This window comes from Bos taurus, chromosome 25, assembly GCF_002263795.3.
Source record: "Bos taurus isolate L1 Dominette 01449 registration number 42190680 breed Hereford chromosome 25, ARS-UCD2.0, whole genome shotgun sequence".
Lineage (NCBI taxonomy): Eukaryota > Metazoa > Chordata > Mammalia > Artiodactyla > Bovidae > Bos > Bos taurus.
The window spans coordinates 2,671,881-2,797,273 of record NC_037352.1 but is presented as its reverse complement, the minus strand read 5'-3'; the positions used below and the strand labels follow the sequence as shown (position 1 = coordinate 2,797,273).

General features: G+C 44.8%; 7 protein-coding genes, 1 non-coding gene and 1 pseudogene across 21 annotated transcripts; 3 read left to right on the top strand and 6 right to left on the bottom strand.

The window, feature by feature from the left end:
* Positions 1-11,024: 11,024 nt before the first annotated feature.
* Positions 11,025-21,568, bottom strand: LOC104970105 (zinc finger protein 75A). Of its 4 annotated transcripts, XM_010819243.4 has the most exons (8): positions 21,372-21,568; positions 20,277-20,361; positions 19,749-19,877; positions 17,979-18,174; positions 17,219-17,310; positions 16,811-16,937; positions 14,748-14,855; positions 11,025-14,561 (listed from the first exon to the last, which is right to left on the bottom strand). In XM_010819243.4, the coding sequence occupies exons 3-8, from the start codon at positions 19,767-19,769 to the stop codon at positions 13,963-13,965; spliced, it is 1,143 nt and encodes a 380-aa protein (XP_010817545.1). In that variant the 5' UTR covers positions 19,770-19,877; positions 20,277-20,361; positions 21,372-21,568; the 3' UTR covers positions 11,025-13,962. The 4 variants fall into 4 exon arrangements, with proteins under 4 accessions (XP_010817545.1, XP_059737656.1, XP_010817546.1 ...); XM_059881673.1 differs by lacking the exon at positions 14,748-14,855; XM_010819244.4 differs by lacking the exon at positions 20,277-20,361.
* Positions 21,569-25,129: 3,561 nt separating this feature from the next.
* Positions 25,130-28,248, bottom strand: LOC104970114 (sorting nexin-17-like; annotated as a pseudogene).
* A 63-nt stretch (positions 28,249-28,311) lies between these two features.
* Positions 28,312-43,471, bottom strand: ZNF75A (zinc finger protein 75A). Of its 4 annotated transcripts, none has more exons than XM_059881131.1 (9): positions 43,273-43,471; positions 41,336-41,863; positions 39,954-40,149; positions 39,152-39,243; positions 38,749-38,875; positions 37,600-37,691; positions 37,192-37,318; positions 35,019-35,129; positions 28,312-34,839 (listed from the first exon to the last, which is right to left on the bottom strand). In XM_059881131.1, the coding sequence occupies exons 2-9, from the start codon at positions 41,744-41,746 to the stop codon at positions 34,157-34,159; spliced, it is 1,839 nt and encodes a 612-aa protein (XP_059737114.1). In that variant the 5' UTR covers positions 41,747-41,863; positions 43,273-43,471; the 3' UTR covers positions 28,312-34,156. The 4 variants fall into 4 exon arrangements, with proteins under 4 accessions (XP_059737114.1, XP_059737115.1, XP_059737116.1 ...); XM_059881132.1 differs by having other exon boundaries at positions 28,312-34,836; XM_059881133.1 differs by lacking the exons at positions 37,192-37,318; positions 37,600-37,691.
* A 52-nt stretch (positions 43,472-43,523) lies between these two features.
* Positions 43,524-49,167, top strand: TIGD7 (tigger transposable element derived 7). Its single transcript, XM_005224648.5, is given in 4 exon segments — positions 43,524-43,940; positions 45,979-48,442; positions 48,445-48,844; positions 48,846-49,167. Coding segments are annotated over 3 exon segments (1,638 nt in total). The 5' UTR covers positions 43,524-43,940; positions 45,979-47,379; the 3' UTR covers positions 49,021-49,167.
* A 3,863-nt stretch (positions 49,168-53,030) lies between these two features.
* Positions 53,031-106,783, bottom strand: ZNF263 (zinc finger protein 263). 4 transcript variants are annotated; one of them, XM_059881137.1, is made up of 9 exons: positions 106,705-106,783; positions 65,300-82,964; positions 60,153-61,892; positions 58,971-59,792; positions 57,940-58,120; positions 57,423-57,496; positions 57,034-57,160; positions 55,494-55,610; positions 53,031-55,010 (listed from the first exon to the last, which is right to left on the bottom strand). In XM_059881137.1, the coding sequence occupies exons 4-9, from the start codon at positions 59,355-59,357 to the stop codon at positions 53,839-53,841; spliced, it is 2,058 nt and encodes a 685-aa protein (XP_059737120.1). In that variant the 5' UTR covers positions 59,358-59,792; positions 60,153-61,892; positions 65,300-82,964; positions 106,705-106,783; the 3' UTR covers positions 53,031-53,838. The 4 variants fall into 4 exon arrangements, with proteins under 4 accessions (XP_059737120.1, XP_059737119.1, XP_059737118.1 ...); XM_059881136.1 differs by having other exon boundaries at positions 58,971-59,869; positions 60,153-82,964; XM_059881135.1 differs by having other exon boundaries at positions 60,153-82,964.
* MEFV (MEFV innate immunity regulator, pyrin) lies at positions 82,959-102,118 on the top strand. 5 transcript variants are annotated; one of them, XM_059881669.1, is made up of 10 exons: positions 82,959-83,098; positions 88,246-89,491; positions 91,391-92,242; positions 94,460-94,839; positions 95,260-95,355; positions 98,201-98,431; positions 98,831-98,853; positions 100,252-100,367; positions 100,545-100,577; positions 100,927-102,118. In XM_059881669.1, the coding sequence occupies exons 2-10, from the start codon at positions 89,215-89,217 to the stop codon at positions 100,956-100,958; spliced, it is 2,040 nt and encodes a 679-aa protein (XP_059737652.1). In that variant the 5' UTR covers positions 82,959-83,098; positions 88,246-89,214; the 3' UTR covers positions 100,959-102,118. The 5 variants fall into 5 exon arrangements, with proteins under 5 accessions (XP_059737652.1, XP_024841148.1, XP_059737653.1 ...); XM_059881670.1 differs by lacking the exon at positions 82,959-83,098 and having other exon boundaries at positions 88,535-89,491; positions 100,927-100,959; positions 101,106-102,118; XM_015460281.3 differs by lacking the exon at positions 82,959-83,098 and having other exon boundaries at positions 88,537-89,491; positions 101,106-102,118.
* Positions 106,784-107,155: 372 nt separating the features above from the next.
* ZNF200 (zinc finger protein 200) lies at positions 107,156-118,391 on the top strand. Its single transcript, NM_001083700.2, has 5 exons — positions 107,156-107,346; positions 108,067-108,393; positions 109,144-109,235; positions 109,541-109,664; positions 116,108-118,391. Exons 2-5 carry the CDS (start codon positions 108,147-108,149, stop codon positions 116,824-116,826), a joined length of 1,182 nt encoding a protein of 393 aa, NP_001077169.1. The 5' UTR covers positions 107,156-107,346; positions 108,067-108,146; the 3' UTR covers positions 116,827-118,391.
* Positions 115,086-115,188, bottom strand: LOC112444371 (U6 spliceosomal RNA). The gene has a single exon (XR_003032701.1). It is a non-coding gene; the product is annotated as a U6 spliceosomal RNA (small nuclear RNA).
* A 3,198-nt stretch (positions 118,392-121,589) lies between the features above and the next one.
* On the bottom strand, positions 121,590-122,534 carry OR1F1E (olfactory receptor family 1 subfamily F member 1E). The gene has a single exon (NM_001390160.1). The coding sequence runs from the start codon at positions 122,532-122,534 to the stop codon at positions 121,590-121,592; it is 945 nt and encodes a 314-aa protein (NP_001377089.1).
* Between the last annotated feature and the right edge of the window lie 2,859 nt (positions 122,535-125,393).

Sequence of the window (125,393 nt, the reverse complement as noted above, 5' to 3'; positions counted from 1 at the left end):
AAACAAATACTCAAACAAATACTTGTATATGTACATTTACAGCAGGACTATCACAATAGCCAAAAAGCAGAAACAAATGTCTATCAACAGATGAGTGGATAAACACATTGTGTTATTCAGCCAGAAAGGAATGAAGTGCTGATTGATACATGCTACAATGTGGGTCAACTTCAAAAGCATTATTCTAGTGAAAGAAAATCAGGCCCAATGTGTCACATATAAGATTATGTTTAAATTAAATATTCAGATTAGAGAAATCCAGAGGGACAACAAGCAGGTTTATGATTTGCCAGGCACTATGCGGAAACAAGAATGAAGTTTTCTTTGGGTGTGATGAAAATATTCTTGAACTAGACAGAAGTGGCAGCTGCATAAAATTATGTATGTACTAAATGCCACTTGACTGTTCACTTTAAAATGGTTAATTTTGCTTTATGTGACTGTCACCTCATTAAATATTTGCCTATAAAAATCAACTTGCATCAAAACCACAATGAGGTACCATCTCACACTGGTCAGAATGGCTGCTATCAAAAAGTCTACAAACAGTAAATGCTGGAGAGGGTGTGGAGAAAAGGGAACCCTCTTACACTGTTGGTGGGAATGCAAACTAGTACAGCCACTATGGAGAACAGCATGGAGATTCCTTAGAAAACTGGAAACAGAACTGCCATACGACCCAGCAATCCCACTGCTGGGCATACACACCGAGGACACGTGTACCCCAGTGTTCAATGCAGCACTGTTTACAGTAGCCAGGACATAGAAGCAATCCAGATGTCCATAGGCAGACAAATGGATAAGAAAGTTGTGGTACATATACACAATGGAATATCACTCAGCTATTAAAAAGAACACATTTGAGTCAGTTCTAATGAGGTGGATGAAACTGAAGCCTATTTTACAGAATGAAGTAAGTCAGAAAGAAAACACCAATACAGTATATTAACACATATATATGGAATTTAGAAAGATGGTAATGATGACCATATATGCTAGACAGCAAAACAGACGCAGATATAAAGAACAGATTTTTGGACTCCATGGGAGAAGGCGAGGGTGGGATGACTTGAGAGAATAGCATTGAAATATGTATATTACCATATGTGAAATAGATGACCAGTCCAAGTTCGATGCATGAAACAGGGCACTCAAAGCTAAACTGGGACAACCCTGAGGGATGGGATGGGGAGGGAGTGGAAGGGGGTTCAGGACAGGGGGACACATAAACACCTGTGGCTGATTCATGTCAGTGTATGGCAAGAACCACCACAATATTGTAAAGTAATTGGCTTTTAAGTATAATAAATGAATTAATTTAAAAAACAACTTGCCATATTTATGTGGGTCTATCTCTGGACTCTATTCTATGCCATTGATCTGTGTGTCTTCCCCTTTACCAAGACCACACTTTTCATTAGCATAACTTTAGAGAAAGTCTTAGAATCAAGTGATGTCATTTCTTCAGTTTCTTTCTTATTTTTCAAACTATTTACGCTATTCTAGTTCTTTTATCTTTCCACATTGTATTAAATCTATTGACTGGTTTGAGGAGAACGGACATCTTTGCTATGTTGAGTTTTTTCAGTTTATGAATGTGATTTGTTTTCCTATTTATTTAGGACTCCTTTGATTTATATATTTCACCAGTGGTTTATGGTTCTCAGTATATCTAACCTAAACATGTTTCATTAGATTTATGTCTAAACATTTATTTTTTGAAGCTATTGTAAATTACATTGTTTCCAGTGTACAGAAATAGAATGTTTTGTTTACTGATCTTGCATTCTGTGATCTTACTAAATTTACTTATTCTACTTCAGAAATTTTTGCAGGGTTAGGATTTTCCACATTTAGTCATGTCATCTGTGAATAAACACAGCTTTGTTTTTCCTTGTCAACCTGGATGCTTTTTAATTTCCTTTTCTTTCATTATTGTACTGGCCATGTCTTCCAGTACAATGCTAAACAGGGGTGGCAGGAGTGGGTATTCTTCTTTTGTTCCTTATCTCAAAAGGGAAAGCATTTGATCTTTGATAATTATTTGTGATATGAGCTATAGGCAGAGAAGGCAATGGCAACCCACTCCAGTACTCTTGCCTGGAAAATCCCATGGACGGAGGAGCCTGGAAGGCTGCAGTCCATGGGGTCGATGAGAGTCGGACATGACTGAGCAACTTCACTTTCACTTTTCACTTTCACGCATTGGAGAAGGAAATGGCAACCCACTCCAGTGTTCTTGCCTGGAGAATCCCAGGGACGGGGGAGCCTGGTGGGCTGCCGTCTATAGGGTCACATAGAGTCAGACATGACTGAAGTGACGCAGCAGCAGCAGCAGCATGAGCTATAGGGATTTTGGTCTTTTTTTGGGGGGGGGGGGCATGTGGCATGCAGAGTATTAGTTCCATGACCAAAAATTGAACCTGTGCCTCCTGCATAGAACCACAGAGTTCTAACCACTGGACTGCCAGGGAAGTCCTACGTTTTTTCTAGCAGATGATCTTTTACAGGTTGAAAAAGTTCCATTTTATTCCTAGTTTCCTGGGAATTTTGGTCATAAATGTATTTTGTCTCCATTTTCACTAAAGTGCTCCCTTTCAGTTTCTAGTTGTGCTGCGCTGAAGTAAAAGGGTATCAGAGAACATAAACAGTAAACCCACTATCAATTCAGTAGTAGTTTGAATTCTGGTATTCTTCTACAAATCACCTACTGCTACTAACGGTTTGAAGTTCTCAAACAGTTGCTCCATGCATTATACCCAGGTTTTAGAGTTTGTGACTAGGTGAGAGAAAAAGTGAAGCATGCTTACTTCTTACCTAGAAATGGAACCCAAATAATATTCATAATGGTTTGTCTCATGCCTTTCCAATCTCTATTCATTTTATTTCTTTTACTATATTACAGGTTCTCTACTCTGATACCTAATCCCTGATTCCACAAAAGCCTTCCCAAAGGTTTACTTCTTTTCAAAGCCTTCCCTTAGTTTTTCTTTCTTCTTGTCCACAATCTTCTTCCCTGTTCTACCTGTTACTATTTGTTACCTGGAAGCTGACTTGTCACCCTCTGCTTTAGTCCCTTCTTAGTTTTTAAATTGGATATGTCACATATCATAAAATTCACCATTTTGAAGTATTTAACTCGGTGGTTTTATTAGCATATTTACATTTCATCATCACTATTTAATACCTGAACAACAACAATATAATTAGCAGAGGAATTTCTGGGTAAAACAGTAAGTCTATGTTTAACTTTTGAAGTTACTGCCAAAATGTTTTCTACAGTGGCTGTACAATTTAAATTTCCACCAGCAGTGTATGAGGGTTCTAATTTCTTCACATCCTTGAAAACACATCTTATTATCTTTTAAAATTATAACCATGTTAGTGGATATAAGTGGTATCTCATTGTGGATTTGATACGCATTTTCATGGTGGCTAATGACGTTGAGTCCCTTTTTATGTGCTGATTGGCCATTTGTGTATCTTATTGTGAGAAATGTCTATTTAAAGCTTTGCCCTTTTCAAGATTTCCCTAGTGGTCCAGGGAATGTAGAGTTGATCCCTAAGCCCATGTGCCTCAACTAAAGACCATGTGCTCTGGACGTGTGCCATTGCTAGAGAGAAGCCTGTACAACAAAGGGCCCACATGCCCCCAACTAAAACTTGATGCAGCCATAATAAATAAATATTATAAAAAACACTTATTTGCCCTTTTCAATATTAAATTCTCTACCACTGCATTCCTTTCATATAGTATTAAATAATGCTGCTTAAGATGAAGTTTCTGACCACTTGGTGTTGATGGCTGTGAAAATTTGAGACACAGACCCAAATAAAAGGCAAACAAACAAAAAAAACCTTATAGCAAGTAGAATTGCTTGTATATTAAAGTGCCTAAATTTTTGTAGCTTTCTCTGCATTTACTGAAAATGCATCTAGAACTTCTTGTCTCTGCCTTTAATGCTCTAGTCACGTTATCCGTAAGAAGTTAAAAACTCAAAAATATCAAAGATACTCTCCAAATGTGAATGCTAAAGTCCACTCTCAAAAAAGTAGAGTGCCTAAGCCAATTTAATTACATCTTTTTAAAATTAAAATTAAGTTTTGTAAGACAGTAGAGTTGAGTGTTTCCTATTCTAGTTTGGGGAAGCTGCGATTGGTCATGAAAATAAGGCAGAGTGGTAAACTGACCATGGAAAGCCAATCTGTCAAACAAATGAATGATTTAAATATCATACGTATTGTTTTAACCATATAAAGAAACCTAGAAAATGCCCATTTTATCCCCAACCTAGCATTCTTTAGAGACAAAAATGCAAAACCCGAAATGTTTGTGAACATTAAATCCTACCACCAAAAACAATGCCTGGCACACAGAAAGTGCCCAATAAACATCTGCCTGATGTTGAATGAATAAATGAACATTCACAGTGCACATCTCTCCAAAAGTTTTCAGGAGCAAACATTTATAGGCAGAGATAAAAGAAGAACCTGTTTTTGGCAGCAGGTTTACGTTAAGTGTTAATTTGGGAGCTGCAGGTGACAAACACTAGTTCAGGGAAAACTCTGAGAGATAGTGAAGGACAAGGAAGCCTGGCGTGCTGCAGTTCATGGGGTCGCAAAGAGTCAGACACAACTTAACAACTGAACAACAACAAGGGCACCAGGAATGCTGGTTACAAATAACACTTGGCTTGTTGATTTTTATAAATGTTAGATTACAGCAAGTATTATTTGGCCATGGAATGATCTTTCAAAGCGTTTTCCGCACACAATTCTTGACTATCAGAGCACTGGGTATTGAAGCACACTGTAACTACTTTAACTCCATAAAGAGAATCAAGGGAAGGAATGGACACTAACCAAGAAAAGAGAGAAAATTCCTCATTTCGAGGAAGTGTGGTGCCAAATGGGGACAAAAATAGAATAGGAATATTTCATTTCCATTTCACTTTTCATCTCAGCTGTTACCGACATGTTATAGTTAAATGCTAATAAAAATACAATCAAGCAGGAATGGTTAGAGGGAATTATAATAAATTCTAATGTTTTTAGTATTCATTTATACATTATTTCAATTAAAAAACAGAAAACCAATTAAAGTAGGTAAATGAGGGTACTTTGAGCTCCAGGGGAAATGTCTCATGTGAATATGTTAGAGAGTTATTGCTATTATTATTTTCTGCCACTTAATGAATCACTCTGGGGCTTGTTAAAAGTTAACAGTTGATCATGAAGTTTCAACTTTTAATAAGTTGCTCTGGTGATCACCACAGGCATCTAGTATTCCTTGTGGACCACCCTCATTATGAGGCATATGGGTTGCCTGTTGTTCTCATAAATGAATATCCTTGGGAGGGGGAGCATATCAGGAGGGGCCTCTTACAAAGTCATGTTGACAACTTGTTGGTCAAGCTCTGGTTGCCCTCTGAGGGAGGGAAACACAGCTCCCTTGTTCTTAATTAAGCTTGCCTCTTGTGGAGACAGGGCCTCTGTTGAGTGGGAATACTTTCTCATAGACAGATTAGGGTATGGTTGTCAAGATTTATTGATCTCTTTTAAAAGGAACTATTTATTCATGGAATGTCATACATCTGAGATTTGCTTTAAAATATTCCAAAACAAAATAAAAACAAAAACTGGATAGGATAAGTGAAACAAAATAGGCAAAATGTTGATAACTGGTGATGTCTACATAGGGGTTCATCATATAATTACTATGTTTGACAATTTCCATAATGAAAATTTTAAAATATATATCTATAAAAGGATTATTAATCTCCAACATTTATTATCTTAAATCAGCTACTGCTCTGTGTATTAGAACTCTTTGCAGTTACAATTTACACTGGCTTAAACAATAAAATGAAGTTATAGATTCATGTATTAGTAGCTGAAAAGTCCAGGACAATTCTAGGTGTCAGGTGATGCTTGATCTGACAGCTCAATGGTGTCACCAAAACCTGCATCATATATATCACTGCTCTGCCTTCTGTGGTATTGTTTTCATCCTAAGGCTCACATCTCTCATTTCAAGGAGACTGAACATCTGCTGGGTTACATGTATCATCCTGCAAGTGTTGGATCTGTTCTACGGTTTCCAACAAGTCGTGATGGGATCGGCTTAAGGTCACAGGCCTATTCCTGAGCCATCTTTCTAACCAAGGATGGAGAAACTCCTGGGGAATAAATGAGTTCTGAAGTTGAAAGACCTTATACTGGACTTTAACCCACTGTCCGTATTTACTTGGGTGCATAACATCCTTCACAGAATAGCTCTGCACATCTCAGTGTTCTCTGCTTACCAGCTCGGAACCCACTGACAGAGAGATTTCCAAGACCCTTCCAGGTCCTTTTACACACCTCAGTGTTGAGAGTTCTTGGGAAGAGATGTGCCAAGGGTCTGAAGGACCCCCTAGGACTGTGTGTGCACTCAGGCCCTTGCTGAATTGCAGGCATTCGGGTCCAGCACAAGCACTGAAGAGCAGACGTGGTGGGGGAACATGCTGGGAGGAGAGGCAACCCGAGCGGAGGTGCTTTCCCTGGGGTGCACATGGAATCCAGTCTTTCTACCCCAGGGTGAAGCTCCCTGAGCTCCAAGCTAGAGCATTCAGGCAGCTGGAATGATAGCCTTAAGACATTCCAAGGTACCCAATGTAGGACACCTCTGTGCACTCCTTGACAGGACCTACAAGCTCTTTGCTTCCATCTCTTCTGATAAAGAACAAGATGAGAACTCACAGCCATCACACATCTGTCAAGCAGTCAATACCTAAAGAGAGCACACTGGGACAGGGGTGCTCTAAGTGACCAAAGCTAATGTTTGGTGCCTATGGTAGCTTTTTCCTGTTCGATCTAAGTTGATCCTTGAAGGACATGGGTTTGAACTGTGAGGCCCCACTCACATGGGGAGCCTACTGAATAACTCAGTACTAAAGTACATGATCCATTCCTGGTTGAAGTTGCAGAACCACAGATCCAGAGGGCCAATGGTAAAGTCATACACAAATTTTGAACTGTCCAGCAGCTGGCACCCCCCAACCTACTCCACTGTATTTTCATTCTTATATTTATTATAAGTCAGTTTTGTGTCCAACATTGAAGATTCAAGGCTACACAGGACAAAGCCACTGGCCTCTTGATGCTTGTATTCTAATGGATGCAGATAGACAAAAACAACAAACCAAGTAACTCTACTTTGTGATACATGCTGTGAAGCACAGCACTCAGAGTGGTGAGGGCAGATATGACTGACTGAACAACAGTGAAGATCAAGAGAAGATAAAGCCCTTGTGCAAGCTTGGGTTTCAAAATGTGGGAGCTGTGGAGAGATCCAAGAGGAGAATATTGTACAAGTGCCTCTTAACTCAAAGAGTAAGACTCGGGAACTCTCTGGCAGTCCAGTGGTTAGAACCCCAGGCTTTCATTGCCAAGGGCACAGGCTCAATCCCTGGTTGGGGAACTAAGATACCACAAGCCACATGGTGCAGCCGAACAGATAAAAGACCAGAAATATGAGCCTCTCCTTTAAGGAGGATAAATAGCTTTGATGTTGGGTAATGCTTATCATAGTTACGGGATGAAGGAAACATTTAAAAAACATTTCCCTAACTCCACGTAAGAAACTAAATTTTAAAAAAACCAGAAAAGAAAAAAAAGGCGGGGGGTGGAGGGCCTTCCCTGGGAGTCCATGGGTTAAGAGTCCTTGCTTCTACTGCAGGGGGTGGAGAGGCAAGTTTGATCCTGGGTTGGGGAACTAAGATCCTGCAAGCTGCACAATGCAGTCAAAAAAGAAACTATTGGCCTTACTCTACTAACATTAAAAATATGCATATTTATTTATTTGGCTGTGCCAAGTCTTAGTTGCAGCATGCGGGGTCTTTCAGTCGCAGCATGTGAACTCAGTTTTGGTATGTGCGATCGAGTTCCCTGATCAGAGATTGAACTCAGGCCTCCGGCCTTGGGAGTGCAGAGTCCTAGCCACTGAATTACCAGGGAAGTTCCAATCTACTAACATTTTTTTAAAGATTGCTTTAAAGCTTAAAGTATCTAACGCTTCTCTTCATGAACATTAAATATCCATCACTTTTACATTTTTTTCAGATGCTCTGAAACTGTTCAGTGTACAAGTCGTTGTTGTTCAGTCGTTGTGTCCAACTCTTTGCAACCCCATGAACTGCAGCACACCAGGCTTCCCTGTCCAAGTCATAGACAAATACTTAGAGTGGAAATCATGATTTTGGAAATGTTACATTTATTGGCTTAAAAACTCAATAGAAAGTCTTCTTACTAAGCTCTTCCTTGAAGGTGCAGGGTATTCAAATACAATAAACCTTTACATTTTTGTGCTAGTGCTTAGACCTGAGCAGTTCGAGATTCATCATCCTACAGTGGTGGAAATGAGAAGTGATTCTGATAGCTTTCCTACATCTGAAACTGAGTGAAAGACAAGAGCTGGCTTACATAATTCCTCTCACAGGAGCCAGATGGGAAAACAGCTTTAAGTGAAGTGCAGGCACTATCATCATGGATGAATTACACAGGAGGAAAGCCTGACAAGATGCCTGACTGTGGAAAGAAATTCAGTGCAGCCCAGTACCCTTGTCTCCTGGAGAATTCATACACAAAGAAACCCTACATGTACACTGGGTTTGGCTGATGCTTTGAACAGTGCTCCAGCCTTGCTCCCCACTGAACCCACACAGGGAAGAAACTATAAAAGCGCCAAGTGTGGAAGAGATTCAGCAACAATATGCTTTTGTAACTTGTTTGAAAAGAAACCTAGAAATAGTGTGTGGCTAAAGCTTCAACTGGAGAAGGCAATGGCGCCCCACTCCAGTACTCTTGCCTGGAAAATCCCATGGATGGAGGAGCCTGGTAGGCTGCAGTCCACGGGGTCGCTAAGAGTCGGACACGACTGAGTGACTTCACTTCCACGCATTGGAGGAGGAAATGGCAACCCATTCCAGCGTTCTTGCCTGGAGAATCCCAGGGACGGCAGGGCCTGGTGGGCTGCCGTCTATGGGGTCGCACAGAGTTGGACACGACTGAAGCGACTTAGCAGCAGCAGCAGCGGCAAAGCTTCAACACTTTCTACTGAGGGCACTTTAGAGACTACACAGGAGAGAACCCACAGAATGTTGAGGAAGCCTTCAGCAAATAATCACTGTGTGCCCTGGAGGGAACACTCCTGAGATAAAAGCAATGGGCAGCCTTGATCCATTACATGTGAAAAGGAATGAATCAGAGAATGCACAAGGTGCTCAGTAAACACTGGTCTGTGGTATGAAATGGTTCAGTCAATGTCTGGAAAACCCCTTACAGTGTTCAAATCTTCTGCATTACTCCCAACTGTCCAGATGGATAGAAAAGAAAGAAATGTGAAGTCCCTCAGTCGTGTCCAACTCTTTGCAACCCCACGGACTGTAGCCTACCAGGCTCCTCCACCCATGGGATCTTCCAGGTAAGAATACTGGAGTGGGTTGCCATTTCCTTCTCCAGATCTTCCCGACCCAGGGATTGAACCCAGGTCTCCTGGTAGGCAACACTTTATTGTCTAAGCCACCAGGGAAGTCCATTGGCAGGTCGGTATAAACCCCTGACAGGGTTTCTGCCATAAGTCATAAGAGGTCACTGCGGAACCAAAGAGCAGGGCTCCTCACTTGCTTTGTGCAGGGTGTGGCATTCATTCACATAAGCACACTGTAGAGTTAAGTAAAGGACAGCAGAAAACATGTTCACTAGGAAAACAAAGAACTAGAGCTCCACGCGTCCTTACCTTGTCCTGAAGAATCGAAAAGGCTACTTAGGATTCTTTGTCTCAAGTTCTCCAGCAGAATTAACCACTGTTCTCATAGTTTCAAAAGCTGATCGAAACACCAGAGTTTTAGTTTCCAAGCTCTCCTCCTGTACTTCCCCTCCAGTCAAGAGAGTGGAAGTTCTCAAGATCAGCTTGAGGTTACAGTCAGCTTAATGGCCAGAACTCTGGGTATGCAATGGTCCCAAGACTGTGACCACTGGGATGGACCAATGCAGAGAAGGTGTCAAAGATCTAGGGGCTAGACTAGATCAGAGATCTGCTTCTCAGAAGCAACCCTGGAGCCACTTGTAAGGCTGTTAACTGAACACACAAAAAATAAAGCACCTTCTGGTTTGTCCTAGAAATCATCTGGTTACAAAGGTCACATTAGCGAGACTGAACCCAGGGTCAAGTCTGAATTCATTTTTGAACCAAGGTTCAATAGTTTTAGTTTTATATTGTTGTTTTAGTAATCAGCTCTCATTCCTGTGATGAGGTATAGAAATGCCTTCTTCTAACTTGCACACATCCAACCCAAATTCCAAAGATAAGGAATAAGACACCATGCTGCTAACTAGTGGCTAAGACTTTCCCACTGGAGGTTTCTCATTCCCCAGCTGGATTGTACTGCTCCTGTGTTCCTGTCCAAGTTTCTTTCCAACTGTCACCTTTCAGTCCAGGGAGAGAAGCCACATTCCTCTTTATACTGTGGGAAATTTTGGTGACTTGTGTCCTGTGTTCTCTGAGGCACAACTCACAGAAGGCACAAGAGGTATTTAACAAACAATTACTTGAAGTCTACTACATTCATATGAGGAATGGAAGGAAATCCCTACTCACTCTCAAGCCCACTGATGGACAGAAACCCTTCCAGTGCATGAGGGGTTAATGGAGCAGTGGTGCAGTGGAGGACAAAGACAAAGTGGAATAAGGTCAGAGGGAGGGAGAGATGGTTGCCTCATCCACTTCAACAACTGACCTCTTATTTGTTTTGGGTAAGCAATCCAGTCTTTCTTTCCCATCACCTACAATCTTGTAAGCTCCTATGTGTTTCCACCGGTGTTACAGTTACATCATCTCAGTGGAGCATCAAGAGGAAACTAGATCTCTTCTGAGGACCAAAGACCAGGCAGAATGACAAAGGTTTCTGAGCTCTACCAGAACAGCCAGCCCAATTAAGACAGGTCAGGTTATGCTGTAGAAACACACAGCACCAACATCCCAGTAATTTAACACAACAAAAGTTTATTTATTGTTCCTACAAAGTGCATTACAGGTCTGGCAGACCATCTAGAACAGATACCTCTCCCCAGTGTGGAAGGTCAGCATTCCAGACTGTTCTGATCTCGTGGCTCCTATATGCTTACATGACTGAGGCAGAAGACAGCACAAGAGTCCTGTACCAACAAATAAGTGCTTCAGTCCAGAAGTGAGACTTCTATACAACCCACTGCTCAAAACTATCTCAGGACCCTGTCGAACGAAAAGGAGCAAAAAAGGATAACCACTACCCCACCACTTTTTTTTTTTTTTTTTTTGGCTGTCCCACATTAGCTTACAGGATACCAGTTCCCCAACCAAGGACTGGACCCAGACCCTCAGCAGTGAAAGTGAGGAGTCCTACTGGACCGCCAGGAAGTCCCAACCACCCCATTCTTACTGTTCACTGGGATACAAGCTCCACAGCAATAAGCATTTCGTCTCCTTGTCCATTATCATGTCCTTAGCTTAGAAGAGTACGTGGGAACTTCCCTGGTGGTCCAGTGATTAAGAATCTGCCTTCAAATGCAAGGGACATGGGTTCAATCCCTGGTTGGGGAACCAAGATCCCACATGCTTTGGGGCAACTAAGCCCACTCACCACAAGAGAAGCCTGCACACTGCAACAAAGACCCACTGCGGGGAAAGAAAACAAAAAGGCTTGTTGAAAGTCTGCTCTTCAAAAAAACAAGTACCTGGACACAAAATAGGACCTCATTAAAACAAATGCATGAATGCAGTGCCAGCAACTAATCCATAGGTGTATCCTGGGAGAAGAGACAAGAGTTCCAGGGGTGTTAAGATTGAGGGTGTTGGGTAAGATCTATGCAGAGCTGGCTGTGCTTAGCAAATAATTCTTGACAGAGTTCATCTTGGGGAAGGAAATGAAATCTTGCTGACAGCGACACACCAACAGATCAAGTGACTTACACCATAAAGCACTGAAGCCAAAGGACAAATCAACTGAGCAAACCACCACAACGAGCGCTCAGCTCCTGGAAGGAGCTCCAACAGCCACAGATGCACTAGCTCCTTCAGTGTGGTCAGTCCACCCAACACACCACTGCGGATCAGAGAAAAGGAAAAGGACATGGACACTGTCTGAGACTCCACTACCAGCATGGCCATTAGATACTTTTCCTTCATCAATCCCTCTAATCCTCAGAAAACCCTGAGTTGAGCTTTATCTCTATTTCATAGAGAAAATGAAGACTTATGCGTGTTTCAGTAACCAAGAAATTAGTTTTACAAACTTGAAACAGATCCAATGTCATCCAGGCTGACTGGGCAGGGACAACATACAGATCAGTCCAACTGATCCTGTCTTCAGGCCTGACTAGTTACAGCTAAGTGACAGCCAACAGATCCACTAGTTATGGGGTCTTAACAAGTCCCTAAATCTCTCTGAGCCTTAACTTCCTTGTTTCTAAGAGATATGTTAAAGACATTATTTAACTCCTTTCCTAACACTACCCGAAAGCTCTAGAAGGAACACATCTGAATCAGGGCTGTAGATAAAAAGGTATTATAAGAAAACCCAGAATCCAGAGAGATTCTCAGCAGTCTATGGTGTGCTGAACAGAAACAGAAGATCTCGTGTGTTTAACAGTTTATTGTCAGCCAAGGAGGTGCGGGTTCACCCACCTTCATCTACCACTTAGCATCAGCTCCCAAACCTTTGGGCTTGGTCTCCTGCTGCTGGATTCAGAGCACCATGCCCAGTGACCCACAGGATCCTCCCTACTGCACACACGCCAGTTCCCAGACAAGCATAACCCTCTCCTTGTTCTTAATAACAAACCAAAGCCAAATTAAAATGTGAACAGACAAAAAACTGAGAAATTGTTCCTGAATTCCCATTAATATCCATTTAGGCCTCAGAAAAGTACCCATGTTCATGGCTCTTTTATCCTATTGGCATTGTGAGGTAAGGAGTCTAGTTTATTACAGAAAATTCTTTACATCTATTATATTGTTGTTGTTTAGCTGCTAAGTCGTGTCCAACTCTGCAACCCCATGCACTATAGCCTGCCATCTAATATAGACTGAATGGTAAAAATTCCAATTCATGTCCACATGACCTCATTAGAGATATTCTCCTTTTTTCAAACATCACCAATGAGAGGTAAGATGGTGCATCAGTTCACCTGGCAGATTCTCCACCACTAAAGTAAATTATTTCATCACAGTAAAAATTGTGCTGAAAGGATTCCAGAGGTATAGAAATAAAGATTCATAAAGGAAGTCAAAACCATGTCAATTTTGCAAACACTGTCCAATGACAAGAGTAAGAAAACTCAACTTGGTTTCTGGAAAACTTCATGTTAAAATTCATTTCCGTCCCAAAAGACTATTGAAACTGCTAAGTCGGCTACCTGAAAGACAATGTATGTAATCAAACACGTATATTACTGAAAACTATGCTACAAATGTTTCCATCATATGTGCTTAACAGTGGCTGGAAGATCAATGAAAAACAATATTTACCTCTGTGACCACAGAAGACTGGTGATCATGACTGCATCTGCTATTTGAAGCTGGTATTGCTATTCTGTCAGCTACAATCCCAAAAGCTTTTTCCCTTACTCGGGTTCTTAGAGAACACCTATTTTCCTAAGGAATTCAGTGATAGTTCTAAGTAAAAACAGTAAGTAGTACAACTAACTACTACTGTTTCCTCTCACAGTCAACCCTAACTTCTTTCTGTGAAACATGATGTTTATATCACCAAATTTTCCACTGGTAAAAAATTCTTCATGCTTCTTAATTTTGAAATTTTTCATAAACTTTAGGGTTAAACTCTGGTTGGTAAATTTCTTAGACTAAGAACACTAGATAAGCTTTTCTTCATTGATGTCAATCCTGGTGTCAAAGTCTTGAGCATTCACTGATGCTTGCATGTGTTATAGATGGGTTCTCCGGTGTTTAATAAGGTGGGAATTTTGACTGAATTTTTTTCCACATTCATGACATGTAAAGGGCTTCTCTCCTGTGTGAATTCTTTGATGTGTGTGGAGATGTGAATTTTGACTGAAGCTTTTCCCACACCAGGAGCATTTATACGGTTTTACTCCTTGGTGTGTGGTTAAGTGCTTATTAAGATCTGACCTCCATCTAAACCTCTTATCACACTGCTGACATTTATACGGTTTCTCCTCAGTGTGAATTCTTTGGTGCTTAATAAGGTCAGAACTAACTCTGAAGCTTTTCCCACATTCCTGACATTTAAAAGGCTTCTCTGTTGCACGTTCTTTCTTATGAAGCTCCATAAGTTTCAGCAGCTCTTCCTCCCACCAGTTGGAAAGTTTATTTCTTTCCTTCACTGGAAAATCTTGGTGCCATTTCCCCAGCCTATGCACATCACCATGATTTTCTTTGCCTGTTGTTTTCTGATGAACATTCACACTGGCTTTTTTTGATACTATGTCTCCTGGTGCTTGTATTTCTAAGTCAGAAAGACACATGAGTTGATGATTTTCCATGTCATTTTTCAGTTTTATCTCTGTTGGAATAAACATAAGAATCAGTCTACTGTATGTCAGAGCAAGATAACTATGGGAATAGAAAAAAAGCACAACATTCACTGATTTTAAAATATATATATAGGGAAGTAGAATCTTAAAATGTTAAGCCCTTGGAAAGGTTCCTAATCTAGGCACATTTCTCCTCTTCCCATGGTATTATTTACCTGAAAGCAGCTCTCCAGGATTGTCTTTGAACATTGGAGATCCTTGAATATATGGCTCTTCCCCTTGCTCTAAATAGATCACTTTAGGTTTGGGGAGCACAAATAATGCTGTGAAATAAAAAACTGAGGTCAACGACTAGAACTAATAAATGGTTCACTAATTTCAGACTACTTCAGGAAAAGCAAAAGATACTTTAACCGTTTGTTATCCTGAATGGTTAAATGGATACTCTCATATCCAATATTAAGTTTACACTATACTGCATTTGTGACTGGGCATGAAAAGCAAAGACTGAGAAAGGAACCTAAGCTAGATCGACAGGAATCCAGTGCAAATTCCACATCTTCTGACACCACTTCTCCATATTTAACTAAGGAGTAACCAAACTCCAGAGCCTGCAGGAAACATAGACTGGTGCTATTACGTCTTCAGGAAGACTTATATTGGATAAGACCAGGTTTAGGTGAGTCGATGTGAAGGTCCATGGGCATGTATCATGCACAAATGATACATGCCATCATTATACTAACTTTTTATTTAGTTCTCAAGCACCAAACACTGGACTAGAAAAGATTTCTACCACTCCCATAGCTCACTGGTTCACATCCAGGTGGCAGAAACAGGCAAGAATTACTTAGTGAACTTACTCCAAATTGTACTGCCAAGTATGGAAAGTATTCATTACTCAGTCATTCCATAAATACGTACTGAGTGGTTATGGTGCACCAGGCACCCTCTATGTACCAGGGACATAGTGGAGAATAAGCCAAATCCCCGGCTACCACAGAGCTTATCATCTCATGCAGAGTCAGACACTCTAACATCAACAGACAAACAAATGTCAGGAAGTGATAAATGTTTTAAAGGAAACTAAGGAAGGGTAAGAGAACATTTAAGGTTCTATTTCTGTGACACTATTTTAGATAAGACTGTGAAAAAAGCTGCTTTTAGAAAATGATACCTGAGCAGAACCCTAAGGTGAGTTTTGTCATGTGACAGAAAAGTGTACCAGGCAGAGGGTAAGAGAAAGAAATGAGCATTTGAAGTCCATGAAACAGCAAGATGACAAGAGTGAAGAATGAAGCAAGAGCACAAGTGGCAAGAGATGACAGCAGATGAGAAGCCAGACTTTGGAGGATCCTGGGGGCTGTGGTAAGGAATTTGGTTCTAATACTGAATATATTGAGAAGTTATCATAGGTTGTTCTTTTTTTTTCTTTAAAGTTCTACCAGCTTATTGCTACCAACCCATCTCCCTCCACCCTCATGCATGTGTGCTCAGTCATATAACCCCATGGACTGCAGCCTGCCAGGCTCCTCTGTCCATGGACTTTTCCAGGCAAGAATACTGGAGTAGGTTGCCATTTCCTTCTCCTATGACAGGTTTTTAAGCAGAAAATGTCATGATCTGATTAGGCATTTTTTTTTTTGGCCGGATCATGCAGCTTTTGGGATATTAGTTCCGCAACCAGGGATTGAATCCACGCTCTTGGCATTGAAAATGAGAAGCCCTAACCAATGGACTGCCAGGAAATACCCCATGATTAGGTTTTTAAAAGACTCTGGCTACTGTGTGGAAAACTGAGGGTGGGAGAGCAGGAGTGGTGGCAATGGGTGCCAGTAAGAAAGTACTGAGGTGAACCTTGTGGCTGAGATGAGGATGTGAACAGCGCAAGAGGCTGAGACATGATCCAATTCAAACTACACTGTGATTGTGGAGCCAAGATGATCAGTGATGTGTTAGTAGTAGGGTATGATGGCAACATCACAGTAAAAAATGATCCAGGGGTTTTCTGGCCTGAACTTTAGGTTAATGGTTGTGTCTTTCAGGGAGACAGGAGAGAGTAGAGCAAAGCAGATTTGAAGGGAACAAAAATTTTGGATAAGGAATGAACATGTGAACTTGGCAGAAGCTCCAGGGTTTCCAGATACACCTTTCCTGTGGTGAACTACTATCTGAGAATCAACGAGCTACTGAAACAGAGATTCTCTCACGGGGGTAAAAGTAAACCAAGAATGTGACAGATTAGTCCATTCCTATGCAAAGGGAAGAGAATTTTTACCTAGAGAGATGACAGTCTCATAGTTCTCGTGCATTACGTCATTGTAGAGGGCCTTCTGAGTGGGATTCAGTAGTTCCCATTCTTCCTGGGAAAAGTATATGGCCACTTCCTCAAATGTCAACAAACCCTAAAGAAGAGAATGGCTTTAACTCAGAACTTGCCACTTGAAAGACAGCCCAACCATCTGGCCCATGATTCGTATGTTAGCCAGATATTAAAGGAACAACACATGATACTTTTTAAAGTGAGGAGGCAGAAAAGAAAGAGGGAAGGGATCAGTAAGCCCAGGAGGTACCCAGTTCCCCTGGGAGATCATCTGAGTTAACATGCTTTTGAACACCTGCTGGGCAGGGTGGGTCACAGACAGCAGGGAGAAGCAGCCCCAAGAAGCTGGAAAGCACAGCTCACCTGGGACTCAGGCAAGATGAACTCAGGTGCCACTGTCCAGTCTTTGGTGTTTGTTTCCTCAGGAAGGGCTAGGATCTGGTAAGTAGGTACCACTGTGGATAAAAAAGCACCACAGAAATTTATCTTCCGTTTCTAAACATACTAGGCTCATTTCTAAAATGTAAAAGATTCTCATGTTTTCAGGATTGATGAGATACCTTTACAAGTGTGTGTGGTGTCTAGAAATGGCTCTCTCCTTGTAGATAAAAACCACTGAATCTACCAGCCCCTGAAACAGGTTCCCTAATCTTCCTGAGCAAATTTATGAAAGGAAAAAACCTGTAATCCAGTCATGACATGAATTGAGAACAAAATACTCAGGGACTCTAGTGTACAGTAAGAAAAGTTGCTTTAGCTTTTTTAAATTTTTTATTGTTACTTTTAGCCTATATACAATTTTATTCACATTTTGTCACTGATAACCCCTTAATTCCTTCTGTTTTTACAAGGACAGGTGGGCCCAATCCTCTCTACTTTTCTAAAGAACTGAGTTCCCAGTATCATTACCAGGGTTCTGCGGTTGGGAGATTTCTGTATCTTAGGCCAACCCCCACCCTCAACCCCACATGACCTATTCTACCGCCACCTGGGGGGCATCCTAATTGCTAATGTAGCTGCATTAGTAGATCCACAGGGCAGGGTAACCAGAAAGTGCACACACATTCTGGCTTAAATTATATCCCACCTCCCAGGAGAAGAAAAGTAACATGAAGATCCTTACCCCTCTCACATACGGGCTCAGGTTCTTTGTGGGTATTCCTGCTCAGTGGCTCTTGTAGACCCTGGTGTATATTCCAAACTTCTTCCTCCAGGGACATGCCCACTGGCTGGGACTCTGCTGGCTTCAGCTGGAAGCCTGGGGCCTCTGCTGCTTCTCCCAAGAGCACTGCCTCCTTTCCCAGCTCCTGGACTGCAACCTAGAAATAACCCCCATACTTGTTACCACAGAACTGACTTTTGGTTTGGGCTTGATGGGAGAGGGAGGAAAAAGCAGAGAGTGCAGACTGCGGGGAAAGAGGGAGACGCTGAAGGAAATGACACAAAGACCTAGAGATACCAGCCACCAATTTTCCACAAGAACAATCCATACACAACATAGGAAAACTGGGAGAAACCAGTAAAGGGTGTGGTTACTGCCAGCTCTCCAAGACAGCAGTCCCACCTCCTGAATTCAGCCTAGTTCGGCCCACAAACAGGGTTGCACAGGCCACCTGTTCTCATGCTGCCTTGACAGGCTTTCTCTCCCAACTTAGATCCTTGCCTTAGTGGTTTCCTGTCTTCTAATTACCTCAAAAGATTAAGGAATTGAATTTAAAAGTTGTCCTGTCAACCAGATTTTCCACATGGTCAGGGAAGATTCTCACAGACAATAGGGATGAAATGGAGGAAAAAAGCAGGAGAAAAGAGCCATAGCTCTGACCTATGTTCAAATAATTTTGACAAACATGTGCCCTCCTGGTATTCACAGTGGGCCTGAGGCCAGCTGGTGAGCTGTCACCTGCCCAAGGGCATGTCCTGGATCCCCACTCAGAGCAGAGCCAGGAACCACCACTGAGAGAGGGCAGTGGAGGCTCTCGCCTATGGTACAGAGGACACTATCCCTCAGGGTCTTTCTTCTCTCAGCTACTCTGCTGGGATTTCAAATCTTTCTTTCTCTGTGTTCTTCCTAATTTTTCCCCTTCCTGGGCAGTCATCCCCTAGTCGGTTGTGTTTTTTTTTCCTTCTCTTCCATAGCTTCGCTCTCTTTTGGTCTCTCAGAGTCCTTTCTTTTCTGATCTGCCCTGAACTCTCCAGCTCCTTAGTGCTTTTTGTATGTTTCTAAGAATTTGAGGTCCATCTCCTTGGCCAAGCCAGACTAGGCTCATTACCCTCAACACACCCTGGCTCCAAAGAGAGCAAAACTCAACTCTGTCCCTAAGGCCAGGGAAGTCTCTACCAGGATCTCTGAATCCTACGGGCTGACTAAGGCTGCGGGTCTGTGCTTTCAGGTCCTGCTTCACAAGTGTTAATGGAGCAATCCAATAGTGACCTAATCCATTTTTTCTCCCAATTAACTGCCCCAATATATCCACCTTCACTCTATTTCAATGCACATCAAGAATTTTTCTCCTCACCCCACTCCTTGTTTGGCCAGTTTCCCTTTGCAAGTGTTCTACCAGGACCACAGCCTCCTCGATGCTCTGTGGATGGTGTCTGGGTGTCCCCAGGCAGAATGGTTAGGAACTGCTCTAGCACCACAAGTTCCAAGATCTGCTCTTTTGAATGAATCTCTGGCCTCAGCCACCGACAGCATAATTCCTGGAGCTGGTCACTAGCCTCCCAGGGTCCAGCTGCTTCATGACAAAGGAAGTTTCGGAAATGCTGGTGAGACCTCTCAGGAGTGAGACTGTCTTGTTTGTGGGGCATGTTTCTTATGCTGACTGGAGTTCTCTGCCACAGGCCCCTTGGTCTCCCACAGAGCCCTGAAATGAGCATTCAAGTACTTACACACCTTCAGATCTACTGTCATCATTTTGATCTAGGAACAATTCTGCTCCTGTGCCAGATACACCACCAGCTCCAGATCTGACAACTGAGGCCCAGTCTGGTCTGGAACAAAATCAATAAAACAATCTTCTTCCTAAGGCATTCAGGGCAGAAAAAAGTGCATGTCAGTAAGATGCTGTCACATGAACTTTACTATCTGCTAGTTATAATGAGAAAGATGAACTTTAAAAATCAACTGCCAGGGCCATGTTTTTCTACTTTCTATTATTCAACTTAATACAGCACAGCTTACTGAAGACAAATTCCAATAAATCACTTTGCCTTTAAAAAAACAATCAGGAAAAGTATATGGATGAGAAAACTAATACCCACTGGCTGCAAGGAGTTCGGGGATTATCCAATGATTTAACTGAAAAACTTCCTACGTCATTCTCTATTGTTAAGGAAAGATCTGTAGAATATTCTGAGTTCGTCTTAAATTTTAACATATTGTCCTAGTCTGTCTTTAGTAAGAGGATACAACTTCTATAACCTTTGTCCTTCTGGGAAGATGAAAGCCTTCACTTCCTGGACCTTTTGAGGTGCTCCTTTCCATTGTATCAAAACTTGTAGGAGAGCTGCAACAATGAGACCAGAGCGGAAAGGAAGTAATTAGGAAAATGGAGCCTTATTCTTCTGAAAAAGCATCCCTCAATAACTAGTTGTTCAACATTTATTTTGGCATTTCTTTGCAAGACACATAAAAAACACTATGTAGAAGATTTATATCCGTATTTCAAATTTCTCTTGACCTAGGAAAAAACTACAGCTGACCCTTGTTCACAAACTGTTTATTCAAATGTCAAGTGGTGAGACTTCCCTGTGGTCCAGGGGTTAAGAATCCGCCTTCCACTTCAGGGGGCCTGGATTTGATCCGTGGTCAGGGAACTAAGATACCACACGCCCCAGGGCAAGTGAGTCGAGTAGGTAACTAGGGAAAGCCCACCGGCTAAAAAGAGCCCGCACGCTGCAAAGACCCAGCACAGTCAAGAGATTTTAAAAAAAGGGAGCCCACGTGAGTGGCCATTACATTCAACTGCTACTGATTCCTTTCAGATTCTCCAAGGGTCCTTTAGACCTCTAAGCGATGCTGGTGGGCGTGGGAGGAAAGAGCTGTCTGTCTCACTTTCCCTGAGATAACCAGAAGAAAGGGCACAGAAATTCTGCCCAGGAAGCCGCGGTATCCGTAAACGGCCGGCTCCGGATGGCCGGCCGGCTCAGGGGGCGCACGGGACACTAAACAGGCTTTCGCAACACGGAAGCTGATCTCTGAGCCTGGGCCTCTCGTTTCTCCCGCGGTCACATCAGCCAGTAAAGGAAACACCGGTGGAGGCAGCAAAGTGGACACGACGCGGGGCGCGCCCGCGAGCACTGGGCCTACGGGCAGTATCCGAGAGGCCTCCAGTTGCGCGGCACGGGGCGCCACCCGCGCAAAGAGTGCAGAAATCATCCTCAGGAGCCTGACGGCGGGCCTAGCTCGGGTCAGTCCGGCTGCCCGGCTCGCAAACGCCCCCGGCTGCCCAGCAGTGGCGGGGGTCTCTCGGCGGCTTCAGAGCCGGTGCCGAACTGGAAGCCGCCTCTAAGTTACCTCAGACGGCCTGGCTTCACGGAAGCCGCTCCCTCTTCCCAGGGCTCAACCGCAAGTCGCCTCCAGTCTAACAGTGGCTCTAAGGAGGACTGCCCCCGCCTCGCCGCCTAGCGCGCCACTCAGAGGCTAGAGGCGGGGGGAAGAGTGGAACGCCGGGTTCCACTTAGATTCCCCGGGGCCGGAAAACCCGGTCAACCGGAAGGGGAAGTGACGTACTTCCGGAGAGGGCTCCGCACCGCCCATTGCTTTATCACGGCTGCAACTGAGGGAGCAGCCTCTCAGCGAGAGAGTTGACGCCGCGAAATCTCAGGCCCTTGGAGCCTGGGGTCCCTGCATGGGCGCCGCCCTCTCGCGGGCATTTCTTCCTCCATCGCTGCGGGTGGCGGGCGGTAACCCATCGTCCCGCCGGGTGCAGCCCCCGTCCCTGCCGGTACCCGAGCTGGGCTCCCGCCGCTTCTCACAGCCTCCTCCAGTACCTGGTGTTTACCTAAAACAATAAAATAGCCTGTTATTTTTGTCAGAAAAATTAATTTGGGAACAATTTAGGGTTGGAATATGTAAACTCGCAACCGTTAGCAAGTCTGGCGAACGTGACTTAAGAATCCAAAGGAGGAAAATGGAAGGAGTATAGTGGGTTTTCATTGGCTGAGTTTTGACAATCTCCCATTGGCAGGTATTTTGCTGGGCCAGTAGAAATTCTTCTGGTGGGTAGAAAAGTAAACCTTCTTCCTGTTGCTGATGCAATTGATGTCTAGAGGTGGGGCATGATATCTGCTCCTTTGAGCTCTGAGTCCATTTTAAATAAGAGTAATTTTCACAAAGGCAGTTTTGTCTTATTAATCTGCTTTGTGAGAGGTGCAAGCTAGACACTGAGACGCAATCAAAGTTCCCACAGCTGACTGAGCACTGCAATCCCTCTGTCTTACAAGACATGTCAAGAACCAGAAGATTGTCACTTACAGAGATGGCTTGGATCATTATAATGTGTGGGGAGAAAGCTTGAGTTCTACAGGGACAGATACCTCCCTTCCTTTGTTCTCTACAGCCAATATCTATTGAGAACTCTCCCTCCTTGCTTCAAAGGGGAAAAGGAAATCTGGTCTCCTAAAACCGGGAGTCAAAAATTCCCTGGCAATCCAGTGGTTAGGACTCTGCGCTTCCACTGCAGGGGGCACAGGTTTGCTCCCTGGTTGGGGAACCAAGATCCCACATACTGCACAGCGTGGAGAAACAAAAATAAAAAACTGGCATGGACACCGATGAGGAAAACAAGTGCTTAAGCAGAAGCTAAATTAAGCTTCTCCACCTTTTTCAACTGCCTGTCCCCTCACCGAGGCCATCTCCAATCTGATTTCCATTCTCTTTCCATGCTCCCTTTGTCACCACGCCTTCCTCTGCTGGGTTCTCACTCCAGATGCTGCACCAAGCTCACTGCCTTCTCAATGCTTCATTTCTCACCCAGGTTTGGATCTCCCTGTGCAGACCATCACAAATTACTTTCAGCTCCAGGATCCTATACCTGAATGCAGCTTGGGGTCCAACCATCATGACCAAGGTTCCCAGAGCTGGCTGAAAGCTAGTGAGGCCCAGCAGTTGCTGAAACGGGAGAGTCCGAAGAGCTGGTGGGAGCTCTCCAAGTTGCCAAATTCAATCCCCACAACGTGGATATAATCAGGCTGACAGACGACTTACCTAATGGAAATCAAACAGGCCTTGACCATCAACTAGATACAGTTTCCAGTCCCAGCTCAATCCATACTAATGATGTTGGGGAAAATACTGAACTTCTCTATGCCTCTATTTTTCATCTGAACATAACAATACCATGCAGCACAGAGAAAAAGATTAGAAATGCTATTTGTATAGCATCTGGCCCAGTGCTTGGCACTTAGGAGGTGCAGAGTAAATGGTCTGGGTTGGTGTAAGAGAAGTACCATCTTACAGGAATTTTAAGCATATCTCACTATTTGACATATATTAGTAGGTTTAACGTCTGTCATCCCCACAGAATGTAAGGTTCTTGGAGAGTGGGTAATTTGTTTCATTGGTGAATCTCAGCACCTCAAGAAGTGTCTAGTCCTAAAGTAAACATTTGGCAAATGAATAAATGGGTAAAAAAAGACAAAGACGACTAGGGTCTTCACACCTGGTTTACTGACCAGGTGTCCAATACTCAAGCATTATAAAGAGTACAAACGAAGTTGAAAATTGGTTTCGGCTGAGATGTCCCTGAGATCCGTCTCCCCTTCGTTTTCACTCCTATGGCTCTAAGGTGGGATTTCTGAACTTCAGCACTATTAATATTGGGGGCCGAACAGGTATTTGTTGTCTTGCGCGCCCCACCTCTATTACACTGCAAACACCTGCGGTCAGAGTTTGGCTTTCTGCGCCAGAGGTACACGGCTCTTGCTCAGCTACATTATCCACCTAAACGCCAGAATTTGTTTCTGCGGGGTAATCCACTCCATAGTCTAGGCGCTCTCTGAAGACAAGGAGTTCTGAGCTGTCTTCGTGTCCCCACTGCCCAGCACATGAGTGCCATAAGGCCTTGGTGAACCAGTGCTTTATTCGCGTAAATCACAAGAACAAGAGGCGTAGGGCCTTTCAAAGGCGACTTCACGGGGAAAGTGAGGGACAGGGCGAAGAGCGACAGGGCCCACACACCAGGCTTCCGCGTTCCCAGGCCTCTCCAAACAGAGGAGGTTGCAGCTCATGGCCACTGAGTGTCTTCCCGTTCAAGGATCCGAGACACGACTACAGCCTCAGAGAGGAGGGAGCTACAGGGCTCGGGTCCGCCCACCGGGAAAACCGCCCTCAACCCAGTCAGTCAACCACCAGGCCGTCTTTCCCAGAGCGCGGCCGGAAGCTGCCATTGTGCAAGCCATGACTTACAAAAAGTCTGGCGCATGCGCAAAGGCTAAGCCAGAAACCAGCGCCGCGGAACAAGCATAGCCCTCCCCAACTGGTCCCGCCCCTTCGCTAATCGACAGCAGTCTTACCCAATAAGAAGACGGGATCCTCGTTGCGTCATAACCTATTTAAACCGCTTATTTGTTAATCCCTCCCATTGGTTCAGTTCAGTTCAGTCGCTCAGGCGTGTCCGACTCTTTGCGACCCCATGAATCGCCAGGCCTTTCAGTTTGGGCGCTTCCGTTTCTCTTATTTTGAAGGGTCCTTGTAGCACCTGTTCGCCCTCCGTTTACAGACGAGACAGCCACAGTAGTACTATCGAGAATCACTGCTCTTCCTTCACTTCTTCCCATAATCAAACACAATTCTGTCCCTCTCTTCCCCACCCACCTCTCTTTCATGTCAATATAGCCATCCAATTACCCTGCTGTCTAAATAGGGAGGCAGGGAATTCCCTGGTGGTCCAGTGGCTAAAGACTCTGCGCTCCAATGCAGGGAGTGTGGGGTTCGACCCTTGGCAGGGGAGCTAGATCCCACATGCCGCAACTAAAAGATCCCACGTGCTGAAACTTAGAGTTCACGTGCAGCAACTAAGACCCTGCTCAGCTAGTTAAACAAATAAATAAATGCAGGAAGATATCCTAGAACGTTAGGAACCTAGAGACTTGGGAACCTTGTTGTAGTCTGCAAATAATTAGCTGTGGTAGCCAGTGGATCTCTCTCGCACTTTGTTTCATCATCTATAAAATGAACACAGTAAACAGGAACACTGTAAAGATCAAAACAGATGAACATGATTAAGTCCTCCCATTTATTTAGGACTTGTTTGACTTCATGTTTCACTAGATTTATAACTATTTAATTTTTTGAAGCTATTATAAACTATATTAATTCCAGTGTATAGAAAGAGAATTTGTTTGTTGACTTTGCATCATGTGATCTTACTAAATGTCCTTGCTCCAGAAACTCTGGTAGGGTCTTAGGATTTTCTACATTGACAATCATGTCACCTGTGAATAAGAACGTTTTGTTTTTCCTTTCCAATCTGGATGTTTTGTATTTCCTTTTCTTTCTTGATTGGACTGGCCAAGCCTTCCAGTACAATGCTAAACAGGAGTGACAGGAGTGGGTATTCTTCTTTTGTTCCTTAGCTCAGAGGGAAAGCATTCGGTTTCTGACAATTAAGTGTGATATGTACAATAGGGTTTGTTTGTTTGTTTTAGGCAGCAATCAGGCTGAATTTAATGATGGAGAGCTGGGCCAGACCACACACAGACCTCTGCCCAACCCCTTGACTCATGGCCCCTAGAAGCCAGAAGCAGCCTGGAGGGAACTGTAGTTCCTCCCCAGGCAGGTGGCCATGGTCCGGTGGACTTTGTGCAAAATACTAAATGCTAATTTGGCATTGAGGGCCAGCTCTAGGTGATCCTTTGTGTAGCCAGTCCCAGGATGGGGGACGGTGGGGGAAAAAGAGGTGGGTTAGGACGCCCCTGGCCGAGAGGAGAAAAGGGGACAAGAGAAAGGAAAATGCCCCGTTTGGGAGGCAGGTTGGGATATAGGCACAGGGCTAGTTTCTGAACATTCCCCCAGGGCAAAGGGCAAAGGGCAGATATCCGAGTGCTGGAGATCACAGGTACTCGTCTCCAATGCCCATAAAGGCGAAACTGCCGTGGATGTCACTAGCACTGGCATCTGTACCAGGCGTGCCAATCACCCGCAGGTTCACAGCACTCAGCTTGTTTGAGCGTTTGACCATGGACTCCCATGGCATCTGGTGACTCAAGCAGCAGTGGTGACTTCACGGCTTGCTGGCTGTCTGAGCATCTCAGGGTGCCCCCCACCCGCCGGTGCACCATCTTCCTGATACTGCCGCCAGATTGCTTCACCATCAGTTCATCTACCATGGACTGCAAGCAGATACTCATCATGATAGCCTGGGGGCTGGTGATGGTGACCCATTGTAGCTGGTCCTTGCTCATGAGGTATTCAAAAGCCAATTCCAGGTGTACCTCACCCCGGCCGAGGCTGCTTGTGCCTCAGCTTGGCAGTGGCACAGAGGAGGTGACCCACCAGCATCGCATGCGGGTGACCCGGAAGGAGACTTCACAGAGTTGCTGGCCAGGCAGGCGGAGCTGGAGGCTGAGCTCACTGTTGCCTGTGAGGGGCGAAGCGGCTTTGCACTCTCGCCTCCGCTCCTCAGCGCGTCTCCGCTGTCTCGCTCGCCATTTGCGGAGTGCAGGAGCCGGGTGCTTACAGACAGTCCTTCTCTGAGAAGACAGCCAAACAGGCATCAAAGCGCAAGTAGCCATAGTGCCGCAGTGTCTGGGCCAGCCGCAGGAACTCCTTCTTGGAGACCTCCTCCTGCAGTGATTTGAGCTGCTACTGTTCCTTGGCCACCAGGATCCACACACGCTTAATGTCTGCTACCATCTGAGCATAAAGCAGGTTCAGGCCAACCCGGTTCTCCATGACATTGTCGTCGTAGGTAGAGTCCAAATAACTCTTCCTTAGCAGAATCTTACAGTCTTGACTCTGAAGACTGGTAACAGACACATAAGGCAACTCAAACTCTTGCAACTTCCGTACAAACAAAAAGGCTCCATCCTATTTTTCTCGAACTAGAAAGAGACTGAAGTAGCTGATCAAGTCATCTGGAATATCCAGCATTGCAGCCACACCCTCCAGGACATATTCAGTCTGATCTGAAGTTAGCACGTTGACCAGAACTTTCTGCCCGTTGCTGAGTGGCATTTCCAAAGAGACCTCTTCTGTGAGGACCTCCTGCTGTGCCCGACGAAGGAAACTATTGAAGGTCTCACTGCTCCCAAGCAATGGGTCTTCCCGAACAGCTTGCATGTACTTCTCTAACTGCTGTCTCCTGTTTCACTCTGCCGGTGTCAAAGCCAAAAGCTTTTTTGGGGGAAATGCAGGAAGCACATTGGCCCCATATTCCTTCCGAAGCTGCTCGTGCAACCCCAGGAGCTGCCTGTTGCGCACGCAACACTGCAGGACTCCATTCACGTGAATGTTATAAACCACATTGGCTGAGCCGCCGCTCTCCTCGCTGTGTGACTCGGTTTCAAGAATGGAAGAGTACATATTCCCTGCAGCAGGGCCCGGCCGGGCTCCGGACTATGAGGGGCGAAGCGGCTTTGCACTCTCGCCTCCGCTCCTCAGCGCGTCTCCGCTGTCTCACTCGCCATTTGCGCAGTGCAGGGGCGGGGTGCTTACAATGGGTTTTTAAAAAGTAGATGCTCTTTGGGAGTTCCCTGGTGACCTAATGATTAGGATTTGGTGCTTTCAGTGCCATGGCCTGGGTCCAATCCCTGGTCAGGAAACTGGGATCCCACAACTTGTGGGAAAATTAATTATAAAAATAGACGCTCTTTTATAGGTTGAAGAAGTTCCATTCTTTTCCTAGTTCCCTGAGTTTGTCATAAATAAATGTTGTATTTTTGTCTGCATGTTACTACAGTTTCATTTTCAGGTTGCTAGTTGTGCTAATCTGAGGTAAAGGAATATCAGAGAACATAAATTGTAAATTCACTATCAGTTCTGTGATGCTTTGAATTCTACTGTTGTTCTCCAATTCACCTGCGATTAATAAAGTTGTCAAATAGCTGCTCCATGCATTTTACCCAAATTTTAAGGTTGTTGTCTATGTGAGAAAAAAGGTGAAGCATGCTTATTTTAACTTAGCCAGAGCTGGAACCCTAATACTATTAGTTTTTCTAGTGCTTTTCCAATCTTTATACAATATTCTTTCTTTCCTGTATTACTGGTTCTCCACTCTAACACCTAATCCCTGCTTCTGCAAATCGTCATAAATTAGTTTACTTCTTTTCAAAGCCTATACTTTATCTTCCTTTTTTTGTTGTCCACCATCTTCTTCCCTGTTCCACCTGCTAGTATTAATACTGGAAGTATACTTGTCATTAAGGAAATGAAGATAAAAACAGCATTATGATACATACTTACATCCCTTGTCACTTTTTAAATTGTGATATAAGATACATAATAAAATCCACAATTTAAAGTATTTAATTCAGCAGTTTATTAGTATATTTACATTTCATCATCACTAATTTCAGAACATTTTCTTCATCCCCTGAAAAAGCCCCGTATCTTTAGCAAACTCGACCCCCTGCAGCTTCCAGTTCCTGGAAAATACTAATTCACTTTTGCTCTCTAAAGATTTGTCTATTCTTGATATGTAATACATGTGACCTTTTATGTCTAACTACTTTCACTTAGCATGTTTTCAACATTCATCCATGTCACAGCATGTATCATAATTTCCTTTATTTTTATATTGCTAATAATATCCCGTTGTACAACTATAACATTTTTTATCCATTTATCAGTTGGTAGATTTTGGGGTCCTTTCTACTTCAGGGCTACTGTGACTAATGCTGCTATGTATGTTCATATATAAGGTTTTTTGTGGACATAAGATTTCATTTCTCTTGGGTATATACAATGCTTAGCAGTCGAATTGCTGGGACAAATGGAAATTCTATGTTTAACTTTTGAAGTTACTGATCAAATGTTTTCTTCAATGGCTGTACAATTTAAATTTCCACAAGCAGTGTGTGAGGGTTCTAATTTCTTCACATCCTTGATAACATGTATTAATCTTGGTTATAGCCACATTAGGGGAGGTTAAGTGGTATCTCAATGTTTTTTTGTTTCTTTGGCGAATTGTGAGATTTTATTTTCCCAATTAGGGGTCAAACCTGGGCCCTTGGTAGTGACAGAGCCTTAACCACTGAACTGCCAGGGAACTCAGTGTGATTTTGATTTGAATTTCCCTGAAGGCTAATGATGTTGAATGCCTGTTTATATGCTGACTGCCCAGTTGTATATCTTATTGTGAGAAATGTCTACTCAAATTCTTCAATAATAATCTCTCCACTACTGAGTTTCTTTAGTGTCAAGTAATGCTTCCTGAGATGATGTTTCTCATCATTTGGGGGTTTGTAGTTATAAAAACTTGACACAAGCTTTAAAAATACTCTTTTGGCAAGTAGGATATAATTGCTGATATACTAAAGTGCCCAACTTTTCATAAGAGTTGGCTTTCTGTCTTCATGACTTACTGAGAATGTAGCTAGATTTCTTATTTCTGCTCTAATGCTCTAATTATGTCTCTACTTATAATATTTTCTTAAAAATTATTGGAGATGCTCTCCAGATTGTGCAAATCCACTCACAAAATGTAAAGAGTTTAAATCAACCCAACCACATTAAAAAAAAAAACCCAACAAAACATTAAGGTATGTAAGACAGTAGAGTTGTGTTTTTCCTATTCTGTTTTTGGGAAGCTGTGGTTGGTCTTGAAGGTAAGGCAGAGTGGGAAACTGACCATGGAAAGCCAAAGTGCCAAACAAATGAATACAACAAATATTATACAAGTTGTTTAAACCATGGAGAAGGAGCCTAAAGAATGCCCACTTTATCCCCAATCCAGCATTCTTTAGAAGCAAAAATGCAAAACCAAAAATATTCATAAACATAAAATCTCAGCACCTAAAACAATGCTCCTGGCACATAAGTGCTCTATATCAGTATCTGATGTTGAATGAATAAATGAACATTCACAGTACATATCTCTCCAACAGTTTTAGGGAGCAAACATCCACAGGCAGAGATAAAGACAGAACCAGTTTTTGGCAGCACAGTTAATACATCAATTTGGGAATTAAAGGTGATAAATCCTAACTTATGGCACCAGGACTGGTTGCAAAAAACACTTTGTTGATTAAGTCAATAGTTATAAAGTAAGGTAAGCTGAACTGGCCATGAAGGCATCTGTCAAAGTAGTTTGCACCACACTTCTTGACTATTAGAACACTGACTGCTGAAGCACAGAATAATAACCTTAGAACAACAGAAAGAGTATCAAGGGAACAAGTGGACACCAACCAGGGAAAAGGAGAGAAACTTCATTAAGAGAATGTATGGTACCAAATAAGGAAAAAACTAGAATAGGAATATTAAATATCCACTTCATTTTTCATCTTAGCAGTTACTGAAATGTGATGGTTAAATGCTAATTGTAAAAAATACAATCAAACAGGAATGCTTAGAAGGAAGTGGATTACAAATTATAGTAAAAAGCATTTTTACTATAGTATTTTTAGCATTCATTTATACATTATTTCAAGAAAAAAAGGACCACCAATGAAAAGTAGGTAAATGAGGGCACTTTTTGAGCTTCAGTGTAAATGTCCCATATGAAAATGTTAAAAAGTAATTACTATTATTTTGTTCTTTGATGGCTTCTAGGAAACCAACAATTAACTATTACTACTGAACTCTTAATGAGTAAATCACACTGGGGCTTGTTAAAAGTTAGCAGTTGATCATGAAGTTTCAACTTTTAATAAGTTGCTCAAGTGATTATGACAGGCATCTAGTATTCCTTGTGGACCACCCTTATTATGAGGCATCAAGGCTGCTTGTTGGTTCTCATAAATGAATACCGTGGGGTGCGGAGGAGACCAAGAGGGTCCTCTTACAGAGTTATATTGAGAAGCTGTTGGTCAAGTTCTGGTAGCCCTCTGAGGGAGGAAAAGGCAGCTCCCATGTTCTCAATTAAGCTTGCGCCATGTGGAAACAGCCTCTGTTGACTGGGAATTCTTTTTCATAGACAGATTAGAGCAGAGACTATCAAGGATTTTTTATCTCTAACAAAGAAACTATTTATGCATGAAATGTCATAATGTCTGAGATTGGCTTCAAATATTCCAAAACAAAATATTCCAAATATTCCAAAACCCAGCCACCCACCCCAAACAAAATAAAAACAAAAACAATGGAGTGGGTAAATGTAAAAACTGGCAAAATTTTTAAAGCCTATATAAGGGTCATATTATTTTCTCTACTTTAGATATTTTGATAATTTCCATACTGAAAGAATTAAATAAGTATATATACAAGAACACTGTTCCTCTCCTACATATATTATCTTAAATCAGTTATTGCTCTCTATATTAGAATTATTTCAGTTACAATGAACAGAAATGCCAATCACATTGGCTTAAATAATAAGAAATGTATAGATTTATGTAGCTAAAAAGTCCAGTGCAATTCTAGGTATCAGGTGATGCTTGATCCTACAGCTCAGTGGTGTCTCTAAAACCTGAGTATCACCCTGCTCTGTCTGCTGTGGTGTTGGCTTCATTCTAAGGCTCATATTTCTCCTGTTTCAAGAAGACTGTCAACATCTCCAGGGTTACATGTGCCATCCAGCAAGTGCTGGATCTGTTCTAATGTTTCCAACAAGACAGGCCAGGTTATGCTGCAGAAACACACAGCACCAACATCCCAGTGTTTTAACACAATAAAAGTTTATTAATCCTTCCTACAAAGTCCATTACAGGTCTAGGGAACTCTCCAGAACAGGTACTGCTCCCCATTGTTGGGTGCTTGGCATTCCAGACTGTTCTGAATTTTGTCTCCTCTTCTATATGCTTACATGGCTGAGGCAGGAAAAAACAGCATTAGGGTCCTGCACCAACAAGTAAATGTTTCAGCCAAGAAGTGAGACCTCTGCACGTAACCCACTGCTCAAAACTATGTCTGGACCCTAACTGCAAGAAGCAAAAACATCTAACCATTCCCTTCTTACTGTTCACTAGGATACAAGGTCCATGAGGATAAACATTTTGTATCCTTGTCCACTACTGTATCCTTACTTTAGAAGAGTACCTGGGCGCATAACAAGATCTCATTAACTTGAATGAATGAATGTAGCACCAGCAAGAAATCCAAACCTGTATATATTGGGAGGAGAGACAAGAATCCCAGGGGTTTAAGACCAAGGATGTTCAGTAAGATCCATACAGACCAGAGCTGCAAAGCTACCTGCACTTAGGAAATAATACTTGCTAGAGTTCATCTTAGGGAAGATAATGAAATCCTGCTGAGAGAGACACACCATCAGGTCAGGTGACTTACACCATAAAGCACTGAAGCCAAGGAACAAATCAACTGAGCAAACCACCACAAGTGCTCAGCTCCTGGAAGAAGCTGCAACAGCCACAAATGGATCTGCTCCTTCAGTGTGGTCAGTCTACCCAACACACCACTGTGGCTCAGAGGAAAGAGAAGGATGTGTACAGTGTCTGAGACCCCACTATCAGATCATCAGGTGCTTTTCCTTCATCAATCCCTCTAATCCTCAGAGAACCCTGAGTTAAGCATTATCTCTATTTCACAAAGAAAATGGAGATTTAAGAATGTTTCAGTAACCAATCAAGAAACAGGCATGTTTTACTAGCTAGAAACAATATATCATCCAGGCTGGCTGGACCGGAACAACATATAGATCAGTTCTGCTGATCCTGCCTTCAGGCCTGACTGATGCAGCTAAGTTGACAGCCAACAGACCCACTAACTATGTGGTTGTAACAAGCCTCTGGATCTCTTTAAGCCTAACTTCCTTACTTTATAAAGTCAGAGATTTGGGAGAGATAATTTAACTCCTTTCCTGATTACACCTAGATGCTTTACCAGGAACATATCTGCATCACTGAGCAGATAAAAGGGGGAGTTACAAGAAAACTCACAACCTAAGGAGATTTCTAGCAATCTATCAAATTCGTAACCTAAGGCTGTTACCTGAAAGGATGGAGAAAACAGGAGTAGGATGTCCTTGCCTGCTTAACAGTTACAGTGTAAGTTAACCAATGTAGAGGTGCATTTGTCCATCCTTGCCTGCCACCCAGCATTAGCTCCCCTTTTGGGAACTTGGTCTCCAGCTCACTGGATTCCCAGAATAACATGCCCAGGGAGCCACAAGATCCTGGTGCAGAAAACACTCTAGTTCCCAGACAAATGTAACTCTCTCCTTGTTCTTAACAACAAACAAAAACCAAATTAAAATGCAAACAGATAAAAACCTGAGAAGATGATCCTGAATTCCCATTAATTTCCATTTAGACCTTGAAAAAAAGTGCTCATTTTCATGGCTGTTTTATCCTATTGATATTGTGATATAAAGAGTCTAGTTTCTTTTATTGCAGAAAGTTCTTCTTTACATGGCTAAAGATTCCAACCTGTTTCCATTCTATCTCCTTCTTAGAGGTGCTCTCCCTTTTCAAGAGGCATAAAATAGTGATTAATTCACCAGCAGAGAGGCATAAAATAGTGATTATATGTGTTCATCTGGATAGAATCGATATTGCTGAAGAAAATATTTCATCAGAGTAAAAATTATACTAATAGGATTCAAGAGCTGCATTTGCTAAAAAGTTAACCAAGGAACTCAATGTCCAAATTTGTGAACAACGCCCAATGATGGGACACTTAAGAAAATCCAATTAGGTTCTTCAAAAGTTTTACATTACAATTCATTTTTGCCCATGAGATTATTGAAACTGGCAAACCTGGAAGACAACGGTATGCAACTAAACATGCATATTATTGCTTTTTGTTTTGGAAGACCATGCTATAATACAAATGTGTCCATCATATGAAGTTTGAGTGCCTTGGGAAATCAATGCAAACCAACAATATTTACCTCTGTGGCCAAAAAAGATTATTTCATAGCTGCATCTGCTATGCAAAGCTGAATTTGCTGTTTTGCTATATACATCCCCAAACAGCTTTTCGCTTTCCTCAGAATGTTCTTAGAACACCTCTCCTGCTAAGGAATTCCCTGGAAGCTTTTAGTAAAAATAGCAAGTAGTGCAACTACTAACAAATCCTTTGAAGAGTCAACCTTGATTCCTTCTATGACACATGTTTATATCCCAAAGTTTCCTGATGAAAAATTCTTCATGCTTCATAATTTTGTATTTTTCTTAACTTTAAAGTCAAGTTCCACTTGATAAATTTCTTTAGACTGAGGACACTGAACAAACGTCCCTTTACTGGTGGAGTTTCTGGTGTCTAAGAAGGCTTGAGCGTCTGCTGAAGTTCCTCCTGCACGTGGTACAGGTGTAAGGCTGCTCACCTGTGTGAGTTCTCCGATGTTTAATAAGGTGGCAATTTTGATTGAATTTTTTCCCACATTCATGACAAGTAAAGGGCTTCTCTCCAGTGTGAGTTCTTTGGTGTGTGTGGAGATTTGTCTTTTGACTGAAGCCTTTCCCACACCATGAGCATTTATATGGTTTTATTCCTTGGTGTGTTGTTAAGTGCTTATTAAGATCAGAGCTCCACCTAAACCTCTTATCACATTGTTGACATTTATATGGTTTCTCTTCCGTGTGAACTCTCTGGTGTTTAATGAGGTCAGAGCTAACTCTGAAGCTTTTCCCACATTCCTGGCATTTAAAAGGCCTTTCTGCTGCACGTTCTTTCTTCTGAAGATCCATAAGTTTCAGCAGCTCTTGTTTCCAGGTTGAAAGTTTCTTTTTTTTCTTCACCGGAAAATCTCGGTGCAATTTCCCCACCCTATGCACATCACCATGATTTTCTTTACCAATTGTTTTCTGGGGAACTTTCAATCTGGCCTTTCTTGATGCTATAGCTACTGGTGCTTGTATTTCTAAGTCAGAAAGACATAGAGACTGAATATTTTCAGTGTCATTTTTAAGCTTCAGCCCTGCTGGAATAAATGTGAGAAACAGCTTACTATATGTCAGAGCAAGTAAACCATAGTAAATGAAAAGAAAAACTGGACAAACACTAATTTTTAAAAAAATAGATAAGCAGAACTATAAAATGTGAAATCCTTGCAAAGATTCCTATCATGGCACATTTCCCTTCTTCCCATGGTCTACTTACCTGCAGGCAGCTCTTCAGAACTGTCCTTGAACTCCAGGGGTCTTTGAACCCATGGCTCTTCTCCTTGCTCTAGACAGGAGATCACTTTAGGTTTGGGGAGCACAAATAATGCTGTGAAACAGAAAAACTGAGGTCAAAGACTGGTAACTTAACAACAGTTCACTAATTTCAAACTATTTCAGGAACAGCAAAGGATGCTTGAATAGTTTACAACACCAAATCTCATATCAGGTTTATAACATACTTCATTGGTGGATGGATATGCAAAGCAGAGACTGAGAAATAAACCTGAGCTGGACCAGTGAAAAAGATATAGGGCACAGAAATATAGTGCATGATCCCCATCTTCTGCTACCAAGAATATCCCACATTCTACTAAGGTAGAATCAAACTGCAAAGGCTGCAAGAAATACACACACTAGTCCTATTAACTATTCAATTCAGTTCAGTCACTCAGTCGTGTCCGACTCTTTGCGACCCCGTGAATCACAGCACGCCAGGCCTCCCTGTCCGTCACCAACTCCCAGAGTTCACCCAAACTCATGTCCATTGAGTCAGTGATGCCATCCAGCCATCTCATCTTCTGTCGTCCCCTTCTCCTCCCGCCCCCAATCCCTCCCAGCATTAGGGTCTTTTCCAGTGAGTCAACTCTTCACATGAGGTGGCCAAAGCACTGTAGGTTCAGCTTCAGCATCAGTCCTTCCAATGAACACCCAGGACTGATCTCCTTTAGGATGGACTGGTTGGATCTCCTTGCAGTCCAGGGGACTCTCAAGAGTCTTCTCCAACACCACAGTTGAAAAACAGGAAGACTTAAACTAGATAAGTCCAGGTTCAGGGGAGTCAATGCAAAGGTCCGTGGGTGGAGTATCAGGCATAAATGATACATGCCATCATTACTTTTATTTAGTAAAAGTTCAACAAAATAACTAAATAAAACTAACTTTTTATTTAGTCCTCAAGCACCAAACACTGGACTAGAAAAGATTTCTACCACTCCTATAGCTCACTGGTTCACATCCAGGTGGAAGAAACAGACAAGAATTACTTAGTGGACTTTCTCAAAATCTTACTGCCAAGTATGGAAAGTATTCATCACTCAGTCATACCATAAATATGTAGTGAGTGGCTATGGTGCACCAGGCACCCTCTATGTGCCAGGGACATAGTGCTAAATAAATCAAGTCCCCTGATCTCAAAAAGCTTATATTCTTGTGCAGAGTGAAACAATCTAACATCAACAGACGAGCAAATAAAATGTCAGGAAGTGATACATGTTTTGAAGAAAACTAAGGGAGGGTAAGAGAACATTTTAAGATTCTGCTTCTGTGAAGCTACTTGAGATATAAAGTTGTATAAAAAGTCTCCTTAAGTAACATCTGAGCAGAACCCTAAAATGAGGATTTTGTCATGAGGCAGAAATGTGGGCCAGGCAGAGGGAAGGAGGAAGAAATGAGCACATCAAGTCCATGAAACAAGATGAGTAGTGTGACTAGAGGGTCCAGAGCAAGGGCACAAGTGGCAGGAGACGACAGCAGGTTGATGAGGAAGGGCCAGACCTTGGAGGGTCCTGGGTCTTGGTAAGGAACCTGGATTTATTCTGAACGTTATGAGAAGTTATTGTAAGGTTTGAAGCAGAAAATGTCATGATCTGGTCAGGTTTTTAAAAGACTCTGGCTGCCACATAGGAAACAGACTGTGAGAGGGCAGGCAGTGGGTGCCAGGAAGAACATACTGAGGTAAACCTCGATAGAGATGCTGCTACCTAAGACCAGGATGCTACGAGCACAAGAAGCTGAGATGTGACACTCAGGCTACACTGTGAGGTGGAACCAAGAGTGCTAGACTTCGTGGGGTATTATAGCAGATCGAGGTAAAGGGTGACTGGACATTGCTTGCTCTGAGCAAGTGGATGAATGGGGATGCCTTTTACAGAAATGAGAAAGATGTAAGGGCAAGTTTAGATGGAAGAAGAGATCAAGAATTCCAACAGTATAAGGAATGTGTACTGGGGAAAAGCTCCCTGGTGATCTGGTGATCCCTGCCTACACCATCTTATTGAGAACCAGTCAGCTACTAGAACAGAGACTCTCTCACAAGGGTGCATCCTCAGTATGCCAACAACAGGACAGTTTAGTCCACTCCTAGGCAAAGTGAAGGGGAGAAACTTTACCTAGAAAGATGACACTCTCATAGTTTTCTTGCATTACGTCATTGTAGAGGGCCTTCTGAGTGGGATCCAGTAACTCCCATTCTTCCTGGGAAAAATACATGGCCACTTCTTCAAATGTCAACAAGCTCTAAAGAAGAGAATGGGCTTCAGCTCAGTACTTGCCACTACAGAAGCAGCCCAATCTTCTAAGCCATGAACTACAAGGTAAGCCAGTCACTAAAGGAACTAATAGCACATGAATTATTTTAAAGCAAGATGGCAGAAAGTAGGCAAGGGATCAGCAAACAGCCCAGGAGGTACTCAGTTCCCCAGGGGGAACATCTGGGACACCTCTGAGCACCTGCTGGGCAGGGCAGGTCATGGGCAGCAGGGAGAGGCAGCCCCAAGAAGCTGAAAAGTACAGCTCACCTGGGACTCAGGCAGAATGAGCTCAGGTGCCACTGTCCACTCACTGGTATTTGTCTGCTTAGGAAAGGCTAGGAGCTGGTGAGCAGGCACAGCTGTGGAAGAACAAGAAAATCTCTCTCCCTCCCATCTTTGAACATCCTAGGCTTAATTCAAAAGTATAGAAGATCCTGATTCTTTCAGTTGAGATAGAACAACTTTACAAGTGTTACATGGTACCGAGAAGTAGCTATCTCATTTTAAACAAGCATCTACTAGCCCCTAAGACAGGTTTCCCACTTGACTCTTCAGTTTTCACGAGTGAAGTTAAGAAAAGGAAATCTTTTTTTCTTTACATGACATGAATTCTTCAGAGTTGGACAAAACTTAGAGGTGTTGTACAATGCAGTACGGAGTCCAATGTGCCAGGTACAGAAAACCCAAAGGTCGGAATGAGTTTGGTGAGTTCAAGAAACAGCAAGACCAGTGTGGCTAAAGAAGACTGAGCAGGGCAGGAGTGGCAGACTAGGGGAGGAAAGTGAAGCGGGGCCAGAACTTGGGGGTTCCTGGGTGACTCTATAAGGAGTTTGGATTTATTTTGAATGTGTGAAAAATCACGGTAAGGCTTTGATGTTGAGCCATGTTCTGATATGAACTGGTTTTTTAAAGGATTCTGGCTGCTGTGTGAACAGACTGCAGGCAGGGAGGAATGCTGGCAGGGGGTGCCAAGTATGGAGGTGGACATTATTAGAGACTGCCGCTGCTTACACCACAATGCTAAAGCACAGGAGGCTGAGACTTGGTTGGACTCAGGCCACACGGGAAGGTAGAGCCAAGAGAACTAGTGATGCATTAGTACTACCGGGGTTGGAACAGATTGGTGCAAAGGATGACCACAAGTTTTCTAGCCTAAAATACTGGGTGAAGGAAAGATAAGAGAAGAGCGATTTTGAGGGAAAAAGAGAAGGATCAAGATTTAGGATAAGGAATGAGTATGTACACGTGTTAAAAGCTTGCTGGTGATCTGGTGTACCTTTTCCCTGCCCACACCATCTAGTTGAGAACCAGTCAGCTACTAGAACAGACTCTCACAAGGGTGCATTCTCAGTACCCCCCAAAACAGGACAGATTAGTCCACTGCTGTGCAAAGGGAAGGGGAAAAAGAAACTTTACCTAGAGAGATGACAGTCTCATAGTTTTCTTGCATTACATCATTGTAGAGGGCCTTCTGAGTGGGATCCAGTAACTCCCATTCTTCCTGGGAAAAATACATGGCCACTTCTTCAAATGTCAATAAGCTCTAAAGAAGAGAATGGGCTTCAGCCAAGTACTTGCCACTTCAAAAGTGGCCCAACCTTCTGAGCCATGAACTGCATGGTAAGCCAGTCACTAAAGGAACTAACAGCACATAAATTAATTTTAAGTGAGATAGTAGAAAGGAAGTAAGCACGGGATCAGCAAACAGGTGCCCAAAGTCCTGAGAAAATCTGCGTTAAGTCCTCTGAGCATCTGCTGGGCAGGGTGGGTCATGGGCAGCAGGGAGAGGTAGCCCAAGATTCTGGAAAGCACAGCTCACCTGGGACTCAGGCAAGACAAGCTCAGGTGCCACTGTCCAGTCTTTGGTGTCTGTCTGCTCAGGAAAGGCTAGGATCCGGTGAGCAGGCCCCACTGTGGGTGAAATGGAGCCATAGTAAATATTTCTTGCTTATGTTTCTAATATGCTATGGTCAGTTCTAAAAGACAGAAGACCCTGATTTTTTCAGGATTGATGAGATGTTTTATAAGCATGTGGTGCACAGAAATGGCTTTCTCCTTGTTAATGAGAACCAAGTATCTACCAGCCTCTACAACAGGTGCCCCAGTTTCCACAAGCAAAATTAACAAAAGAAAACTCTTTTTATTATTTTCCTCTGATGACATAAATTGGTCACCTTGGCAAACTTTAAACATATTTGCAAATGAAGTACTCAAGGACTCCAGTATACAGTAGGAAATAGTTTTTAAATCATTTATTACTTTTTCCTTGGTACACAGTAGTATACACATTCTATTACTAACATTCTGTCACTAACCACCCATTCTGATCCAGATTTCTTCTGTATTTTCAAGATGAGGTGAGCCAGACCATCTTTACTTTTCTAAAAACAATTGCTGGTGTTATTACCAGGGTTCTGCGGTTGGGAGATTTCTGTATCTTAGGCCAACCCCCACCCTCAACCCCACATGACCTATTCTACCGCCACCTGGGGGGCATCCTAATTGCTAATGTAGCTGCATTAGTAGATCCACAGGGCAGGGTAACCAGAAAGTGCACACACATTCTGGCTTAAATTATATCCCACCTCCCAGGAGAAGAAAAGTAACATGAAGATCCTTACCCCTCTCACATACGGGCTCAGGTTCTTTGTGGGTATTCCTGCTCAGTGGCTCTTGTAGACCCTGGTGTATATTCCAAACTTCTTCCTCCAGGGACATGCCCACTGGCTGGGACTCTGCTGGCTTCAGCTGGAAGCCTGGGGCCTCTGCTGCTTCTCCCAAGAGCACTGCCTCCTTTCCCAGCTCCTGGACTGCAACCTAGAAATAACCCCCATACTTGTTACCACAGAACTGACTTTTGGTTTGGGCTTGATGGGAGAGGGAGGAAAAAGCAGAGAGTGCAGACTGCGGGGAAAGAGGGAGACGCTGAAGGAAATGACACAAAGACCTAGAGATACCAGCCACCAATTTTCCACAAGAACAATCCATACACAACATAGGAAAACTGGGAGAAACCAGTAAAGGGTGTAGTTACTGCCAGCTCTCCAAGACAGCAGTCCCACTCTCTGAATTCAGCCCAGTTCAGCCCACTAACAGGGTTGCACAGGCCACCTGTTCTCATGCTGCCTTGACAGGCTTTCTCTCCCAACTTAGATCCTTGCCTTAGTGGTTTCCTGTCTTTTCTCAGAAGATTAAGGAATTGAATTTAAAAGTTGTCCTGTCAACCAGATTTTCCACATAGTCAGGGAAGATTCTTAAAGACAATGGGGATGAAATGGAGAAAAAAGCGGGTAAGAGAAATGGCTCTGTCCTATCCCCAAATGATTTTGATACAAAACACGTGCCCTCCTGGTATTCACAGTGGGCCTGAGGCCAGCTGGTGAGCTGTCACCTGCCCAAGGGCATGTCCTGGATCCCCACTCAGAGCAGAGCCAGGAACAACCACTGAGAGAGGGCAGTGGAGGCTCTCGCCTATGGTACAGAGGACACTATCCCTCAGGGTCTTTCTTCTCTCAGCTACTCTGCTGGGATTTCAAATCTTTCTTTCTCTGTGTTCTTTCTACTTTTTCCCCTTCCTGGGCAGTTGTCCCCTAGTCGTTTGGTTTGTTCCTTCTCTGTCGTATCTTCGCTCTCTTTTGGTCTCTCAGAGATCTTTCATTTCTGATCTGTCCTGAACTCTCCAGCTCCTTAGTGCTTTTTGTATGTTTCTAAGAATTTGAGGTCCATCTCCTTGGCCAAGCCAGACTAGGCTCATTACCCTCAACACACCCTGGCTCCAAAGAGAGCAAAACTCAACTCTGTCCCTAAGGCCAGGGAAGTCTCTACCAGGATCTCTGAATCCTATGGGCTGACTAAGGCTGCGGGTCTGTGCTTTCAGGTCCTGCTTCACAAGTGCTAAAGGAGCAATCCAATAGTGACCTAATCCATTTTTTCTCCCAATTAACTGCCCCAGTATATCCACCTTCACTCTATTTCACTGCACATCAAGAATCTTTCTCCTCACCCCATTCCTTGTTTGGCCAGTTTCCTTTTTCAAGTGTTCTACCAGGACCACAGCCTCCTCGATGCTCTGTGGATGTTGCTTCTTTAAGAGAGTCTGGGTGTCCCCGGGCAGAATGGTCAGGAACTGCTCTAGCACCACAAGTTCCAAGATCTGCTCTTTTGAATGAATCTCTGGCCTCAGCCACTGACGGCATAATTCTTGAAGCTGGTCAACTACCTCCCGGGGTCCAGCTGCTTCATGATAGAGGAAGTTCCGGAAGTGCTGGTGAGACCTCTCAGGACTGAGACTGTCCGTCTGTGGGGCATGTTTCTTATGCTGACTGGCGTTCTCTGCCACAGGTCCTTTGGTCTCCCAAAGAGCTCTGATCTGAGGGTTCGAGAACTCAGCCACCTTCAGATCTACTGTCATCATTCTTCTCCAGGAACAATTCTGCTCCTGTATTAGACACCCCACCAGCGGCTACCTCTGACAACTGAAGCCCGATCTGGTTTTGAATAAAACCAATAAAAGGATCTTCTTCCTAAGGCACTGAGAGCAGAAACAAGCTCACGTCAGTAAGATATTGTCACATGAACTTTATTACTTGCTACTTATTATGAGAAAAATGACCTTTAAAAATCAACTGCCAGGCCTGTGTTTTGCTCCTTTTCTATTAACCAACTGAATACAGCACAGCTTATTAAAGACAAATTCCAGTAAGTCACTTCTCCTTCTCAAAAGAAAAAAATAAATCAGGAAAGGTTAGCAAGTGAAAAACCTAGTACCCACTGGCTCCCACGAGTTTTGGGATTATCCAAATATTTAACTCATGCACTTCTTATGCCATCCTCTCCATGTCAAAAAAAGATTAGGAGAATATTCTGAGTTTCTCTTAAAATGTCAACATATCATCCTAATCTTCTGTCTTTGGTAAGTGGGTACACTTGTATTACCCTTCATCCTCTTGAGATGGAAACCTTCGCTTCCTGGACCATTTGAGGTGCTACTTTCCATTGTGATTACTGCCAGGAGAGCTGAAACTATGAGACCAGAGTAGAAGGAAAGTAATTAGGAAAACTGGAGCCTTATTTTCTTGAAAAAAGCATCTCCCAAGGGAGTCTCCTGGGGGTCCAGTGATTAAGAATCCACACTTCCAGTGCAGGGGGCAAGGGTTTGATCCCTGGTCAGAGAATTCAGATCTCATATTTCCCAAAGTACAGCAAAAAAAAAAAAAAAAGGGATGCCCACAAGAAATCAACTAACTGAAAACATTCTTGACATTTCTTTGCAAGACGTGTAAAGAAAACTATGCACAAGATTTATACGTGTATTTTGAATTTGATCTAGGAAAAATTACAGGTGACCCTTGTTCACAAAATGTTTATCCAAATGTCAAGCAGATAAAAAAGGAGAGCATGTGAGCTGGTGATGATTACTTTCAGCTTTTCCAAGGGTCATTTAGACCTCTGAGCAAGGCCTGGTGAATCTCACTTTCCCTGAGGTTACCCAGCAGAAATGGCACAGAAATTCTGCCCAGGAAGCCGCGGTATCTACAAAAGGCCGGCTCCCTATGCCCACTCGGCTCAGGGGGCACGGGGGACACTTAACAAACTTTTGCATCACAGAGGCTGATCTCTGAGGGGAGGACTCTCGTTTCTCCCGCGGTCACATCAGCCAGTATAGGAAACGCCGGCGGAGGCGGGAAAGTGGACACGACTCGGGGCGCGTCCGCGAGCACTGGGCCTGCAGGCAGTGTCCGAGCGGGTTTCAGCCGCGCGGGCCCGGGCGCCACCCGCGCAAAGGGTGCAGAGCGGCCTCAGGAACCTGACGTCGGGCCTCGCCCGGGGTAGTTTGGCCGACCGGCTCCGACCACCCGCCTTGCAGCGGCCGCGAGCAGTGACAGGCGTCTCTCGGCGGCTCCGGAGCCGGCGCTGAAGGGGAAGCCGCTTCCAGGTTACCTCAGACAGCCTGGCTTCGTGGAAGCCGTTCCCTCTTCCCGGGGTTCAACCGCAAGCCGCCAAGCGTCTAACCGCCGCTCTGAGGAGCACAACCCCCGGCTCCACGCCACTCAGAGGCGGGTCCTGGGGCGCAGGTCTGGAACCACTTAGGCCCACCTAGCCGCTCTACCTCTTCTGCTGGCCGCCTGGCGCCAAGATCAGCACTCCAACCGGAAGTAGAAGGGACGCACTTCCGGGGAGGGGCCCTTGGGGCGCTAGCGCTGCGGTTCCAGGCGCGGCTGGGCTACCTCCTTCGGCTCAGAATTCAGCCCTGACAGCAAGAAAGGGTTACCGACCGCCGAGTCTCCAAGTCCGTCCAGCCTAGAGGGCCCAGCGCGCGACTCGACGCCCGGGTGTCGCTGTCTCTCGTCCCAGCTCTTTGAGGCTCGTGCGTCCAGGTCGTCCCTGTGTCGCGTTTGGGCTGCCGGCGGAGTCTAGTCATTCAGATTCGTCCTTGAGGGTCGCCGTCCCCTTCCGGCTTAGCGGGCAGTGTCCGAGCTGCGGTCCCGGGGCTCGTCGCATCTCCGCCAGTACAAGTCCGTTTTGTCCCGGTCAGGATCAACGGCCCCTGGGGGGGTGTGCCCGTTTCAGGGCGTGCGTACTCGCACAATTCTGTTTTTTCTTGTGAGGTAGGTTTTTCCTTGTGCAGTAGTTTCCTTTCCTAGAGCTCCTTGACGGAGAATTGAGAGCTAAGGAGTTGAAGGTCAGGTAATTCACCAATGGGAGTGTTCCAGTGGAATTTAGGGTCCTTTTTCCTATCTTATGTTTTTTCCACCAGAGCGCACTCCCCGGAGGATGGGAACCTTCTTTACTTTATTTATGTCTTATAGAGTTTCCTGGGTAATGTAGGCATTCCATAAATATGTACTGAGTCATTTATAGGAATCTGAGTATCTCAGGTTGTCCGCTTTCAATTGTCAGCCAAGTCTAATCAAGTTTACCACGTGTAGCCCGTGTTACAGAGTCCGTAGGACGGTGCCTTTGATTCAGGAAATCTGGGGAAAGGACTGAGACAATTTAACAAATATCAGTAACACAGGTAGGAAAGAGTAACACATAAGCTGAACGCTGTGAGAGTTCCAAGGAAGTGAAAGTTGATTTGGGGATAGGGAAAAGTTACAGAAGTCCTTGAGGGATCTGCCCTGCAGCAGAGAGTGGGGCCATATTCCAGGCAGGGGGAAAGGTAAGAGCAGTCTTGAAAGCTTCAGAGATGAGCATGTAAGAAAATCTTTAGTTCTTTTTTTTTTTTAACTCAATGTAATTAGGGTATATTTAGAGTAAAAGTTAGAAAATGAGTTCTTGTACTTCTACTATGGAGCCTGGAATGGAAGTGAAGAGATGGCATTTAATAAAATAAAGTAATCAAGAGTATCATTTGAGGGTTTTTGACAGAGATTCTTCCAGGGCAGCTCATCTGGAGCTAAGTTTAAGGTGGGAACGAAAATAAGAGACCATTACCAGGTCATTATGCTATTTTTGCTTTTAGGTAGACTGGTGTTACACTCCAAGGCGTAGATCTTGATTCTTTTTGAGAGAAAAGGATTAAACAGAGGTGATAATAGTATCTGCTGGGAATTTCCTGGCGGTCCAGTGGTTAGGGCTCCTTGCGTCCACTGTTGAGGGCATGGGTACAGTCCCTGGTTGGGGAACTAAGATCCCACAAACCATGCAGCATGGCCCCCCCCCCCCCAAAAAAAGTATCTGCCTAAGTCACTTGAATATGTTTCAAAGCAGGTTCATTTCCTTAGAATTTCAGGTTGTGACTTAGTCTCTTCAAAGTAGTTGCTGTTTCCAGTCTCTCAGAACCAGTGGGCAATAAGTCTGCCACATGTAATTCAGAGCATTGAGATCCTCATCATCTGGACCAAGCTGAACATAAAATTGGAATTTGTTAAACTGAATAAATGGAGCTCTGCCAGCTGTGCCCCTGAGTGTCTCTGGCAGGCCTGATTCATAACATGGGTAGGGAGCTGGTTACTGAACACAGGGAGAAGAAAGTGGGAAAAGAGACCCTCTGAAAGGAAGAAGAGGAAAGAAGTCACAAAATGCTGAATTGTGAATGAGGGCCCCTGATGACTGTTGTTTGAATGTTAAGGATAAGGGCCACAGTTCCTTATTCTTGCTGAGGAAGCCACTAAAGTCCCCTGAAAATCTTTCCTTTTGATTTCACCTTTCGCTGCCTGGGCACAGTTTGAGAAATGATGAATGTACAGCTGGAAAACAATGAAAGCATGCAGTTTATTCTGAGACATCATACAACTGCCATAGCAGGCTGAATGTTTTTGCTGGGTGACTGGCTGGGTTTAATGGTGCTGCTGTTGGCTAACAAACACTCTTTCCTTTTTTGGTTTATAATAGTAATCACCTTAGTTAGAGCTGCCTTTTTTTAGAAGGTTGCTTGAGCCTAGCCTGTCATTGGCTTCACACCCTATTCATTTTTGTATTCTTTCTTGAGCCTTAGTACTCTGTAAAGCAGTTGACATTTCTTGCAACAAATGTTAGAGGAAAACTAATGGTCTGGTTTCTTCTAGGTGAGAGGCTTTTGAGAATCCTGTGTAGTCAAGAAATGAATGAAAGTCAGTCAGGCTTTGCCCTAAAAGAGAAGAAAAATAACTGAAATACCAATTATTTTTCTCATTTCTCTGACATACTTTTCTTTCTTCATAGCACCTGGAATGGATAAAAGTGGCAGTTTTGTTACTTCCCATGAGGTTATGTATCTGGAAGGAGAACCATGAAATTAACCTAGAGTAGGACATTTCTAAAGACATGGAATGAATGGTTTTGGGCAACACCAGGAGGACTTAAAAGGAATATTTGAGGGTGCAGAGCTATAGAAGAGTTTGCCAACAGAAGGATTTATGGGAAACAGAGATAAGAATCATCAATAGAGAAACCGTTTAAATTTCTTCAAGCCGTGGAAAAACTGAGTCTTGGGTCAAATGAAGTAAAATCTATGCTGAAGAGAAATCAAATAAAATCTCAAATGGAGAAAATGTGTTACTGAACACTGAATGTAAATTTAGGAAAACAATCTCAAGGACAAATCTTTTACTTTTTTTACTATTGTAAAATTTTTATAAAACTTTTGGGCTCATCTCTAAGAATTGCCATGATGCTGAAACTTGATAATATCCCAAATATGGAAGAATTTGTTATAAATAACACTTGAAAATACACAAAATGTACACAAGGAAGAATATCTGAGAGTGGAAAAGTGCCAATAACATACATTATTTGTAAACTTAACAGATTACCTTGGTAAACATAAGAAACACTCAAGTTAAAGCTTAGTATTTGGGAATGCTGTATTGAATGCAGTAAAAGTTGGATTTCATTCATATGGACAAAAACTTTCTTCTTTGCCTAAAGATAGTATACTACTGTTCCTGAATTCCAACTCTCCAGACATCTCACTGTCAGGATGGCTTTAAGTCTTTATCCAGGTGGACGGACTGCTGCCCAGTGACCACTACAGGCAGAGCAATATGATTACTGCTTTCCTTTCTGGCAGTGAGGAAAATCAGCTTGTTTCAGGAGAGGAGAAGCCACACTGCATCTGTTACACAATATTATTCTGTCCTTGCCTTTCGGAGGCACTACTTTTTATTGAGATTTATCTTATTTATCTTAAGTCTGTTCTTGTGAGCAGACCTTTTTTCTCACCTTTTTTCTTCCTTTTGTGTCTTTTCCTATATTCAGTTAGGGAGAGTATGCAGGTATTCCTGTTATTCCTGACTGGTGCTACTGTAAAGAGAGAGGAGGAGAACAAGCAGCATTCAGAAGCAGGGTTCTGAAGATTGATCACCCATGTCTTGCAGTAGCAACAGCTAGACAGGACCTTGTCAGTGGTAACTCTGAGTTCAGACCTTTACCTCTAGACCAGCACTACATGAGCCTTTATCCCTTTTAGGGATATGTGTACCCTTTAGTATAAATGCCTGTGCCTTCTGAAAGTTTGTGCTAGTTTTTGGAGGGGATGGGTTTTTTTTATTTGTATTTTTTTTTTCTAATTAAGTAAGGCTTCTTTCTTTTTACCTCTATTGATTGTTTGAAACCAAATTCAGTATGAATAAGAGAGGGAAATATACAACACTGAATTTGGAGAAGAAAATGAGGGTTCTAAGTAGGATTGAAGCTGGAAGATCTCTTAAAAGTGTAATGGATGAATTTGGAATCAGTAAGTCAACATTTTATGACATTAAAAAGAATAAGAAATTGATTTTGGACTTTGTACTGAAGCAGGATGTGCCATTAATAGGGGCTGAGAAGAGAAAGAGGACAACAGGAGCCAAATATGGCGATGTGGACGATGCTGTCTACATGTGGTACCAACAGAAACGCTTCGCTGGTGTCCCTGTGAGAGGTGTGGAGCTTCAAGCTGCTGCCGAGAGATTCGCACAGTGTTTTGGGAGAACAGACTTCAAAGCTAGCACTGGTTGGCTTTTTAGGTTTCCAAATAGGCATGCAATTGGGAACCGAAAAGTATGTGCGGAACAAGTCCTAAGTTCAGCTTCAGAAAATGTTGAGTCATTTCGACAAAAACTGTCCATGCTTATCAAAGAAGAGAAGTTGTGTCTTGCTCAGCTGTACAATGAGGATGAGACTGACCTCTTTTGGAAGTCAATGCCAGAAAATACTCAGGCAAGCAGAAAAGATATTTGCCTGCCAGGGAGGAAAATAAACAAAGAACAATTGTCTGCTCTTTTATGTGCAAACACAGATGGTACTCATAAGTTGAAGTCAATCATTATTGGAAAATCAAAGCTGCCCAAAAGTGTAAAAGAGGACACATGTACATTACCTGTGATATACAAACCTAGTAAAGATGTTTGGTTCACCAGAGAATTGTTCTCAGAATGGTTTTTTCAAAACTTTGTTCCTGAGGTCAAGCACTTCCAACTTAATGTCCTAAGATTCCAAGAGGAGGATGTCAGGTCCTTGTTACTTCTGGACAGTTCTCCAGTTCACCCTTCTACTGAATTACTAACCAGTGAGGATGGTCGAATAAAATGCATATTCTTTCCCCATAACACTTCAACCCAAATTCAGCCAATGAATCAAGGCGTGATCTTGAGCTGCAAACGACTTTACTGGTGGAAGCAACTTGAGGAAAGTCTTGTAATTTTTGAAGTGATGATGAACAAGAAAAAGGAGAAAAATTAGTTTCCAAGGTTAAAATCTACAACCTAAAAAGAGCAGTTTTTAACTGGGCAAAGAGTTGGGATGAAGTAAAGCAAATAATGATAGCAAATGCATGAGAAAATCTTCTTTACAAAAAGGAACATGAATATGATCTTCAAGGCTTAGAAGATGGGGATTATAGAGAAATTCTTGAGACATGTAGGGAGTTGGAAACCAAGCTGGATGACAATAGGGTATGGTTCAATGTGGGTGAAGAAGAAAAGGGTAGTACATCAGAAACAAAAGGTGGAATTATAAAGAAAGTTGTTCAAAAAGGAGCTGAAGAGGAGGCTGATGAATTTAAGTTATCAGCTGTAGGAAAGAGTTTGGACTACCTACTTGATTTTGTCGGTCACACCTGAGTTTCAAAGGTTCCATTTTACACTGAAAGAGATGCAACAAGAAATAATCAAGAAACAGTTCCAGAACAGGATCCATTCTAGAATTGGTAGGTTTTTGAAACCGAGGCCTCATAATATTAAGTATTCCTTCAGTATGCCTTCAACTTCTGGTTGTAATAATTAGATGTTGTGTTTAAAGATTTCTGCAATTTTGTGATGATACATGAACTAGACCTGTTGTGGATTGTCATTGTTTATATCAACTGACCTCACTTTGCATAGCAATGCCCATTTATATTGTTTATAAAATAAACAATTTGAAAGGAATAAATTTGGGGTTTTTTATGTATAAATATGTTATTTAATCCATTTTTTTTTTCTACTTAAGGCAAAGGCTTTAAATAAGGAATTACTGTCCCAGATTATGGGTGGAATGGATGTGAGGAAAGCATTAAAATCTAAATATATTCACAGCATATAACAAAGCAGCTATGTTTATGCTGACTAGTTATTTAAGAAGGTAAGGACAGATTTTTCAATGTAATGGTGTGACATTGTAAATGTCTTGTAAATGCTCTTGTAAATGGGTTACCACCTACTTAGTGTTTGTTTTTCTCTTATTGTGGAAGTAACATGCCAATTATAAAAGACAACATAAAAAAGATAAAAGCACTCAAATTTTATTGACTAATGATGGACTCTCAACACTTTGGTATATTACATGTATCTTTAAAATAGGTAAGTTACATTGTAAATACAGTTTTATATCTTATTAACATTTTTGTTATTTACAAATTAGCATTTGTTGAGACATCTTTCAATCCCTAGGGTAGAATGGATGGTGGAAGAAGTTGAGGGGGAATGTCAGATGAGCATACTGGATAGCTCTCAAGTTCATGGCATTAACATCCGTTTTTACCCCAGTGTTCATAAAGTCTCAGAATATATGACCTGCAGTCATATTCTTTTCAAAAGTATTCATTGAGGGAGTTCCGTGGTGGCCTAGTGGTTAGCATTCCAGACTTTGACTGCCACGGCCCAGGTTCAATCCCTGGTCACCATTTGAGACCCCACAAATCCTGCGAATAGCAACCCCCTCCCCAAAAAAACAGTATTCATTGATTTTGCAAATTTCACGTTGTTGTGCTGGGTATTTAGGAATAGGAACAAGCCACAGTTGGGTGTGTGAGAGCCAAAATGAGTTCACAGAGGGCTTTATGAGTGCTTGGATAATAGGGAACGGGCAAGTGTGACTTCTGAGCTGGCCTTTGAAGTGTGGGGGAAGCAGGGGAAAAGGCAGTCTAGGCAAAGGGGAAGTGAGCACAGGCTCTCTGGTGTCAGAATGTATGTCCCTGGGAAGCGTCGAGGTCCCTGGATGGTTGCCGTAGGGGCGACTAGTGGAGACCGGAGCAAAGACAAACCAGGGACAGATTTTCAGTGCCCCTGGAGGTCATCCGAAGACTTCGGCCTGGATCCACGTGAAGTCCTGTAGGCGCTGCATCCTGAAGGTCTGACCTCAGCTCTACTTCCTCCTTACTGCTCCTTTCCTAGTCCAGGGTGCATCCACTCTGCACCTGTCTCCTTGGTCTCCTCTGCCATCAGTTCCCCATCCTGTGGCCAGAGACAGCGAACTAAAAATTGAAGAGGTGCTCCCAGTGGGCCGTGGGCCCCTAGGCCCACCCTTCCCCGCCCGAGACCTGCCCACCCGTACCAGCTCGCCTCCTGCTGGACCACGAGGGAGGTTCGGACTGCGGGTGAGCGCGCGCACCTGCGGACGGGGAAGCTTAGAGTGTAGTCGCGCCGCCAGGAACTTCTCGCGGTGGAAGGAGGGGAAAACTGTGCTGCTCGGCCGTCCTGGCCCTGCGCCAGGAGTCGGAGCCGAAGACTGGGCGAGGTCCGGGGAGGCCCGGGCCGGGCCTGCGCGGAGGGCGGGCCTGAGGATGGGCGCAGCCAGGCAAGGCCCTGGAGGGCCCGCGAGCGGGGCGCGGCAGGTGCGGGCTGCCTGCGCAAGGCGGCCCCAGGCCCTCGCGGAGGGGGAAAGGTTTGCTGGAACGCGGCCGTCGAGCACCCCCCGCCCCCAACACACACACCCTCGTCCTTGCTCCTCCCGGGCCGGCTCGGGAGCCATCCTCGAAGGGACCAGCTGGTGGGGCTCACAAGGTCCTAGGCGCGCTGCGCCCACTCCCAGATGCCGCCAGAAGCTAAGCTGTGGGACCCGCAGCCTCGTTTTTTTGCCTAAACCTGAGAAAGGACTGACGTTTTGGCTTCTGGAAATCCTCCTGAAGACGAGAGCTCCTCAGAGAAACCCAGGCTCCTCGCTTTGTTCCGGTGGCTGTGGCAGGGTTCCCAGACTTAACCTGGACTCCCTCCAAAGAGAATGGGAAACAGCCTCAAGAGAAGCTTCACCCTCTGATGGATTTAGAACGTTCTAAATCCTTCACCCAGGATTTAGAACGTTTTCCTGCCTAGAGGGGAAGTTGGGGTGGAGAGGCAGACAGTTTCCTCTTTAGGTCCTAAACACATCCTGGTGTGCCTGCATACGGTGTGTGCAGCGTGCACGGTGTGTGCAGCGTGCACGGTCGCGTGGACTGTGAGACTCCATGGACTGTAACCTGCCAGCCCCAGCCGTCTCTGGAATTTTCCAGGCATAAATACTGGAGTGGGTTACCATTGCCTACATTTCAGAAACTTAGCATTTTCTCTTCTCATCCTTTCCACCTGGGGAAATCTCACTATCTCCCTGAAGCAGGTTTGGATCCTGGTGAGCCATCAGTTTTGGTTTCTTAACACAGAAGTTTCTGGGATGCTCAAAGTGTTTCAGTGATGAATTAAGGACATTCACTTGTTTGTCAGAGATGGTGTGGGGGGTGGGGGTAGGCCTGAGTCATTTTTCATTAACCATTTTGTTGTTGAATTCCCCTGGACCATTCCGTCTCCTAACTGCACTGAAACGTGTTAAGTTCTTTCATAAATGGGGTAAAAACTCAGTGACTGCTGATGGCTCTCCCTGGAAATAAAAACTAAGCGACTTAGTGCTGTTTTATCACTCTTTCTTGTCTCTGGTGTTATGGGGCTTTATCCCCTTTGTCGGGCCTGATGCTTCTAGATGGCCTCTGCCAGGCTTTTTCACATTGCTTATGCGTGGTACCAGGAGACTTTCTGCTGGTTTCAGGCACTACTTTTGCTACAAGGGTATGAGACTGTTGCTCAGGGCCAGTCCACATCTCTCAAGCCTCCTTTCTACCCATCTGGACTGCGGGGGCAGGGGTCTTTATTGCCCCCAGTGTTAGTTTCTTTTTGACAAAACAGCCAGCTGGAATCTCTTCTAGTTTCTTTCCCAAGAAGACTAGTGGGGTAAAAGTAGGAGTAACGTAAAAAGTATATATACTTAACCTTCCCTTGCAATGCCTTCATGGGACCCTACTGTAAGGACCTCTGACCTGCTTTTTCAAATATGACTACAAGAAAAAACAAAATACAAATATGACTACAAAGTCATCAATCCTGCCTGTAACAGTAGACTGCTGCTGCTGCTAAGTCGCTTCAGTCGTGTCTGACTCTGTGCAACCCCATAGACGGCAGCCCACCAGGCTCCCCCGTCCCTGAGATTCTCCAGGCAAGAACACTGGAGTGGGTTGCCATTTCCTTCTCCAATGCATGAAAGTGAAAAGTGGAAGTGAAGTCACTCAGTCGTGTCCGATTCTTAGCGACCCCATGGACTGCGCCCATGGGATCTTCCAGGCAAGAGTACTGGAGTGGATTGTCATTGCCTTCTCCAAAGTCTGTCTCCACTCGTGGGCAATAACTCAGTCATACCAGGACCATTTTTTCCTGGCAACCATTTCCTAGACCAAAATAACTTGTTTTTGAAGAGCCAGATCTTTACTTTGCAAGAAAGCAAACATTCTAAACAATCAAAAGGCATGTTCACTGCTGTGAACACACACACAAAATTTAGAGGACACCTTTATGACATCACCCAAAGCAGCCACTGGGCTTGACCCTTGTTTCCACATAGCGACCTCAGCCTGGAGCCAGCCAGGGCCACACCTCCCTCCCTCCGCTTGCCGTCACCTTTTTCAGAACCTTCCTTAGCAATAAGACCAGAAAGAGAAAGCAGGTCCTCCTCCCAAAGTGGACAAAGACAGACCAACGTGGCGGACAAGACAAAGGCCCTCAATGATGAGTCACAAGTTCATGTTTCCTGAAGATATTTATTAACATCCAACCATATTTTCGACAAGGGTGGGCATGATTCCTAACTTCCCCAGGATTCATGTTTTTGAAGTCTCCCAGGGAACCCATCTTCCGTGAACCTTCTGAAGACTCGATCTCTGCAAAGGGTAAACTAATTCAGACTTATATAGTTTCCTCTGCCTATTTCCGGGCAGACCTGCAAATTCTGTCTTACTATTTCCCTTAGGTCTCTTGTTCCTTTTTGTTTGAGGTGACAATTACATTAGGACCTGCCAGTGACCAATATGGTCAGGCCATTGACGGTGGGTGCCCAGGACTGCCTATGCACTTCCCAGCCAGGCCTTCAGAAGAGCTGCAACTCACCACCAGTATTTTGGTGCCTCCTGCTTTCCCAGGAAACCTGATTGCTCTTCTTTGCTCTCAAGGGCCTCAGGAGCCCAAATATTCCTGATGAATGTCCCAAGTGAGGAAGCAGTAAGTCTGTGGATTCCAGACACAGGACAGAATAAGGCACCCACATCACAAGCTGGCTAAATATGATGAGGGGGATAGTGTCCTGGGACAGGAAGTACTTCACAGAATTCCACCCTGAGTGGGTCGCCTCAAAGACTTGCTATTCTCACTAATTCCAACAGAATTCCTTTTCAGTTTTATGCTAATCCTTTGCTGCTTCTGTACTTCCCTCAGAAGGACCCTGCCCTGCAGGGGCAGGGTAATTACTCGATGGGTAAGGAATACGACCTCTGAAAAACAGGCCCCTCTGAACAGGCCACCTTAACTGGGCCCAAAAGAAATCCCATTGTTTCTATCCAGTGTGAGTTCTCTGATGACTCATAAGGCGTGAACTCCGGGAAAAGCTTTCTCCACATTCAGAACATTTATAAGGTTTCTCTCCCGTGTGGGTTCTCAGATGACGAATCCGATTGGAGCTGTGAGAGAAACTGTCCCCACATTCGTGACAGGTATAGGGTTTCTCTCCCGTGTGAATTCTCTGGTGCCTGATTAAGTTGGATCTATGAGAAAAGTTTTCCCCACAGAGGTTACATTTATATGGTTTCTCTCCTGTGTGTGTTCTCTGGTGTCTGGTGAGGTGCATGCCCTGCCGGAAGCTTTTCCCACAAGTCAAACACTGGAAGAGTTTCTTCTCTGCTTTGGGGTGGGTCCCAGGATTTGTAAGAAAGAGCGTGCTGTCCCTCACTGCTTCCCCACACTCAGAGAAGGGGTACAGCCTCTCCTTCTCATGAGTTCTTTCATGAATAACAAGGTGTGAACTGCGAGAGAAACTTTTCCCACACTCAGCACACTTATAAGGTCTCTCTCCCGTGTGAATTCTCTGGTGCCTGAGGAGGTTGGAACTGTGAGCGAAGATCTCCCCGCACTCAGGGCACTTGTAGGGCTTTTCGCCTGTGTGCGTTCTCTGGTGCCTGTGGAGGTTGGAGTTGCAAGAGAAGCTCTTTCCACACACATTACACTGATAGGGCTTCTCACCTGTGTGGGTTCGCTGGTGGCGAGTCAGGTGGGTATTCTGACTGAAGCTTTTTCCACACTCGAGACACTTATGGGCTTCCTCTCCCAGGTGTGCTCTGTGTAGTGATAAAAAGTGTGGATTCCCACCAAAGATTTCAGCGCACTCCACACCCATGCACAGTCTTTCTGCTGCATGTATTCTCTGGTGCCTAATCAGGTTTGAGTTGTTAGAGAAATTTTTGCCACACAAGGGACATAAGTGGAGCTTCTTCGGCTGCAGTTCCGTTGGTCGTCCCAGTTTTTTGCAACTTGTGGCCCCCACTAAGGACTGCTCCATTCGATCCTCTGTGGGAGGCTCCCAAAGCTTTTCTGCCCTGTCCCGAGGCCTTCCCTGCTCAGGACTCCAGGGCACCTCCCCTCTGGCCTGGCCAAGCAGCAGCGCCTGACAGTGGATGCTCTCAGGAGAAGCAGACTGAGCACACTCTTCCTGGTTCTCAAATTTCTCTTCCCCTGGAAGAGCAAGAGAAATCAAACCCCCATGTTATGTCTATGCAGGAGAAAAGGAAATCCCATGCGTGATACTGCCTGTAGGTCAGAAATCCAGAAGGCCTCGCTCTCCCTCGGTTTCCCATCTTTCCCATTTTGGTAACTCACTCTAGACAGGCAGCCATATGAGGCGTGGGGACATCACTCAGGAATGAGAGCTCAAACCAGCCTTGACTTCCCTTGTGGGGGCCCTGACCTCCCTCTCCAACTGAGCCCCTAGCTTCTGTCCTTCAGGAAAGTAAGGGATGGAGCAAGACTGGGACAAAAGTGGGCAGGTGAGCCCAGGAATGAATGCCTTCTTACACTCTGCACCCTGGGAACCTCGCCTGCCATCACTGGGATGGAAGTGGGCAGTGGGGACAGGCTAGCCTTACACCAAGACCCTCAAATACCTTATTCCCAACAACCGGAGACTAGCTGGGCAGGCTGCTCAGCTGCTTTCCTTACCTGGAGCTGGGGTCCTGGAGCTCAGACCTTCCTTGCAAGTCTGGACACTGGGGTGCCAGGGCTTTCCTCCATGTTCCACCTGGGTGCTCAGGGCCTCCTGACTGGGAACCTGAGACTCTGACCACAATGAAAGAAAAGGATTTCTATGTCACCACTTTCCTCAACCAGACAAGAGAAACAAAGACAGTCTTGCTCCCTGTCTTCAGTGGATGGATACGGAAGGTGCAGTAAGTCTGACAGCAACTACTTGGAACATAAACTATTCCCACTGTTACCTCCAGAGAAAGAAATTAGATGAGGGAAACTATGGCTTTTTTCTTCTTACACTTGTGTGGTAGTTGGGACTTTTGGCAATGACAGTGTAAAACTTTTGTAATTAAAACAACACTCAAATGCACATGGTCAGAGTGGTCAGTTCCTTGAGGAATCAAAGTTTAATACTGTGAAAGAGCCTTGACCCTTATGAAACTAAGTTGGGACAATTCCAGAAGGAAAAAATGTAATATGATGGAAAATCAGAAAAGGACCTGGGACTCTGAGATTAAAACCCTAAAGAGCCATCCTGTGTTATGCTCACTCCAACTCCATCAAACATGGACTTTTTTTAAAAAGGTTAGTCCCAAGAACTCGTGATCTGAACTCTTCTTATTTAGCACTCACTGAAAGAACTGTGCTCAACTTAGGGTGCCAAGCCACAGCACAATGACAGAGACCCTGGAGAAGGCCCCCGTGCAGGCAACCAAACTTCTTTTCTACCAGGTATGCATCAAGATAGCTACAATGGTAACATACACAGTCCTGTTTTTTGTTTTTAAGATTCCTTCAAGTTTTTATTATGAGAGTTTCTATACATGCAGAAAAGATGAAGGAATTATACAATACCCACACACTCTCCACTTAATCCAACAATCAGTTTTTGGCCCTGTTTTACAGACCTCATTTTTAATCTCTGCATAATAGTTCAACATGAATGAAGATGCACCTTAATTTATGTTTAAATTACTTATACCCATTTTGAATATGTATCATTTCCAAATTTCTACAAAGCTTTCCCCCTTCCTCAGTTTTCAAGGACTGGGACAGTCACTAAGCTAGAATGTTGACGCCAGTGCCCTGAAACCTGTGTTTCTGGGGAAGAGCCCAGAAATACTAATGGAGCACAGAAAACATAAGTGAGGTAGGAAGAATAAGCATTTTAAAATTTCAAGGCATCAGGAACTTGGAGCCCCACAGTATTCTGTGGGTGATGCGTGGGAAGTGGGGATGGGGGTGGTGGTGAGCATCACTGGATTTGACTTGTTCTGCCCTGGTAAGTTCATCATGGCTCGGACTCCCTGCCCTCATCTCTGGCAGCTGGGGCCCTTAAGTATGCCAACTATGGCACTTGACAAATATTTAACTGATCTTAGTTCAAGGGACTTTAGGCAAAAGCAGGTCTCCTGGCCAAACTCAGAACTTGACACACAGGAGGCAAGTGGCTAAGGGACAGAACCCTGGTAAGAAATGGCTCAGTCTTCATCCTTGGAAAAGAAGTCCTTACCCAGTGAGTCCACATTCTCATAACTCTCCTGCACCGTGTCCCGGGAGAGGGCCCTCTTACTAGGATGCTGACGCCCCCACTCCTCCTGGGAGATGTACATAGCCACGTCCTCTAAGCTCTCAGGCAACTGAAATAGCACAAGATCACCTTTAGGCCCTAAGGCACCAAGAACAATTCAAGCAGAGTCACAGGTTAAAGGGCAAAACCCAGGGGTGCCAAGGACTCCTTTCATGGGGAAGAAGGGTGTTAGGCCTACAAGTGAAGTGTGGAGGAGACAAACAAAGAAGGTGGGGAGGTGCATGTGGTGAGGTGGTAAGGATCCTAAGTGGCAAAAGGACCCCACCCCCACAAGAACAACTAGGGGGAGACAATGAGAACTTCCACATCACCTGGGGCCCAGTCAGCTCCTTGTCTTCCATGTTTCCTTCGGGAGGAAAGAGAGAAAGCCAGGGAGCAGATAATGCTGAAGGTGACAGAAATGATGGTGAGAATGGCATTCTTAAATCTTGGCAACCCAAGGATTATCACAACACAGTGTCCACTGTGCCCTGACACCCAGACTCTGCTAGGAGGACCCAACACTGAACAGAAAGCAATGGAGGGATAATAAGGTGACACCCAAAACAACGGAGTACCAGCAGTCTTTCCTGCTGGCCCAAGCACTCAAGCCCTCATTCACTGAGCTCTAAAAGTCTCTCTTCTGCATACAAAAAGACTTCCAAAGAGATCCCCCTCCCTTCACCCACCCCAAGAGGAATCCAAACCACTTCTAGATCTTTTACTCATATCTGGGGACCCTCAGGTCAGAAACGCTCCCTCCTTGGCAGTGAGGCTGCATCCTGCCAGTGTCAGGGGCAACCCCAAAGCCCCTCCTCCCTCCCGCTTGCCCAGATAACTGTTCCTCACCCCTCTCCTTTACAGTCTGAGGGTCCCTTTTGGGGCCGGGGCCTAGCAGCTCCTGCAGCCTGCGGCCAGGGCTTCGCTCAGTCTCCATGGGCTCCAGCTTGAAGCTCGGTGACTCTTGTGCTGTTTCCAGAGGCAAAGGCTCCTCCAAAAGCATTTCTGTTCCCCGCCCACGGTTTGTGACCTGGGAACCAACCCACATCACTCATCATCACAACAGGGCCCAAAAGGAAGGGACATTAATACAGAATTCTGAGGGCAAGCCTTCAACAGAGAACGACTGGCGTACCCTTTAGACCTAGCGAGAGAAGGAGTTACACTAAAACCAAACTTTTCTGATCCTGTGTACACCTGAGAAAATGTGTGTGAGGGGTGGGGTTCAGGGGGATTTCACTCCCAGGGCACACCTTCCCCACTCAGCTCCTGATCCACCTCACTCCCTCTCATTTTCACCCACCTCTTCTAGATGCATCCACTCCTCACTACTGGATAAGGTAAATCTGGGTGGCCCTGGGGCATATGGCCTCAGAGCTTCAGTTGCAAACTTTTTAAATTCCACTATTAACTGCCACCCAGCTTTGTAGAGATTAGACTGCAGACTGTAATGTAACAATAGCTAACAGCTATTAAGCACCAACTCTAAGCCAAACGCGTGATCAAACTACATACTGCTCTCTAATTCTCAAAACAACCTTAAAGAGGTATTTTAACATTCTTATTTTACCAGCGGCAAATCTGAGGCCGGAAGAAATTAAGTAACTTGCCCAAAGTCCCAAAGCTAGTGTGAAGGAGAGGGAGGATCTGAACCTGGCAAGCTAACTCCTGGGCTCACTCTAATGCGGAGACACTGCTCCAGGTGGAAACAGGGCACTCTTCACTGTCTGTCAACTTGGGGCAAATCTGGAGAATGAAAGTTCCTCACTAATCTACAAAAAGTCTTCTTGCCCATATAAGATCTACTCAGAGCAACCAAGTAAACTCGTATGGGCAACTGGGGCCAAACAAACCGCATATAAAACAGCTCTTTATCTTACCTTCTGTCTCAGTCTCCCAAGTTCTTTCTGCATATCCTCAACGAGAGTCACCGCTTCCTCGCCGCTCTCTGGGTGCAGCTCCTGCACCCTGCTCTGGATCTCCTGGGGCAGGATGGTCAGGAACTGCTCCAACACCAACAGCTCCAAGATCTGCTCCTTGGTGCGCATCTCCGGCTGGAGCCACCCGTGGCAAAGCTCCTGGAGCCGGCTGAGGGCTTCCCGGGGCCCAGCGGCCTCTTGAAAGCGGAACCGTCTGAAGCGCAGGTGAGAGGCCTCCGGGCTGGGACCTGGGTCTGGCTGGGGCAGCTCCTGGCTCCAGGCGCTGTCCTCCTCCAGTTTTACTATCAGGAGCCCTTCCCGGTCCTGGAAGCCGGGACCCGACGCCATCTTCAGGCCCCCAGACCGCCTTGGCCGCGAAACCAGCTGCGCACGCCAAAGACGCCCCTGGCCCAGCGCAAGGATGGCTGGAGTCCGCAACAGCCAGGTGGCCCGGGGCTCCAAACCCTGGCCGAGAAAGCTGGCTCCAACCCTAGCGCAAACGGCTCCTGCGCCTCAGCCTCAGTTGCTCGCGGGCGCCGCCGCACCGCCCCTTGGCCCGCCCCCGCCAAGACCGCCCTAGAACAGGACCTGAGCTCCACGCCTTTCACCTCACAGGACTCCGCGCTCCGCACCCACGCCGGAAGTCTCAACGCGCGTTAGGCGTCAACAACCAATCGGAACTGCTCAGGACCAACTTCCGGATTACGTTCTGAGAACTCTAGCGCCCATTGGGTCAGGTTTCGCCACACACTTACCGCTGACCAATCAGAAGAAAATATTTGCCTGTGGGGGCGGGACGAAGGGGGGGCCAATTGGGGTAGGGAGACTGGACCGTCGCGCGAGCCCGAGATCCCAGAAACCTTAGGGGCGAGATCGCTAGGTCGGTTAGTGGAAATTAAGCTTATATCGGGTGCGACGGGTAGACCAGCGGGGTACGGGGGTCAGAATTCCTCGGAAAGCTTAAGTGCAGACCTCCGAGTCACGCGAGACCCCTTGCTTTTGAGTGTCGGGGTGGGCCCGAAAATCTAACTGTGGAGAAATTCTTCCCCCACAGACAAGTTTTGAGAATCAGTGCCCTGGTCAAAACGGATTTCAAGGCGGCCCTCACCCGCTAACGTAAGGGAGCTGCAGGAGAGGGCTCACCTGCCCAGGAAGCCTCGGGGGCCAATTGAGCCACGGTTCTCTCGACCACTCGCTCGGTGCTTGGGAGATGCGGGGAAGAGTGGCCCCGACCAGGTCAGCGCTGCCGCAGAGCTCTCAGGGAGACGCCGTCGACGGGGCGGCGGGGCCCGCGCCTGCGCCCTGGAGGTGCTGGCGCTCTGGAGCCCGGCGCGGGCGCAGTCGAGGGGAGTGTTCTTGTGCCCCGTGGCGCTCTCCTGTCAGTCCAGGGTCCCACCGCTGGCGGCTGGACGTTCCTCAGGGCCAGTCGGGACCCAGCCTGCACTGGCTTCTCATTTTAAACTTGTCGGGGGCGTGCCTTTTTCATTGTCCAGCCCTGCGGGGCCAGGTCGTTGTTCACCTCCCTTGTAGGTCCACCGTGAATTTTCACAGTGAGAGGTGAAAGGAAGGTTGATTTCTTGGCCGGTGCAGTACAGGCTTTGTGCTGCTGAGGGGAGGGCTGCCCAGCAGTGAGGCAGGTGTCCACGGCCCAGACCGGCTCAGCTAGTCCATTGCCTCCAGCGAGGGTTGTTAGTCTTGTGGTCTCAGTCGATTAAAGGGTCGTGGGGTTGAATCGTGAAAAACAGTAATCGTTTATTGAGCCCCTGCTGACATGCATCTGGATGCTCATGGCACACAAAATTGTAGGAACTAGACACTATTATCATCATCCCTATGTGCAGTGTCAGTTAAGTCACTTGCCCAGAATCACACTTTAGTCTGTCGTTAAAGTTCAGGCTGCCGTGACCGGAAAGGGGGTGTGGGGACGGAGAGGGGCAACTTTCAACGACAGGATGGAAAAAGCCAGAGAATTTGGCTTTTTGTTGTTCCACTCCAGAGAAGAGGTCCACAAGCCGCTGTGGCAGATGCAGACCCAGAGGCCTCCTGGCGCACAGGCTGGTATACGTCCCTTTCAGAATCAGAGTCCTCTAAGACTTCTTCCTCTCATGTCTTAACATTCACATTTCAGGAGACAATAGATTCTAACCTAAAAACCACTTCTCTGGCATTTACTCTGTCATCTCAGACAAGTTATTCAGTCTCGTTGGGGGTGTGTGCTCAGTCCCTAAGTGGTGTCTGACTCTGCAGCCTCATGGACTGTAGTCCGCCAGGCTCCTCTGTACATGGGATTCTCCAAAACAAGAATACTGGAGTGGGCTGCCATGTCTTATTTAATCTCATTAAGCCTCAAATCTCAGTTCCTTCATCTGTTTTGAGGGAATAATACTATACCCACCTTATAATATTGGGTGAAGATTAAATGGGGTAAAATATGTGGGATGCTTAGAATCATACCTGGCATTTACTATGAACTCAATATTAGCTGTGACTAATGCATAGCTTCCCAGGTGGCACAGTGGTAAAGAATCCACCTGCCAATATAGAAGAGAAGACATGCAGGTTTGATCCCTAGGCCAGAACGATCCCCTGGAGTAGGAAATGGCAACCCTACAGTATTTTTTGGCTGGAAAATTCCATGGACAGAGGAACCTAGAGGGCTACAGTCCATGGAGTTGCAAAGACTTGCACATGACTGAACACACACACACAATGCACAGCAAATTCCTGAAGGCTTACCCTATGTTATAGAAAAGCTACTAGGATTATTATTACAGATGTGGGGCATAGTAATGTTTGCAAACTACACATACCTTGAGATGGTAAGAATGAAGGATGAAGGGCTTCTCTGGTGACCCACTGTTAAGACTCTGACAGGTTCGATCCCTGATCAGGGAAATAAGATCCTACAACCCTCATGGTGCAGCCAAAAAAAACCCCAAGTCAAAACAAAAATTATGACCCATTTGCTAAGTTCCCTTTGATTTTAGGTTATTGACAGGTACTTAAAGCTAGAGAGATTTTCAGTTATTCACAATTACTAATAGTATTCCTCCATTTCTTTGAGTTCTATCTATAGTCCAATAGAAAAATAGCTTTTATTGATGGTATTTTATAGTCAAATAGCAATTTGATGGGGAGTGGGGTTATAGGCCAACAGAATTATACAGGTTCATTTGGGGCAGGAGTGCTCAACCTAGGGTCCATGAAATTCTAGAGCAGCAGTTCTAACTACAATAGAACTTCCTATAATGGTGGCTACTGAGCACTTAAAATGCAGCTCGTGTTGCTAAGACCCACTAGGTAGTGGCTCCCATCAACAGTTCTAGAGGGTCACGTGGATGGATTTGGAGATTTTATAAAACTTTTGATATTGTACAGAAAACTACATGTGTGTGTGTATTTTCTAGGAAGTGAATCCATGGCTTTCATCAAGTTCTCTAAATGATGAAAAAGATTAGAAAACACTACTTTAAGGCTTGGTAAAAAGTAAGAGAAGTAAGTATGCCCTTGAGTAACCACTGTTGATTTTACTTTCTTAAACAATTGGTACTTGAACAATGCAGTGAGAGTTTGGGGCTCTAACTCTCTGCATAGTGGAAAATTCATGTATAACTTTACAGTTGGCCTTCCATATCTGCATCCATGGATTCAGCCAACCATGACACATGGATTGTATAGTACTGTAACACGCATTTAGTGAAAAATTCCCATGTGTAAGTGGATTCATGCAGTTCAAACCCATGTTGGACAAGTTAACTATATTTTCTTGTCCTTAGCTATCAGTGGCTCCCTATTTTGTAGAAGAAAAAATAATTTTGAATTTCAGATTTAAAAAAGCCCTACCACTCCGGGTCTTAGTTCTCATGGGTACTGAATTCTGTCTCTGGAGCTGTTTTCAGTCCTTGCCTGGGTCCCATAGATTCCTTTGTACTCAAGGGGGTGGGGGTGGTAGTTGTCTGTGCCTGGTTTTCAAACTGACAGCTGATGAAATCTACAATGTTAAGAGACCCTGATACTGGGAATGACTGAAGGCAGGAGGAGAGGGGATGACAAAGGACGAGATGGTTGGATGGCATCACTGACTCAATGGACATGAGTTTGAGCAAACTCCAGATGGTGAAGGACAGGGAAGCCTGGTGTACTGCAGTCCATGGGATCACAAAGAGTTGGACACAACTGAGCGACTGAACAACAATGTTAAGACGTTCAAGTCTGTGCTCTTTGGTGCAGCAGCACATAAGCAGCGCCTGTCATTCTGAAATGCTTTCCCTGACTCTCACCTTAGGATATCCTGGCCTGCAGGTTTCTGCCACCTAAGCCTTTGCTATTTGCCACTCTCCCCAGTTTTGATTTTTCCCCATTTAACTACAGCTTTCCTATGATCTATGACTTCAGGCTTGTCTTGACCTGTAATACATTACTCTTTGATCCCATGCTTAGCTTTGAAATCCAAACAGAAAAATAGTGATTTTAAATGGCATTTCATTTGAAACACATTTTATTTTTATTAATCTTAATCATATTTCCCTTCTCCATGAAAATATAAAATAAAGCATTTTGATAAAATGTTCTGAAATTTAAATTTTCTTTCGAGTTAACATTAACCAAACAAACTTGCTAATATTGTTTGGTAATGTTAATATTTAATATTTCCGTCTATTTGGATCTTAAATCACTATTTATCAACCTACATTTTATTCCAGAACAGTAAACACTGTAAGATGTGAGGAGGGAGAGGAAGGGACACAGAAAGAGGGAGCAAACAGTAACTGCTCCAGTGACAAAGGAATGGTAGATATGGCAGGAAACTGAGCTGGAGAAAATTTTACTAGTTGTCCTCAGATTGCCAGAAACACTGTTAAGATAGTTGTTTTCGTTAATTTCAAAATAATCCACTTCTAGACTTATTGAGCTGAAACATGTAAAGGTTATTTTTTGCTGGTCACCAACCAGCCCAGTTCAGATACCAATTTTTATTTGAAAATCATTTAACTGAAATTAGTCCAGGACACAGTTCCAAAACTCCTACTTTCACCTCTCTCTCTTTTCTTGGGATTCAATAAGACAATGCTTCTCAACCTTAAAAGACTCAGAATTTTAGCAAAATTTACATTTTAGTCCTAACTTAGATAATTCTATTATAAAAATATTCAGAAGATAATATATAAAGCTAACTTAGTTTATTGATTTTAACACAGAATTAACTGCTTTTCCATAGACTGGAGAACAACAGCCTTAAGCCCAAAAGGAGCCTTCCACTTGTTTTAGTTTTGTCCTAATGTTGAAAAATTGCCTGACAGAAGTTCCAGGTGAAATAATCCAAACTGAAAACAGAAATCGATATAGAGGTCATCCCCAGAATTCAGTCTGAATTCAGAAACACCAGTGGGGACCTGAACTAACCTGCTTCCTGTATTTATCATGGCCAGGACATCCAGTACCAAAACCGGCCTGAGCTTCCCCAGGGAGCAGAGAAAAGAGTTACAGGTGAAGAAATTGCAGGATTCCAAAGAAATGCAACAATGATTTGACTTCAAAACAGTTGGGTGTTCAAGGAAAAAAAAAAAAAGAAACAAAATTTCAGTCTTAATTGGAAAAAAAAGTTTTGGGATCTACTTAGGAGTTTTTATCATCCTATAACTGGTTTAACACAACTCTTTCTCCTTGGACCAGGGTGATATGTTCAATTTCTATTTCTTCTCTCAGATTTTGAGATCAGGAGAGAAAATGAAGAAGCTTCTTCAAACTAAAAAAAGAAAAAAAACCCTGCGAACTCTGCATCCATTCATTGTTAAAAGGGGATGTGTCCCATGGTTCTATTTTACACAAAGAAAAAGACTAAAAACATTTAGAAAGTTAGCATGGAAATCCCCAAAGCTTATAGATCATCATAACCCCTCTACAGAGAGAGAAAACCCTAAGAGCTCCAACCTGGAAGAACCTCTCGACATCGTAAGACCTACTGAGCACCAAAGGATTCATTCAGGAAAGGAGCCTCACAAGTGCCCTGGCTGTTAGAGAAGCTTCCTTCATTCAGACATTGGTAGACACCGACATCTCCACATAGGAAAGAGACCCCATGAATGCACTATAGTTATGAAAAGCGATTTGACAGTGTGTTTTAAGAATATTTAAAATATTTCCTTTTTTTAGAATATTCTTTTTAAGAAAAAAAATTTTTTTTCCGAAAATATTTCTCCCACACAGCATGTGGGATCTTAGTTCCCCAACCAGGGATCAAACCCAAGTGCCCTGTAACCAGTGGACCACCAGGGAAGTCCCTATTTTACCTCTTTTATCAAGCAGTTCCATATCTGAGAAACAATTCTGAGGGGAGAAAACAAAAACAGAATTGCAACAATAAAAATATAGTCATTACACAAATCTTCACCCCCACACACAGACCCTCCAGTGGTTCCCCATTGCCCTGATAATAAAGCACAGATTCCTCAACAAAGCTGTAAACACCTTCAAGGTGCAGGCACTGAACTGTGGCAGCAAGCCACTGCAGCTGACCCTGCCCCTACCCCAAGTCAGAATTAATTTTTTGGGGGCTCCCTGTTTCATTTGGCTTCCCAGGTGGCGCCAGTGGTTAAGAATCCACCTGCCAATGCAGGAGATGAGGGTTCCATCCCTGGGTCGGGAAGATCCCCTGGAGAAGGAAATGGTAACCCACTCCAGTATTCTTGCCTGGAAAATTACAAGGACAGAGGAGTCTAGTGGGCTATATATATAGTCCAAGGGATCGCAAAGAGTCGGACATGATTGAGGCCACACCTGAAGCCTCCCTGATCCTGCGCCCGCTCAGCCTGGTAGTTAGACCGACTGATGCCCCTCCTTGCCTGAATAAAGGTAACCTCTCTCCGTTGAGGTCGTCTTCCTTTCTTCATTGCCTTGTCTCAAACTATACATTTTTGGTGCCGAAACCCGGGAGAGGGCAAGGCACTTGCCTCTCTCTCTCTGACGCTGTCCCCCATCCCAGAGCCTGGAATTGTGAACGGTGCAAGCCTTGTCCTAAGGTTTTATCCGTAACTTATGTACCCCCAGGCCTCTGGCTCTATCCCCTCCCCCTCTCTGACGACCTCCGGAACGGGGAATTCTTGCCATTCGACCACTCCACATCCAACATTCCACTCACTCCAGCCCCTAGATTAAGGTAAGATCTGGATAGTGTTCTAGAGGTACCTAGAATGCTGTCCTCTCCAGGTCCCGGGGACCCCTGGCCTAAGGCCACTTTGTAAGCAATGGTGGGGGACGCTCCGTCTCGATACAGAGCTCTCTTTTAACTCCTATTGTGACTATGGGTGACGACCCAAACTCACAACAGGAGCCTCTGCTTGCCTCCCAATCATCGGGTCTGGTCAATCTATCCCAAAAGATTCCCCTCTGGCCTGGGTCCTCAAAAATCTCAAACCACTCTTACTCACTGAACTCAAAGCTAGCCACTTAGAACAGCTCTGTATACAGATCTAGCCTCAGTACCAACTGGACAATCAAAATCGCTGGCCTGAATTCGGCACATTTGACTTTTACATTCTTCAAGATCTCACTGACTTCCTTAAACGGAATGGCAAGTGGTTGGATGTCCCATATGCCCAAGCCTCTTGGGCCTTTTGGAGCAGGCCCTCCCTATGCAAGGGTGCATCCTTATATGCACCTTGCCTCCCAAATAAAAGGACCCCTCTTCTTCAACTAAACGCCGATGGTGACCTTCCACACCCCTGGAGTTCGACCCGGTGGACAAGCCCCTCCCTACCAGCCACACCATCAAACCCCCGCCTCCCTCTAACCAAACTCACCTACTGACTCTGAAACCTCTCCTGAGTCTCCATCAACCCCATTACCCCATTCCTCCAATTCCCCTTCCCCTCTTCCCTGCCCCTCTGCCACGTGATCACGTACCAAACACGTTTCCCCTAAGAGAGGTGGCCGGACCAGAGGGCCCCACCCGAGTCCATGTGCCATTTTCATTCAGACATGAGCCAGATAGAAGAAAAGTTAGGATTGTTTTCTGAAAACCCTACCAGATACAGAAAAATAATTCCTGAGGCTCACCCAGGCCTATAACCTCACACAGAGTGACGTATATTATATCCTAAATGTCACTCTCACTCCAGATGAAAAAGATCGTATCTGGCAAGCAGCGAAAGCCCACACTGATCACTTAAATAACCAAGACCAGGCTAACCCAGTTGCTGATGAGGCAGTGCCTCAATTAGAACCCCACTGGACATACCAGCCCGGTGACCCAGGCATTAGGAAACTCAATCACATGATCACCTGCCTCCTAGAGGGCATGCAGAAAAATGCTCATATCTATGTCAATTATGATAAAGTCAGGGAAGTCACCCAAGGGGTGGACGAAAATCCAGCCTTGTTCTTGGCACACTTCACTGAGGTGGTCGAGAAATATACCAACCTAGATATCACCACCTCTGCTGGGTTACTCTACCTTCATGTTCAGTTCATCAGCCAGTCTGCCCCTGACATTAGACGCAAGCTTCTACAACTAGAGAAGGGCCCCGAGAGACCCGAAGAGACCTTCTAGAAGTAGCCTTCAAGGTGTTCAATAATAGAGAGGAGGAGGCTAGGAGAGAAAAAGACCGTGAGAGAAAAGCTAAATATGCCTTTTCGGCGGCAGCAATTAAGGGAAGAGATCAACCCAGCCCAAGTCATCCCAGACCAGGGCTTAAGATCCCCCCCGGACCCTGCTTCCTATGCAACCAATCGGGACACTGGGCAAAGGCATGCCCAAACCCACAATCCCCCCGCAAAGGCGTGCCCGACCTGTGGCCAATGGGGACACTGGAAGATGGACTGTCCCCAGGGACGGCCTGGCGCCAGGTCCCTACCCCCCAGACTTGGAGGATGGAACGTCCACAGGGACACTCTAGTACCCCTGGGGAGGTCCCCACTTCTCCCCAAAACCCCAGCCCAACCCTACGAGAGTTGTTCCAATGACGGGACCCAGGTTCAGCCCCCCAGCCCATGCCCCGAACATGGGCTCAGAACTTAGGGTAGACGGGATAGTGGCCGGGAAAAAGATCTCCTTCATAGTAGACACTGGAACTGCCTTCTCTCTCTTAACCACCTACTCTGGCCCAACCCAAAACTCAGAGCTCACAATCAAGGGGGTCCCTGGAGTCCCCTTAAGCCCCAAAATCAGCCCTCCATTACTCTGTCAATTTGGAAAATCGACCCTCATACACTCATTCTTCATAATGCCTCAGCGCCCAGTGGCACTCCTAGGGAGAGATTTGTTATCCAAATTAGGGGTCTCTATTACCATACCCCCTCTAGAGGCAGTCTCCATGTTCTACATGCAGATGGCACCCAGACCATCCCCATCCCCTACTCCTGATCTTCCCTTGGATCTACCCACCGTAGACCCCCTAGTCTGGGATACTGATCACCCATCCATAGCCAAACATCATCCCCCAGTCCACATTACCCTGAAGGACCCCTCGGCTATAATCGTCCAACAACAGTACTCTCACCCCGGAGGCCCACAAGGGACTTAAGCCTATCACTGACCATCTTCTTCAAGCCTCCATCTTAATTCCTACCCATTCGCCACACAACACGCCCATTCTGGCAGTAAAGAAGGGACCAAACTCTTGGAGATTGGTCCAGCATCTAAGAAAAATCAATGAGGCCATCATACCAACATTTCCAGTAGTCCCCAATCCTTACACCTTCTGTCCGCCATTCCCCCGACTACAACCTTCTTCACAGTATTAGATCTTAAAGACTCCTTCTTCACCATCCCCCGCCACCCCCTCTCCCAACCCCTCTTTGCCTTCACCTGGCAGGACCCTGAGACTCATGTCTCCCAACAACTAACATGGACAGTTCTTCCCCAAGAGTTCAGAGACAGCCCCCCCTTTTTTGGACAGGCTTTACAAAAGGACCTATAGACACTCGACCCGGCCCCTAGTTACCTCCTCCAGTATGTAGATGACCTCCTCCTTTATAGCCCAACCCAAAAACTTTGCCTCCAACATACTGCCAAACTCCTTGAGGCCCTGGGGTCCTGGGGTTATCGGGTATCCTGATCCAAGGCCCAAATAGCCCAGACAGAAGTTACCTACCTGGGACTCTCAGCCCACCAACAAAGAACCATTCCTCCAGGCAGAATCCAGGCCTTAACTGACTGTCCGCCTCCAAAAATAAAACAGGAACTCCCGTCTCTTCTCGGCCTCCTAAACTTTTTCCATATCTGGATCCCCAATTTCTCCCACATTGCAAAACCACTTTATGAGGCAACCAAAGGGTCCTTAGAGGAACCCCTCCTCGCTAGCCTATCCTATTCGCCAGCTCACCCACAGCCTCCTCTGAGTGCCAACTCTCCACCTGCCAGGTTACACCAGACCATTTTTCCTCTGTGCACATTCCAACCAAGGACAGGCCCTGGGGCTTCTATGCCAGAGGGCCGGAGACAACTGGGCTCCCATAGCCTATTTATCAAAACAACTTGACACAGTGACCAAGGGGTGGCCTCCTGTATACCAGCCATGGCTGCCATCACAGCCCAGGTGCCTGAAGCAAACAAGCTCTCTAGGCACACCCCCTTAATAGTCTGTTCTCCACACACCCTCCGAGAGCAACTATCACACCAGGCTTTTCTCTCCCTTCCCTCTTCCAGGGTACAAATTCTACATGTCTTTTTCCTTGACCCCCAACTCTCATTCTCCTCCTGCCAGTTTATTACCCATGCCTTCTATAACAGGCCCTCCCCTACATAGCTGCAGTCTAACAGTGGATCTTACCCCAAATCCCTCCGACACTTAACAGATCAGCCCATCTTAGACCCTGACACCCCACACTGGTTCACTGATAGCAGCTCTCAAAATCCCCACCCTTCGCGGCAGGATATGCCATCATTTAAGCAGATCTTCATCATGACCACGGGACACAGATAATTGAAGCCTGACCTCTGCCACCTCACACCACCTCCCAAAAGGCAGGACTAATAGCTCTCACCCGAACTTTGACCCCGGCTAAAAATCAAAGAGTTAACACCTACATGGACTCCAAATATGCCTATAATATACTCCACTCAAACATCCTGATATGGAGAGAAAGAGGGTTCCTCACCCAAAGGGGATCCCCCATTCTTAATTCAGATCCTAACCACAAGCTTCTAGAGGCCACACTCTCACCAAATAAAGCCACCATCCTCCACTGTAGGGGACATCAAAAAGGAAGTCTCATATCAACCTACAACAAAGCCACAGATCAGAAGGCAAAAGAGGTAGTAGCTCTGTCCCATCTCGCTCTCCAGTCCCCCACCATCTTAGCCCTGACCCCATCAGATCCTTCCACCACTAGAGAAATCCTCTCCTATCTACACTCGTTCTTTCATCCTTCGACCAAGGTACTCCAGCAGTTCATCTGTAACCACTTCCCCATATCGACTGCTGACCAACATTACTTATATAACCTTACCCGCTCCTGTCAGGCATGTCAACGTACTAATCCCAATTCCAACCTCAAACCTTCCCAACCCATCAAATGCGAGGCAGCCTCCCAGCACAAGACTGGCAGACAGACTTTACTCATTTGCCCCGGGTTCGGAGAGTTCGATACCTCCTGGTCCTTGTGGACATCTTTTCGGGATGGGTAAAAGCATTTCCCACAACAAACAAAAAGAGCCCACCCTGTGGCCCAGGTCCTCCTCACAGAAATTATCCCCAGGTTTGGCCTACTTTCATCCCTACAGACTGATAATGGCCCAGAATTCACGTCCAGGGTCACCCAACAAATTGTCCAATTCTTACAGATCCCCTGGAAATTTCACATTCCATACCATCCCCAGTCCTCAGGGAAGGTAGAAAGGATGAACAGGATAATCAAAAAACTCTCACCAAATTATCCCTCGAGGTACATCTGCTGCTACTGCTGCTAAGTCTCTTCAGTCGTGTCCGATTCTGTACGACCCCATAGACGGCAGCCCACTAGGCTCCTCTGTCCCTGGGACTCTCCAGGCAAGAATACTGAAGTGGGTTGCCATTTCCTTCTCCAATGCATGAAAGTGAAAAGTGAAAGTGAAGTCACTCAGTCGTTCCCGACTCTTAGCGACCCCATGGACTGCAGCCCACCAGGCTCCTCCGCCCATGGGATTTTCCAGGCAAGAGTACTGGAGTGGGGTGCCATTGCCTTCTCCAAGGTACATCTAGACTGAATCAAACTGTTGCCGATTGCTCTCCTCAAAAGACGGGCTTTGCCCAGAAAACCCCTTGGGTTGAGCCCCTTTGAAGTGATGTACGGAAGGCCCATGACCCGCCGTGGACTTCCCCCTGAACCTCCTCCCCTATCAAGCTCCCTACACTCCCCTCTGATGGAAGAACTCTGTGACACCCTCTGGAAATACATCAACCACAACTTGCCTGCCCCTGACCCCCAAGCCCCCTCTACCCCTCTACAGATTGGGGACATTGTCTATCTGTCTGACGATCCCCAGGGTGACCTCACCCCAAAGTGGCAGGGACCATTCAAAATCATCCTTCTTACCCCGATAGCAGCTAAACTCGAAAAGGTCACCTCTTGGGTACACCTCTCTCACCTAAAAAGGGTTATTTCCCATCACACTAACGCTATCAGGTCTCCCTCACAGGGCCCACCTCCATAAAAATCACCTGACAACAACCTCTGTCGACCATCCAAGAAGACACTGAATGACCTGGACACTCCTCAACCTGCAACTGTTCCTGACCCAACTACTGCAAGACCTCTGGACCAGCGGCCCAACAGGAACCTCCTTTGAAGACCTGACCACACTGGTGTCTTAAGTGTGGCTTCAGGGAACCTTCTACAACCTAAGTCCAGACGAGATTGATTTCTTTACTCTCATTCTCTACATCATTCTATATCCTTATGAACATTCTTCCTTTTCAGATTCAAGCTACCACAAACTCGAGGCCTTCTGCCTCTCGCCTCTTCCCACCTTTCTGGCCGTAACCCCACTCTTAACCTTTGCTATAGGCCTACCAACCGTCTCCCCTGGGGACTGGTCACCCACCCTACGCCTCCTCGTCGGCATCACCTACTGCATTCTACTCCAAGGGTGCTATGTCCTCCGTGCTGCCTAACGAACAGACCCATGACTCCCCTGTTCCTTACCCTTGTCACACTCCCCTGCCTTTCGGCTAGTCCCTGCCCCTGCTTAGACATTTATTCCTATGTTCATTCCTCATGTTATAATGAGGCCCCTAAACCATGCACCATGAACATCGGGAGGGAGGGGCGGGGGGAACTCCAGATCCCTACTCACTGTTAAAATACAAAAGACAGGGAGCTCCGTGAGCAACTGCTATATGCCAAATGGAAAAGACATATGCTTCTGTCCCACTACCCACTGGGGGTACTCAGACAGGGGAGGGGCACAAGATCAACAATGTAAGAGGAACCAAAAGCAGGTCCTGCTGCTGCTGCTGCTGCTAAGTCGCTTCAGTTCATGTCCAACTCTGTGCGACCCCATAGACTGCAGCCCACCAGGCTCCCCCGTCCCTGGGATTCTCCCAAAAGACCTAATTTCCCAGGTACAGGTGATCCCCGAGCCTTATAGACACCTGGACCTTCTTTCCCAACTACAGCCTCTCCTAAATCCTCTGACAACCGACACCTGACCCACCTTCTTAACTCCTCCTTCCAATTCTTCCAGGACACACAACACACATCCCGTGCTGGATATGCCTGTCACTGTCTCCATCACACACAGCAATCCCTTTACCCTCCACATGGTTGCCACAGGGCAGCTATACCTCCCCTTCCCAACAGAACACCACACAACTCATTGGGCCAGTTTCTAACAATATCCTTCTTTCAGCCCCTTCAAACCTAACCTGTATCAATTACTCTAGCTCCAACTACACTGGTCTCACAAACCACTCCCTCCTTTTGTTCCACTTGGGTTCTCTGGAACAGCACAAATAATTGCACCAACCCGGGAATCTTCATTCTCTGTGGGACCTACGCATATTCATGTCTCCCCCCGACCCCTGGATCTTGCATCTTGGTCTTCCTGACCCCAGGTCTAACAATCCTCAAAGAAGAAGAGATACAACAGATAGTCAACCCCCAAGTGGAACATTCCCACAGGAAAAAATGAGCTATCGTGGCCCCCCTCCTGATTGGGACTGGCAATAGCAGCAGCCCTGGGCACAGGGATTGGGGGCATCTCGACCTCGGCCCATTTCTACTACAAGCTGTCCCAAGACCTTAATGAGGATATGGAGCAGGTGTGGAATCTTTTGTTTCAGTCCAAAGACAAATTAACTCATTAGCTTCTATGGCCCTACAAAACAGACAAGCCCTGGACCTTCTCACCGCGGAAACCGAGGAACCTGCCTTTTCCTAGGAGATGACTGCTGCTATTTTGTTAATGAAACGGGCATAGTCCAGGGAAGGGTCAGAGAACTTAAGAGACAGAATCAAATGCAGCAAAAAAGTTACAGAATCTTTCCACTCCCCAAAGCTTACTCCAAACTGGCCCTCCCTTGGTTGCTCCCTTTCTCTGGACCACTGGTACTTATTGTTTTATTCCTCTTATTTGGACCCTGTCTCTTCAATATCTTTCAAAGGTTTCTCCAAGACCGGATTTGGGCCATCTCTCAAGTCCAAGTCAAGACCATCCTCCTTCTCAAGAGCCTCACCTCAACCTCGGGAAAAGGAGACCTTGGGCCCTAGGACAGGCCTCCATTCCAGACCCAGAGCCATCACCCCTACCCAGCAGGAAGTAGCCAGAGAGATACGGTGCCCTTTCCCCCCATCTTTTTATGATTTCAGGATCTGGAATGAAGGAGTCCTCAGGCCTGGAAAAAGGAGATAACCACTTCAAAGGCCCATGCTGGACCACCTGACTTCAGGGAAAACAAAACTGAACTTAAAGTCCCACCCTGATACTCTGGCAGATTGCACTAGCCCAAGACTTTCAACCCCCTGCCCCGGGACCCCCCACCCACCCCCGTTCAACCGCAAACTGCCATCTCAGCTAAACATTACTCAGAATGCCCCGCCTGACCAAATCTTCCGTAGCGCTTTCACAAACATCCCCTTAAATATGAAGCCTCCCTGATCCCACACGCTCAGCCTGGTCATTAGAGCGACTGTCGCCCCTCCTTGCCTGAATAAAGGTAACCTGTCTCCGTTGAGGTCGTCTTCCTTTCTTCATTGCCTCATCTCGAACTATTAGTGCTTTGTTTGTTGTTGTTGTTGTTCAGTCACCCAGTCGTGTCCAACTCTTTGCGACCACATGGACTGAAGCATGACAGGCCTCTCCATCCCTCACCATCTCCTGAAGTTTGCCCAACCTCATGTCTGTTGCACTGGTGATTCCATCCAGCCAACTCGTCCTCTGACGCTTCTTCTCCTTCTGCCATCAATCTTTCCCAGCATCAGTGACTTTTCCAATGAGTCAACTGTCCGCATCAGATGACCAAAATACTGGAATTTCAGCTTCAGCATCAGTCCTTCCAACGAGTATTCAGGGTTGATTTCCCTTAAGATTGACTGGTTTGAATGCCTTGCAATCCAAGGGACTCTCAGGAGTCTTCTCCAGCATCACAGTTTGAAAGCATCAATTCTTTGGTGTTGCACCTTCTTTATTGTCCAGCTCTCACAACTGTACGTGACCACTGGGAAGACCATAGACTTGACTAAGGCTATGATCAAGATCAAGGCCCTTGACTATGTGGGCCTTTGTCAGCAATGTCTCTGCTTTTCAACACTCTGTCTAGGTTTCCTCATAGCTTTCCTGCCAAGAAGCAAATGTCTTCATATTTCATTGCTGCAGTCACTGTCTGCAAGTGATTTTAGAACCCAAGAATTCTGTCACTACTTCTACCTTTTCCCTCTCTTTTTGCCAGTGCTTTGTTTCAGTTCAGTTCATTTCAGTTCAGTGGCTCAGTAGTGTCCAGCTCTTTGCGACCCCATGAATCACAGCACGACAGGCCTCCCTGTCCATCACCAACTCCCAGAGTCCACCCAAACTCATGTCCATTGAGTCAGTGATGCCATCCAGCCATCTCATCCTCTGTCGTCCCCTTCTCCTGCACCAATCCCTCCCAGCATCAGGGTCTTTTCCAATGAGTCAACTCCTCGCATAAGGTGGCCAAAGTATTGGAGTTTCAGCTTCAGCACCAGTCCTTCCAATGAACATCCAGGACTGATCTCCTTTAGGATGGACTGGTTGGATCTCTTTGCAGTCCAAGGGACTCTCAAGAGTCTTCTCCAACACCACAGTTCAAAAGCATCAATTCTTCAGCACTCAGCTTTCTTCACAGTCCAACTCTCACAGCCATACATGACCACTGGAAAAACCATAGCCTTGACTAGACAGACTTTGTTGGCAAGGTAATATCTCTGCTTTTCAATATGTTATCTAGGTTGGTCATAACTTTCCTTCCAAGGAGTAAGCGTCTTTTAATTTCATGGCTGCAGTCACCATCTGCAGTGATTTTGGAGCCCAAAAAAATAAAGTCTGACACTGTTTCCACTGTTTCCCCATCTATTTCCCATGAAGTGATGGGACCAGATGCCATGATCTTCATTTTCTGAATGTTGAGCTTTAAGCCAACTTTTTCACTCTCCTCTTTCACTTTCATCAGGAGGCTTTTTAGTTCCTCTTCACTTTCTGCCATAAGGGTGGTGTCATCTGCATATCTGAGGTTATTGATATTTCTCCCAGCAATCCTGATTCCAGCTTGTGTTTCTTCCAACCCAGCGTTTCTCATGATGTACTCTGAATATTAGTTAAATAAGCAAGGTGACAATATACAGCCTTGATGTACTCCTTTTCCTATTTGGAACCAGTCTGTTGTTCCATGTCCAGTTCTAACTGTTGCTTCCTGACCTGCATATAGGTTTCTCAAGAGGCAGGTCAGGTGGTCTGGTATTCCCATTTCTTTCAGAATTTTCCACAGTTTATTGTGATCCACACAGTCAAAGGCTTTGGCATAGTCAATAAAGCACAAATAGATGTTTTTCTGGAACTCTCTTGCTTTTTCAATGATCCAGCAGATGTTGGCAATCTGATCTCTGGTTCCTCTGCCTTTCTTTTTTTTTTTTTTTTTCCCTCTGCCTTTCTAAAACCAGCTTGAACATCTGGAAGTTCACGGCTCATGTACTGCTGAAGCCTGGCTTGGAGAATTTTGAGCATTACTTTACTAGCATGTGAGATGAGTACAATTGTGCGGTAGTTTGAGCATTCTTTGGCATTGCCTTTCTTTGGGATTGGAATGAAAACTGACCTTTTCCAGTCCTGTGGCCACTGCTGAGTTTTCCACATTTGCTGGCATATTGAGTGCAGCACTTTCACAGCATCATCTTTCAGGATTTGAAATAGCTCAACTGGAATTCCATCGCCTCCACTAGCTTTGTTCATAGTGATGCTTTCTAAGGCCCACTTGACTTCACATTCCAGGATGTCTGGCTCTAGGTCAGTGATCACACCATCGTGATTATCTGGGTCATGAAGCTCTTTTTTGTACAGTTCTTCTGTGTATTCTTGCCACCTCTTTTTAATATCTTCTGCTTCTGTTAGGTCCATACCATTTCTGTCCTTTATCGAGCCCATCTTTGCATGAAATGTTCCCTTGGTATCTCTAATTTTCTTGAAGAGATCTCTAGTCTTTCCCATTCTGCTGTTTTCCTCTATTTCTTTGCATTGATTGCTGAAGAAGGCTTTCTTATCTCTTCTTGCTATTCTTTGGAACTCTGCATTCAGATGCTTATATCTTTCCTTTTCTCCTTTGCTTTTCACTTCTCTTCTTTTCACAGCTATTTGTAAGGCCTCCTCAGACAGTCATTTTGCTTTTTTGCATTTCTTTTCCATGGGGATGGTCTTGATCCCTGTCTCCTGTACAATGTCACGAACCTCCATCCATAGTTCATCAGGCACTCTGTCTATCAGATCTAGTCCTTTAAATCTATTTCTCACTTCCACTGTATAATCATAAGGGATTTGATTTAGGTCATACCTGAATGGTCTAGTGGTTTTCCCCACTTTCTTCAATTTAAGTCTGAATTTGGCAATAAGGAGTTCATGATCTGAGCCACAGTCAGCTCCCGGTCTTTTTTGCTGACTGTATAGAGCTTCTCCATCTTTGGCTGCAAAGAATATAATCAATCTGATTTCGGTGTTGACCATCTGGTGATGTCCATGTGTAGTCTTCTCTTGTGTTGTTGGAAGAAGGTGTTTGCTATGACCAGCGCGTTCTCTTTGCAGAACTCTATTAACCTTTGCCCTTTCTCATTCTGTACTCCAAGGCCAAATTTGCCTGTTACTCCAGGTGTTTCTTGACTTCCTACTTTTGCATTCCAGACCCCTGTAATGAAAAGGACATCTTTTTTGGGTGTTAGTGCTTTGTTTAGAGATCATTTATAGCACTTAACACAGTTCTCCTTAACTAGAAGGATTAACTACAATCTTCCCCTGCCCTTCCAATATACATATATCCACATCACACACATGACTAGAGTTTTACAAGACAGAGAACAGCAATAACTCATTTCTTTATCTTGTAATGTACCCTATACATACTAAACATTAAATGTTTGTAGCTTTGAACCAAGAGAGATATCGAATAATACCTCTTGGAAACTAAGAACATAGAACACTGCATGGATATATCTTATTGCTTCTAAGCGTTCTGAAAAGGGCAAAAAACAGTGCCTACCTCATAAGTACCATAAAGGTTAATGAAATATATTTAAGCTCAGGCTCTATACAAAATAAACTTTCAATAAACATCAATGCATTTTATTGCTTTTGTTATGATAAAAGCATTTGAGGCTGTAAATATTTTTCTAAGAGAATGGGGCCAGCAGAGGATGAGACGGTTTGATGGCATCACCGACATGAATTTGAGCAAACTCTGGAAGACAGTGAAGGACAGGGGTGCCTGAATAGGGAAGCCTGGTGTGCTACAGTCCATGGGGTCACAAAGAGTTGGACACGACTTAACGACCCAACAACAACAATTTCCTCCATGTGCAGCTCTGGTTGTATTTCATAATTTCTATATAAAGTAATGTCTTTATTGATGATTTCAAAATAGTCATTGCAGTTTTCATATTCTATTTTTGGCTGTGTGGTGTGTGGAATCTCAGTTCCCCAACCATTGGACCACCAGGGAATTCCCATCACTGTCATTTTTATTATTTCCTCTTTGAGCCAAGAGTTGGCCAACTGCTCAAACTGTTTCAGAAAATTTCTCTCTATAAAAAAATTTTTTTTTTACTTCATTCATTAGAAAATGAGATTCATTCTATTTCTGCTTTGAAAAGTTCATTCCAGTTTTCTTCAGACTTATATTTAATAAAACTTGTTAATTATACTCAAAGCACTAGAAAACAAGGGATCCATCTCTAGGACCAAATCTAGAACAGTCTTGGACTGCTCAAGTGTTCTTGTGTCTTTAGAAGCATCCTTGGTGGTAAGTGAAGGGGAAGTGAGATAGAGGAGTTTAATTGCTTTCCAATTCTGCCTCCTGGGTGTTTGCTTTTGTTTTTTACCTCCTCTTCCCTTAATAAGAAGTTTTAAAAACAAAACAAAACAAAAAAACAAAGAGGTTTAAAAGCAAAACAAAACAAAACAAAAAACTATCATATGGATTTTTTTTTCTTTCCTGATCTTTTTTTTAAACTTTTTTTATTTTTTAACTTTACAATATTGTATTGGTTTTGCCATATATCAACATGAATCCGCCACAGATATACACATGTTCCCCATCCCGAACCCTTCTCCCTCCTCCCTATCATATGGATTTTATTTTAGGCCAGGACAGGAGGCTTGTGGAATCTTAGTTGCCCAGCCAAGCCCTCGTCAGTCAAAGTGCGGAGTCCTAACCACTGGACTGCCAGGGAATTCCCTGTGCAGATTTTGTATAGCAACTGTTAATAGCAGCCTACCTAATTAACGCTGGTAATAAAGATAGGAGACAAAAGGACCTAGAAGAGGTCCTTTCTCTAGCTGAGACAGTCTTCCTTAAGACGTCATGTTGTTTGTTTTCTGAAAGCAGAGAAATCCTGCAGAAGCCATTTAAAAATGTTTTCAATTGTGACTTTCCAGAATCTGCAGCAATTCTTTCACAGTGTGTTGAGAATGTTATCTAGGCTAAAATCAAGGAACTCAAGAAACAGACTGCTGAATCCACCCTCAAGGGGCTCACAGTATGGTAAGGAGTGAGGCATGGTATACTCTGCCTACAGGTACTTTCACAGTTTCCCAAAAATACATCCTCAGGGTCCTCCAGGAAACGCCATGATCTTTAATTCTGAAATGCGTACCCATCCTGAAATCCTCTCTCAGCAGCATTAGGAACTGCTTCCAGTTCCTCCCTTGTGGTCCAGAGGTTAAGAATCCTCCTACCAACGCAGGGGACATGCGCTCAATCTCTGGTTCAGGAACTAAGATCCCACATGCCGCGGAGCAACTAAGTCACAACCACTGAGGCCTGTGTGTTGCAATAACTGAAGCGGACAGAAAGAGCCCCTGCGCTGCAAAGAAGGAAAAGCTGCTGGCGGACTGTTCTTGGGAGTGGGGATGGGAGTAGGGTGGTGTCCACTGTGCTTCCAGCTGCAGCCGCAGAGTTCACATGTGAGGGTGCCCTCTACAGGATAGGTGAAATGCCACCTGAGTTTTGATATTGATCTATGGGTGAAGAAACTTGTCCTAAGGCTTTCCTGAGCAAACAGCCTTTCAGTCATTTTTCTTATTTCAACTATATTTTTAAAATTTTAGCTTCAGTTCTATATCTTCAGGGGAGTGATGGTATGAGACTTTATAGATTCTCGTTTAAAAGTCTGTGTTAATTTGATACCTGCCCTGTGTGTATGTTTCTGAGTGTGCACCTACTTTGCAAGTAGGTCTGTGCAGTGCTTCCTTCCCTGGTGGCTCAGCAGTAAAGAATCCGCCTGCCAATGCAGGAGACTTGAGTTCGACTCCTGAGTTGGGAAGATCCCTCGGAGAAGGAAATGGCAACCCACTCCAGTATTCCTGCTTGGAGAATCCATGGACAGAGGAGCCTGGCGGGCTACAGTCCATAGGATCGCAGAGAGTCAAACACGACTTAGCCACTAAGCAACAAGAACAATGTGTTCATTACTGGCAAACTTCACGTACTACTTGAAAACTTCACACATTAGTTTCTCTATGGGCACAATCTGCTTTTTAAAAACCACTTTCCTAATCCTCTGCATTCCAGTTAAAAAATATTTCAGGTAATGAGATTTTTTACAGTTTTTACTATAAAAATAATGAGCAAAGTATGAAAGTCTGCCTCTAAGATTGAGCATGCTATATTTTCTGTTTTGCCTTTTAAGTTTTACACTGGAAATATATTCACGGAGTATGTTCCATGTGTCATAAACTGTTTACATCCTCAATGAAAACCACAAAAATGCATAGAGAACATTTTTAAAATGTAAAAAGCACAACCTCCTAATCCCAATTCTACTCTCAAGAGGTTGCCATATTATTTCTTGAATCTATCTTCAGATTTTCAAATTTTAAAAATTATTCTTCCTAGGACTTCCCTGGCGATCCAGTGGTTAATACTCCACACTTCCCCTGCAGGGGGCAAGGGTTGATCCCTGGTCAGGGAACTAAGATCCTGCATGCCACACGGGCAAGAAAAAAAAAATTTTTCCCCTGTTATTTAAAAGCATGGGATTATACTATCACATCTCATGGTAAACGTGCTCTTCTCATTTAATAATATATTAATATATTGACCATCCTTGCACATTAGCACATGGAAATCCATCATACTTCAAGGGAGGCATGCTTGGTGGCTAAGTCATATTCAACTCTTTGCAACCCCATGGACTGTAGCCCTCCAGGCTCCTCTCTCCAGGCAACAATACTGGAGTCGGTTGCCATTTCCTCCTCGAGGGTATCTTCCCAACTCAGGGACTGAAACTGCATCTCCTGCATTGGCAGGCGAGTTCTTTGCCACTGCACCACCTGGGAAGTTCTCATTGTAACACATCAGCAAACTAAATGACACACCCACAGGCACCATGACAGCTCCAAGGCTCACCAGAAAGGTCAAAAAGTGGGCGGTGGCCCCATTTCTGCAAATCTCCACGCCCTTTCAAGGGATGCAGTACAGCGCATAGAACAGATTGTCCAAAATTACTACTAAGCCAGTCCCCAAGTGATAGTCATCTAAATTGTTTACAGTTTCTAACTAACTGGCAAGTGTAGCAGGCAGGGGAATGTTCCAGAAGAATGAGAATGATCTGAATTAGAAGATCCCCCCCACACCGCCATGCTAGTCTAGTTAACTAGAATTCAGTCTAGTTATGTTTATCTGAGACTAGGAAGTAGACTTCATGGCAAGGACTTCAAAAAAGAATGTTGGATCTAGAATTTCAGCTAGACCATCAACCTGGGTGCTCCCTTTTTTACTTTTCTCCTGCAGTAGATTTGGATCAAAGGAAATCTTTCTTGAAGGTAAAACAGTTAAAACGTAGGGGCTGCTCTAGCTGACATTGGGGAGGGGGTGTCTGTATCTAGAACCTCCTGCAGATTTCTGCAGGTGGACTTCAGAAAGTCCATGAAGCCCCTGAAGTGATATACGTGACATGTGCCTTTTTTTTCTTTTTCTTTTTTTTTCTTTTTTTTCTTTCTTTCCTGAAAAACACAAACAAGAAAAACGAAAGGGAATTCCCGGGCAGTCCACTGGTTGGGACTCAGCGCTTTCACTACCAGACTGTGACTGTGAAGTTGCTCAGTCGTATCCGACTCTTTGCGATCCCATGGACTGTAGCCTACCAGGCTCCTCCGTCCATGGAATTTTCCAGGCAAGAATACTGGAGTGAGCTGCCATTTCCTTCTCCGTTTTCCTTCACTACCAGACCGGGGTTCAATTCCCAGTCGGGGAACTAAGACGCTGCAAGCCGCGCGGCGCGGCCAAAAAACCACTGCCCTAACGGTCCATGGCCATATGACTAGATTTTTCAAAAGGAATCACGATACAGACAAGTTTAAGAATCGCTACTAATCAGGATTAGTAGGGGCAGCATTTGAAAACCGAGAAGTCGGCAGTGCTGGTGCTGGGCTGAACAATCTATTTCACACCTCTTTCTAGGATTGGAAATTACCGTTTACACACCTCTCTCCTCCCCGGGTGATAAGCTCCTCGAGGCAGGGACGCTGCCTGCCTGTGACCACCTCGCCCCTGCCACTGGAAGAGGTACACAGCAGGCACTCAGTAAATACTTGCCGTAAACATGAGTGATCTACAGCACCATCAGGGGCGGAAAGACTGAGGACCTACAGATCGCGCCGAAGCCCGCGAGTCCCCGGCCGCCGCCGGCCGAGCGAATTCCACTTGCCCGCGTAGCTCCCGGGATACTAGCCACTACGACCGCGCCTCCTCTGCGCACGGCAAGCGGCCGCTCAGGCGGGAAGCAGCTACAGGCCACTGCGGCCGCCAATCTTCACCACGGCGGCCCAGCACCCGCTAAGAGACACGGCGCTGGAGGGCCCGCCCACCTGTCTTCCTATTGACTCCTCATACTCCCGGGGCCTCCTGGGGGATGTAGTTCCGAGCGTCTTGCGCACAAATGCGGGCGTTGCCAGGGCAGACCCAGCGGTGAGTCGCGCCTGTCGGGCCTTTCTCTGCCTCCAGTAGGCCCTGCGGGCTCCTGGCAGAAATGGTGTGCCCAGCGGATTTCAACTTCAGCGCCTGCCCGCCTGCTGTTGCCCTGCGGTGACACTTCCCCTTTATCCTCGGGCCATTCTTCCTCCAGACGAACCGCTCCTGCCGCAAACGCGGAGTTTGGACCGAAGGGGTCCTGAAGGTGATGACAGTGCTGCAGCAGGAATCTCCTGTCCATATCCGTGGACACCGCCCACGGCGTGCTAGGCTTGAGAATGAAGCTAGGATTTATTCCACGATGCCGGCGGCGCTTGCAAACATTATCTGGTTGACTTCCATTATCAACCTATTTGACAGATAGGAAAACAATTTCAGAGAAGTGGAATAATTTGCCCACGTCACACAGCTTCTAGATCTTGGAGTCCCATATTGCCTCACGACTCCGTGCAGCTTCCAAACTCATCAACATTTCAATGCAAGGTGAGGAGCAGGAATGAAATGACCAGAGCACCAAGAAGGAGGGGTCAGCTCTGCCAGTGATGAGGAGTGGGAGGTGGAAGCAGAGACAGAATTAGGTAAACCTAACCTCAAAAGATGCATGGAAGGGAAAGCAGTTGCCTTTGGCGGTTAGGGACTGTGTGCTCAAGGCCATCCTCCTAATAGGGGCCATATAAATACTGGTAGAACAAACAACAAAATTTTTTCCAATTTTTTAAATTGTAAAATGTTTGGACCTCCCTGGTGGTCCAGTGGTTAAGACTCCATGCTTCCACTGCTGGGTTCACGAGTTCCATTCCTAGTGGGGGAACTAAGATCCTCCATTCCACATGCCCCCCATGGGGCAGGGGCGGGGGGCATGTAAAATGTTTAAATACTTAAATAGTTAAAGAGTAAAATGAATACCCACTTACTCTCCATCTAGATTTAACAATCAAAATAAATAATGTGTATAGCACTTTAGGAGAAGGCAATGGCACCCCACTCCAGTACTCTTGCCTGGAAAATCCCATGGACGGAGGAGTCTGATGGGCTGCAGTCCATGGGGTCGCTCAGAGTCGGGCGCGACTGAGCAACTTCACTTTCGATTTCCACTTTCATGCACTGGAGAAGGAAATGGCAACCCACTCCAGTGTTCTTGCCTGGAGAATCCCAGGGACGGAGGAGCCTGGTGGGCTGCCGTCTATGGGGTCACACAGAGTCAGACACGTCTGAAGTGACTTAGCATAGCATAGCATAGCACTTTATGGGGCTTCCCTGTGGCTCAGATGGTAAAGCTTCTACCTGCAGTGTAGGAGACCCGGGTTTGATCCTGGGGTCTGGACGATCCCCTGGAGAAGGGAATGGCTACCCACTCCAGTATTCTTGCCTGGAGAATCCCATGGACAGAGGAGCCTGCAAGGCTACAGTCCATGGGGTCACAAAAGAGTCAGACACAACTTAGCAACTAAAGAGCAAACACAGTACTTTATAACATATAAAGCCTCTGGTTTAAGCTTACCATAATGCAAATGAAGCTCTCATTTGGTGACCTATTCTGACACTCTTAATGCATTACCTGGGACAGGTCAAAACCACCCATCACACCCCACTTTGGAGAGTTGGCATCCTCTCCCACTTTTTCCACCCACTGAGGGAGTCAGAGGTTGTCCCAGAAGTTGGTTCACCCTCAGAGACAACACCCACTCCAGTGTTCTTGCCTGGAGAATCCCAGGGATGGGGGACCCTGGTGGGCTGCCATCTATGGGGTCGCACAGAGTCGGACACGACTGAAGTGACTTAGCAGCAGCAGCAGAGACAACGGCTACAATATGTTTCTCAGAGGGAAGTTCATTACCTGGAAACTCACTTTGAACTTGAATGGTTAGCCTCTCAAAGTCTCAGATTTCTCCCTTAAAATTCAATATACTGGTGGATGAGGGAGAGTTTGGGTCACAGTGGGATCCATTATTTTCAATTTCAGATTAACACAGGAACTCTTCCACAATCTTCCCAACAGGGCTTTCTATTCTCTTAATAATAGATATGTATTATGTTCAGATCCCCTGGAAAAGGGAATGCTACCCACTCTAGTATTCTCTAATGGAGAATACCATGGACAGAAGAGCCTGGTGGGCCACAGTCCATGGTGTCACAAAGAGTCAGACATGACTGAGTGACTAACACTTTCACTTAATTATATTCAACGTCATAAACCTCTTTTATCATGAGGGTTGGGGAGACAGGATTGATATGTGCTTTGAAGCTAAACTAATTATGAAATGATTTTTTTAACTTATCTTTTTTCTTATTATAAAGGTAATACATATTGATTTTAAAGGCCCCAAATGATGCAAACTTGAATATTGTCGAATGTGATACCCCTGATGACCAGGAATGGAGAAAAAGTCAGAGTGTCAGGGCTGACAGCACAGGTTGGACCCTTGGCAGCAGTTCCACTGGATCTAGATTTGCCATGTCCCCAAATAAGCACACACACACGTATAGTCACAGATGTACAGAAAGAAGAGCTCATCAACATTCCATTTGTTAATCAAACATCTAAAATGCATCCTGAAGACTATAATGCTATTTTCACATTTCTTCATTAAAAAAAAAAAAATCACTGGGGACTTCCCTAGTGGTTCAGTGGTAAAGAATCTGCCTGACGATGCTGGAGACACGAGTTCAATTCCTGATCCAGGAAGATTCCCACATACTGCAGAGCAACTAAGCTCGTGTGCCACAACTATTGAGCCTGTGCTCTAGAGCCTGGGAGCCGCAAATACTGAGTCCATGTGCTGCAGCTACTGATGCCTGGGTGCCCTTGAGCCTGTGCTCCCTGACAAGAGAAGCCACCGTGTTGAAAAGTTGGCGCATCACAACTAGTGAGCAAGCTCCCGCTCTTTGAAACTAGAGAAAAGCCTGAGCAGCACCAAAGACTGAGCACAAGCAAAAGTAAATAAATAAATAAATAAATTTTTAAAAATATATCATTGGATGGGACTTCCCTGGTGGTCCAGTGGCTGGGACTCTGAGCTCCCAATGCAGGGTGCCTGAGTTCGAACCCTGGTCAGGGAACTAGACCCTACATGCCGCAACTGGGGATCCCACACTTGGCAACGAAGATCCTGCGTGCCTCAACTAGGACCTGGGGTGGTCAAATAAATAAATATTAAAAAGGAAAAAAATAACTGGAACCGCAAAAAATGAAAGCATTGTGAGCCTCTCTTGACCTAGGAAAGCCTCAGCAGCAACAAAGCACTATCTTTCAATACCTCTCTGCCTCAGAATTGCTCCTGTTGCAAAAAGCGTCACTGAAATTGCAAAACATCCTGCTGTAGAGTGGAAAGTCCCACTTCCTACGAAGTTTAGTCATAGGTACCTTAGTCTTAGCTTAGAGGAGTTTCCTGGCCAGTCAGATCAGCGTCAGAGCTCCCAGGAACCGGAAGGATGCTTTGTGGCATTGCACAATTTCATCACTTCTGTGGAAGCAGTGGGAGACTGCCTTCCAGAATCTTGTGCAGGTCCTGGTCCCAGAAAAATCCCAGTTAAAACCCTTCTGGCCCAACCTGAGAATTTCACACATCTGATATTTGCACCATAAAGGTGCATTTGAGTTCATCCATTTTTTTAAGGGAAGATGTTGGGTTTGAGTCTTATTTTCTCACCAGGATCCAGAAAACCGGATGTTATCAGTTGTTAAATCCCAAACACTGAATAGTCTGTAAAATACAAAGCACATGGACCATCAATATAAATTCAACCAATTGAAACTCAAGGAAGCCTTGATCCCAGGTTGATCATACTCAGGGCTGTCTGTTCAGCCAGACATCAGAATGCTGTCACTGACCTGCTGGAATGATCAGCATGGCCCATTTTGAGCCTCATTGGTCAGCCGTAAAGGTGACATCCAGGGTTAATGATGAATAGTAAAATAAAGTATCGTTATTGGAGGGAGACAGTATTACAAAGTGGTTAATAGAGTGAGTTTGAACCCTGACTCTGGGGCAGGTCTCTAACCCACTAATCCCAGCTGTAGTGAATCCTGAATGAATCCTGCTCTGAAGGGATGCTGCACAGATTTTAGAGAACAATGGGTATAAAGCACAGAGTATAAAAAAAAGGCACAGAGTAAGCATCATTCAGGGGTAACTGTATCACCAACAAAACATTTGGAAAAATATCTGCAAGCCAAACATTTCATGACAAAGACAGCAAGTTTCAATCAGGATATGGCATTATTTGCCAACTCAGTGATAGAAATGCCACCATTTTGCAACCACCACTCTAGCAACTGATTTAGGAAGGGATCATCAATGAAGGCTAACACCATGGGGTGAAAGACTGAGAGCACAAGACCCTTCCACATGCCAGTTTACATGTTAATAACAAAGAAAGAAAATGACCTTTTACAATGGAGAGATCTCAAGGATAAACAGGATATATCCTCAATCTAATAATGAGGAAACAATCACACAAATCTACACTGAGGGACATTGTGCTTGGAACAGACTTTTTTTTAAAAACATTAATGTCTTCAAAGGAAGAATTTCAAAAGGTGAGGGGTGGGTTTCCCTAGTGGCTCAGTGGATGAGAATCCACTTGCCAACTCAGGAGTCACAGATTCAATCCCTGGCCTGGGAAGATCCCACGTACTTCGGAGCAACTGAGCCCATGTGCTGCAACTACTGAAGCCTGAGCACCCTAGAGCCCATGCTCTGCAACAAGAGAAGCCGCTGCGATGAGAAACCTGTGCCATAACCAGAGAGTAGCCCCTGTTCTCCGCAGCTAGATAAAAGCCCACACTCAGCAATAAGGACCCAGCACAGCCAAAAATAAACAAGTTAATTAATTTTAAAAAGTGAGAGGAGAAAATTCCCTGGTGGTTCAGTGATTAAGACTCTGTTCCCAGTGCAGGAGGCACAGGTCTGATCCCTGGTTGGTGAGCTAAGATCCCACATGCTGCACAGCAAGGCCAAAAAAAAAAATATTAATAATAAAAATTTAAAAAATAAAAGATGGGGGGATGTGAAAGTGTTCTAGATGAAAGGAGACTACAATGATATGACAACTAAAAGCAATGCATGATCTCTGACTGGATTCTAGTTAGGAAAAAAAAATTTTTTTAATGAGCTATCAAAGACATTATCAGGATAACTGGGGCATTTGATTACAGACGGATTGTAGTATTGTTAACAATATTAGATTCCCTGAGTGTGATAACAGTATTGTGATTATTTAAAATAATATCCTTGGGAAAAAAAACAATATCCTTGGGAATTCCCTGGCGGTCCAGTGGTTGGGACTTGGTGCTTTTACCGCTGTGGCCCAGGTTCAGTCTCTGGCCGGGGAATTAAGATTCCATTCCGCAAGCCCAGAGGCGTGGCCATAAATAAATACATAAGTAATTATCCTCATATTCTTGTTCTTAATATTTAGGATGGTTAGGGTATTTGGAATGATACCTGATATGTTTTCAACTTATTCCTAAATGCTTCAAAAAAGAAAAAACAGAAGTGTGCACGGGTGTATGAGAGGGAGAGAATCACCAAACATAATATGTAAACAACTGATGAACAGGGGTTGAGAGCATATACGTGTTCGTTGTACTATGCTCTTAACTTTTCTGTGGATTTGAAATTTTTCAGAAACAAAATTGAGGATAAAAATCACTGTAGCAGAGAGAGAGCAGTTAAGAGAGGAAGAAGTCACTCCGCCCACACCACCTCCATTAGCTTCGGAGCCATGGCTGGGGCCCCACACTGGGCTGTGAGCCCTAAGGACACCTTTTCACCCTTGTTTCTCCAGCATCCTGGCCCAGAACATGTGTTCAGTAACCGTACGTGTATGACGCCCTCCCTCCGGGCTCTGCTCCTAGGAAGTCATGGCAGAGTCAACTCTGGGACAAATGAGTCACGGTGGTGGTCCCAGGCGTGGCATTCCTAGGCCTTTATGTTGCTGGAAGAACCAGACAACTGGAACTACTTCCACAGGAGTGATCCTAGGGCTTTTCTCTTGGCATGCCTCCAGACCTCGCCTGTCTCCTCTGACAGGGAAGGGCAGAGTTGCAGGGCTGTATCTGCTGCTCCTCATCCTCCTACCATTGGCTCCAGAGGGTTAATAAAACCCCAAGAGTCTGGAGGAGAGAAGCTGACCAGAGGGACTGACCCTCATTGTGATTCTCTCCAGCATGGGACCAGGGACTCTGTTCCCCACTCCCACTCCCACCTTCCTGGGAGGAAGGAGGGAAGCATCTGATAGGCTTCCAAAGATCAAGAATCTGGAATCCAATCCCAGACCCTCCCTCAAAGACTAACCCACCACTCCGAAGTCCAGCCTGGGTCAGTGACAGCTGGCGTGCAGGACCACCATGTGTCTGACAAGGCATTGAGCCCTCCCACCTGGAAAAACCTCTGATTCTTTGAAGAAGAGGATGCAAGCCAGCAATGACACACTAACAGCCTTAGTCTTGGTTCCCCACCAAAACACAGAGCACTTCCTGTGCCTTTTCCGTTATTTCACAAGCTGCATCTTTTCACTCTCTGGGCACCAGGACAGACAGTAGTTTCTTCCCTCAGAAGCAGGACGACTGCCTCCAGTCTCTTCTGGTCACCACCATGGTCAGGACCCGGAGTGACCATCTACTCTACTCCCTGGAAGAGCTTTTGCCCTATGACTTCGAGAAGTTCAAGTTCAAGCTGCAGAACACCAGCCTGGAGAAGGAGCACCTCCGGATCCCCCGGGGCCAACTGCAGACAGCCGAGCCAGTGAAGCTGGCCTCTCTGATGGTCAATCACTATGGGGAGGAGTATGCCGTGCAGCTAACCCTGCAGGTCCTGAGGGCCATCAACCAGCACCTCCTGGCAGAGGAGCTTCACCAGGTGATCAGCCCAGGTAAGCGGCCCCAAGCGCCCTCCTCTTTCAGTGCAACTGCTGGCTGTTCGTGGAGTTGGGTGGAAGGTACAAGAGGGAACTTGTGTTCAGGCCAGTGCATACTGACTTGGGGGTCCGGAGTCCCAGGTCTGCGACAACTCCTGTGACTTCTTCAGCTGATCAAGTTCTGTCCCCTTCTCTGGTCTTTGCAGCTGGAGCAAAGCTAAAGCTCCCAGTGGCTTTAAAAAAACAAACAAACCCAGGAGGTTGAGGTTCTGATTATGGGGCCAGATCAGGAGAGGCAGGGGCTGGATGCCTGCTGGTAGAGTCCTTCACTTCATTTGACATTAACACCTACAGACGAGTATCTTCGGTTGAGCAAGAAACTAACCACTCCTATCAACTGGGTTGATGGGTAACATTGTTATCTCTTTTCAGTTTTGAGTTCTCCTCTAACACATGTCACAAAAGTATTCTAAAATTCTCAAAAGGGCTTTCTCCTTCCTTCCTTTTCTTTCTTTCCCTCCTTATTTCTCTTTCATCTTTTCTTTCTTTCCTCTTTTCCTTCCTTCTTCTTCTACCCCTTTGCTGTCACTTTCTGATTTTATTACACTGTGATCAAAGAATGTGGTCTATTGGATTTCTGCTTTTCGAGAGTCTTTTTTTTTTTTTTTTTTGAGATTTGGTGGGGGCAGGGGCGCTACTCTGGGACCAGTTTAAAAAAACTATTCTTCGATGTCTGAAATTTTCTTCTATATCTAGATTTTAAGAATATATCAGGAATGCTTTTCATGTCCTTCTGTGAGGTAGAGCAGTTTACATAACAAAATTTCTCTGCTCTTTGAAAGAGTGATAAAGCTAGACTGTAATCTGAACCTGGTATAATTTAATGAGGATAATTTTTAATTTTTTTTTTATTTTAAAACTTGGTTATGAGCCTCTTCAGGGTTTTTCACCAGTTCCTGAGGCAGTTTTTGTAAAATATGTTTTCCTGGAAAGCCAACAACAAAGTGTTTAAGCAATCTTAATTTTACTATGGACTTTTTCAAACCAAAAATTAAGGTGCTAATTATAGGTTATTTTCTTTAGTAGTGGTTTTCAAATTGTATCCCAGGAAGACATTTCAGGGATTCTTTAGAAAGTTGGCAAGTACTTGATTCAAAATTTATGAATTGTTTAACTTACAAAACTAACAAATTCATATTAAAATGTGCCATTAACCAAATTTTAAAATACTGGAGGCCATCAGTGTGATAGTTCATACTATACTTGAACTCCTTTTTATGGAGACGTTGAAATTCAGCCCTTTCTGTCATTTATGTTTAATTAAATATTGCCCTGACATTTCCAGGCAAACTTGTTTTTTAAACTGTTTACACTGAACTGAATAAGTTAGGATTTTATTCATTTCATGAAACCAAATTTACAGCAAAATATTAGCTTCTAAAGTTTTTTTTTTAATATGAATTTATTTAATTGGAGGCTAATTACTTTACAATATTGTATTGGTTTTGCCATACATCAACATGAATCCGCCACAGGTGTACACGTGTTCTCCATCCTGTTCCTCATGACCCTTGATTTCAAACTTTTGCGCCTATCTTTATTGACTGATAACTGAGTTTTGTAGATCTGTAAATCACACACAAATGTATACCAATTACTGTATACCAATAAACTATTCTATGTAAGACCTTATGTTGGAAACAACTCCTGCCTAAAAAAGTTTGAAAAGTACTACTTCAGAAATAAGACAGCAGATAATGAATATGATCTTATTAAATGCTAATTGACTGCCATTGTCTAGAATGTCCTGAACTTCCCTAATTTCTGAGGGGGTTCTCTCTTCTCTCCCTTTCCCCAAATCTTGACTGTGAGCACCGGGCATTCCCATGCCTTTTCATCTCATTGTCTTTTCAGAGTGTCGGATACAAGAAAGTGACACAGACAGCTCAGCAATGTCGGGTTCCTCTGGGGAGATGAAGCCCAAGAGCCTAAAGACCCCAGATGGTCTGGAAGGTGACAAGCAGCGACAAAGTGCTGATGGGGCTGGCTGCCCACCCTCCAGCCAGCCTGGGGCTGGCTCCCCACCCTCCAGCCAGCCTGAGGCTGGCAGGGGGCCCCAGAAGAAGCCTCTGGGCAAACAACGAGATCAGAAAGGCTCTGAGGGCCTGGAGGTGCAGAGCAAGCTGGGGGCCAAGAACACGACTCTGTCTTCCAAGAGAAGCCCCTTCCTCACCAAGGTGCCGCGAGAGAAGGAGAAAGGGAGCTGTCCGAGCGTCAGGCTGCGGAGGAACGCCAGCTCTGCAGGAAGGCTCCAGGGACTCACCAGCGGGTCGTTGGCTGGGTCCCCAGGAAGGAAAGAAACAAAGATATCGGAAGTATATTTACCTTCAGGAAAGAAGCGACCCAAAAGTCTTGAACTTACCATTTCTCCAGAAGAGACAGGACCCCTCAATCCAGAAATTCTTCTGCTTCAGGAGAAAATGAACACTGAGAATCCAAGCTCAGCAACCACTGCCAGCGAAGTGGCCACTCTGAAAACAGGACCGACCGTGACTCTGGAGAAAGGCTTCAGGAATCCAGGGCATGCCACGACCCTGGAGGGGACAGCACTCAGGAATACACCTTTAAGTGTACCACTGGCTGGAAAGATGATGATTGGGGAGCATCTAGAACCCACAGCTCCTTCAGAGAGGAGTGGAACTGGGGCTCCGAAGGCCTCCAGCGTGCCCCATGAGCCTTCAGATCCAGAAGTCTCTCCATCTTCAGGTAAGAAAGGACCTCAGGGTCCAGAAGACCTGGTATCCTTAGGAATGATGACTGGTGCAGGTTTTCCCGTGTGTGTGCACAGTTGACTCTTTGTGACCCTGTGGACTGTAGCTCGCCAGGCTCCTCTGTCCATGGAATTTCATAGACAAGGATACTGGAGTGGGTTGCCATTTCCTACTCTAGGGCATCTTCCCAACCCAGGGATCAAACTTGTGTCTGTGTTTCCTGCACTGGCAGACAGATTCCTTGCCACTGCACCACCTGGGAAGATGCACAAGCCTGCTTTTATCTCTACTCTAACCATTTCACTGGACCCTTGAGTCCACCTTGAGGGCCTCAATCCTTTGAAAATCTGATTGTAGGTTCTGAATCCTGAAAAAAGGCATATCTGCACATCTTCACAAAATGTTGCAATGTTGAATACATTTCAGCTAGTTAGCTCTTAGACACTTCTTTAGAATCCCCAAGGGCTTCTGAACCTCAGGTTGATCATCTGGGAAAGACTAGGTAAATATCACCTTACAGTACTCCATGGCAGTATGTCAAGGGGCTGAGATTCTGCCAGTCTGTCTCTCTGAGCAGAGAGGAAGCTGGTGGCCAAAATTGTAGGTCTCTTTTACTAGAGGCAGAACTTAGGATGATGGGTTGTGAATGACAGAAACACCAAAGTAACAGAACTGAAACAAGATAGACATTTGTTCCCCTTTCACAAAAATTACACATAGTCTGGGATGAATGTGGTACCCTCTGGCTAGGAACCCCAGCTCCTGCTGCTTTTCTGCTCCACAGAGTTTGAAGCTCATGGTCTCAGATGGTAGCATCCTCATTCCAGGCAACAGGATGGAGGGACAAAGGAGAATGGTATCACTTAGGGAAGGTTTTTGGAAGTTTCTAGATGCTGCCCATGATGCCTCTGTTTACAGCTTCTTGGCCAGAATGTACAGACATACCTCAGCAATAAAGTGGGTTTTGTTCCAGACCACTGCAATAATGCAAATATTGCAGTAAGCCAGTCACAGCAAAGTTTTGGTTTTCCAGTACATATGTCTACACTATATTGTAGTCTGTATTAAGTGTACAATTATGTCTAAAAAAACAATGTATATACCTTTTATTTTTGTCCTCACTGCATGGCTGTGTGATCTCCATTCCTCCACCAGGGACTGAACCTGGGCCATGGCAGTGAAAGGGTTGAATCTAACCACCAGACCACCAGGGAACATCCACACCTTAATTTAAAAATACTTTATTGATAAAGAATGTTCACCATCATCTGGTAGCACAGGGATGTCGCAAACCTTTATTTTGTAAAAAATGAAGTGTCCCAATAAAGGGAAGTGCAATGAAATGAGGTGTGTCTGGAGTCACATGACCACACCTAACTGCTAGGGAGGCTGGGAAATGTAGTTTGGGGGAGCAGGGGTGAGGAAGCAGTAATATGGACCACAAACAATGTCATCATAAGGGAAGAGGGAAACTGTCACTGGGGAGCTCGCAGTCTCACTTACACATACGAGTTCCTGGGACCCTGAGAGAGGAGGTGGTGGGAGGGGACTCGCGGATTAAGTGTGTTTCTATTTCCTCTTGTGTCTCCTATTATTTCTGTTTTATGAAGCTGTGCTGGTCTTGGAGCAGAGCTGGTCACAGCTGTAGGTCATCACGGTGGGTTACACCCTTCAGCCTTGTAAAGTTACGGCTGTACTTTCACATCATGTTTTCTGAATTACAATGTGAGCAGTGGCTCATTCATTCCTTCATTCAACACACGTCCCAAATGTTTACCAGGTGCCAGGGGTTCTGCTAGGGTCTCTGGGTTCAACCATTAGCGAGTAACCATCCCCTGGGAACTCAAGTTATGCACCCTCTCAGTGGTGGTATGTGGTAAAGCCAACACCAGCAGAATGTCTTCCCATCTTTATACCACCTGTGTCAGTGTATGTGCAGGAGGAAGGCATAGAATTTATAGCAAAACGCCTTTCTTTAGGATAAATGCCTGACAACTCCAAGTTTCAGGACTGGCATGAGATCCAGGCCTTAGCCCTCAGTCCGAGTGTTCTCACTGGAGGGAAGTTGGGGAGGACAAGCTAGGAAAAGGCCTCAGTCTAACGGAGAATATTCACATCCCAGGCACAGATTCTCACCACGCTGATTTGCAGCGTCCCCTGGTAGCATCTTGGGTTTGTCACTCAGGAGCTTTTTCCATTGCTGTGTCCTCAGGGAGGCTGCAGGACAAGGCTGTGTGTCCTCTCTGCCGTGCCCAGGAAGGAGACCCGGTTGGTGGCAGCTGTGTGCACATCTCCTGCAGCTGCTCTGCGGCTTCCAGGGACCCTGAGGCCTCACTCAGCCGCTCATCCAGCTGCCCCCGGTGCCAGGACTTGCTCCCGGGGAAGAGCCATGGAAGCCATGAGTGGCAGGAGGGCCTGCAGATGGCCAGTCTGAACCCCAAGAGCCTGCCACAGTGTAAGCGTCACATGAAGCAAGCACAGCTGCTCTTCTGCGAGGACCATGGGGAGCTCATTTGCCTTATCTGCCGGCTGAGCCAGGAGCACCGGGGCCACCGGGTGCGCCCCATTGAGGAGGCTGCCCTGGAATACAAGGTAGGGCTTCCTGCATTGGGACCCTTCTCTGCTGGGCACCTGAACACACCAGAGGGGTTCCCTGAAACGCTAGGAGCTGGTGCATTAGCCAGCATTCTTGGGCTGTAAATGGCAAACACATACAAATAGAGCCAGCAAAGAGGGATGCTGCACGTAGCTCAGAGGTCTATGGGAATCTAACTTCAGATTTGGCTGAATCCAGGTGCTTACAAGAAATCTTCCTCACCACCTCTTGGCTCTGCTTCTTTTGGTGTGATGGGGTCATTCTTCCTCTGGTTACCTCTCCCCATGCTCCTGGCTGCAGCACCCCCAGCTTTATTCCCTGAAGCAAATTTTCCCATCTAGGGTTGGCACCAACTAAAGATGGCAGGGGCCAAAGTTTAAGCTTCAACAAATGTTTTTTGTTTGTGTGTTTTTCAGGAGCAAATTCAGAAGCAGTTGGACCATCTGAAGGAGTTGAGAAAATCTGGAGAGGAGCAGAGATCTCAGGGCGATAAGAAAACAGTGAACTCCCTGGTAAGGTTGGGGGTGGTCTGTGGCCTGTCATTGACTGGGTTCACCCCTGTAGAAGGAAGCAGGGAACCCAGAGTGAGCAGGGGTCCCTCAAGTCCTGTACTGGCTCACAGGGAAACATAGCTGATCACATATTTAGAGTCGTCTGCTCCTGGGGGGCAGGGAATAACAGGTGTCCAGAGATGAGCTTGTCCCTGGGGATGGAGTCCACCTCCAGCAAGGGGCATCTCCCAGGACCCGGTCACACTTTCTTAGACTCACCACAAAATGGTTTAGAGAAACGGATGCTGTAAGTGAGGAATGAGATTGAGGAAAGGGGAGGAGAGACTTTCTACTTTAAATACTGCTCCATGTTGTTTTCATAATTGCTGTTATCTTTTTTTTTTACAAAAGCCATATTTATTTTTAAAATATATGGTTAAAGTGGACATTGTCTTTTAAAACTGTGGTTCTGTAACACTGCAGATTCCAGTAAGTACCACTTAGTAGCCTTCCTGTTAAGGTGTCGTCCAGACTCTTGGATGCTTTAGTTGCTTCTGTTTTGCCTTCGTGCGGAGGTGCCTAACTAACCCACAGAGCCTTGATTTGTCTGATGCATTTCTGTTGGTTGGATTTCATCTCCCTGAATTCCAAACTTGTCAGGACCCACCACACGGCAGTGAGAAACAGGCAAAGAAAACAAAGGGCAGGATGAGAAGGAGGGGGGGTGGCAGATGTCCAGGTGTCTGACTTTTGGGAAACTGCTGAAAGAAAGAAAGAAAGTGAAGTTGCTCAGTTGTGTCTGACTCTTTGCAACCCCATGGACTGTAGCCTACCAGGCTTATCTGTCCATGGGATTCTCCAGGCAAGAATACTGGAGTGGGTTACCATTTCCTTCTCCAGGGGATCTTCCTGACCCAGGGATTGAACCCAGGTCTCCCACATTCCAGGCAGACGCTTTAACCTCTGAGCCAGCTGAATGGTAGTCAAATGAAAACCCTTTCCTATAACCCCAGGTGGCTTGAACTTGTGGGTGGAGCAGAGGTCAGGGGTGCTCCTGGTGGAGTGGAGGACGCTGAGGCAGGAGCCTGGGCTGCTCAGGGAAAGAAAAGTGTCCAGCCTTCCCTTCAGACGCAGTGACATGGGCCCTTATGAAAAGGAAATGCTGTTTTCAGGCCTTCACCTCCTCCTCCTTTTTCAAATAATAAAAAAAAAATTTTTTTAATCATAGAAAAGAGGGTAGGAAACCTCCTTTTTACAGCAGAAAGCCAGCTAAAACAAGTACAGAAGAAGAATAATTGAATTAGAAGATTTCCACTATACAGTTGGCACCAACAGGGATCAGCAACAGAAGCTAAATTTTTTAGGAAAAAACCAGCAGAGAACAGCATACTTATATACTCTCAAACTACCACTCCCCAAATTACTTAGTAATTATAAAGGAAATAATATATATTTACAGTAGTGACCGGTAGACCCCTCCTTAACCAGTTACCAACCATAGAATCCCTATACTGATGATGGCAAACTGGATAGTCTTTGCCTCCCAATGGGATGGGCTAGAAAGAGCATGGCATTAGGTCTATGGCACCCTCACCCCCTACCCCATGTTTCTCCTGAATTTAATCATGAGCAAAACTATCAGAGAATTTTAGAATATAGACCATTGAATAGGACGGTTGACCCGTCCTCTTTAAAAAAAAAAAAGTCCACATTACTGCCATCAACCACAAAAGGTGTCCCAGATTCCATGTTTAGGAACATCACATTGGAAGCTTGAGACTCACCACATGTCTCAAGTTAGACACATGTGGGAATATCTATGCCCACATGTTTAGTGCTTAGTTGCTCAGTCGTGTCTGACTCTTTGCAACCCCATGGACTGTAACCCACCAGGCTCCTCTATCCATGGGGATTCTCCAGGCAAGAATACTGGAGTGGGTTGCCATGCCCTCCTCCAGGGGATCTTCCTAATCCAGGGAACAAACCCAGGTCTCCCGCACTGCAGATTCTTTACCGTCTGAGCCACCAGAGAAGCCCATCTATGCCACAGAAACAGCAAATGCCACAACCCAGTCTTGGTTTTGTTGTTGATAGTCTAGACTCAGACAGTGAGTGATGGGGAAAGTGACTTGTGCGGACCAGAGGCACAGGTGTGTGTCTGTGGTGCTGTGCTGTAAAGACTGGGAGAACACTCTTCCACATTCGAAACCCAGCATGTGATTCAGCAAAGGCTGCTGACTGTAACGTGGAAGGTGTGTGGTTCTGCACGCATCGAGTTCATAGTCTTACTCCTTAATTACAGAAAAATACCAGGCAGTGTCGAAACCACTATCATATGTCAACTAGGAGACCACAGGTGGCAGGGGAACAGGGGCCAGGCAAACATCCACAAAGCGTCCTGGGAGGTCCTGGGCTGTCTGGAATTTACACCAGAGTTCTACCCACTAGCAGTCTTTGCTGTGTCTAGCAGTTTAGCTAATCAATGAATGTGCCCATATTAAAAATTAACAACAAAAGGTGCAGAGACATTTTTGGTTCAAAAGAACTTAAGAGATTTAGTCCTGTCCTTTTGATCCAAAAATGAGGTTTCTTCTATACAGTCTATGTGAAGGGTCCTCTCCCTCCTTGGATGAAAGAAAGTTATCCTAGAGCAACTTCACCTGTCCATTGCAACTTTCTAGTGATGAGAAAGTCATGGGTGGCCAGTGTGCAAGAGTACTGGAAGTCAAGTTCACTTGCATCCAAATAGATGGACTGACTTGCCCCCATTCAGGGGGAGGACAGAAGACTCTCCCTTTGGAAGGTGGCCTTCTGGGTATTCCCTGAGCACACAGACCCTTACACCTCCCTGACTTCTGTTCCCCAGAAACAAGCTGAAACCCAAAAGCAGAGAATCCAGTACCAGTTGGAGCAGCTGTGCCAATTTTTAGAGCAGCAGGAGCGGCTCTTTGTGGCCTGGTTAGAGGAGTTGGGCCAGACCATCGGCCAGGTTAGGGAGACATATGGCACCCAAAGGACGAGGGACATCGCCCTTCTCGACAAGCTGATTGGGGAGCTGGAGGCCAAGCAGTGCCAGCCAGAGTGGGAGCTTATGAAGGTGAGTGCGGCTGAGCCTGGCCTTCCTCTGTCTGTTGTGCCCAGTAGGATGACAGGGGCTCCCAATACTGCCATCAGCTCTCCCCAACCCAGTGGTGAGGCCCTTGGGGCTGGGGTGGGACTTGTCCTTGCTGACCCATAATGCCTCTTGTGCCCAGGCCCCTGCAATGCATTTTCAGGAACCCATGGTGGCCTAGAATCTAGGGGATCCCCCGGCATCTCCCAGGTGTCAGCAGACTTTGGGTACGGTTGTGGGCAGGCCCCAGCTGAGTTGCCACCTTGGTGATTAGAACTGGGGAGAGGGGCCCTGTTTTTGCTGATACTCTGAGGCAGGGAGAACAGGAGTGAGCACAGCCCTTACAACACTGGTGATGGAGAACTTCCCTCTTTTCTCTCCTAGGACATTGGAGTCACCTTGCACAGGTACCAAGAGGTCCCCTGATGATCCCTTGGGGGGGGGGGGTCCTGCAGGCAGCATCTGGAGAGGCAGCCCTAGGAGGAGATGCTCCCAACCCTGGGGATGTGCCTCCTCCCATCTCCTGCAGTTTCCAAAGGCCTTTCTGGATTTGTGTAGGCAGAATGGGAGCATAATCAGGAGGGGAGTGTGGGATTGAAGATGGAACCCAATGAACATGCCTGTCGCATGGTGGTGGCTTCCTAGGAAACCTCCCCGAACAGCCCGTGTCCTGTGCAATTCACCTTGTGAAAACTGTTCCTGCAGGACTGCCTGCTTGCAGGCACAGGGAGAGAGGCACTTTCCAGAAGTGGATCTTCTAAGCCCAGCAGGCAGCGGTGGAGGGGGTGGGCAAGAGAAGGGGAAGAGATGGGGAAGGGAGAGGAGGAAGGGAAGGGGAAGGAGGCTGGAACCTACAATCACTCAAGGGAACATTACAAGATCTTGACATTCAGGCCCTGGCTGACAAATTAAATCTGAATCTTCAGGAGTATGACCCAAGCATCCATTTTTTTGAAGAATTTTTTTTGGTGGTGAAATACATGTAACACAAAATTTGCCATTTTAAGCATTTAAAAATGTACAGTTCAGTGAGTACCTTCATATCATCGTACATCACAGTACTGAACATCACCATGATCCAACCCTAGAACTCTCTCATCTTCCCAAACAGAAACTCCGTACTATTATACAACTTCCCAATCTCCCCTCCCCCAACCCCTGGCAACCACCATTTTACTGTCTTTATGTATTCCACTATTCTAGCTACATCATATAAGTGGAATTATGCAATATTTATGTTTTTGTGTTTATCTCACTTAGCGTATCTTCAAGGTTCATTCATGTTGTAGAATGTGCCAGAATTCCATTCCTTTTATTTTTTTACATTTATTTTATGGCTGGGCTGCATCTTGGATCTTAGTTTCCCAATCAGGAGTCAAACTTGTGGCCCCTGCAGTGGAGTCTTAACAAGTGAATCACCAGGGAAATCCCCTATTCCTTTTTAAATTTTGGCTGCGCTGGGTATTCCTTGTGTGAGTTTAATTGCTCTGCGGCATGCAGGGCCTTAGTTCCCCAACCAGGGATCAAGCCTCACCCTCTCCACTGGAAGCTCGGAGTGTTAACCACTGGATTGCCAGGAAAGTCCCCTGGTGTCTGTGGTTTTTAAAACTCCCCTGGAGAGCCCACCCCCTGGCCAGTGTTGAGGACCAGTGTTTAGAACTTGAAGCCCAGGAAGGAAGCTTTCTTTTTGAAGTGGGTCTGGGCTGGGTGTGCCTGGTGGAAGCTGCACCTCCCTTCCAGTTCATGAGACCTTGGGCCACCCCCATGCTCCAGCCCTCTTTTGCCAATGGTCTTTTTGCCTCTAGGGCCAAGATGGTGACTGTCCCTGAGCTGTGGGCCACACCACCAGAGGTGAAAGAGAAGATCCACCTGCTCTACCAGAAATCAGAGTTTGTGGAGAAGCGCGTGAAGCACTTCTTGGGTAGGTGGGCTTGCAGGAGAATGGGAGGCGCCCCCTCACCTGCCTTCAAGAGCCATGTAGCCCGGACCCCCTGGCGTCCCTTTTCTATCTTCCTTGTCCTTTCTGACTCTGCCTTCAGCCTGTCCCAGATCTGTCCCCATCTGGGGAACCTAACTCAAACTCCTTCTCTCCTTTTAGAGACCCTGCGCTCAGAAGTGGAAACGTTCAATGGTGAGTATGGTGGTGGTAGTTTGTGTTGGCCAGGGGTCCCTTGTGCTGTTGATTTCTAGGCATTATTTAGAAGATTAAAAAAAAAAAAAAAAAAACCTATAACAAAGGTGGGAGAAAAGTCATGACAAGTTCTCATAGTCTCTGAGCCAGGGTCACTGCCAGACCACAGAATATCCAAGGCCGGCTTGGGTGCCAGGGAGGAATGGCAGCCTATGAAGTCAGAGGAAGCCAGGCAGGTCCTGAGCAGGGAGGAGGGGTCCTTGTCTTTCCTTGTTGTGGGGATTGGGGCAGATGTAGTCCCTCTGACTGGGGATGCTCAGCATTGCCCGTATCTCCTTTTTCTCTGTAGTTGCAGAACTGATTGGTGGTCAGGCACCCTGAGGCGAGTAGCCTTGGCCTGCTGGGTCCCTGCTCGGTCCCCCAGTGCGTTCCTGAAGAAGGACCCTGTCCACGTTTCCTGGATGTGGGGAAAACCCTGTGGGGATGTTGTCCATGGACCTGAAGTCAGGAATTCTGTTCTCTCTGCAGTTAATGTGATTCTGGAAGCAGAAACTGTCCACTCCAACCTCATCTTTCATCTTCTCTGATGATGTGAAGAGAGCCTTGGGGAAAAAAAGTGCGACCATCTACCTGCTAGTCCAGGAAAATTCTATAGCTGATTCGTGGTGCTGGGCTCTCTGAGCCTGCTCTCTAGCCACCATGACTGAGAAGTGAAGGTGGGAGACAAGCCAGGGTGGGTCCTGGGTGTCTGCAACGCAGGCACGAGCAGCAAGGAGAACATGACTCTGTCACCAGAGAATGGGCATTTGGTAGAAACAATGAGGCAGTAAACTGAATGCCAGGCATGCACCCTTCTCCAGATCCAGATGGGGGAGCCCTGCTGGCATGGGGGCATCTCCGTCGACTACAAGATGGGGACATCTCCTTTTACAATGTGACAGCCAAATCCCACATCCCTCACAGCCACTGGCTACTTTCCCCCTGGGCCCCTTCAACCTATCCTCAGCCCCAGGACACATGATGGAGAGAAGAACATGGATCCTCTGACCATCTGTCCAGTGGGGGTGGCCACGGCCTCCCTGAATACCGGACACTTTGCATCTCCCTTCAGGCTCCTGGCTTTGAATCTTGAATCCATACACTAGACAGTCATTACTGGGTTCCAGTGCTGTGGGGAATATAATCAATAAAAAAACAGTCCCCGTGCCCAAGGAGTTTATGGAACAGAAGCAGAAGTAGGTCACAAATAGTGGTAAGGGTAAAGAGAACACACATACAGATGATACAAGGCTTTCAGAGTACACAGCTGTTGCTTAATAAATCCTTAAGAATTAGCACCTAAGATGCTCCTGAGACAGAGCCCATCCTCATTTTCCCTCAGGACCCTTGGCAAGGATGTGTTCCTTCATTCTACCTTCCCCTGTCTTGAGGACTTAGGAAACCTGAAGAAAAACAAGCAGACTAGATCACTACAAATCACTTTTGTACCTGGATTAATGAACTGTGGCTGGACCTCATAAATAAATCGCTTAGAAAATGTAGTTGTAATTGCATTTGTTGTCACTCGGTTGATTACTGTGAGATTCTGTTTGCATACAGAAGACCATGAAGGAGATGGGGCTGCTGTTACTATTCTTCCTGAGCTCTATCGGCCAATCTGTGGGTCTGTGGAATGTTAGGTTCTAGTTCATTCTCCATTTAGAGAGACATAAAGAGAGAGGGGGAAGGAGAGGGACAGACTCGGAGTTTGGGGACAGTAGATGCAAACTATTACGTTGAGAATGGATAAACAACAAGGTCCTACTGTACAGCACAGGGAACTATATCCAGTCTCCTGGGATAGACCAAATGAAAAGGAATATAAAAAAAGAATGTCTGTATGTGTATAACCGAGTCACACTGCTGTATGGCAGAGATTAGCACAACATTGTAAATCAACTATACTTCAAAAGAAAAAAATTAACACAGCCAAAGAATAAAATGACATATAGAGAGGGATGTAAGAAAAAAGGAGGATCAAATGAAGATTGAACCACAAACTCCTGCTACCCCAACTCCTCTTCCCATCTTCACAGTGGAGCCTAGATTCTCCATGGTTGTGACCAGAGCACAAAACACATGCTTTCCTTTCTTCATGGAGCTTTGTTCTACATGCATAATCGACATGCTGACACAGCTCACGTGCCCTGTTTGCTCAGCTGTTCCCTGGGTTTGGCATTTGTTGTTACCAATTCTCCCTTGCTATCTTTCCATGAACAGCTTGGTGTACATTTTCTGCCACCTTCCCATACACATGATTTTTCCTCCAATTGTTCCTAAAACTGTTTCAGAACGTGAACTATTTGACAATACTTTCAGTGGTTGGCCATACAATCCTTCAGAAAGATTTTAAATGTTTCATGCCTGAAGCAGTGTTGATCATTTACAAAATTTTTGCCGATATGACAGAAATGTAATGAGATTTTACCTGTGTTTTACTTCATTACCTGAAATTGAGGCTATGAATTTTTCCATGTGAATTTCTACTTTTTTGCTTCATTCTGTCAACACACATATTTGATAAACAACCCATAATAGTAATAGTTTCATTCAAGCCAAACTGAGGACGACAGCCTGGGAGACACAGATTTAAGAAGTACTTGAACTGTGTTCCATAGAACCTCAAAATGGGGGGAGGTTCATACAGGCAAAACCCCAAAGCTACAAAAGTTGTTTGTCAAGAATTATAATTGAAGCTGGCAAGAATAAGAGTGCTTATTAAGTAAGGACTGGTTGGGGTCCAAAATGGTTGCAAAGTTACAAGGGGAGACCTTGGCCCATGAGGTTGCAGCTGGCAGCTACTAGCAGATACATTTCTGAGAATGGTTTGTGCTATCCTTGAGTCTGATACAGTTCAGAAAATTGAGGTTCTCAATGATGCAAGCACAAGTCTGAAATTAAATCACAATCACTATCCTACTCTATTTTGGATGCCTGAATCACAGTCTTATATCTTGGCAGAACAAGGAACATTGGGCTTTCCTGGTGGTCCAGTGGTTAAGAATTTGCCTTGCAATGCAGGGGACACGGGTTCGATCCCTGGCCAGGAAGATTCCACATGCCGTGGGGCAACTAAGCCTATACTCCACGACTATTGAGCCTGTGCTCTAAAGCCAGAGAGCTGTAACTACTGAGCCCACGGGCTGCAACTATGCAAGCTCAAGACACAGCAAGAAAAGCCACAATGAGAAGCTCACACACTGCAACAAGAGAGTAATTCTCACTCCCAGCAATTACAGAAAAGCCCACGCACAGCAACAAAGGCCCAGCATGGCCAAAAAGTAATATTAATAAAAAAGAACAAAAAACATCAAACATGACAGGTTTCAAATGAGGCAGATTAGCATGCACACAACTAGTTAGCATGACCCTGGTGTCTGGGAAGAGAACCTCATCTTTAATGGAGTACTAGCATTGGCGTTATGGGGGTGGGAGGGGAACATTTATCCCTATCTTCAAAGAGGACATTTTCAACAATCTGGTAGCTGTAGTCTTTTTTTTTAATGGTTAAAGAATATGTACAATGTAAGTCAGACAACCCATAAAACAGGCGATTCTAATTAGCATAAAGTTCAAGCCAAATCATTTTTAAGCAGGAATGACTTCCCCATACCTCAACATGTAAAAAACTGCTTCCATCAATTCTATAAAAACGGTACAGTTCCTTTAACTACTTGCTATGTGGGATCCAGATGCTGAATGAGTTTTCTGTAGTACTTTTACATAAATATTTTAAGTATTAAATATTTGTATTTGTAGGATGTAATTTTCCCTATCAGGTGGTTTTTTAAAATTGAGATATAATTCACATATCATAAAATGCACCCTTTTAAATACACAACTAAATAGGTTTTAGTATATCCACAATGTGTGGATCAACACTAATTCCACAACATTTTCATCACCCCCAAAACAAGCCTTGCACCCATTAGCAGTCACTGGTCTTGCCCCTCTGCCCTCAGGCCAAGACTACCACTAACTATTTTTTATCTCTATGGATTTGCCTGTTCTGGACATTTCACATAAGAATTACAATATATGGTCTTGTGTGACTGGTTTCTTTGGCTCAGCAGTGTGTCAAAAGTTCATTCATGTTGCAGCATGTATCACTGCTTTGTTCCTTTTTTACTGTTAAATAACTCATTATATGGATATACATCTTCTTAATCTGTTCTGCAGACAAGTGGGTTGTTTCTACTTTTCAGCCAGTATGAACAATGCTATTTGTGTATAGGTTTTCATTTCTCTTGGGTTTATACCTAGGAATGGAATTATTTGATCCTATCGGAGAAGGCAATGGCAACCCACTCCAGTACTCTTGCCTGGAAAATTCCATGGATGGAGGAGCCCGGTGGGCTGCAGTCCATGGGGTTGCTAGGAGTCGGACATGACTGAGCGACTTCACTTTCACTTTCATGCATTGGAGAAGGAAATGGCAACCCACTCGTGTTCTTGCCTGGAGAATCTCAGGGACGGCAGAGCCTGGTGGGCTGCCATCTATGGGGTCGCACTGAGTCGGACACGATATGAAGCGACTTAGCAGCAGCAGCATAGTAATTCTTGATGCTTTTGAACTATTGTGTTGGAGAAGACTCTTGAGAGTCCCTTGGACTGCAAGATCAAACCAGTCAATCCTAAAGGAAATCAGCCCTGAATATTCATTGGAAGGACTGATGCTGAAGATGAATCTCCAATAATTTGGTCACCTGATGAAAAAAACTGACTCATGAAAGAGACCGTAATGCTGGGAAAGATTGAGAGCAGGAGGAGAAGGGGATAACAGAGGATAAGATGGTTGGATGACATTACTGACTGGATGGACATGAGTTTAAGCAAGCTCTGGGAGTGGATGATGGACAGGGAGGCCTGGCCGTGCTGCAGTCCATGGGGTTGCACAGTCTGAAATGACTGAGCAACGGAACTGAACTGATAATAATTCTATGCTGATATTTTGAAAGACTGCCAAACTGTGGCTAAGCATCTTTTCTTTCTTTTTTTCACTACACTGTCATGCATCCAATGTCTTAGTTCCCCAACCAGGAATGAAACCAATGGACTGTCAGGGAATTCCCACTAAATATCTTTTCAAATGTCAGTATCATTTAGCTTTCCTCCTCTATGGAATGGTTCCATGGCCTTTGCCTCAGTCTTCGGTCAGTTGGCAGGAGCTCTGCGCACTGGGAATGCCTTATTCTTTATTTGACTTATCTTGCACAATCACATTCCAGTCTACCGCTTGTTTGACTTTATCAATATTATTTTCTAAAGTTTCTTTTTTTAATACATTCTCACAAGTTTATATTCTACTTTAAGGCACCTCAGTTTCCTACTCTGTCTCAATATTAAACAGCGTTCTCGTAAATATTCTTTCATTGGCTATTAAATCCCAATTTTGGGGTATGTAAAGACAGGAGTCTTCCTTTTTTCCAGGAAGAACAGACAACTTTTGCTAGTACCAAAAAGCCACCCTTTCATACAAGTCGACATATATTCAGACCAATTTTAGCATTTATTGTTCTATTTATTCACTCGTAGTTCAAACTATACAGCTTTGATTAAAGAAGGTTTTTGTTTTTGTTTCGTAATTTTGATGTCTGGAAAGACAGGTATTCTTTAACTTGTTGCTATACAGTTTTTGTTTGTGGTTTTTTTTTTTTTTTTTGCCACACAGTTTTGACAATAGTCTCTTCAAAACACATTTTAGACCATGGCTGAATCACCCAGTTTCCGTTAAGAAACGAGACTCGTTTATATTTTCACTTTAGTCATCCTGACTGACAGTGACTTTACACAGAGAAATAAGGCAATCTCTGCTCTTGTGTGGCCCAAAATCTTGACCAATACCTCCCTGGCGAATGAACCGAGTATGTGAACAAGGCAGAAAGAAAAGATAAACGGAGAACGGAAGCGGAATGGACAATTACGATTCCTCAGAAAGTAAGATGGCCGGTCCAGACCGCAGTGTAGGAGTTGGCATACAGGGGAGGGGAGCATCGCCCGGCTCTGACCAACGGGCGGCCCCTACCGAAAGAGACGGCTGTAACAGAACCCTAGACCTGATAGAGGCCAGAACCCACCACCAACTCACCGCCACCTCAGTTTTTTGATAGACCCCAGGAGCTGCGGCGGAAACTGCGGCTACCTCGCACAGACCTTCCGGTCCTCCCGACAGCCCACTTCCGGTCGAGCCCCGATCCTGCTCGGCCCCAACCGCTGAGCCTGACGATCTCCCATTGGGTGTGTGGCGCTGAACTACATTTCCCAGCAGCCCCTGTAGTTAGCCCTTCCGTACTTGGAGTGGTGCCAACCAGGTTTGGCGGGCTGGAGCTAGCCTTTAGTTTTCCGTCTCCCAGGTACAGCCGCAGAGAAAGCAGATGCTGCCAACCTGGCCTCCCTGCGGTCCTGAAAGTCCTGCTGGTCGGCCTCGAGCCTCGCCTTCTGAAGCGCAGACTGCCCGCTCCATGCGAGGAGACCAGGCTTTCGCACCGGAAACAAGGCACCGGGCGTGACGTCACGGCCGCCTAGGCACCCGGTCTCCCAGAAGACACCGCGTCCCGGTCGTCCTCACCAACTAACCGCAGCTCACACAAATAATAGCTGGCTGACAGTGAGGACACCCCGAAGGGCGAGGGTTGGGCTGGGCCTCTCGCGCCTAGTTTCCCAGTCTCCCCCTGAGTCTGGGTCCGGGGTTGTCCCCAGCGTGCGCCCAGGCACAGCAGAACCCCAAAAGGTGAGGGGCTCCGGGAGGGCGGGAACCAGACTGAGGCGGCCTCTAGGGAGCGAAACAGGGGCCATTGCTGGAGCGCACCCCAGGCAATGCCGCCAGCTGGGCTTTGCGGTGAAGATGCTCCTTGGCCAGTGGGAGAGGCTGCAGAGTGGGCCTGGCCCGGTGGGCCCTACTGGGATGCCCCCTGTTCCTCTTACAAGACTTTGAGGGCGGAAAACAGTCGGCTGGCCACATGTAGACCCCCTCATGCAGCCTTGCGGTTGCTCCTTCGGCCAACTGCCCCCTGAAGGACATCCTAGGGACATGGGGTACAAGGGCTACGATGAGGCCAGGTTCAGTGGCCAAGCTGACCTCTAACCAGATGCCCTCGTTATTGAACCTCGGATTTCCTGTCTTTTGTCCCCTCCCCGCCTTTTTTTTTCCAGCGTGAGTGAAACCATTTTTCCTAATGGAGTTTGCCCTTCACATTATCGTGAGGAAGACCCTTGGTCTTCTGCCGGTTGTCTTTGCTCCGTTGAGGTTTGGACATCAGCTTCCATTCGCAGGATATTCCTTTCAGGTCTTGCTGAGAGTATCAGGTTCAGGGGTCTTCCTTTCAGTTGTGAGTTCCCTACCCCAGCTTATCTTTCCTTACTGATTTAGATTTCATGTGGCCTCACTGCCCAAGAAACATATTGGAGTAGAGGTATGCTCAGCCTGACCCATGGTTTCTCTCATCTACAGCTGACTGACAGGTTTTCTCCAGTAAGAGGTGGCTCTTGAAGCTCTGCAGAAACAAGTGTGGTGTGTGATTTCAAAGCACGATGGCTGCAAAAGTGGTCCCTATGCCCCCCAAGCCAAAGCGGTCCTTTATACTGAGAGTCCCTCCCAACTCCAAGCTGGGCCAAGACCTACTTCGAGATGCTACTAGTGGACCCAAGACCATCCACCAACTGGTTCTGGAGCACTTCCTCACCTTCTTGCCCAAGCCAAGCTTAGTCCAACCCAGTCAGAAAATCAAGGAGACCTTGGTTATTGTCAAGGATGTGAGCTCAAACCTTCAGAATAGAGGTAAGAAGCATATACTGTTTCACTAGAAGAAAGAGGGTGGTACTGGAGATTGAGCTAGGCTTCCATAGTAATAGGGAATTCAAGTTAGGAAGGTGGGTGTTGAAACAAGGAGTTGATTCCAATAAGTCAACATGCCAGGAAGAGGGAGTTTGTTTGGTTTTTTTTTTCCCTCAAGCTGGGTTTGAGTGATTTGCTAAGTGTGTGTAAAGCCATAGAATAGACTAACTTTTTTTGTAGTGTCACTTTTACTCACACATTGGGGAGGGGGAATCTTTTTTTTTTGCCATGACATGCAGCATGTGGGATCTTAGTTCCCCAACGAGGGATCAAATCTGCGCCCCCTGCATTAGAAAGGTGGAATCTTATACACTGAACTGCCAGGGAAGCCTGGGGAGTATGTTTTTACGATAAAGAAACGTTGATGAATTATTGAATTGACTTCAGCTTATGTGGAATCTTGTAAACTTTTGTGCTTGCTATGGACATCTTCAGACTTTACCCCAACCTTCCCCTTAGTGGTAATGGAAACTTTAAAAGGTGCATAGGGGAATCACCTTTTTTTTTTTAATGAAAAGACGCCATGTAGGTTCAAGACCCTGTGGTTTGAGGCTTGACCTCTTGACTGGGCTCGTAGGAGCAGAAAAAACTATGAGTTACCTACCGAAGGAATGATCTGGCTTCAAAATGTGGGTAGAATCTTTGTATTAGAGTCACTGACTTTCCTTTAACTGCAGCTTCCTCTTTCCCCAGGGCAACCTCGCCCCTTAGTGAAGCTTCTACCTAGAGAAGAAATCCAGCAGAAACAGGAGACAGTATCTCTGTGTCTGAAATCTGAATCTGAGGTGGGTTCAGCTTTCCTGTTCACTGTTTGGGTACATCGCCCTCTCTGCTCTCGCAGCCCTCCCACATATAAAAACACACTCTAGGGAGTCAGCAGGGAGACTGGGCTCATTCTTCACTGCCTTCTTAGACAGTTGTGTTCTGTTTTTCCTCTGGCTTCTCTCTGAGCCTGGCTTTCCCGTCTGCGTGAGACTTGTAGATCCCTTTCACCATCCCTTCCCCAATCTTTGTGTCTCAGTCTTTCTTAACAGCGAGGCTGTCAAGGAACCTCTGTTACTAAGAGGAAGGGGGCCTGTTGTTCTTTCAGAAACTGGTGGTCTTTGAGGATTTGAATGTATTTCACTCCCAAGAAGAATGTGTAAGCCTGGATCCTGCTCAGCAGCCCACCTCAGAGATGGAAGAAGACAGCATTGGGGAGATGATGTTACTGGGTAAGAAATCAAGTCCCTTGTAAGTTTAGATTGAAGGCTATGGGAAAAGCATGATTCTGTTTCATCTCAAATTTTTTTGTGAGACACTGGTCACACCAGCTAAGTACATGTTCACATGCATATTTTTGTTTTATTATATGTGGCAGAGCCTTCTCCAGCTGTGAGTGGCCATTTTTCCTGTATCTTTGGGGCAGCAAGGGTGGAGGGCATCTCTCTTGGTAATCAAGACCTGCGGCTGATGTGCTAACATCAAACATTTAAACAGAAAACGCACGCATACTGTTTCTGAATCCACTTTCTGCATCCAGTGGTATTCTCAACAGATACATTTTACATCACTGTTTTCATTGGACACTTGATAATTCTTTTTTAAGTCTTATTTTGTCATTGGTGTTCAATAGCTGTGAAGCCTACTAGTGTAAGAGAAAATATATCCCATTTTTGATGGAAGTATTATCTAGCATTTGTTAAGCACATGTATGCCAGTATGTGCTAGACACTATTCTAAGTACTTTACGTGCATTTATTATCTCATGTAATTCTCATGATAGCACTGTGGGGTATAGGAATCATTGTTATGTTATAGGTGATGGAACTGAAGTAGAGAAAAGTTAAACTTGCTGAAGGTCACACAGCAGTAAGTAGTAGAGCAGGGTTGTTTTTTTTTTAATAATTTATTTGGCTGCATCAAGTCTTACTTGCAACATGTGAACTCTTAGTTGCCGCATGCGGTATCTAGTTCCCTGACAAGGATTGAGTCTGGGCCCCCTGTATTGGGAGGACAAAGTCTTAACCACTAAACCACCGGGGAAGTCCCACCATTATCATCTTTAATGGGAAACACTGAGAGGCATTCCCACTAGAATTAGGATACAACAGCAAAGCCCACTATCACTACTACTATTTAACATTGTGTTTTGGGTGGCCTCCCTGGTGTCTCAGATGGTAAAGAGTCTGCCTGCAATTCAAGAGTCCTGGGTTCAATCCCTGGGTTGGGAAGACCCTCTGGAGAAGGGAATGGCTACCCACTCTAGTATTCTTGCCTGGAGAATCCCACGGACAGAGGAACCTAGCAGGCTATAGTCTATGGGGTTGCAAAGAGTCGGACACGACTGAGCAACTGACACTTTCACTTTCTTTTCAGGTGTTAGCTAGTACAGTTAAATGAGAAAGAAACTAAACATACAAGAATTTAAGAGAAAGATAAAACTACATCTATTTACATAAGATATAAATGTGTAGCTGGAAAATTCTAGAGAATGTCTAAAAACTTATTACACATAATAGGTGTATTCAGTAAGGCTGCTGCTGCTGCTGCTAAGTCGCTTCAGTCGTGTCTGACTCTGTGACCCCAGAGACAGCAGCCCACCAGGCTCCCCCGTCCCTGGGATTCTCCAGGCAAGAACACTGGAGTGGCTTGCCATTTCCTTCTCCAATGCATGAAAGTGAAAAGTGAAAGTGAAGTCGCTCAGGTTGTCTACTTGAAAGTTACACAGTCGTGTCCGACTCCTAGCAACCCCATGGACCTCAGTCTACCAGGCTCCTCCGTCCATGGGATTTTCCAGGCAAGAGTACTGGAGTGGGGTGCCATTGCCTTCTCCGATTCAGTAAGGCAATGAGATGTAAAGTTTTTATACAGAAATCATTTATGGAAATACAGTCATTTAGAACAGGGGTCCCCAACCTCCAGGATCTAATGCCTGATGATCTGAGATGGGGCTGATGTAAAGTGCACAGTAAGTATAATGTGGTTAAGTCATCCTGAAACCCACCCTCCTACCCAAAGGGTCCATGGAAAAATTATCTTACCATGAAGCCAGTCCCTGGTTCCAGAAAGGTTGGAGACTAGTGATTTAGAAGATACGCATTAGGAACAAAAAAAGATTAAGCATCTAGAAATAAACTTAAGAAATGTACAAAAATGATGAGGAAAATAAAACACTTCGAAAGGACACAAAAGTAAATTTGAATGAATGGAAAGAAATATCATGTTCTTGGTTAGAAAGATTTAATACTGAAAAGGTCAGTTCTCCCGAAATTAATTTATGAATTCAATGAGTACCTTTACTAAAACCAATAGGATTTCCCCCCCTGGAACTGGACAGTGTGATTTCAAATTCAAGTGGAAAAATAACTGCAAATAACCAGGAAAATTGGAAAGAAGAGCAGTGAGGCAGGAGAGTTATAGCCTACCAAGTGTTTAAGCAGCCTCTAAAACCTTTCATGAAAACAAAATATAGTTTTGGCATGTGAGTAGCTAGACCAATGGGATGGAATAAGAAGTGCAGCTGCTGCTGCTGCTAAGCCGCTTCAGTCGTGTCCGACTCTGTGTGACCCCAGAGACGGCAGCCCACCAGGGTCCCCCATCCCTGGGATTCTCCAGGCAAGAACAGTGGAGTGGGTTGCCATTTCCTTCTCTAATGCATGAAAGTGAAAAGTGAAAGTGAAGTCACTCAGTCGTGTCCAACTCTTCGTGACCCCATGGACTGCAGCCCACCAGGCTCCTCCATCCATGGGATTTTCCAGGCAAGAGTACTGGAGTGGGGTGCCATTGCCTTCTCCGAAGAAGTGCAGAAATAGCTTCAAATACACATGGGGATTAGTTTGTGATAAAGTTGGAATCCCCAGTCAGCAAGGTAAAGAGGGACTTTTTGATAAAAGGTCCAATGAAAACTTAGCCTCTTGGTGAGTCATATCTTACTTTGCACACCAAGAACTCCAGGTGGGTCAAAGATTTTAAATGTTTTTTAAAAAACAATTAGAGCATGTGGGTGAATTCCTTTATAACCATTGGATAGGATGACTTTTCTGATAAAGACTCAAAAATCTAGAAGTCTTAAAAGATCAGTAAGGTAAATACATAAAAATTTTTAAACTTTTTATGACAAAATAAATATTTAAACAGATAAAGTGTAGTAAATTCTAGGTACATACATGACTACTGGAAAAACTATAGCTTTGACTAGATGGACCTTTGTCGACAAAGTAACGTCTCTGCTTTTTAATATGCTCTCTAGGTTGGTCATAGCTTTTCTTCCAAGGAGCAAGGGTCTTTTAATTTCATGGCCACAGTCACCATCTGCAGTGATTTTGGAGCCCAAGTAAATGAAGTCTGTCATTGTTTCCATTGTTTCCCCATCTATTTGCCATGAAGTGATGGGACCGGATGCCATGATCTTACGTTTTTTGAATGTTGAGTTTTAAGCCAACTTTTTCACTCTCCTCTTTCACTTTCATCAAGAGGCTCTTTAGTTCTTCTTAGTTTTCTGCCATAAGGGTGGTGTCATCTGCATATCTGAGGTTATTGACATTTCTCCTGGCAATCTTGATTTCAATTTGTGCTTCATCCAGACCAGCATTTCGCATGATGTACTCTGTATATAAGTTAAATAAGCAGGGTGACAATATACAGCCTCGACATATTCCTTTCCCAATTTGGAACCAGTCTTTTGTTCCATGTCTGGTTCTAACTGTTGCTTCTTGACATGCATACAGATTTCTCAGGAGGCAGGTAAGGTGGTCTGGTATTGCCATCTCTTTTAGGAATTTTCCACAGTTTGTTGTGAGCCACACAGTCAAAAGCTTCAGCGTAGTCAATGAAACAGAAGTAGATGTTTTTCTACGATCCACCAGATCTTGGCAATTTGATCTCTGGTTCCTCTGTTTTTTCTAAATCCAGCTTGAACATCTGGAAATTCTCGGTTCACATACTGTTGAAGCCTAGCTTAGAGAATTTTGAGCATTACTTGGGTAGCATGTGAGATGAATGCAACTATGGGGTTGAACATTCTTTGGCATTGCCTTTCTTTCTTTGGGATTGGAATGAGACAGGGATTAAAGTAAGGCTTTTCAGTGTAATTTTCATATTTTGATTTAGAGCCATATAAATATATCAGCTACTAAAATTCTTCTCTATTTTTAAAGTTAGTACAATAAAGGAATGTAAAATGCAGTTGAGTTTCAGTTAATTGTTCTCAAAACAGATATTTAGTTCTTTAATTTAACCTAATGTTTATAAGAAAAAGGGATTAGGGAGAATAAATATTGGAAAAGAGGGGGAATCAAAATGTGATTTATATTTAGAAAATTTTAAAGGATCAATTAAAACATTATGATATTTAATAGTTTTACAGTAGGTCAGTAGGAATAAATAAATAATTATCAGTAGCATTCTTAAACACAAAATAATGAGAGCTCTCCTTCAGAATGACTATAACATAGGAGTAATATAGAGAGATGTTTTATATGGTAAATAGAAGAGATTTTTTGAATATTGGAGAGAAACAGGTCTAAATGGGAAAACTAAAATCAGGTAAAGATATCAGTGCCTGCCCTCCAGACTTATACTGTAAATGTACTCTGTCAAATTGGTGAAAGAAGTGAATGTTCTGACTAACTCTACCAATATTAGACATGTTACGAACAACAAACAGTGTGATACTGAACTTCAAAAGTATCAGAGTTAAATAAAAATAAGTCATAAAAGAATGGCCAGAAAACAATAGAAATTTATTGGATTTTAAAAGACTGATTTTCTGGTTTTAAGTTGTGGGGTTATTATAGAAAAAGAATTTAATTTAAAAAATATCAATGATAAAGAGATTAAGATTTATAATATATACAATTTATGCATTTTTATTTATTTTTGGCTCCATTGGGTCTTTGTTGCTGCAGGCTAGCTTTCTCTGTTGCAGTGCTCGGGCTTCCCAATGCAGTGTCTTCTCTTGTTGCAGAGCATGGGCTGTAGGGTGCTTGGGCTCTGTAGTTGTGGTGCACAGGCTTAGTTGCTCCTCGGCATGTGAGATCTTCCTGGACTAGGGATTGAACCCATGTCCCGTGCATTGGCAGGTAGATTCTCAATCCCTGGGTCACCAGGGAAGTGCTATAAAATTTATTTAAATTTATAAATGTGTCAGCCAATAGATAAATTATTAGTTTGCAATAATCAAAGTGTAAAATAAAACTACAATGAGAAACCATTTTATACCTATTAAATATTTGAAAATTATATCTACTACCAGCAAGATTAGTTAAAATTGATACCTAGCCACATGTTGATGGTTATATTGAAATCTGTACAGTTCCTTTGGAAAGCAGTATGTCAGTTCATCTTAAGAGCTGCAGTAAAAAAAAAAATTGTCCTGTGCTTTGGCCCAACATTTTCATTATCCTAAGGGGATCATTAAATGAAATAATTTTTTAAAAAAGAAATCTATTGGTGTGAAAGTGCTAAATCCAGCAGAGATTCACATTCTGGCTTTAGGATCAGTCACATTATCTAAAGTGGTTGATGTCATCCTTTAATTTCACTAAGTTGCCCAGAGTCAGGCAAAGTCCCTTGTCATTCCACCTGTTCATAGCATACTTTTTTTTTTTTTGCTTTGTTACCTAGTCTTTGTAATCTGGTGTTTGTTTTTTTTTTTTTTAATGGAACTCTTCACAAATTTGCGTGTCATCCTTGCACAGGGGCCATGCTAGTCTTCTCTGTATCTTTCCCATTTTAGTATATGTGCTGCCAGAGCAAGTGCTGTAATCTGTCATTTTACATAGGCTTTTTTTGGAAATACAAGTCCTAAGTATACAGTTCAGATTTCCACAAAATGAACACATTTGTCTAAAATCAACTGATACCCCAGATATCCCTCTTGTGATCCTGTTCAGTCACTAGTTTCCATTCTCCCTTGAAAAATGACAACCATTGACTTCTACCATAGTTTTCATTTTATCAATTGTAGTAGTCTTTTTTTTAATGTAGATCATTTTTTCTCTTTGGCTACCCTGTGCAGCATGCAGGATCTTTAGTCCCCTGACAAGGGATCAAATTCAGTGTAAGCACAGATTCTTAACCACTGGATTGCCGGGAAAGTTTGCTGTAGTAATCCTTTTATATCCTAAAAAATAATACACTGTGTGAAAATACTTTGCCTCCTTTAGTTGTGGTCATTTGAATTGTTTGCAGTTTTTCACTATATTGGATGTTATAATATTAGCTAATACTATAATATAGTGAAAACCTGGAAGTAACTCATCTTACCATTTACTTACTAGCCTCCTAAAGATTACAAGTAGTACCTTTTAATATTTATGTCCTTCACCCCCTGGTCCTTATTAGCTCAGTGATTTACACATAATATAAGATCAGTATGAACTTGTTGAGTAATTGGTGCCTATTCAGAAAACAAACATGGAAATCTTTCAGTCTAGTTCCACACATTTCATTTAAAAAAAAAATAGAGAGGACTATGTGCTTTCATTATGGGTAAGGGAAGATTTATCAGTCATGTATCCCATCCTCAGTAAGGATGAGGAAGTGTTGATGGCAACTGTTTGCCCGTCAGATTTCTTATTTTCAAGGTTGTGGTCTCATGAGAAATCTAACTTGGGTTTTCCTGCATGGTATCATATCCCTCAAAACTTATTATATTTTCTCTCTGTTTCAACAGTCAGTGGCAGTAATCCTGAGGGTGAAGAGCTTCAGACGGAACCTGTAGAGGATGAAGATCATAGAGAAGAGTCTTCAGATTGTGATGAAATGGATTGTTCCATGGTCCCTGAGCAGTCTCCAGATTGCCAAAAAGAAGAAAGATTAAATACATCTATTCCAAAGGAAAGGAAAATGAGAAATCTTTTAGTTACCATTGAAAATGATACTCCTCTAGAGGAACTCTCAAAATACGTGGATATTAATGTTATCGCACTTACCCGAAATCGTAGAACAAGAAGATGGTATACTTGTCCACTGTGTGGGAAACAATTTAATGAGAGTTCTTACCTTATTTCCCACCAGAGGACTCACACTGGAGAAAAGCCCTATGACTGCAGTCACTGTGGGAAAAGCTTTAATCATAAAACAAACCTTAATAAGCATGAGAGAATCCATACAGGAGAGAAGCCTTATTCATGTTCTCAGTGTGGGAAAAACTTCCGTCAGAATTCTCATCGAAGTCGCCATGAAGGAATCCATATAAGGGAAAAGATACTTAAGTGTCCAGAATGTGGGAAAACCTTCCCAGAAAACAAAGAGTTTGTGATTCACTTGCAGAGTCATAAGGCCAAGAGGCCATATGGTTGTAAAAAGTGTGGGAGAAGATTTGGTCGGCTGTCGAACTGTACCCGGCATGAAAAAACCCACTCAGCATGTAAGACCCGAAAACAGAAGTGACATGAGGGAAAGGTCTGATGATACCACCTCAAACTGAAATATTCCATAAATAATTCTGAATTGCCAGGCTGTCTGAAAAGTTACAGATAAGAAAACCTCATTATAGCCAAAATCGGATAAATATTCAAGTTTGCTGAAACCTCAAGTTTTTAGAAAATTCACAGGGAAAACAAAACATCCTCAAGGGCTATACCTCAGTTAGCAACCAGGCTTTTTGGACAGAGAGCTTTCTTTTGTGAACTTACGCAACAATGTACAGCTCACAGATCCCTTTCCCAAAAAAGGCTTTGAAATACAAGTCTGGGGGCTGTTTACTTTAAGGTGATGACTGATAAGTGTACTGAAAGTATCAGAATATTCCATTCCTCCCACACACACACACATAGGAATTCACACCTGAGAAATAATGTAAAGATCCTTATCTGAAACTGTTCCCCTAAAAGAACCAAACTGCTGACTTGGTAATAAGTCAACAGCTTTTATCAGCCATTCATATCACCATCTAAAGATACCCTGAAAGCTTGAGAGATGAAAGGGATTGTTTACTTTGGAATATAGGAAAACACAGCAACTGAATGTCAAAGACTTACTCCATCATTTGTATGTGATCTAAAAACTAATGATCAATTTCAATAACTTGCAGTTTGTGGTGAAAAGTGATGTTTACAGAAATCCTCTTCACAGTGTAATTTAAAAGTGTCTGCTGTTCTTACTGTATTTTGTGCAGCTGTTAATTGCTCAAACAGCTCTCTCATGCCTTTGCCTTGTCGGAAGAAGTTTGGGTCACTCAGGCCTGGCCACCCAGCCCTGCTCCTGGAAAAACTTCTGAATTTTGTCCCTCTGTTGAGTCAGGAAAACCTGCCAGGAAGGAAACCCCAGGAATGTACAGAGGGGGAAGAAGACAGGCTTGGATCCGTGGCTGGTCAAGAACCTTGACATTTGTTTAGTTCCCATCAGACCTTTTGCAATGGGTGGTCACTACCTCACAAGCATAGTGTTTTAGACATTATCTCTCCAGTGGCTCGCTCACATTACCCCTCAGGAGATAGGGTTCCAGTGTCCTCATTGTAGTGGACATTTGTTTTCTGTGGCTTCCTGGTACCCACACTTTCCTGACTTGTCTGCCGGAGGCAAGGCCAGCGGTGCCTTCACAGGACCCATCCTATGATGTGTCGTTTTCAGATTCTCCATCAGTCTTGCTTCTCTTAGATTTCCTTAGGTTGTAATTTGGTATCTGGATTGGAATAGGCCAAATCCTGTACACTAGTGGTGGAAAATTACCTTTACATGTTTTGTTCCCATCCAGAAACCTACCTTCCATTGATTAGAGTATTCTGAGTATGTTTTTTTCTAATTTTCTTCAGGTAAGTTCTTCACAAAATTTTGTTTTTGTAAATAGTTGTTTTTTCCCCCAGTTGTATTTTTCTAGTTGGTTATTGCTCTTGCATAGGAAAGTTATTCTTAATTATATATTTGCAAAACTAGCTACTTCTGTGAATGTAATTTTCAGTAATTTCTTGGTTCTGTTAAAATTTGTGATTAAAAATTATACCATCTATAAATAATAGTTTTGTTTCTTCCTTTCTGCCTGTTGCTCTTTTTTGTTGTTGTTACATTTAAAATACATGGTTCTAAACTTTGTTGTGGTACAAAGCATACTAAGAGAAGGATGTTTTATGATACAGTTGTCTTGAGTCGTAGTCCAAGATAGAAAAAGGAACCCCAACACTTAAAAGCCACATTAAAACAGGCCTTTATCCATGTTGTGTATTTCAAGCCTACTGTACCCTTTAAAATAACGGACAAAACAGGCTGTCAGCATTATTCTCTTACTCATTTGCAAGTCTGGCCAGGGTTTACCCAGTTATGCAGAGGGACCCACCTGCACACCCAGAAAAATTCAAAGGCTAAATGACTGTTGGACAGAAAAGGGCGAGGGTGAGGTCCCAGAGGTGAGAGGGTCCTGTCCCCTGCCCAAGGTTGGGCCACAGAGTCCCCAAGATGTTTGGGTAGGTGACTCTCAAGAGCCCTACCCCTTCCCCACACCCAGCAAATGCCTTCCGTGCCCCACATGTAGAGCGTGCAAAGTCAAGTTCCCAGGGAGAGCATCCCGAGAAGCTGTTAACAATTTTAAAAGCAATTGGATAAGATAATATGTAGGTAATTTATTGACTACGCCAAAGCCTTTGACTGTGTGGATCACAATAAACTGTGGCAAATTCTGAAAGAGATGGGAATACCAGACCACCTGACCTGCCTCTTGAGAAACCTGTATGCAGGTCAGGAAGCAACAGTTAGAACTGGACATGCAACAACAGACTGGCTCCAAATAGGAAAAGGAGTATGTCAAGGCTGTATATTGTCACCCTTCTTATTTAACTTATATGCAGAGTACATCATGAGAAACGCTGGGCTGGAAGAAGCACAAGCTGGAATCAGGATTGCTGGGAGAAATATCAATAACCTCAGATATGCAGATGACACCACCCTTATGGCAGAAAGTGAAGAGGAACTCAAAAGCCTCTTGATGAAAGAGGAGAGTGAAAAAGTTGGCTTAAAGCTCAACATACAGAAAACTAAGATCATGGCATCTGGTCCCATCACTTCATGGCAAATAGAAGGGGAAACGGTGGAAATAGTGTCAGACTTCTGGGCTCCAAAATCACTGCAGATGGTGATTGCAGCCATGAAATTAAAAGATGCTTACTCCTTGGAAGGAAAGTTATGACCAATCTAGATAGCATATTCAAAAGCAGAGACATTACTTTGCCAACAAAGGTCCATCTAGTCAGGGCTATGGTTTTTCCAGTGGTCATGTATGGATGTGAGAGTTGGACTGTGAAGAAAGCTGAGTGCCGAAGAATTGATGCTTTTGAACTGTGGTGTTGGAGAAGACTCTTGAGAGTCCCTTGGACTGCAAGGAGATCCAACCAGTCCATCCTAAAGGAGATCAGTCCTGGGTGTTCATTGGAAGGACTGATGCTGAGGCTGAAACTCCAATACTTTGGCCACCTCATGTGAAGAGTTGACTCATTGGAAAAGACCCTGATGCTGGGACAGATTGGGGGTAGGAGGAAAAGGGGACGACAGAGGATGAGATGGCTGGATGGCATCACCGACTCGATGGACGTGAGTTTGAGTAAACTCTGGGAGTTGGTGATGGACAGGGAGGCCTGGCGTGCTGCAATTCATGGGGTTGCAAATATTTGGACACGACTGAGCGACTGAACTGAACTGAATGTATTGTTGGGCCTATAGCACATAGAAATGTAACATCTGTGAAGCAATATAGTTCCCAATAACAGCAAAGAAGCAAAGTCCTATAAAGCTTTATAGGACTAAGGAAATGATGGCAGACAGTAAGGTAATAATTATAAGAATGTATTGTTTGTAACATTGATACAATATGTAAACCAATAATACATAATAATGCTTAAAATGGGGAGGGAATAAAACCATACAGAAGAAGCATGTCTGTGTACAACAGGAATTAAGCTAGTATAAATCTGATGCTGATGATCAGTTAATCCTAGAGCAACCACTAAAAAACCCAAAAAATATAGTAAAAATTACTGGTGTTAAAATGCTACATTAGAAAGTACAGAATAAATGCAAAAGAGCAGGAAAGACAAAAAAGGCACAGGACACAGAAAACAGAAAGTTAAATGGTAGATATTAGTATTACAAGTGAGTGGGGGTACTTTACTGGCAGTCAGGTGGTTAAAACTCTGTACTTCCAACACAGGTGCACGGGTTCAATCCCTAGTCAGGAAACTAAGATCCCACATGCTTCCCAGTACAGCCATAAAAAAAAGTGAGTGGGTTAAAAATCCAATCAAAAGTCAGAGATCATTAAACTGGATTAAAAAACATGATCAAAGTATATGTTGTCTACAGGGTACACACTGGATTCAAAGACACATTGAATCGAAAGAAGGATGCAAAGAGATGTCATGCAAATAGAAACCACAGAAGACCTGAATGGTTACAATAATATTAGACAAAATATTAGACAAGTTTTTACTCTAGATAAAAGGGATACCTTATAACAGTAAAAAGATAAAACAAGATTATATAAAACAGATAAATATGCCTGTATCTAATAGAGCACAAAAATACATGGAGCAAAGGTTGGGGATTTCTTTCAGACTTTGGAAGAACAGGTATTGTCCCTCTTATTACAAATAATTCTTGGATATATAAGACTAAAAATGGAAAATGCTTACCATTTATCCCTTTAGACAAAAATACCAACACACAATTACAAAGAATATAAAAAATTGTTATAAACAGAAATCGCCTTGGATTCAAATTCTGTCCATTTTCATAAAAGATATCATCGTAGCTCTCTCTGAAGTTAAGGGGAACTGCCCTATTTTTTGTCTTTATCCTTCATCCTTCTCAGTGATGTTTTAACCAGTTCCATCTATTTATCAATGTTTTATTTTCTGCAGTCATTTTCAAAATATAAAGTTGTACTTTTAAATAGTAATACTTCCTTTATGTTTTAATTCAGTAACAGGGTGACTAGTGAGTTTATTTTGCTAGAGCAACTTGATGGAAATACAGAAGGGAAGGAAAATAAAATTGTGGAGACTATTCAGAAGTTTAGAAAGACTATTATAATATGTAAGTGGAAGATCATGATATAGGTTTCTAGTATAAAGATTAAAAGACAAATTTTAAGTTTTATATGATGGAAAAAATAAAAATATAATTTTCTTAGAAATTAGTTCCCTTTGGGCTTTTCTTAGCCTATTTCATTACTGAGCAGAAAAAAATTTCATAGCAATCACTTTTCCAAGAGCCCCTTTTATGTCCTGGTTTCTCAGGCTGTAGATGAAGGGGTTCAGCATGGGGGTCACCACAGAGAACATCACACCAGCTGCTACATCTGTCTCCGCTGCGTGGGAGGACAAAGGGTTGAAATACAGAAATATGATGGTGCCATAGAAGAGGAACACCACAGCCAGGTGGGAGCCACAGGTGGAGAAGGCTTTCCATCTCCCCTTTGTGGATGGGATCCTCAGGACAGCACAGGTGATGAGGACATATGAAACCAGGATGCAAACGAACGGGGTGATCATGATCAGGGCACCCTCAGTCAGAATCACCACCTCATTGAGGTGTGTGTCAGAGCAGGAGAGTTTGAGGAGGGGGGTCACATCACAGAAGAAATGTGGGATGGCATTGTCTGCACAGAAGGAGAGTCGAGCCATCAGCAGGGTGTGCAAGAGCATATCCAGACTGGCAGTGACCCACGACCCAGTGACCAGCAGGGCACAGAGCTGGGGGGTCATCTTTGCTGAATAGTGTAAGGGGTGGCATACAGCCACAAAGCGGTCATAGGCTATCACAGCCAGGAGGAAATTGTCCATGTCCATGAACATAAAAACAAAATACATCTGCGTCAGACACTCAGAGAAAGAGATGGTATGGCTCCTGAGTACGTGGTTGGCCAGCACCTTGGGGACAGTGGTGGAGGAGAAGTAGGTGTCCACGAAGGACAGGTTGCAGAGGAAGAAGTACATGGGAATGTGCAGGTGGGAGTCCATGCTGATGGCTAGGAGGATGAGCAGGTTTCCCAGGACTGTGGCCAGGTACATGGTCAGGAAGAGCAGGAAGAGGAGCTGTTGCTGCTGCTGGGGCTGCCTGGAGAGCCCCAGGAGGAGGAACTCAGAGACTCTCGACTGGTTCGCCTCTACCATGGGGCTGGACTAAGATGCAGAGATGAGAAGCAGAGGTCAGAAACCTAGAAGCTAATGGTTTGGGTGCAATAATCAAAGCTCCAGCGGCAAAGGCAATGGCATCCCATTCCAATACTCTTGCCTGGAAAATCCCATGGACGGAGGAGCCTGGTAGGCTGCAGTCCATGGGGTCCTGAAGAGTTGGACACGACTGAGCGACTTCACTTTCACTTTTTCCTTTCATGCATTGGGAGAAGGAAATGGCAACCCACTCCAGTGCTCTTGCCTGGAGAATCCCAGGGATGGGGGAGCCTGGTGGGCTGCCGTCTATGGGGTCACACAGAGTTGGACACGACTGAAGTGACTTAGCAGCAGCAGCAGCAGCAGCAACCATAGTTATGCTAATAAACCCTCCCTCAGAGTTGCTCAAGGGCTTCCCAGGTGGCACTAGTGGTAAAGAACCCACTGCCAATGCAGGAGACATAAGAGAAGCAGGTTCAATCCCTGGGTTGGGAAGATCCCCTGAAGGAGGGCATGGCAACCCACTCCAGTATTCTTGCCTGGAGAACCCTATGGACAGAGGAGCCTGGTGGGCTACAGTCCATGGGGTCACAAAGAGTCGGACACAACTGAAGTGACTCCATGCACGCAGAGTTGCTCAGTCAGAATCTGCCCCTACTCCCCACACCCTCAACTTCCAACTCCCAGTCCTACATGATGCTGGTCCCATTGGATTAATTTTTAAAATTATATCAAATATAACATAAAGTAATGCACAGCCCTCCCCTGCCGCTATGTGTGTCTCTATTAAGGTTCCCAGTCTTTCTCCTACTTAGTAGTTCGTAGAGAGAAGAGAAACAGTTGGTATTGGGTTTATCTCAAGCTCCAGCTGAGGACAGCTCCTACTCCCTGGATCTGGAAGATTTAATGAAGGAGGTCCTTCCAAAAACTCCACCCATTAATAAAGAAATATTTAGACTTCCCTAATGGTCCATTGGTTAAGATTCTGAGCTCCCACTGCAGTGGGTGTGGGTTCAACCCCTGGTCATGGGACTAAGATCCCACATGCTATACAGCACAACCCAAAAAAGAAAGAAATATTGACTGTTACCATCTCACCTGGAGAAGCTTGTGCTGTTGCCATCAAGTGTGCTTCACCTTTGAGGAACTGGCCAGGGCTCCTCTTTATTATAAGGTTTGGAAAGCCTTGGAAGGATAGGTAGGTCCTGAGCAGGTGAGGAGCAGAGTGTTCATGACCTCAGCTTTCTTTGCAGGAAGGATGTTTTTTGGGGGGGGGGGGCAGGGTTGGCCAGAAATGGTTACTTACAGTAGCCTCCATGGCCATTGGGATCAGATTCCCTGAGAGCCTTATTAGAGACAAGCAGAAAATAATTGTCCCACCTGTTTCCTGGTCCCTATGAGCCCAACAATGAAAACAAAGTATATGATCTAACTTCAGGATCAGAACTTGGAGATAAAGCAGTCTGAGTGGAGAGGAGTTCCAGAGAAAATCCTTTGAAATCTCCAATTTCATCACCTTGCTAATCTGGGCTTGTGCTTATGTATTTGACAATTCAGCTATTAAAAGGTCTTCTTCTTAGCTCAGAAAGTGGGGTTATTGCAGTGTTATCTGAATGAGCCTCTTCTTTGTAGAGCTAGTGATGTATTTGCAGATAGGGAAGCTGGGGTGGGGGAGAGTTGTACTTCTTCCTGTAAAGCATCTGATGTAAGGGATCAGCCTGGAGGGAGAGATGTAGCAGACAGCACAGCATCTCCCGATTGAGAAACTCCAGGCTCCCAGAGCAGACTTCTGTGGGGATGTCTTCCCAGCACACAGTGGGTCACCCTTTTCTGGGGATGGTCATCAATCCATACTCACAGGAGTGTGGGCTCCAGCAGCCCAATTTAGAACCCACCATCTCCTCCCAGTGAGGATTTGTGATGGATTTGGAACTTTGCACTGATGCTGAGGACCTGTGGGTTATTCCCAGTATGACTTGGTCTGGATGGGGAAATCCAGAAGCTTGCAACTCTCTCTTGTCTGCCTCATAGATGGAGAAGGAACAATCTATGCAGAAAAGCAAAAAAAAAAAAAAAAAGCACAGAAACAACAATGAGCTGGAGAGAATATTAGTGGCCACCCTGTTCAGAGTTCAAGTCCTTTCCTTTTTAAAAAATATTTCTTTGTTTAAATGTTTCTTTCTTTGTGTGTGCTCGTCATGTCCAACTCTTTGTGACCCCATGGACTGTAGCTCGCCAGGCTCCTCTGTCCACGGGATTCTCCAGGCAATAATATTTCAGCAGGTTGCCATTCCCTATTCAGGGAATTCCCTGGTGGCTCAGATGGTAAAGAATCTGCCTCCAGTGAGGGAGACCTGGGTTTGATCTCTGGTTTGGGAAGATCCCCTGGAGGACGGCATAGCAACCCACTGCAGTATTCTTTCCTGGAGAATCCCCATGGCAGAGGAGCCTGGCAGCCTACAGTCAATGGGGTCACAAAGAGTCGGACAAGACTGAGTGACTAAGCACAGCACATTCCAGGGGATCTTCCCAACCCAGGGGTCAAACCCACATCCCCTGCATTGACAGGCAGGTTCTTTACCAGTACTGCTACCCGGGAAGCCCCTAATATTTGTTCATGTGGCTGTGCCCAGTCTTAGTTGCAACATGTGGATTCTTAGTTGCATGTGGGATCTAGTTCCCTGACCCGAGCCCCCTGCATTTGAAGTCTTAGCCACTGGACCACCAGGGAAGTCCCTCAAGTCCTTTTCTGATGGTTGAGTACTGTGGCCTCACTCACAGTTCTTAGGTGAAAATAATAGAGTCTTGCCAATTAAGCAGAAAAAGATTTCTTGAAACTGATAATTCTTACTTTAAAAA

Bases quoted from the DNA above. Each gene is read 5' to 3' on its own strand.
- LOC104970105 (XM_010819243.4), bottom strand. From the start codon at position 19,769: ATGATGACAGTAGATCTGAAG. The intron at 18,175-19,748 runs GTGTGTAAGTAC...GGTTATTTCTAG, and splicing joins TGATGACAGTAGATCTGAAG to GTTGCAGTCCAGGAGCTGGG. The intron at 14,562-14,747 runs GTAAATAATACC...TTATTCCAACAG, and splicing joins TCCTGGAGAGCTGCTTTCAG to AGATAAAACTGAAAAATGAC.
- ZNF75A (XM_059881131.1), bottom strand. From the start codon at position 41,746: ATGATGACAGTAGATCTGAAGGTGGCTGAGTTCTCGAACCCTCAGATC. The intron at 38,876-39,151 runs GTGAGCTGTGCT...TCTCTTCTTTAG, and splicing joins TTGTCTTGCCTGAGTCCCAG to AGCTTATTGACATTTGAAGA. The intron at 37,319-37,599 runs GTGAGCTGTACT...TCTCTTCTTTAG, and splicing joins TCATTCTGCCTGAGTCCCAG to AGCTTGTTGACATTTGAAGA.
- ZNF263 (XM_059881136.1), bottom strand. From the start codon at position 59,357: ATGGCGTCGGGTCCCGGCTTCCAGGACCGGGAAGGGCTCCTGATAGTA. The intron at 57,161-57,422 runs GTGATGTGGAAG...GTGCTATTTCAG, and splicing joins AGGAGCTGACTGGGCCCCAG to TTGCCTGAGAGCTTAGAGGA. The intron at 55,611-57,033 runs GTAAGGACTTCT...CATTGTGGTCAG, and splicing joins TGAGAATGTGGACTCACTGG to AGTCTCAGGTTCCCAGTCAG.
- MEFV (XM_015460281.3), top strand. From the start codon at position 89,215: ATGGTCAGGACCCGGAGTGACCATCTACTCTACTCCCTGGAAGAGCTT. The intron at 89,492-91,390 runs GTAAGCGGCCCC...TTGTCTTTTCAG, and splicing joins TCACCAGGTGATCAGCCCAG to AGTGTCGGATACAAGAAAGT. The intron at 98,854-100,251 runs GTACCAAGAGGT...TTTTGCCTCTAG, and splicing joins ATTGGAGTCACCTTGCACAG to GGCCAAGATGGTGACTGTCC.
- ZNF200 (NM_001083700.2), top strand. From the start codon at position 108,147: ATGGCTGCAAAAGTGGTCCCTATGCCCCCCAAGCCAAAGCGGTCCTTT. The intron at 109,236-109,540 runs GTGGGTTCAGCT...TTGTTCTTTCAG, and splicing joins GTCTGAAATCTGAATCTGAG to AAACTGGTGGTCTTTGAGGA. The intron at 109,665-116,107 runs GTAAGAAATCAA...CTGTTTCAACAG, and splicing joins TGGGGAGATGATGTTACTGG to TCAGTGGCAGTAATCCTGAG.
- OR1F1E (NM_001390160.1), bottom strand. From the start codon at position 122,534: ATGGTAGAGGCGAACCAGTCGAGAGTCTCTGAGTTCCTCCTCCTGGGG.